This window comes from Dermacentor albipictus, chromosome 9 (assembly GCF_038994185.2).
Source record: "Dermacentor albipictus isolate Rhodes 1998 colony chromosome 9, USDA_Dalb.pri_finalv2, whole genome shotgun sequence".
Classification (NCBI taxonomy): domain Eukaryota; kingdom Metazoa; phylum Arthropoda; class Arachnida; order Ixodida; family Ixodidae; genus Dermacentor; species Dermacentor albipictus.
The window spans coordinates 97,986,605-98,130,783 of record NC_091829.1 but is presented as its reverse complement, the minus strand read 5'-3'; the positions used below and the strand labels follow the sequence as shown (position 1 = coordinate 98,130,783).

Genomic DNA, 144,179 nt, shown 5'->3' with positions numbered 1-144,179 from the left:
TGTTATTTCCCTCCTGGGAGGGTTTTTGATTAGAATGTGGAGGGCTTCTTCCGAGATTCTTCCTTTGTTAAAATTTCGGATAGCTAATTTGTTATCGCATAATATTACTCCAGCTTTTGTACCCGCACAAGCGAGCGCTACTGCAACCACCTCGGCTGTACAGGCGTCGCTCATGCACGTGGAGCACGCTATCTTAACGCACCCATCGCCATCAACCACCGTCGATACGGCAGCCCCGTCTCTGCCGCAAGCGGTGTCCACGTACGCTACTTTATTTGCCGGTGTGATTTTAAGTTTTTATGCGAAGCATATTACGAGGGCTCAACCCAGCTCCTCAGGCGCGGCGGTGACCATGAAATCACGTGACACCGTGACGTCACGACAGAGGAGAAGTGGCTTTGGCTCAACTCTTGCAAGACGGGCTGGGTGGGAATCGAACCAGGGTCTCCGGAGTGTGGGACGGAGACGCTACCACTGAGCCACGAGTACAACGCTTCAAAGCGGTACAAAAGCGCCTCTAGTGAATGCGGTGTTGCCTTAGAAACGCGCTGTTTCTAAGGCGTGCGTCTCTTGCTCAGGCGCACATTTCGTTGCCGCGCCGAACGCTGCTTTGCTCGACGCTCACCGCGTCCAATGCGGGGCGCGTAGTCGCTGCCCTGTAGCCCATTGTCTTACACCCCTTGGCGGGTCGACGGGAACGCTGTCGCGTTCCACTCTTGAAGGCGAAGAAGTAATGCATGAGTTGTTTCTTCGTCTAGCCGAACCAAATATAGCCAAGCAACAGCAGTTCACCAGGCTAAACAGTGGTTCAACAACTAAAATAAAGGCTAGTATGCTTCGCATCCTGGGCTTAACCTTACCTAAGCCACAGCCATTTTTTTTTTTTACTAGACCCTTAGCCCTGTGAGCTCTCCTCTCTTTGTTGTAGATAGGATGCATATTATTAGGTAGGGGGGCAATTCAGAAGCGTTTACGCACGTCCAACGGAATGTATTTGTTGTCAGTCTGGGCAGCCCTGTCGCATTGCATTCCTACCCATTCCATGATTTTTCTCCCTGTTTTAGACTGGCCGAATGTTTACAACTGAGACACTCGTACTGCCTCAGTGAGCTCAACTAGCATGCTGTGAACCCCCATTTTGAGGAGGAGGCCCGGTCATTTGAACTGGCATTTTTCTTGTAACGGATGTTGTCGCACAGACAGAAGGACGTCAACAAGCGACAAAGATGGCGTGGTATGGTTCTCGGGCGGCCCTCTAAGTGGTCGATGATAGATCGAACTTCAGCGTCGTCACGCTATTGTCTGATAAAGTCCGATGCAGTAATGGCGCCCATGTGGTGGTCATCGTTCTGTTGCCCAACTGACAGATTCGGTGGGTGCACGCGACAATGTGTCAGCGTCTTCGTGCTTGTGGCCAGACTTGCAAACGATAGCGATGTCGGATTTCTGTAGGCGCAACCTTTACCGTACCAGTCATCCTGAAGGATCGGGTATGTTTGTCAACCAACATAGGGCATGGTGGTGTGCTGAAGGATCGCATGTGTTTGTCAACCAACATAGGGCTTGGGGGTGTGTCACCACTTTGGAGGGATGGCCGTAGAAATAAGGGTGAACTTCGTGATCGCGACACAACCACGAGACACTCTTTTTGTGTGGTAGAATAGTTCGGCTAGCATGGGACAGCGAGCAGCTAGCATAAGCTATTACTCTTTCAATGCCGTCTTGACGTTGGACGAGCACTGCGCCAAGAGCGGTCCTACGTGCGTCAGTATGCACCTCGGTGTCAGCGTTGTCGTCAAAATGTGCTAGGACGGTGCTGACTGCATGCGTTGTCATTGTTCAATAAAGACAGTCTGTTGCTCATTCGTCCAGCAGCAGTTGATGTCGAATCGGCGCCCGTCCTTGTTCGCGTCGATCGGAGGAGACACGTATCTTCATTCCTATGCCTGTATGAATGAAGATACACGTCTTAAAGTGGAGGCATGGCATATCTATAACGGTGGAAGTGCGTGCGTGAGTCAGCCTTCGATTGCTTTACATAAGGAAGAGATTAATTGCCTTAACAGTTATCTTTCACGTAGACCGACACGTCACGTGGTGATACCAGCGTGAGCTTGCGCAGATGCGTTTTGTTTCTTCTTCCTTTTTTCGCCTCAATGCTACCTTCAGTTGGTAGTCGGCGTTGGTGTTGTCCACTTCTCTACTCTTGTGTCCTGTCTGCACGCCTCACCTCTTTTTTGCATAATGAATCCTTACCAACTAGCTCAGCTTTCTGTCGTTCTTGTGCACCGATAGTTATATTACGGCAGGTGTAACAAGAATGCAAGGAAGTTGACGGATTTTGTGTCCTGTGTTTTTCGTGCACATGAATCAGCCGCACTTCATTACTCATAACAGAGAACAGAACAAGTAGCACATGACTAGAGCGCACAGAAATGGAACTGAACATGCATCATTGCCCCACTTTATTTTGCGCGTGCAATGTTGGAGTGTTTGAACTGCTATAATTGCGTCATGATCACACTCAGCTACGGGCTCTCAGAATTGTGACAAAGAAAGAGATTTAGAACCTTTTCATATACTGGTTCCCGGCACATTTAAAACCAAAGATCGGTGGCATCCCCAACCTTAACGAGGCGGCACACGAGGCTGCGCGCATGCTTACAGACCGGGAGGCTTCACCCGACCACTCGGACAACAAGGACGCCCCCACTACGTACAATGAAATCTCTAAACACTACTGCCTACAACGTAGAGCGTGTAGCACGCCACACCGCAGCTCAAGCGGTGACACTCAGAATGCTAGAAACAGACACATACCCCGCGCAAAACAAACTACACCATTACATGCCATATCTCTACGACAAGTCTTTTTGCACAAATTGCAATAGATCCCTTAACGTCTCTGGCCATGCTCGCAAGCTCACTTAAAATCGGAACAGGACAAGCGCTAGTTTGAAAAATGAACCCAGAGCGAAGAACTCGGTCCCCAGCTCTGTACCGTCCAGCAGGTCCACGATGACGCCAGAAAACTCAACCTCCCGGTTCCGTCATGGTGACGCCCACTCCATGAGAGCCCAAAGCTCTCGTGGCCTGCAGCACTTAGAATAAAGTTGATTTCCTTCCTTCCTACGGGAGAAGCATGGTCAGTTGTTACTAAGACCTGGTACCCCAGTGCCCAGTGATATCGTACTTGGATACGCAAATTCTTGTATTTACTCTATTGATGGCCAGGAAAAAGAATCGCCTTAGACTGGCAGTAAACGGTCATATCAAATGCAAAGCTTCGATGTCGGACATGCTACACTGGCTGACTGATTGGTTACAGTGCTGTATGCATGGGTGTTCAGTGTGAACACAGCCTGATAAATCACGACTCTCATACCTGTTTTGTGTCCTAAGTTTTTCCTAAATGCAGGCGATGGAGCCTTCCCTGCGAGAGCCTGGCGCCTGCAAAAGCATAGAAAATCGCTTGACTGTACTCATAGCGCTTGTGATATTCTTTTGGCATACAACGACGGAGATTACAGAAACTGGGTAAAAATGCAACGCAAAGTGCAGCGTTTAATGCAAGTGACCCAAAATGTTGTTGAGCTTCTTAAAAAAAAAGGTATACAGCATTCATAGCTTTTTTTTCCAATCCTTTCTGCAGCTGTCTTGACAGAACGTGTATTAGTACGCAGATGTCGCAGAAATACAAATTTGCCCACTGCAAGACGTCGCAACTACCCTGAAGCAGGCAGCGCCACCGGGTTATTTTGCAAAATTACCTCTGTCGTATAATTTTGCCATCTCCTGTGAAGGAAGACAACTTGCCACAGGTGGGAACTGAACCCACAGCCTTCGCATTTCGCTAGCACTCACAGGGTTCTATTAGGACACACAAATACCCAAGAAATTGGATGTGGAAGCGGCGCTGCGGTAGCTCAATTGGTAGAGCTTCGCACATGAAATTCCATGGTTGTGTGTTCGGTTCCGACCTGCAGCAAGTTGTTTTTTCATCCACCTTAATTTCCATTAATTTATCGTTTCTTTATTTCATCTAGAAGGCACAAGTAATGCCCCTTATGTTGTCCTTGGTGTCAGTGTTTGTTGGCTTCATATGATATGATATGATATGAATCGGGCTAACACTCCCAGGGTTCTACTAGTACACATAAATACCCAAGAAAGTGGATGGGGAAACGCCGCCGCGGTAGCTCAATTGGTAGAGCATCGCACGCGACATGCGAAGCTTGTGGGTTCGGTTCCCACCTGCGGCAAGTTGTTTTTTCATCCACTTTAATTTCCATTAATTTATCATTACTATATTTCATTTATTAAGCACATGCAATTTCCCCTATCTTGTACTTGGTGTCAGTGTTTGTTGGCTTCTCGTTATATGACTAATAATTATCGGGTCCCTCGGTTAACCCCCTTTCTTCTCGTTTATTACATAACGAGGGTCTCGAATCCGGCAACATTGATGCCTTCAGGTAGCATATGTGGGTTTATTGACCAGTTGCCTTCACCCGAAAAGATCACGTCCTCATGACGCCTGCGGCAAAAAAGACGTTCCACGTCCGCCGCCAAGTTCTGTGAGTGGGGGCGCTGGCTAACACTCCCAGGGTTCTACTAGTACACATAAATACCCAAGAAAGTGGATGGGGAAACGCCGCCGCGGTAGCTCAATTGGTAGAGCATCGCACGCGACATGCGAAGGTTGTGGGTTCGGTTCCCACCTGCGGCAAGTTGTTTTTTCATCCACTTTAATTTCCATTAATTTATCATTACTTTATTTCATTTATTAAGCACATGCAATTTCCCCTATGTTGTACTTGGTGTCAGTGTTTGTTGGCTTCTCGTTATATGACTATATATATATATATATATATATATATATATATATATATATATATATATATATATATATATATATAACGCCCAAGTTAAATCCATCAAATTTTTGAGATAGAAACGCAATATTAGCAGCCATGACGGCAGGAACGATCATGAAGCTGCCGGCTGAAGAAATTGCAGAAAGATAACTATTGCTTCAAGTCAATCGGAAGTCCACTGTTCAGAGTCAGTGAACAGAATCAATGGCAGTCTGTGCTTGCTCATTTGAATGGAGCTGCTTAGCGTGGGCTTCAATTCTGTATTATTGGAAGACATCAGATTCAGGACGTTCAAGCCGGCGTTTTCGCCAGGATGCGCAGCCTACGAAAATTTACTCCGTCGCATAGAGAAGTCCTAAGGCCGCCAGACAGCAGGATCTGTGAAGGCTAGTAAAGATGCAGCAGCTTAGACAGGCTACAGAGAATCATGGAGAAAAATGTATGAATCTAACTGGAATGAACGTTATGAATAGGGCCACCACTGCTGTTTGCGAAGCGCCTGTATTTCGGTTTACTGACATCGTGCGCACCTTTATTCAGGAAAGACTGATTGGAGGACGTCAGAGTCCACGTAGCAAGTGTTGAGTGCGAACGACCACATCAGTACATGTCGTTGGCAAGGTCGAGTTCTTGTGCCGGAAATGTGTATGAATCAAACTGGAATGAGCACTATGACTAGCGTGACTACTGTTGTCGGTGAAGAACTCTTATTTTGGTTTATGGACATCGTGCGCACCTTTACTGAGAAAAGATTGATTGGCAGACGTCAGAGCCCACGTAGCAAGTGTTGAGTGCGAACGAAGATCGAATCTCTGCCACAGCGGCTGCGTTTCGATGGGGGCGAAATGCGAAAACACCCATGTACTTAGATTTAGGTGCACGTCAAGGAACCCCAGGTGGTCGAAATTTCCCGAGTCCTCCACTGCGGCGTGCCGTAGAGTCAGGCAGTGGTTTTAACGATGACGATTTGGGATTTTCATGGCGCAGCAGCCGTGCAGACTTTAATGCGCCAAGCACATGTTTTTTTTATTAGCCTATTTGTTTAAATGCTGTAAAATGGTGTTAATGGCCACGTAAATGCATAAGACATGAAATGTGCTATAGTTCTTGTAGGATTCCTGTGGCTTTTAAAAAGTTAAAGGTATCTTCATATGGGACCATTGGTTCGTCGCTCAATAAGAACATAGGATAGATAGGGATTCTTTTTTTGGAAAAAATCTTAAAATATCTTTCCCTCCATTTTTCTACGCCAGGACATGTTATTAAAATGTGTAGTACGTTTAAACTTTCACCTCAGTGTTGGCATGTTGGTTGTGGGTTCTTATTGAGTAACTATGTGTCAGCCTTGTATGACCAATTCTTAAGCGACGTAAAATAACCTCGTAAAATCTTTGTGTGTGGCGACAAATCTGCCATTCTCGTAAATTAGGTTTTATGCAATGAAGCTGGTTAAATGTTTCCTGATCCCACGCTTTCTGCCAGTGTTTCCCAACTGCTATTCTTAAAGTTGCTTTATAGTCTTGCCAAGGTAGGCCAACATCATGTAGCTCCAAATCTTTGGTATGGGTTGCCATAAGATCTCCTCTTTCATTCCCGGGATTTCCTACATGACTAGGAATCCAGCAGAAAGTGACATTTAACGCTCTCTTGTGACGTATTGTGTATTGATTTTTTATTTTCTTCAGTAGATTATTTCTAGATGGTAACCTTGATGCGAGATCTTTAAGAGAGCTCAAGGAGTCGGTAAATATAAGAGATTGATTATTTCCTGTTTCTATTTTTTAAATTTGGGGTTTTACGTGCCAAAACCACTTTCTGATTATGAGGCACGCCGTAGTGGAGGACTCCGGAAATTTTGACCACCTGGGGTTCTTTAACGTGCACCTAAATCTAAGTACACGGGTGTTTTCGCATTTCGCCCCCGTCGAAATGCGGCCGCCGTGGCCGGGATTCGATCCCGCGACCTCGTGCTCAGCAGCCCAAATTTCCTGTTTTCAAGTTGTCTTCCAGAGCTAACGAAATGGCATGAAGTTCTGCAGTGAAGGCAGAAGCCTGACTTGAAAATCCTATTTGTTTTTCAAATTGATTTGATGTCACTGCAGCGCCTACATCGCCATTGCTTTTTGATCCATCTGTAAAGTGTTTCAGGCAAATATATTCTGATTCGATTTCTAAATATTCACTTAGTAACGCCTCTGTTAGTGAAAATTGTTTTCTGTTTATTGTTAACCTAAAGTCGCATTGCGCATGTTTCATCTCCGAAGGAGCAAGAGAAGGTTCATCTTGCAAGAATTTATTTCTTACATCGTAACATAAGTCCGCATTCAACTTTTGGCACCTGATAAAAAAGTAAGGAATGAGTGCCGGTTTGTTTCTAAAATGTATTTCAAAACGCGGCCTTGTAAATAGTCTACAAGGATGCGTTGAACAGGACAGTACTCTCATTATATACATGTTTCCGAGAAATAGCCTTCTGTGTTCCAAAGACACCTGGTTGGTTCCTGCATACAAGCTTTGTATCTTTGTATGGGAGACGTACGAAACGCGCCGGAACACAGACGTAGTCCAAGGTGATGCACAGGATCAAGAACATCTAATGCCGACTTTCGAGCTGAGCCGTACACAAAACATTTGCAGTCTAATTTTCACCGGACAACTGCATTGTATATGCGAAGCAGGCATATTCTATAAGAGCCCAATGATCGGTGGGATAAAAGCTTTATTAAATTTATGGATTTCAGAGATTTCTGTTTTGCATGAGTGATGTGCGCTTTGAAGTTGAGTTTCTTGTCAAAGATCATACCAATAAATTTGTGTTTGTTCTTTACTGTGATTTGCTGTCCTTTGATATGTAGTGTTGGGTCCGGTGTAAGCCTTCGGTATTGACTGAAAGGTACGCATATTGTTTTTTATGCGCAAAATTTAAAACCATTTTCTTTTGCCCATCGCACTATAGAGTTTACGCCCAACTGGAGTTGGCATTTGCAAGTAGCCATATTACAAGACGAGAAACAAAGTTGTATGTCATCGACAAATAAAGAATACATTAAGGAAGAAGGAATAACTGTAGTTATCAAATTGAGCTTCACTAAAAATAGTGTAACGCTCAATACTCCCCCTTGCGGCACTCCATTCTTCTGCATAAAACAGTTGGAGAAGGTTGGTCCAAGCATCACCTGAAAAGTTCGGTTCTCCAGATAGCTTTTGATTATACCAAGCATGTGCCCTTTGATTCCGTATCTGTGCAAGTCCATTAAAATGCCATGTCTCCACGTCGTATCATACGCTTTTGATAAGTCAAAGAAAATGGAGACGCAATGCTGCCTTTGGACGAAAGATTCACGGATTTTTGTTTCTAACCGGATTAATTGGTCGATTGTGCTGCGACTGGCTCTAAAGCCACACTTGTACTGTTCAAGTAACCTGTTACTTTCCAAAAGATGTACAAGCCGTTTGTTAACCATTCTTTCGAATGTTTTTCCTAAACAACTAGTTAAGGCAATGGGGCGATAACTGTTAGGGTCAGAGCGTTCCTTTCCGGGTTTTAGAAGTGGTAGAACTATCGCCTTCTTCCATGCTTTCGGAAAATAGCCTTCCACCCACAACCTGTTGAAGAGGTGAAGGATTGTGTCGTACGTGTTCATGTGTAGGTGTCGCAGCATTTCGTAGTGTATGTTGTCCGGACCTGCTGAATGGCTCTTTCCTAAATATATCGCATCGAAGAGTTAAGTTTTTGTAAAAGGACGGTTATATAGCTCAGTACTATTCAGGGATATCCGAAGATCTTTCTTTTCTGCAGTGGTCTTTATCTTAAGAAACTCGGTAGTGTAATGAGCGTCACTCGAAATTCCAGCAAAGAGCTCGCCAAGTAGATTTGCTTGCCCTGTAAGATTCGTTTCATCGTCAAATATAGGGAGTGTGTATTTTGTATGAACACCATCAATTTTTCTCACGTTCTCTCAGACTAATTTACTTGTTGTGTGACTGTTTATCCAGCTCACATATTTCACCCATGATGTTCTTTTTGCTATCAGTGTTTCCCTTCAAGCCTCACTGCGCGTTTGTTTAAAAAACAATAAATTATCGACAGTTGGGTACCTGTTTAGACGAGACCATGCAGTTTTGTTTCCTACGAGCTTTATCACATGCATCATTCCACCACGGTTTTGGCCTACGTGGAAGCTTCCCTCGTGAAAGTGGTATGGAGTTTTCAGCTGCTTCTAAAATTTGTTTCGTTATCGCATCACATAAGTCGTCAATATTGAGTCATCATCATCATCATCATCAGCCTAGTTACGCCCACTGCAGGGCGAAGGCCTCTCCCATACTTCTCCAACTACCCCAGTCATGTACTAATTGTGGCCATGTTGTCCCTGCAAACGTCTTAATGTCATCCGCCCACCTAACTTTCTGCCGCCCCCTGCTATGCTTCCCTTCCCTTGGAATCCAGTCTCTAACCCTTAATGACCATCGGTTATCTTCTCTCCTCATTACATGTCCGGCCCATGCCCATTTCTTTTTCTTGTTTTCAATAAGGTGTAATTTATCCGCGTTTGTTGCCTCACCCAATCTGCTCTTTTCTTATCCCTTAACGTTACACCGATCATTCTTCTTTCCATAGCTCGTTGCGTCGTCCTCAATTTCAGCAGAACCGTTTTCGTAAGCCTCCAGGTTTCTGCCCCATATGTGAGTACTGGTAACACACAGCTGTTATACACTTTCCTTTTGAGGGATAGTGGCAACCTGCTGTTCATGATTTGAGAATGCCTGCCAAACGCACCTCTGCCCATTCTTATTCTTCTGGTTATTTCAGTCTCATGATCCGGATCCGTGGTCACTACCTGCCCTAAGCAGATGTATTCCCTTAACACTTCCAGTGCCTCGCTACCTATCGTAAACTGCTGTTCTCTTCCGAGACTGTTAAACATTACTTTAGTTTTCTGCAGATTAATTTTCAGACCCACCCTTCTGCTTTGCCCCTCCAGGTCAGTGAGCATGCATTGCAATTGATCTCCTGAGTTACTAAGCAAGGCAATATCATCTGCGAATCGCAAGTTGCTAAGGTATTCTCCATCAACTTTTATCCCCCATTCTTCCCACTCCAGGTCTCTGAATACCTCCTGAAAATATGCTGTGAATAGCATTGGAGAGATCGTATCTCCCTGTCTTACGCCTTTCTTTATTGGGATTGTGCTGCTTGCTTTGTGGAGGACTACGGTGGCTGTGGAGCCGCTATAGATATCTTCCAGTATTTTTACATATGGCTCATCTACACCCTGATTATGTAATGCCTCCATGACTGCTGAGGTTTCGACTGAATCAAACGCTTTCTCGTAATCAATGAAAGCTATATATAAGGGTCTGCAATATTGAGTGCGATGACATTATCAATCCTTATTTCAGAACTTTCCAAAAAAAGAGACCAGTCTGCTTTACCCAGATTCCATCTCTGTCTTCGTGCTGGCATTGTTGGAGGCGCGTCGATCGGCTTGAGTATTATAGGGTAGTGGTCGCTGCCATGTGGGTTTTTCCTCACGTCCCAAGTAAAGAACCTAGGAATTGATGGCGTGCCACAGGAGAGGTCAATGCTTGATGTAGATTGTGATTTTGCTATAAAATATGTTGGCTTTCCATCATTAAAAAGGTACACATTGCAGTTGTCTAAAAATTCTTCTATTATTTTCCCTCTGACTTCTGTGTGGCTACTGCCCCGGATGTTGTTATGAGCATTAAAAATCACCTAATAAAAGGAAAGGTTCTGGAAGTTCTTTTCACGAGATTTTCTAATTCTTTTCTTGTGATATCCTTACCTGGTGGTATGTACAGGGAGCATACTGTTATTGTTTTTTCTATCTGAACCTTTACTGCAACAGCTTCTAAGTTGGTGTTAAGCTTCACTTCCCGTACTGGGACTCCTTGGGCAACCACTATAGCGACTCCTCCGTATTCGACTGACGACTGTTCCCCTATCTTTGCGAAAGATGCTATATCGACGTAGAGGTTCTTTATGGCAACCTTTCAAATGAGTTTCTTGCAAACACATAACAGAAGCCTCGGCATCCTCGAAAAGATCGTAAATGTAGTCAGTATTAGTTCTTAAACCACTGCAGTTCCACTGCACAATAGTAGCCATATTTGATGATGTAGATTATCAAGTATTTCACGAAGAAATTCCATGTAAAAGGTCACAAAGATGACATACGTCAATGAGCAAGAGACTTGCCAAAATGCTTTTTAGGTTACGTCTTCTTGGCAGAGAGAATGACCGGAAGTTTACCCCCTTTGTGTTTACCAGAGGGAATACCCGACTTTTTGGTTTCCCTACCAGATTTAGGCTTTTTTGTTTGATTCGTGTCCGGCGGACACACTTCCATCATATCATCGCCCCTTGGGCGTTCATTGTTGATGGTGCTTGATGAAGGTGCCGACTTCTTGGAAAGAAAGCGGTCCTTCGGCACCGATGTTGAGACCTTCTTGGCCTCTACCGCGTGCTGACCGATGTCAGCCCCAGCAGAAGCCTCTGGGCCTCTTGGGAGAGGTTTGCTACGAGCGTCTGTTTTTTCGCTGGGTGAAGAGGGCTGTAGTGCTGACACTTTGTCCAGCAGCTCCACCTGTGTTCCAACTGACACCATCGGCGGCGCACGCCCCCTATGCACAGCCTGTGCTTAAGTACCTCTATCGGCAAACGCGACTCTCTTTTTGGCTTCAATGTATGGTATGTTCTCCCGTACCTTGAATACAATCACTTCTTTTTCTTTTTTCCACTCATGACAAGACCTGGAAAACGCCGCGTGTTGACCCACGCAGTTTGCACAGCACAGCTCGCTTGTGCACGTTTCATCACCATGGTCTGGTTGACCGCATTTAGCACAGGCTGGTCTTCCGCGGCATGCCTGGGATCCGTGCCCATATTTCTGACACCGAAAGCTCCGGCGGGGATTGGGCAAATATGGTCTTACTCTAAGTTACAGGTAAGCGGCTTTAACGGCACTTGGAAGCGTTAAGGAGTTGAAGGTCAGCACAATGAGTTTGGTCAGAGTTCCAATGTTATATTTTCTAAATTTATATTCGTCTTGCAGATAGAGCACCCTGATCCCTCAAGGCTTCTTCGATGTCCTCGTCTGTGCCCTTTAGGAGTTCTGTTTGTGAAATCACTCCCTTCGCGTAGTTCAGTGTAGGATGTGGTGAGATAGACACACTGTTATCACCGATCTTGTCAAGTTTCTTAATCTGCCTGCTATGCTGAGCCGTCATAACTTCGAGCAAGAGGTCTCTAGAATTCATTTTCTTTGCTTTGTATGTCTTACCAATACACTCGTTAAATGCCTTGGCGATGAGAAAAGGGGACGTCTTTAATTTTGCGTTCAGTTTCAGACATGATGACAAAAAAGTTTGTAAAGCTATCACTAGGTTTACTGAAGTTCATTACCTCGGTCCGGTGCCTTTTCGGCCTCCGATCAGGTTTTGCTGAAGAGGGGGTTGTATCCATGAAATTACTTATACGTTCGGCAGCTAAGCTGGCCGCCCACCACGGAGCCCAACATGGGAGTGTTTTAAAAACCACTAGCCATACATAACTGCTACAACCATATAACTATGACCAAGGAACGCCACGCCCACATGGTTAACCCTTGCCGCCTCGAAATTCGGAAGTGAGGAGAAGTGATAAGAGCACCGGAAAGAAGAGGCAGCGAGAGGGAAAGTAAAAAATTGAATGGAGGGACAAGAAAAGGCGACTGCCGATTTCCTCCAGGTGGGTCAGTCTGGAGGTGCCGTCTATGTGAAGCTGAGGCCGAAGAGGTGTGTTGCCTCCGCCGGGGGGCCCTAAAGGTGCAAACACCCAGCATCAGCTCAACCTCCAGGATCCCCCTTTCCCCAGACACGGCTAAGCCGCGCACGGCTACACGCGGGAGGGTCCAACCCTCGTGTGCTCGGGTACGTGGTGTCGCAACACACAAAACGCCTGCTGACGCAGACGCCCCTGCGGGGACAGTGGTTTTGGCACGTAAAATCCAATAAATTAAGTGGGGACAAAAAAAAAAAGGTTCTTATGCAGAAAATATGTATGAACCTAACTGGAATTAACGTTATGAATAGGGCCACCACTGATGTTTGCGAAGCGCCTGTATTTCGGTTTACTGAAATCGTGCGCACCTTTATTCAGGAAAGACTGATTGGAGGACGTCAGAGTCCACGTAGCAAGTTTTGAGTGCGAACGACCTCATCAGTACATGTCGTTGGCAAGGTCGAGTTCTTGTGGCGGAAATGTGTATGAATCAAACTGGAATGAGCACTATGACTTGCTTGACTACTGTTGTCGGTGAAGAACTCTTGTTTTGGTTTATGGACATCGTGCGCACCTTTACTGAGAAAAGATTGATTGGCAGACGTCAGAGCCCACGTAGCAAGTGTCGAGTGTGAACGAAGATCGAATCTCTGCCACAGCGGCTGCGTTTCGATGGGGGCGAAATGCGAAAACACCCATGTACTTAGATTTATGTGCACGTCAAAGAACCCCACGTGGTCGAAATTTCCCGAGTCCACCACTGCGGCGTGCCGTAGAATGAGACAGTGGTTTTGGCACGTAAAATCCCATAACTTTAGTGGGGAGAAAATAAAGGTTCTTATGCATAAAATATCTGTGAATCTAACTGGAATGAACGTTATGAATAGGGCCACCACTGCTGCATGCGAAGCGCCTGTATTTCGGTTTACTGACATCGTGTGCACCTTTTCTCAGGAAAAACCAATTGGCGGACGTCAGAGCTCACGTAGGAAGCGTTGGGCAGGAACGACCTTATCATTACTTGTTATTGGTAAGGTGGAGCTTGAACTGTAAGCCGCATTGTTCTTTTAGCAAAATGTATTTGCGTAGTAAATTTGGAAAGTAAAGAATAATTATAATCTAAATTCATTTTATTCATACATACGCATCCAAAAAGGATGTAATTAATTATGTTGGCGGTTCCCATTTACCGACCATGGGAAAACAAGGAACGTTGCCGTGGCCAACAGTTGCACTTGACTAACTTGTCTTCGTTGGTAGAGCGGTTGCATTCTTTGGTAGCGTTTATGTACGCCGAGCTCATTTTCCCCTGCTATGATTGGAGGAGTAGAATAAGGTGATGTTTAAACAATAGTGAAGGAAGTTGGAATGTTAAGAGTGGTGCGTTTCGTGAGTTGGGATAGTGAGGAGGTTGGTATCCGCACTGCTGTCACTTTTCTGAACAGAGATGACAAAATTGCAAAAAAAGTCTGCATGTGTAAGCAGGCGTTATAAACATACTGAGCCTTGCTTTTGCAGAAAGCAATAAAGAAACTACACTGATTGGATTCCTAAAGAGGAACAATAAGAAAAACGAAGAAATATAAATATAACAAATGAATAAGATCTCTCTCTCTCTCTCTCTCTATATATATATATATATATATATATATATATATATATATATATATATATATATATACTGGCTAAAGTACGAGGTGTCATGGAACACGCTTATTATGGCCCTTACTTATTTTATCGCCTTACCAGACCTGTTATTCATTTTCTAACGTATTGGGGGAAATATGTTGATGTGTTTTAGTAGTTTATTTGAAAAGATATAACAATATTTGTTCCCCAACCAGTGTCAATATGAACTTGGTTAAAACACGCTGGCGGGCTAGTTGGTTAGAATCCATGGTAGAGTGTATAAGCGCGACTGGACGCGGACGAAGAAAGGAGATACGATTCGGAAAAGGAGATACGATTCCTTGGTTTGTCTTCGTGACAATTGTAGTAGATATTTTTTCTCTTTTTTTCCCTTGCCTTGCACACGTGTCCGGTTCAACGAAATGTACCACTCAATGTTCTTTTTTTGCTGTCACGTTTGTTTCCGCTCGCACGGTATATATTTATCGATGCGTGCGAAAATAAAATATATAGTTGAAAGTGAAGCGCTGTGTCTGTGTATCTGTTTCTTTCTTCGTCCGCGTCCAGTCGCGCTTATACACTCTACCAGTGTCAATAACAGACACTAAACGTACCGGTTTCATATGTAAAACAACATCCCGAATCTGGTAATGTCTCCTTCTTTATTTTTTCTCAGCTAATTTTAGGTTCAAGGAAATTAGAAGGGTTAACAAGCGTCAAGCGCGAAAAGCGATAAAATGGGTATTTTGTAATTCCGTTGCATCAGATCAGGGATCGTATACCTTAAGATACAAGACACACACCGCAACATCTGCAAAGATGGCTGGAGTTCCTGAAGAGAAGCAAATGGCGGCAAATAATGGCGATAGGAAATTACAACATTTTTTATGTTAAGTACTTAATCAAATCTGTAAACATGTGCACGCTTATGCGCAATGAATCACATTGTGCCGCTCGGGAACACTGTACGTTCCAAATTTAAGAAATGGGAAGCGCCAGCCGGGCTCTATAAATTAAAAAGTTTTTGCCGTCTAGTAGTTTATACCACATGCGAGAGAGGAGCAACAAATGTAAATTGAATCTTCATTCTTCTATCGTGCAGTGTATAATGAATCAGTTGAAAACACGAGTATTAAGGAGTAATATTCACTATGGAGATTTTCGAAGTAATAACGTAGGGGCATATGTTGCTGAATCAGAATTGGTCAGCGAGCACTTTGACAGGGAACGTTGTGCGTACAAAGAATATGGAAAAACGCAAATGGATACTGTATCACTGCATCCGCTGTCGTTGAAATGACGTTTTAATTGCAACACTTTGCACAGTGTGGAAACATTTTTATACAAAATATATTGTTGCAGATATTGAATATGGATGCCTGGAAGGTAAATACCTGCACGCACACCGCGTAAAGGAACTCTAAGCGGCAAGACTTGAAGCAGGGTAATTCTACGCACAACATTGCAGACCCCAGAAGTCACCATCACTGATTCTCTTTGCCAAGATTGGGCTAGTTGGTGGATTGGCGGATGAGGCTTCACCAAAGTATTTTTCACGAAAAGAATTGGCGACGTAAGAGCTCTATGATGTTTTCGCGACGAAGCAAAAGTAGGTTGAAGGTAAAGTGTTAAATTGTGTAAATTAGATACACTGGCAAATCTTATTTCAGGACACTCTGCTGGCGTCGTTCTTTCATGTCACGTCAAAGGTGGACACACATATGAATTTTGCGCGTTTATTTGACTCAGTAAAAAGCAAAATATTGTGCATTTCTAGAATATTTTTGCATACAAATTTGTAATGTTGGAGCTACGTTATTTTTATAACATTTTCCACGGAGTCTTAAGTTATGCCAAAACTATTGTTCGACTATGACATGAAGTTTTTTTAAGACCATTGCTTCCTACTTTTGCGGGAACTCACTTTTTGAAAATATTCATTCTCGAATTCAGGGTAAAAAGCTCTAGATAGAAATTACGCGAAATAATTATGTACAAGCACCACTATTTTATATTGTCATGTAGAAATCTCAATTCGAATAAATTTTGTTGCGGGCGAGAAAAACGTTTTGAAGTCGACAAGCACTTTGAGAGTTTGACATTGTGCATGCACTGGAAAGCATGTGCAGGCGACAATTGAGTTTTGGCCCTGCTTATGAACTATTTAGGCATAAAATATGAGCGCATGCTTTTCAAACGAAGCAAATGGCACTAAAGTAGAAGTTTACGCTGTTGAAATGTTGATACGCTCGTACCTGCGTTTCACGATAATACATTGGGTGCTGAAAGTAAACCATGACAGCTTCGAGGTCATCTTCGTGAGAAGACAGTTATCTGACAACATGTATTGTGCATAGCGCTGATGCATTGTTTTGAAAGTAATACAGCGTGGCAGACTACGAGTTATTCAATAGCCCGAAGCATCGACATTAGACGCCAAGCGGGGAAGAGGATGCAACTATCAAGAAATTTCAAGTTTGCTGTGGTTGTCCGTGGGCCTCATCAAGCACCGTTTTAATTCTGATGTTAAGCAGCAGAGGAAAAAAAGATCACCATGCGATTATTCTGCCTATTATCTTAAGTATTTTGCCAGACGACACAATTAGGCTAAGTGAGTCACTACCAGCCACGGTGAATTACTTCCATCGATGACGCGTTCGCCTGCCTGACCGGGTAGAGCCCCCCCTCCCCCCCCCGAATAACAAGGGGTCAACTGAGAAACATGAGCCTTTTACGATGCATTTATACGGCCGTCAAGTGAAACAGGCAGCGTTCACCTGGCATATAACCACCGGGGAAATGTGTGTCAGTAAGAAACTGGCGGGTCATGCGCGTTCTATATTGAAGACAGCTTTCGGCAGTGCCCGTCGACAAGATTGGTTGTGGACTGCAATTTCTTTTCTCCCACGATCTACTCAAAATGAAGTTTCTTGATCACAAATTGAAAGCCTGGTGTGTATACTTAGCTGTCTCACGTATCTTTTTCTACAGGCCTCTGAAGCTTAATTTAGGTATGACCATCGTGAAACGGTGAATCTATGGGAAATTCGGAAGTGATTTCCTTGATTTCCTTCAAGTCCTTGATTGTGAAGTCGAAACTATATTTAGCCTAAACTCTACGAAATGGAAAATGTAGAGTAGAGATGTTGTGCCTGATACAGTAAGGGCGTTTATCCAAAAAAGGCTTACCTTGTTTTCCCAAGACTGCATAGTTTCTCACTATAACACTTAGAGGGAAATCTGGCGCCACCGTCTATGGGAAATTCTTAAGGGTTGGTGCGCCATCATGGGAAGTACGGTATATTGTCACGTGGTAGTGACGGTGAAGAAAGAACACAGTAGCAGTACTGTGAAAGACAAAACTAGCTTTTATTGGGCGAACCTGTGCCCACAAAACAGGCTACACTTAAAGCACAACGATAGCGGCGAACACAGTCGGCGATGGTCGAAAATCTGATCAGCGGGTCAAGCGCGTCGGCTTTTATAGAGCAGTCGTCGAATGTTCCAGACTAATCGTTTGGACCCGCGTAGATTCAACAAAGTTCTACGCCATTCGCGTCAGGTGATGAAATCAGATAACATAACGTTCGGCGACAACAGACAGCGGATAGAAGCATCGATAACGTTCCAGAAACTTCGGATACATACAGGCGCGTCCCACGCTGTGCGATTACATTTGTTAGGCTGCGAAACGTGGTTGCCCGATAAAGATAAGTATACGTGTCAATACCCCCCTCTTAAAAAGCATCGACCCGATGCTGCAAACAAACGAAGGTAATAAACAAAAGCACTTGTAGCAAAGAAAAGAACAAAAATGACGAAGTTCGTCAGCGTCCGTAAAAGGGTTTAAGGCGCACCACGTGGACCACTTCAGATCGTGCGCGGCGCCGCTGTGAATGCGAAATGCCGTCTGGCACGACCTCATAGTCCACAGCGCCAATACGTCGGATGACCTTGTAGGGTTCGAAATAGCGTCGGAGTAGTTTGTCACTGAGTCCTCGTCGGCGTATCGGGGTCCAGACCCAAACACGGTCTCCAGGTTGGTACTAGACGAAGCGTCGTCGCAGGTTGTAGTGTCGGCTGTCGGTCCTCTGCTGGCTCTTGATTCGCAGGCGGGCGAGCTGTCGGGCTTCTTCGGCGCGCTGGAGATAGCTAGCGACGTCAACATTCTCTTCGTCAGTTACGTGCGGCAGCATGGCGTCAAGCGTCGTCGTCGGGTTCCTGCCGTAAACCAGCTTAAACGGCGTGATCTGTGTTGTTTCTTGCACCGCCGTGTTGTACGCAAAGGTTACGTACGGCAGGACCGCGTCCCACGTCTTGTGTTCGACGTCGACGTACATTGCTAGCATGTCGGCAAGCGTCTTGTTCAGGCACTCCGTGAGACCATTCGTCTGCGCATGGTAGGCAGTTGTCCTCCTGTGGCTTGTCTGGCTGTAATGCAGAATGGCTTGGGTGAGCTCTGCTGTAAAAGCCGTTCCTCTGTCGGTGATGAGGACTGCTGGGGCACCATGTCGCAACAGGATGGTCTCGACGAAAAATTTCGCCACTTCGGCTGCGCTGCCTTTTGGTAGAGCTTTAGTTTCAGCAAAACGGGTGAGATAGTCCGTCGCCACGACGATCCACTTATTCCCGGATGTTGATATCGGAAACGGCCCCAACAAATCCATCCCAATCTGCTGGAATGGTCGGCGAGGAGGTTCGATTGGCTGTAGTAATCCTGCTGGCCTTGTCGGTGGTGTCTTGCGTCGTTGACAGTCTCGGCATGTCTTGACGTAACGGGCGACGTCGGCGGTCAGACGCGGCCAGTAATACCTTTCCTGTATGCTCGACAGCGTCCGGGAGAATCCGAGGTGCCCAGCGGTTGGATCGTCGTGTAGGGCGTGCAGTATTTCTGGACGCAGCGCTGACGGTACAACAAGAAGGTAGCTGGCGCGGAATGGTGAGAAGTTGTTCTTCACGAGCAGGTTCTTTTGTAGCGTGAACGAAGACAACGCGCGCTTAAATGCCCTAGGGACAACGTTGGTGTTCCCTTCCAAATACTCGACGAGGCCTTTTAGCTCCGGGTCGGCTCGTTGCTGTTTAGTGAAGTCTTCCGCGTTTATTATCCCAAGGAAGGCGTCGCCGTCCTCGTCGTCTTGCGGCGGGGGATCGATGGGGGCGCGCGATAAGCAGTCAGCGTCGGAGTGTTTTCTCCCGGACTTGTATATTACCGTGACGTCATATTCTTGTAGTCTGAGGCTCCACCGCGCCAGCCGTCCTGAAGGGTCCTTTAAGTTAGCTAGCCAACACAATGCGTGATGGTTACTGACGACTTTGAATGGCCTGCCATAGAGGTAAGGGCGGAATTTAGCTGTAGCCCAAATGATGGCGAGGCATTCCTTTTCAGTCGTAGAATAGTTGCTTTCCGCTTTTGACAGCGACCGGCTAGCATACGATATCACCCTTTCAAGTCCTTCTTTCCTCTGCACTAGGACGGCACCGAGGCCTAGGCCACTGGCGTCAGTGTGGATTTCGGTATCGGCGTCCTCATCGAAGTGTGCAAGTACCGGCGGCGACTGCACGCGTCGTTTGAGTTCTTGAAACGCCTTGGCCTGCGGCGTTTCCCACTTGAACGCGACATCACATTTGGTTAGATGTGTTAGCGGCTCCGCGATGCGTGAAAAGTCCTTGACAAAGCGCCTATAGTAGTCACACATGCCGAGGAATCTGCGCACTGCCTTTTTGTCGGTTGGCTGCGGGAACTTTGCGATGTCAGCTGTCTTCTGTGGGTCTGGGCGTACTCCTGATTTGCTGATCACGTGGCCTAGGAACAAAAGCTCACCGTAAGCGAAACGGCACTTTTCCGGCTTTAGAGTGAGCCCTGATGACTTGATGGCTTCTAACGCTGTCGCAAGCCGCCTAAGGTGATCGTCGAAATTTCCGGCGAAGACAACGACGTCATCCAGGTAAACAAGGCACGTCTGCCACTTCAGTCCGGCTAACACCGTGTCCATGACGCGCTGAAACGTTGCAGGCGCCGAGCAAAGTCCGAATGGCATGACCTTGAACTCGTAGAGGCCGTCTGGCGTGATGAAGGCAGTCTTTTCGCGATCTCTCTCGTCGACTTCTATTTGCCAGTAGCCAGACTTGAGGTCCATCGACGAGAAGTATTTAGCGTCGCAGAGCCGATCCAATGCGTCGTCTATCAGTGGAAGGGGGTACACATCCTTCTTCGTGATCTTGTTCAGTCGACGATAATCGTCGCAGAAGCGTAGAGTTCCGTCCTTTTTCTTTACCAGGACTACAGGAGAGGCCCACGGGCTTTTCGACTGCTGGATGATGTTGTCGCGCAGCATTTCGTCGACTTGTTGCCTAATAGCTTCACGTTCTCGCGTCGAAACTCGGTAAGGGCTCTGGCGGAGTGGTCGAGCGCTCTCTTCGCTTATTATGCGATGCTTTGCAACTGGTGTTTGTCGAATCCTCGATGACGTCGAAAAGCAGTCTTTGTATCGTCGGAGAAGACTTCTGATCCGTTGCTGCTTACTCATAGGAAGACTTGGATTCACGTCGAAGTCTGGTTCGGGGACAATTCTCATCGGGGTAGATGCGGCTGATTCCGAGAGGACAAAGGCATTGCTGGTTTCCGCAATTTCCTCGATATATGGATTGTCGTGCCCTTGTTGATTTTCCAAGGTATTTACGTAAGTGTTCTGTACTGCTTGATTACCTAATGCCTCTATGACTGCTGGTATCTCTACTGAATCAAATGCCTTTTCGTATTCTATGAAAGCCACATAGAGAGGCTCATTGTACTCTGCGGATTTCTCGATAACCTGAGTGATGACATGGATGTCACCCATTGTAGAGCACTCCTTCCTGAAGACAGCCTGTTCCCTTGGTTGACTAAAGACCAGTGTTGCCGTTATTCTATGGAGATCATTTTGGTAAATATTTTACATATTACTGGAAGTAAGGTAATGGGCCTATAATTTTTCAATTCTTTAACGTCTCCCTTTTTATGGATTAGTATAATGTTCGCATTCTTCGAGTTGTCCCGGCTACGGCGGCCGCATTTCGATGGGGGCGAAATGCGAAAACACCCGTGTGCTTAGACTTAGGCGCACGTTAAAGAACCCCAGGTAGTCAAAATTTCCGGGGTCCTCCACTACGGCGTGCCTCATAATCAGAAAGTGGTTTTGGCACGTAAAACCCCAAATATTATTATTATTATTATTATTCGAGTTTTCTGGGACTCTTGCAGTCGACATACGCTTCGTATAATGAGCCGCCAGTTTTCCTAGCATTGTGTCTCCTCAATCTTTCATTAAATCGACTGTTATTCCATCCTCTCCTGCCGCTTTTCCCAGTTTCATGCCTTGCTAAGCCTTTCTGGCCTCATCTCTAGTTATAGGAGTAGTTTCTGTATACTGTTCATTGCTGTTTCGAATAGAGTGCTCCAGACTCCTCTGAGTACTGTAAGGGTCAGTGCAGAATGCTTCCGCTGCTTTTACTATATCTTCGAGATTGCTGATGCTATTACTTTACTTATCTTTCAGTGCATACATCTTGGTTTGTCCTATGCCAAGTTTTTTTCTCACCTATTCCAGGCTGCGTCCATATTTTATGGCTTCTTCAGTCTTTCTCACGTTATAGTCTCAAATATCCTTCATTTTCACCGTGTTGATCAGTTTTGACAGTTCCGAAAATTTTATCCTATTTCTTGATTTGGATAGTTTCATTTTTGTCGTGTGTTTATTAGGTCTTTTGTTAGTTGGGAAAACCTGCCTACTGCTTGCCTTAATGCCTTGCCTCCTACTTCAATTGCTTCCTCTGAAGCCAACCTAGTTACGGTTTCATTCATTAGCACTATGTCATCATCATCTCTCTGTTCTAAGGCTGCATATTTGTTTGCAGGTACCAGCCTGAATGTGTCTGCTTTTACCCTTACTGCCTCTAAGTTGACCTGTTTTTTCTTGACCAATTTAACTTGTTTTCTCTTCAAATTGAGGTGAATCCTAGCCCTCACTAACCTATGATCACTGCACTTTACCCTACCGACCACTTCTACATCCTGCACTATGCTGGGATCGGCAGAAAGAATGAAGTCAATTACATTTCTTGTTTCACCATTAGGGCTTTTCCGGGTCCACTTCCTATTGCTACGCTTCCTGAAAAAGGTGTTCATTATCCGCAGCTTATTCCTTTCTCCGAATTATACCAGCATCTCTACTCTAGCGTTTCTGGAATTGACGCCGTAGTTGCCCATTGCTTGTTCACCAACCTGCCTTTTCCCCACTTTTGCACTGAAGTCGCCCATTACTGCAGTATACTGAGTTTGCGCTTTTCTCATCACTAATTCAACATCTTCATAAAACTGATCTTCTTCCTCATCATCGTGACTGGCTGTTGGAGCGTAGGTTTGTACTACCTTTAATCTATACCTCTTATTAAGTTTGATTATGACTACAGCTACCCTCTCATTGTAGCTATAGAATTCGTCAATGTTGCCCGCTTTGTCCTTATGGATTAGGAATCCTACCCCATATTGCTTCTTATTTACAAGACTTTTATAGCAGAGGACATGTCCGTTATTCAGCAACGTATGAGACTCACTAGCTCTACTAATCTCACTAAGGCCGACGGTATCCCAAACAATGTCTCGATATCCCAAACAATGTCTGATAATTCTTCAAAGGGTCCCGCTAAGCTAGCCTTACTCGTGAGGGTTCGGGTGTTAAACGTTGCAAGGGTAAGTTTCCATCGGCGGCCGGTCCGGATCCAGAGGTTCTTAGCACCCTCTGCTGCTTTACAGGTCTGACCGCCGCCTTGGTCAGGTGCTCAGCAGCTGCTGAGGACTGAGGGCCTTTGTGTAATTGAGTGGGCCATTTGGGAGGGGGTGGCCGAATACTGCACCAGGGAGTCCATTTCCTGATCTGGTGAGGAAGCGTCTTGTTAAAGCTTTGTGGGCCTTCCTAATTTGGTTGTACCTGGATGAGTACAGCCCCACTCGCTTTCGGCATCATTTGCCGGGGACAGGTGTCACTCCAAGCCTGCAGAAGTTGTGCACTGGAGGAGGTGAAGTTCAAGCTCACCATCATAAATAACATAGCGGGAATCGAACTTCCGACTGTGGCAACCGATCATTCGCCATAGCTCAGTCAGACGTTACCGAAGAAATTACCTAGGACCCTGGGTCTGCGCATCGCCGGTGAACCATAGCCCTGGCCACGTCAGGGAAACTTACAGCTACCCAACGTACTTCAATCAAAACCCTCCGGTGCTGGTCGTGGACCCGGGAACACCAAAGGGGAGTCAATCAAGGGACAACGCATGCCTGCGTTGCACCAAGATGATACAAAGATCGTGGTGAGACCTCGTGGGGGTCTCAACATCAGCAAGGTCGGCAATAGGAAAGTTGGTCCGGCCATTTACGCTGCGGCGGGAATAACCAAAGAAGAATGGATCCGGGACATGATATGCCCGAGTTAACAGCAAAACATCGTTATCATCAGTACTTCGAAGAGAAAAAATGTTGATTGGCGCGTTGGAGTCACCAAGATTGTCGCCCAAAGTAAGGAGCACGAGGTCAGCGCCTACGAATCGGCCCCCCATGGTATGACCAAGGGAGTCATACGAGGTGTCTCCCTCGGAGACACGGCTCAAGAAATCAATGATAACATCATAAAGGTATATGATCCCTCTGCTGTAGACGCCAACCACATCACCAACACGACGTCTGGGGTGAAAGCCTACAGTGGACCCAAGTGCAGAACTATGGTCGTTACGGGCGCCTGCTCGCAAAATGCTCTTTATACAGAAAACAGATAGGTATCTGCTATCAGTGCGGTCGCCTGTGTCACCGCATGGATGTTTGCCCGAATCCGGCAGACCGGATATGCCGAGGATGCGGTGCTCCTCATCCTGATGAACAACACAGGGGCACCCCTAAGTGTGGCCTCCGTGGAGCTAAACATTTGACCGCGGACAATGCCTGCCTAAAGTTCCCCGACGTGGTACAGAAACGCCAGTGAGAGCGGAGAAGCGTGAACGACACGTCAGCAGAAGCCTCCAAACCGCCACGTCGAGAGGGAGCAGCCTCGTCATGGGACCGTACCACTCTCTCTCCCGTTACGGCGGGAGAGGGCGGAGCAACAGCTGCGCGTCAAGGCCGGGCTCGAGAGAGTCATCACCAGGTGATGTGGCCGGCAGCAGCTGGAGCGGGTGACGCCTGGTGTGGCGCTCAAGATCGAAGACCGGGAGCCAGCTGCCGGCGAGAAACACCGGGAAACTTGTGGGCTGGGTAGATAGAATGTCCATCGCTCTTAGCAACAAAGATTTGCCTCCCTTTCCCAATACCCCTAAGAAAGAGTGTGAGGAATGCATGCAACTCACAGTCTCACAAACAATGGATGATAGAACACTCACAAAGAATGGATGACAGAAAACGCACAATTGCCAAGAGGAACGCTCAGCCAGAGCCCCCGGTAAGAGCTATGGAGGCAGAGAAAACTGAATGAAATCCGTCTGAGGAGGCGGCGTGGGCCAAGCCCATTCAAGCCTTCACCGAGGTTGTCACACAGCTTGCCAGCCAGATCGGCTTGGTAACGTCCAGGATGGCCAAGTTCGACGCGCTAGAGGCTAATGTGAACCATCTCATACTAGCCAATCTGTAAGACATAAAGGGAGCACCCTATGGGAAACTCTGCATGGGAAGTAGTCTGACGGTGACCAACATGTGCCAAGTTGGGGGAAAGGCGTAAAAATTGGAAGGAAGATGCAATAACTTTAGCCCAATGGCACTGTCAATGAAGCAAAGAAAAAAAGGGAAATACAGCAATACATTGATAATACGGAACACAAGCTGGGTATCCTTGCAATAAAGAAAAGAACTCGCGACCCAAACTTCCGGGGTATATCACGTAGACAGATCCCAGTGAGAAAAGCGTATCAATACTAGTCCGAAGCAACGTAGCTGGGAAGGAACACATGGCCAGTGAGAGAGGGTGTGAACAAGTTATCTTGGAAATTCACACCAGAAGCATAGGAAGCGAAGTCACCATCTTTATACTCAACGCCTACTACCGGCCCTCCAGAAGGATCTGGACATAGAGGGCAGGTTACTCGAGAGGGGAAGGCGGGCTGCCGACCCCTATTGATATTAGGAGATTTCAATGCGCCTCTCACTCAATATGGGGCTACAAATTTGGCTCAAAGAGAGGCAGGCTGGTCTCGAACGTCACGGATCAGCACAACCTAGCCGTCCTCAACGAACCAGACATTGCCGCCCTCACGGGCACCAGTACGTCCTGGGGCACCGCTCCAGCATTTACCCTGCAGAGAGGAGCCTGCAGAGTAAGCCTGCACGGGTAAGCCTGCACGGGAGTGAAGCTGAGTTCGGACCACAATATGCTCAACATCACAATCAAGGGGTCCATGTTCAAGGCCCCAATGGGAACAACAAAGATAACAGATTGGAAAAAGCTGCGAAGCAGGAAAGCAGCCGACGGATCGAGGACACGAACAGTACCAGACTACATCTGTAATAGGCCAAGGAATATCTCCAGCTGGTAGAGAAATACACCCAGAAAATTGCGACCACACTCCGGACACCTTGTGTGGACGCAAAGCTTGTCCACCCCTGGAAAGCACGACAGAGCTTCACCAGACACTGGAAGAAACGACGCAACAAGAAACTTCGCGAACACATTTATGAACAGAACACGCAAGCCGCTGAATACGCGCCGAAGTAGTTCAGAGGGAACTGGCGGAGCGTGTGTCACGGACTGCCGGCCACCCTGTCTACCAGGAAGAGGTGGTGCCTCGTCTGCTACTTGATCGACCTTCTCGGCAGCAATAGCGCCATTAATCGAAGTCTCACAAGCACCCGCAACATACTGTGGGTGCGACGAACTCATCAAAGACCTGAAGGCAAAGTACCTGGAAACGGAGAAGGGTCGGGGAGTCTGGCGAAGTTCTAATGAAATGGAAAGAGGCAGAAGCTGAGGAAGAGACTTCACATCGCCAACATGCGGCTGATATCCCTCACGTCCTGCGTGGGGAAGGTCATGGAACATATGGCACTCAAGAGGTTTCAGTGACATCTAGATGCCACTGACCAGATGCCGGATACAATATATTGCTTTAGGCAACACCTGGGCACCCAGGATGTTCTCGTACAAATCCACGAGCTGGTATTCAAGCCGGCAATGAAGCAGGCACCGCGAGCACTAGTAGTGCTCGACCTCAAAGGTGCCTTTGATAAGGGCATGCATAAGAGTGTCTCCCGCAATTAACGCAAGAGGGGTTGCGAAGCGAGAACGTAAACTACATCCGAGACTTTCTTTCCAACCGAACGGCCAGAATCAGAATAGGAGAGGAGACATCCCAACTTATCTCTCTGGGGAATATAGGAACACCGCAAGGTTCGGTCTTCTCCCCCATCCTGTTCAGTATGTCTCTGCTGCCGTCGCCCAAGCTTCTCAATTAACAGATGGCATTGCCCGTGCATTATATGCCGACGACATCATACTTTGGACAGCGAATGCAGGGTCGGATGGCTAGATGGAAGACATGCTCCAAAAAGCGGCTCACACGGTCAACATCTATGTGAATACCTCTGGCCTTTGCTGTTGGCCTGAGGAGTCTGAGCTGACCATTGTCAGACCACGTGCTTTAGAGAAACAAGCAGAAAACGCAGGAATCGCTCTGGAAGGTGTCCTAAACCTAGCGCGACTTCAACTCGGGATCCTCGGCCACCTGATCCAGGCATACGGCAAGGCAACGGCCGTAATCAGAAAAGTCAAGCTCACGTAAGAACAGATCTTGAACATGATCAGACCAGTGGCCAACAGGCGGAGGGGCCTGAACGAACCGCACACCTGGCGCCTCGTTCACTCATTTCTTTTCTCGGCAAACGTCTACACAGCGCCATACATAAAACTACACCACAAGGACGTCATAAAACTTGATGCAATAATCAGGTAAGGCAGCAAGCAGGCCTTTGGTATTCCCATAAATTTATCCACGACAAAATTACTTCGAATGGCAGTCCACAACACAGTAGCCGAACTCATAGAAGCCCATATGTCTAACCGAAGTGTTCGTTTAGCCAGACCATGGCGGGCAGAAGGGTCCTCGGCAAGATTAGATGGCGAGAATCACACTACAGCCGCCCCGGCCAGTTAACTGAAAAGTTAACCGAGAATCTGCAATGGGAACCACTACCGCGCAACATGTACCCCACAAGGCACGCCGGACGACGCGACGCCCGTGCAGAAGCCATCTCTAGGACCCTGGAGGAAGATGACACTGTACTATGCAGAGACACCTTTTACCCAAACGCTCCACGAGGGTAATGGTCGCGGTCACCGGGCTGGACAAAGCAGGTCATGTATAATGCGCTGACCTGGGCATCAATTAACACGCCGTGTTCGGAGGAAGCAGATGAAGCTACGATAGCCCTCTCACACCTGCAACCTAACGTCACCAAGATCGTCATGGACTCACAAGCTGCGTGCATGAACTACAGATTTGGCTGGGTGTCCCTTGCGGCACTAAAAAGCTTCGGAAAAACTACGTCTGCTAAACAAACAATCGAACTAGTTTGGGTCCCAGCCCCCTTCTCATTTGAGGGCAACGGGTATGTTCATCAACAGATCCGAGCGCTAAACTCGTGGGCCACCGAGGAGGAGGCAAGGGATTGGCATCCCATCACCAGTTACACAGATGTCGTCAAGTATTACAGAAACGACAGGAAGACATTGCCACACCTCCAGCAATCCTTGACCAGCGCTGAACAAACGATACACAGGCAAATCCAGGCAGGATCTTCTCCGTACCCCTGTCTCCAGAACCAAATGTACCCAGAAGGAAACGCGAACACACGTCCTCACTGCAATGCACTAGGCACCCTCCGGCACGTCATAGGCGAGTGAAATTTCTCCGAAGATCACCGCCACCCATATCCATAACTAACGCACCCTACTATCTCCCGCATTTATAAGCGATTGGAGATCTTGCTATCTAGTCCCGCCCTTGTACGCCAGCTCCGACTGATTCACAGGGTCCAGGCGGCCCAGGAAGCATATGAACCCGTGAAGAGGCAGCCATCCCAACAGGCGCTTAACGTGCTCCATTTGATTATGGGTCAATAAAGTTGTTTCTTTCTTTCTCTCTCTCGCGAAACCAAATATTCGTGCGACAGGATCTACTGAGCATGGCGCTGATTGGTTGATTTGAAAGTACTACAGAATAGCAGATTATGAGTTACGCAAGAGCCTGCATCATCGATACTGGGTGCCTAACAGGGCGTTGGAAGCAAGCAATTATCAAGAAATTTCAAGTGCGCATTTTAAGACAGCTGTGATTGTCCGTGGGCCTGATAAAGTGCCAGTTACATTGTTGTGTTAAGTAGCAGAGAAAAAAAGTAACCATGTGAGAATTCTTCCTTTTATTCTGATTATTCTGCCGTAGCGCCAAATTAGGCAAATTTTCCCACTATCTGCATTTGCGAAAAGCTCAAATGCTTGTTCACCTACCCGACGTCTCGAAGCCTTCCTCCTTCCGCACCCAAAAAAATATAAGGGACGAATACACCATTTACGATGTATTTTTATCAATGTCAAGTGAAGCAGCCAGCCTTTTCTTAGAAAGCAGCTAGAGGGCATATGTGTGGCAGAAAATAAGCGGAAAGGCGTACATGTTCTGCAATGAAGACACATTTCAGGAGCGCCGTCTGATCAGATGGGTCTTGAATTCAAAGTTTACGTTTCTCATATTTTACCCAAATGAATAAACAGCGGTGAAAACGTACACCGGAAAACAGAAACGAGGATGGGACACACACGGCACTGCATCGTCTGTTCTCCTTTCCCGTGTACGTTTTTAGCGTTGTTTTTGCACATTATGGAAAACAACCAACTCGCTCAATCTGCCGTTCTTCTTCATCCAAGTGAAATTTCTTGTTCACAAGCTGAAAGGTAGGGGCTTATTGTGAGCTATCTGACGTGATTTTTCTCTCGGGCCTTACTGCCTAATTTAGGTCTGTTATCTCTAAAAGCGACTTCATGGAAAATTCGGAAGTGATGTTATAGAAAAGTGCCTAATTTCACAGCAGACAATAATTTTTAGCACAAATTATAGCAACTGTAAAAATAGTACAAAAATGTGGCTGAAATCTTAAAGATGTTTATCGGAAAAACTGACTTTCTTTGGTTTCGCATCAGATAGCACATAAATAACCCTATAAACATGGAGGGATAAACACCGGACCAAACGAGGCATGAGACGAACGAGTACATGCAACGTACCATGCGTGTACAGCGCCAACGACAAGGCGTTGAAACTAATGTCCCATTGGAGACACACCATAATATAGAGGGAATATTGACAGTAGGTTAGAAAGAAAATTCAATGGGGCTGTACTCAACAGCAATGAATGAGTGAAAAAACAAAAGCTTTATTATAATTCAAAGCGTTGGGTAGAAGACTATTCGATGTGAGATGTGGGTATCCGATTATGAAAATATGGTGCTGCCGTCTAAAATTTCTATGGCAGATTATTGACACGTATCCTGTGGAGAGAGCGCAGAGAATGTTTAGTATGGTTTGTCCATATGTCGAAGTATCCCTTCATTCAGGGTATTACTATGTTCAAGGTGTTTTTCGTAACGATGATGGAGTAAAGGCGGTGGAATCTGGCGGTGAACAAGACAGGAAGGCGACTTACGTCATTTAGTCATCCCATAAACCGATGTTGCAAAGGCAGGCACCGCACTCTCTTGTACTCACTCTCGCACCACTGGTTACTGGTGATGGCAGCCTTGTTGATTCGGCTTATGACGTCCGGTTCATCACAGAAGGCAAACTTCTGGGTACTTTTGGTGTATCTGTGATGAACTAGTCCGACGCAAAGTTTGTTTTAGGTAAAGTGAATCAAGCTGCAAGGAAACGCGCATGGAAACATGTGACAGTAGTATCCCGGTGACGAGGAGCGTATGACAAATGTAATAAACTCTTTTACCCATGTTTAGCGCTTGAGTTGTCGCGCCTTGATATTCTTTTATGCAGTGTCTGCATGGCTATGTACACTCATTCAATCAGGACCTGAAATGTCCGGCAAGATGCTTTGCCGTTTAATGTTTTAAAACTGTGTAAAATGTATTGAAGATTTCATTTGAACAACAACGAATTTTGTCGTAACGTATTTGGGTAGGTTTTCCAAACTCGTTCTACGTACGGAGTACCCTGCAATGGGCGGACAGTACTAGTGGCTGACCAAGGTGTAATCGATGACATGTCTACTTAGGATAATAATTTTAAAGATTTATCAAGCGAAATTTATCTTTTAGAGTAGTCATGTTGGTCAGATGCAGTTTTCAAATTGAAGCTCATTGATCAAAAACGCCAAACGCCGCTTTTCGATTTCGCATATAATACTTGAGGCGAAATGCTTTCTTTTTCTTTTTTAACTGGAGGCGGGCTGACGCATGCCATTTCTTATATTTGAAACACGCGAGGTTTCTTGGTTCCATAGTGTTTTCGATTATGCTTACTACTGGACATCTTTTCTTTCAATCATTACTTGACATAGAATTGTTGTCTTTAAGAATAGGTTTCAATGGCTGTCATTGCACTCCACGGGGGCTCAGAGGCTGTCGCGTTAAGCTTAACGACATCAGGTAGCGGTTGCAAATCCCGGGCGCGGCGGCCGTATTTCAATGGGGCTCTATGCTAAACTACCCGTGCTCCATGTATTGGGGACACGTTAAAGACTCCGGGGTGGTGAAATTAAATAGGTGTACCCCGCTATGGCGTGTCTCACAGCCAAATCGTGTTTTCGCGTGTAAAACCTCAGAATCTAATTTGTGTCCTTTGCTTGCCTTCAGGGATTCCGGTGGTCTTCCCAGCTGTTGCGATAGGTGTACTCGAGTCATAAGATACACGATGCGTCAAAGAATGCACAATACACACCGACGATGATGCAGTTCTTGAATATATGGGGATACTTAGTGTGTTGAGATGCTAAGTTACATGTAAAGTACTACGTTATTCGATTACACCACTGCCGATATTTCACACCAGCAGCGAAAGAGGGGCGCTCTAACGTAAAACTATTCCAAACTGTTCTATTAGAATTCTGCAATCAGCCCACCGCGATTGGTCAAAAACTTTTTTGGACCACCGCCATTTCACCTGCCTGTCACGCGACGTCATGAAAACCGCGATAGCTCCCCATGTGATGTGACGTGTACACAGTGATTATGCATAATTGGACCGAACAAAACAAAGATAGTTATTTCTGAGTCGGCGCCTTTTTGCCATTAGCCCTCAGCTATTGGTCAAAAGCTTTCGGGCAGCACCCACTTCGCCTTTCTCTCATGCGATGTCACAAAACCGCCAAAACTTACCGCGTCAAAGCGACGCGGGCGCGTTAGAGATGCGTTAATATGCCGAACAAAACTTCATTTTCTTCTGAATAGCCGCGGGCTGCACCATTTCGGAAGGAATAAAATATGGCTACTGCCGATCGCACCGGCACTGGCTACGCGCCCCTAACGGAGAGCATGGGTTTATTTGCGTGTAATAAAACTTCTCACGTGGCCGTGTAACGTTTTCGAGAACTTTTGGCACGTTTATGACCTCGTTCTGCCAGCTCTTCTTTGCTGAGGATCCGTTTTAGCGTCATTCTTGAGCTTCCGTTGCATGCCGCTGTGATTGTCGACGAGCCACCGCAAGCTAAGTAAGAGAAAGGGGATCAATCGCAGACGCCGGCATTACCCTTTTCATCCCGTTATCAATATTCGGTGCAGTGGCTAGGTCCCATCGAATCCCTTTCGACTTGAGCATGCTCCTAGCCTCTTGTGAACCAATTAGATAAGTCAAGCCGCTCAGTGCAGGCAATGTTATTCGTTTTTCAAGCAAACAAAAGTGACCTCCTATTAACGAGGAGAGCGTTTGATTGGTTTGTTCAGACAACTTTGTGGTTGACCGCCCGATGCTTGCTTTGGCGGTTACGCAAATTTGACGTCAGGAGATTGGAATAAAAGCATATTGGAATAGTTTTACGTTATACGGCCCAAGCCTACACTTGGTTTCTGGAATGCTAGCTTTGTCTTTGACTGGTTGAGCTCTGCGTCACCAGGTGTCTGTTTCGTGCAGCCCGCTAGATTGAGGAGCAGGTAAATAGAGAGCAAATAGTGGTTTATTCGGTTACACGAACGCATCTTAGAGACTAGGAAGAGCCGCGAGTGATTGAGGAGAATTTTGGTAAGACTGCAACGAAAATAATTTGGAAAGAAAGGTAAGGGGAAGTCGGAATGCTCATACATCACGGCGCCAAAGGGAAAAGAGTAAATTCAAAGTGTGAAGAACATGTTTGGTTATCATGTACAATGAGTGGGAAGAAAACTTGGCCAGGCGTAACGCATTTGTGGACCAGCAATAATTGCAACGACAGAATGCCTTCAGAACTTGCAACGTCAGAATGGCTTCAGAAAACGTAAGCCTGTAGATGATAAGTTATTTGTCCTTACTCAGTCTATTGAAATATCCAGATAAGAAAGGAGACTGTTATATGTGGCCCTTTTTAGACATTACAGGAGCGTATGGCAACGTAGACTGCAACATTTTGTGGGATATTCTGGAAGGGGAAGGTTTGTGTGATGATTGTATAAAGCTTTTGAGAGAGAATTACCTAGAAAATGCCGTTTGCGTTGGCTGGGAAGGGATGAGGAGCAAAAAGAAAGTTGATCAGAACAAGAGACTGAGACAGGGGTGCCCTTTATCCCCACTGCTGTTTATGATGTGCAGGGTGAGGATGGAAAGCGCGCAGAAGGAAAGTATTGTCGGGTTTAATCTCTCATACAAACAGGTGGGTAGAGGGGTAGAGCAGCAGTTTCCAGGTTTGTTTGATGCGGACGACATTGTGTAGCTAGCTAATAAGCAAAGTGATGTGCAACATCTAGTTAATATATAGGACCGGAAGGCGAGAATTTCAGGTGTGATGGTATTCAATGAAAACAGTGAACAGGCAGTTTCAATTCAAGGCGAGGAAATATCTGGGGTAAAAGAATATAAACACTTTGGTTTTTCGCTTTTCTTTTCTGCCTAGTAATAATTGTTGTCACCTGTTACATGTTACCTTTGACAATGTTGCATATCCCCTCTATGTAATACCCTCCAACGGAGGGCCCTTAGGGTATACTGAATAAATGCTGAATAAATAAATATGGATAAACGGGGGCGCAAGATATGCAGAAACACCGAAAAAAAACAATACCAGCAAAGAGGTAAGAGAAATTAGGTCGTTATGAAACACAGAGCGCTATGAGGATACAGTAGGTACGAGGTGCTTCGGAGTATGTGGAAGGGTGTAATAGTTCCAAGACTTACACCAGGAAAAGCGTTCGCTTGATAGAAATCAGGGGTGTAATCAGGACTCGACGGCAACCAAAGGTAAGGCGGACGCCTCGCATTGGGCGCTCATGGGAAGACTACAAAAGAAGCTGTGCAGGGTGTTGGGGGCTGGACGAGCTTTGATGTGAGAGAAGGTCACAGAAAAATTTTGAAGAGCGTCTTAGGAACATGGAAGAAAGTAAATATGCTGGAAGAGTGTTGAGGTATGTGTACAGGAAAAGCATTGATTCAGAGGGGAGGAAAATAACTGGGAAGGTACGAGCAAGTATGGGAGCTTTATGGCGAGCAACATGGCAACAACGAACATCAAGAAGAAAGTCAGAGAAGCTGATATAATTTCATGGGTGGCGGTAATGGAAAAGAAACCTGCTATGATTAACTACTAGGAGGAAAAGGAAATCAAGACAGAAACAATATATGATATCTCAAAGCCAAGCTCATTACTTTTCGAAGCGAGATCAGGGTTGTCTTAGAACACCACGACCTTTTAAAGCGGGATGCAACAAAGAAAAAAAAACATGTGCTTGCTGCGGTACAGCTCTTCCTGTAAAACGCCCAGTTCGCTTGCCTTTTCTTAAATACGGGTTTGCTAAAACTCTCTCATACCGTCTGTTAAAAAAACACAAATAAAATGTAATATCAGCTCAGAGGAACACGTGAACTGGTTGTTGTAACAGATAGGCCGCGCTAGCTTTCTGATGTCAGAGACGCAAGTAACGCGTGACATCTTCGTAAACATCGTAGCCGCCCTATACACGTTCACAATGCACCATGAAAGCACTATCTTCTGACATTTTATTTTCTATGCTTTTGCCATGTATAAGAATGATTGCTTTCTCTCACAGCACGATTAGATCGCTATATTTGCACGCAGAGCTGAACAATGCCTCTGCTATATTCATAAACAACTCATAGAAATGCTGACGCAGTTCCTTGGACCTGGTTCTGTTATTTTTATAACTGAGCTCATCAATTTTCAATGACATATTCCATGTCGAGCGAATACGTTCAGTTTGTTTCGCCCAGTGGCACCTGACAAAGGTGAATTATTTCCTTTTAACTGCTTCCACGATAACATTTTTGAGCCTCAGTTCTGTATATATAAACCTCCTGACTATTCGAACGTCTCTATAGGCAGTGCTAAGGCGCATACCGAAGGAAGAAGACGACAAGGATGAAGTACGGTATGTCATGCTTTATGCAAAACTATTTCTATATTCAGAGCTGAGTGTCCTCTACTGCGTAGGATTGTCTAGGACGACCCATCAGCAACGAGATCATGAGCATATGTACGATCCAACGCAATAATTTATTCAGCTGCTGTAGGCAAGCAGCAAAAACAAGGGAAACTGTCGCTGCAAAACCCCATTTGAACCATCGCTATGGTTCTGTCTCTTCTTTGGACTGTTTACGCATGCAGAGTTCCGCACTAACATCCACAAATGCGTATGTTTACCTGGTGTGCCCACAGTACAATGCCCGATATGTAACCCGATGTTTCCTTGGATAGCGGGAAAGTTGTGACGCAGGTCCACAAATATTCCGCAGTGGAATAGCTTGCCTGTCATGAATCAGTGCTTTAAATGTGATTGCCCGCTCATACGACCAATTCAGTCGGAGAGATTACTGTGCCCAAACAGCTTTTGTATGTGACTTATATTTGTGGCTCAATGGGGACAGGCACCGCGAAGCCGAATTTTCAAAGTTTTAGTCAGTCCCCTAGACAAACAGTTCTAGCTGTGGATCTTAAAAATACTCACTGAAAAAAAAAGTTCAGGAGCGCCGTCCGCTTCATTTCCAATAAAATGGGCCTTTTGTGCAGCTCACCCATAGAGCACTGAACACGACTCTGAGGAGAATAGCTTGCGAAAAGTGAAAAAAAAAAACATTCACGAGTCACGATTTATTCTGACACTTCCTTATATGTATTGGTTATACTTGTGCACTGCATTTGCTCCCTAATTTTGCTCATGCCAAAGATGGTTACCGTCGCAAACGAAAGAAGGTGAAATAAGGCGCATCATGAGTTGCGTTTTTGTTTATACTGAACTTAAGGTTTTGTGGGGAGCAAACAGCAGAATCCATTGCCGGATGTTTGTAATTTTTTGTAATTTGTTTGTAATTTTGTTTGTAATTTCAGAAATGATAGTTTGATTAGCTAATTAACTAAACTTTATTTACTTAAAACTGTTCAGCGAAAGGCACATGTCCGATTCGCAGGCTGGAACCAATGAGTTCACAAGGCACACTGACTTGAGATAAATTTTGAAACTATGAGCAGCACCAGTTCCGAGGGAGCCGGCAAGAGACATGCTGTAACAGCGCTAAATTAAGTGTACTTGTGGATTTGTTTGTCACAGCCAAGCTTAGGCTTGACTGACACAAGGGTCATAAGCCCGATCCTGTCACTGTCACAATACCGGTTTCAGTAAGAACAAAGCGCTTCCTACACGGTTTACCCTTTCAAACGTATGCTAACTACGTTGTCACATCATGTTAAGAGGAAGCTTCAGCTTGGGCCTTGCTCCAATGGAACCTATTCAAATAGATGTCTAACGCTCAATTTGTTTTCTGAGATAACACCAAACTAATTTTAATGAAATTTGTTGAATTTTAGAGAGAAAGCTAAACTACTGTGACTGTCCAAAGTGTAATTTTGACTAAGGGCTTCAATAATTTAAAAAAAATTGCTGAAAATGAGTAACCTTGAAAAAAAAGAGAACCACGGAGGTTATGAACCCGTATCTCTGCACCAAAAACAGATATTGCTATTGTGTATACAGCAAATGTTAGAACATCAGCATTTAAAGTGGACAAATTGGCTATCTGTCTTTCTCTCCGTCTTTGTATGTTTGTATCTAACCATTTTCCGGCCTAGCTGAATCGCCTGGTAGTCGACGTTCGAATGCGTAGCGAATTGCGCTGCAGTCCTTACGGAACAGGGTCCCACACCAATTATCGGACCAACATCATTCACTGAATATGTGGCAATGTGTAGATACGTCCTGCTCTTCAACGAACCTTTTTCGCTCCGACATGGGTACCACTGTTCGAAGAAACTGTTTAACGCCGAATAGAAGTGCAGAGTATGTGCTACCGTGTCTCTGTTGGTCTTCAATGAACCTTTATGATGCCAGCATGCGTCACATGGTAAGTGTCAGTTGGTATGTGCCGCTATATAATGAACGTCTTTTACGGCAACTCGGGTAATGTGCCACTCGGAATGGGCGGCTCTACAATGAAGAAACTAACCTCTAACTTTCACGAAAGTTTAGCGTCATAGAACCGGTCACAAAGGCTCCTCAAGGACATCAAGCTCACGCTTTTGTAGGTTGCGCAACAAATGCGCTTGTTAAGTGCCGCTTTTCAAACAACGCCTTTCAAGCCATCGCTTTTGCCACCTGCTCCAAGGATTCACTAAGTACTTGTGCATTCTAAAAACTTCTAAGAAATATCTCTTAATTTTATCCGATACTGAGCGGAATGGAAATTACGTCATGGTGTTTCCTCAAGGACAGCAACCAGACGCGTTTGCAGGCTCCACCACAAATGCACTGAGTACGTGCCGCTTTCACATGAACGTCTTTAAGCCCTGTGCTCCAGCGAGCTGCGGCATAAATGCACAGAGTATGTGCCACTCAGTATGCGGCAAGTGAGGGAACAATCATAAGCGTGTATTTACCGCCGCGCCAAGATGCTCGTCTCGGAGGTCACGTGCGGACTTCCCGGCAGTGACACTAAATGGCTTAACGTTTCCAGAAGGAAGCGCAAAAGACGAACAATGTTGCCACAAGATGCGTTTCTCAGTGCTTGCACGCAGGGGGGCGCCATGCATTTGGAGGCCACGCGTTGCTTCGGGATGGCGGGGCTAGAAGATGCCGATTGTTGTTAGACCTGCTGCAGTACACGCCTCATGCATAAGTGTTTTGGACGGTTCCAATCGGTTCTGTCACTGTATTGATTCAATTATAACGCATTATCTTCGACGGCCATCGTGCGATTGGTTCTGCCGTAATTTTGGACACTTGGTATATTGAATTCCAGGTCCCATGTACTCCGCTATGGCATTGCTGTAGAATCCTAACAACAGTCGCTGGAGTGTAGGGGTGTCTTTTTTTAATTATGAAGAAGCGTCTACGGACGTTGTTAACACTCCATCTTCGTTAGGGACGTATGAAACTTGGATTTTTGCAAATATGATTCTTTGATCACTCAAGTACTCATTCGAGACTTCAGCAGGGAGTTCTTGTGTCGATCCGTAACTCGGGCTTCTATGGGAGTACCCAACTGTTCTGATATGGCGAGGAGGTGATTAGCCGCAGGAACTGAGGACACTCTCCACATATTACTGCCATTTTTGTTGAGGCGATGGAAGAGTACCTTTTCTTGGGCTGTTGTCACAACTGCGAAAGCCAGGTAATCTGGTTTTATTTTCCGTATGCTCCTGTTAGGCTTAGTTGTCTCGAATTTTATAGGAACACCTGCGGTTATTTTCTTCTTGCATGAGACGACAGTGGAAGCTGTGCTGTCCATGTCTTCGTTGGCTCCTGTACATTTTTTTTTCGACCTCATGTGGCCTCCACTTTCCTTGCTCATCCTATTTATGGTCCACAGAAGGAACATGCTCACGTTATGGTTCATTGCTTGCGGTGGATGGCAATAGAGAGTCACCAAGGCCGGACGACAGCGTAGCTCGATCCCGCAGCTGCTTAGGTCCGGCGCGTTTCGGGAGCCACTTGACATGCTTTTCTCGCAGCACGGTGCCCCGAGACCACCGTTCATTGAGAGCGAAGCAGGGAAAGTAACAATTGAGCTCAAAATTTGTCCACAAGGATGAAATTATAGAGTGACGATCAGAAGCCAGCCTATCATTCTTCGTCTTTGTTTCCCTCCTATTTCCCCCAGCAAAGCTTCCTATTAACACCGTCACCCTTACCTTATGGGAAGCATACCACGAGAAAACGCTCTTTTATAGCATGTGCTGTTATTGGCCCCTTCGGATAGCTGTTTCAATTGACGAGGTTTTCCGCCACCGCAAACACCGCCGCCGCTGGTGTGCGGTGTGCGTCGCAGTTATGCCTCGCTATGGGGGATTGACCAAAATATGGTTAGGTTGTTTTGAGGAAAGAAATGTTACAGGCCGGCGCCATACATAAATGAAATGCTCTGGCGCATGCACGCGTAATGCGAAGACGTGGGATCGTTTCCCACCTGCGGCAAGTTGTTTCTTAATCTACTTTTATTTATAATAATTTATCACTTCTTTAATTCTTAATTCAATGATTAAGTTGAAGGAATTTCCACTGCGCTGTTCTTCGTGTCTTTGTTTGTTTGCTTCTGATTATTAAAAATCGGGCCCCTCAGTTTACCCTCTTTCTTCTCGTTCATTATATGACCACATGACGCACAAGCGTTTCATAGTGCGAATACACAACTTCTCATGTACAGATTTAACTGCTATATAATAATAAGGGGTAATGCATGTGCTAGGGGGCTAGGGCTCCTCAAGCAGTTCTTACTGCTTTTACCTGTCCTCCTCGTAACTTTTTCTTGTTGAGGAATAAAATTCAATTCATTTCAATTCATAAAGTATAATAATAATAGGATAATCGAAACTACACATTGTCGTTTTTTTCAACCTAGTGTTTGTCGTCTTTTCAGAATCTTGTCACCGCGAGCAGAGTAAAGTTATGTATAAAGGAACACACTGGCCCATCAAGCGCTACCTTTACCCAGCCGTCTGAAATCTAACTAGGTGCTAGTACACAATGTCCAGGTATCTACAAAAACCGAGTTTCTTTAACATGAGGTCGAACGACCAAGTGTAGCGACCGGTGCAGTAGTGAACAATGAGCGCTTTATTGCGACATAAGAACTGACTGGCACCTTGCCAGCAATACTATGTGTGGCATATTGCTAGGAATATTGTATGCGGTCAAGCATATGACAATGAATTTAGCCACAATAATTGGAGAATATTCAGGAAAAAGGGTGCACTATCGCTGATTTCTCATCTTCTCATCTCTCTGTGAGGCTGTTGTGGACACTGCATTCGTGAGGGGAAATCTTCCAGATTCTGATTAACGTCTGTTTGGTTATGAATTTAACATTCTTCGAAAAGAGGTAATGAAATTTACGAGCATTAGATGTCTTTATTGAAGTGAAACATAGAAGTGATCCTATTTTAACGTGTGTGTTTGCTAAGAGTCTGCGTCAACAAGGCGTGGGGGAGCTTCTATCTCGGCCACATAGAATTAAAAAAAAATAGTTCCGGTTGCGCAAGATACACCAGGCAACTTGTCCCGGGAACGTATTCGTTTGCTCTAAGAAATGTTTTTGCTATTAGGAGCTCTGAATATGATTTCTTTGCTTCTTGATACAGCAGAGAGTTCGCAACATACTAAGGGATGCCAAGACGCTGATGTATGGCCCATCTCTCTAAAATAAATAAAGGTTGTAACTTATAAGTTGGTGAGCCAGATAGCAACACACAGTTAAATTCAAGAATGGGTCCGATAATGTTAAGTAGACTATCCAAGCTTCCTGTTGCATTTTCTTGTGAATCGATTTCACCTTCTCTCACAAGTTTTCTTATATCAAGACGCCAATCTAGGCCAGGTTCGTAAATTGCTCACATGTACCTAGTAGTGTCTACCTGTGGGAGCAGTTGATTCTGATACACGAGAGATAAGGAAACCGATTAACTCGAAGGGAATACAAGACGGGCACTTGTATTAATGTTAAGGACCACGCGCAACATATCCAGCCAGACGCCAAGAAAATTTATATGCTGGCAGCATTTGGCAAAACATGTGGCTATCTTTAACGGAAGCAAAGAATGCGATACCATGAACACACACAAATAGCCTTAGATTCGGTATAATTTTAAAATCGTTTAGTAGTGTATTAAACAATAGTGGAGAAAGCACTGAACCCTGAGGTGCACCTCTGGTCTTGGAGAACCACTCAGAATGATGCTTTACATCTAGGCAGAAAAATCTCCTTCCTAGCAAGAAATCCCTGATCCAACCCATGATATACGATGGTAGGCTTAAGGCAGCATGTTTATTCAATAGAATGCTGTATTCTACGCTATCAGAGGTTTTGCAAGATTCATTGTTACGAGGGCTGAAACTTCTAAGTTTCTGTTAGCTAACCGTATTTTATGTTCTAAATCAACAAATGCGCGGAAGCAGTAGAATAACCAATGCAAAATCCAACGTATGCGATGCATAATGCACTACTTAACAAACATGCTCTGATAGATGATTACAAACAACTCTTTCAATTATTCTACTATGTCAGAAGCTTCAGCGATCAGCCAGATGTCCAAATTAAGCCCTTTTTCGGCGTTCTTCAGAAGCCACGCAATTTTAGCTATCTTCCACTCGTGAGATAGAAATGTTTCCTTAAGGGAAATTTTCATAATATTCAGCAACTTTCGCTTAAAATAAAGGGCCAGGAACTTCAGCATGCTAACAGATATTCAATGATAACCCGGAACTGCCAATCTCATACAAGCTACGGCAGAAGCTCCAGCGATTCAACCTCTTTAAAGTCATTCCACTGAAGGCCACGTGCAATGAAATCAAGATTATCTTGGGGTACTTGGATCAGTACATTGGTCATCACTGGGGTCAATACAACGGCGTTCAAAATGTGACTAAATGAAGATTTCTTGTTGTGCTCCATGAAAGTGTAAAGGGCTTTCCTATTTTTGCGGTCAGATGAGTAAATGTTCATATCAGCCTAATAGTCATCCTTAGCTTTTGCAATTGTCCTTTAAAGGGGGTAGCAGAACACATTTAGTTAGTGATATTTAGAGTGCTCTGATTATGAAGAAGGCTGTCCTACGAAGCGTTCATAAGACTACGTACCGCTTCACATTTTTCAGTGCACCACGGCGAACCTTTTTTGTGTCGAGTTGAAACTCTTACAGTAAATGCGGACTGCTGTATTTCGTCAATCAGATATTTTAGAACCTGCTCTGCAGGCTTAGCGTTATCAAGTAAAGTTAGGAGTTAATAGCAGCTTGAACTATCCTTTTATGAGTATTCCTGTTGAGAAATTTTATTGTTTTCTTAGTGACCCTCTGCGGGAAGCACATAACAGAGAAAAATCAGTGGATGAGTGCAACTTCCGCTATCTAGAGGTGCCCATGATGACACGCTAACTCTAGCAGCTGCCAGAGTTTGGTCAATCACTCTCTTTGAATCTCGACGCATAAATGTTGCACCCCGTCTACCATGGCAGTGAGAATTTTTTGATAGCCATGACCACAGTTCACCACTAGTATCTGAGCGGTAACCCTACGTGATATGATGTGAATTAAAGTCCCTTACAATGACGACTCTTCCCATTTTCTCAATAAACTATCAAAGTAGTCTGTTCTACTCACCGCCGCAAGAGAGTAAACATTTAGTACAATAATAGCACATCTTGGCAGAAATAGATCAATAGCCAAGAGTTCAGATTGAGGATAATAGCCCTGTGATATATATATTCCGGACACCGTAGCAATTACACGCCCGCCACAACCACCAAAGGGGTCTACTCTGAATATGCCAAAATTAATAAAAGAATATGATTTGACAGGTGTCAGCCAAGATTCTTGTAAAAAGACCATGTCTAGGTCATAGGCAAAACTGAGACGATGAAGATCAATTAAGGAAGACAAAACAGAGTGGCCGTTCCTTTTGGGCGTGTTTAACTCAGTCATGATCTCTCCAAGACCGAAGAGGCAAATGCTTCTTTCCACATGTCAATCGATTTCGTGCTCGGAGGCCCTTTCTTGCTTTTTGTCCGAGAATGATCATGTTTGGTTGGCGAAAAATGAGAAGCCCTGCGCTTCTGCACCACATTCGTCATTTCCAGTGCGAACATTTGTTGTAGACGTGCTAGCTAGGCCATTTATGGCTGGCCATATTATAGGCGATTTACTGAAAACAGAGGTCACGGATGGTATACCTGTATACGATTCAGTTACATGAACTTTATGCCTTATAGCGTGCAATAATGCATAATAAAAGGTAGTTTTTAAATTATCTAGTATGCCACTCAGTGCCCCCTCTATAGCTGCGACTACTTATGCCTTTATAGTTTTTTCTAGAACATCCCCGGATGGTCTCAATACAATACGCATTTATTTGTCCTACACCCTAAAAGTGCATATGCGTCGGTTCTGGAGCACCTGTTGTGACGAATAATTTCCAATATTCTAGTATCATCGGATCTTTTTGGACACTGTTGAGCCTACAGCTCGAGGCTCCGGAGCAGTTCGTCTTTTTGGTTGATGCGCCGGCGCAAATCGTCCAAAAGGAACACGCAATATGCATGTGGCAATATTATAGCAGGTGGTCTTCTTTAACTCTGCCTAAATCTAATCACCAAAGTGTGTCTGCGTTTGTTTTTATTGAAATGCGGTCACCATGGCAGGGAGTTGAACTTGCACGTTGTGTTTTAGCACGAGAACGTCACATCTACAGGGCCACCATTACTAACGCTAGCTACACGTTTGAATTTCTTAGGAAAAGCACTTTCATTGGAAAAAGAAAGATGATGAAAAGAACGAGAGATATCACGTGCATTAGCAAACGCGGAACATCAGCTACCCACGGAGTCAGGCTACAGTTTATTCTAAGTTCATCGCTTGGGAGGATCAATGACCTACAAGTGGTGCCGAAGCTGAGGAATGAACCACGGACCTTTATCATGAACTAGGAACCAGATCTCTGCTGATCGAAGCTGTCATGGCCAAAACGTGCTGCAAATCCGTTCCGCTGTCGAGTAGTGAATTTACCGACCAGGCCGAACGCCAAGGTTACTGCTTAACTCACATCCATCGAGCTTAGAGTGCAAAACCTTTCGGTTTCTTCACCTGTAGTGATTACTGCTGGTTATTTCTCAAGGGAAACGTAGCGAACCTGCATAATGGGCTCAAAGCCATCGAGACTTCCTTAAGCTGGACATTGCATGGTCCAGTAGCTTCAAGTGCTACCGTCAGGCAATGCAACCAGATAATTGTACAGGAAGTGTCCATGAGAGAACGTAACATCACTTCAGATAACTACTGGGACTTCTTAATCAAGGGGATAAAATCCGATATATATTAAGAAATATTAAGAATTATTTAGAACCACTTCTCGATTACTTCAACAGCACTATAATTGTCGTTAAGAATTTTCACTCCCATGGAAGCCGACGATTCTCAAGCTTAACGAACAATCAAACTCAAAGCTTCGTCTCAATTACCTACTCAGAAAGCTTCGATGTTGCCCTTAGTTTCGCTAAAAATACGACGTTGCCGTACGCAAATAGGCGAAAGACGGTGTAGCCGAGATGGTCACCGACGACCAAGTGAATAACAAGCCTAATGTCGCACTAATGCGTGAGGAATGTACGCCAAAGAAAGGGTGGTTTTTGTGTTTCCTCCCAATCAAGAAAACCTTTCGCTAAACGACAGCCTGTACACCGGAACGAAGCTTTATGCCGAGCTCATGGGACTGGAACTTCGGTTGAGAAGGCGTCGTATTGCTTTAGTAGCAAATATAGAAAACGCGTTCTTTCCTATAGGCATAGTCACCAAACACGGAGTGACTTTGCGTTAACTATGTCGGGTGAAAGCGCCCGCGGCCGGTCGGCTTTGTCTAGTGATCGTCTCTCACATATCATTAAAGTGCCATTCAGCATGAGTTATCGTGCATTCTCCATGACAGTGACCAACCGCCATCATCTTGAGGAAGCCCCATCAGTTTACCACGAAGCTACATAACGGTATTTGGGTTCCATATATGTTGATGAAGTTTTAACAGGAGTGGACTCTGTCGAAGAGGCAGCAATGCTGCGGTAAAGAGCACGGATAACATCGCAAGCACCCCTATGAAGCTGCACAAGTGGTGTTCGAAAGACCCACGCGTTTTTGGCATGCAACTGACGGGACCTCCGGAGTTACTTCTGGGGAAATTTATAGGACTACTGAAGGTCATTAAATCGGTAAGGCACGCTGACACTAATGACTTGTCGTTCAGCCTCATAGATGGTATGGAGATTGTTCCACCAAGAACGGATTGCCGGCGCTTCATTCTACAGCTGACTTGTCTCCTATGCGACCTTTTCGACATGCTGTCCCCTTTTATAATAATAATAATAATAATAATAATAATAATAATAATAATAATAATAATAATAATAATAATAATAATAATAATAATCTTTATTACATCCAGTCATGTCATGGTTACAGATCTAGCCCACATAAGCAACATTGCTTGTGTGCGAAGCTGGGCAGTCTGCTGGTAGTACTGATACGTGTACAAATAAATAGATTAATAAAAGAATATAGGAAAAGAATGATATTGCAAAAGTGAACAAAAGATATTATTTGAACAAAAGATATTATTGCATCAACAGGGAAACAATCCACATTGACATTAGCGATGACTTCGCAAACAGGTTCGCATGTTTCAAATCGCGAAGAAAACTTCAGAGAATATGGACATTAGGTATCACCCATGACCTTAAATGTGATTTTATTTGTTTAAATGTTCCCGCGATATCCTTCTCATTTAATTTATTGAAATTAGCTGGCACGTCGAAAGCACGAGTTCTCTTGCCGTAGTTTGTGTACACACGAGGTACCACAAATTTTTCTGTCTGACGTAAGCTGCGACATTTCACGTTCAAGTTCTTGAAATTAGTAGAAAAATAACTTTTACACATGGCATCGAACAAAACTTGTTGCCCGACAAACAACATGTCTGACTGGTACATGCTCAGCAAGAGATCTTCCCCGTGACCAAGTGTGCCATACGAGAGGCTACAGGCAATTTTTTTTAGGATACGGTTAATTATCTTAAGTCTACTAGAAGAAGCAAAGCCATAAATTGTTATTCCGTTCTTTATGATCGATTCCACAAGTGCCCTGTAAACCATTTTACGAATATTTATATCACAGAAAGATTTTAGGGCATACAAGTGAGCGCACACAGCACGTAAGCGCTTTGCGAGCTCTTCAATGTGGACATTCCATGACAATGTGTCGTCGAAGTGTAGCCCCAGGTATTTTGTGCTATTTACCAGGGCTACCGGAGGACATGAGCATGCAAGGAAGTCACTGGTGTGGGGATAAGCAGGGGAAATATCCGCTACTGCTTTATATGGGCTGTGAAAACATAACATATTAGTCTTCGATTTATTAATGAGCATTTTGTTATTAATCAAGTAGTTTACAGACATCATACTGTAACACTCTAGCGGCTTCGTTCGAAAGTTTGTTCGATACAACCAAAGCCGTGTCATCAGCGTATAAATAAATTTTTGATTTTAGTGGTAAGCAAGCAAGATCATTCATGTAAATTTTAAACAAAACCGGTCACAATACGGACCCTTGCGGTACCTCTGATTTAACACGCAAAAAGAACTATAGGAGTCCGCCACACGGACACACTGTTGTCTGCTTGGTAAATAGTTTAAAAAAAAATAAGTAATACGGGCCTCCGAAACCTCATCTGCTTAGTTTTAATAGTAACTGTTCATGATCTAATGTGTCAAATGCTCGTTGCAAATAATAGAAAAGAGTCAAAACAACATTGTTTTTATCGATTTCGTTACAGATATAGTCATTAAAATTTTCCAACAGACCCACAGTACTCTGTCCCGAGCGAAAGCCAAACGGCGCTGGGTTAATAAGGCTAAACTTTTCACAGAATGAGGCCATAATAACATAGACTATTTTTTCCAATATGCTTGCCAAAGACGAAAGAATTGAAATTGGTCGGTAATTCTCCTATAGTTTTCGAGATCCTTTCTTATAGAGAGGTCTCACAATGCTAACTTTCATGTTTTCATGTATCTGACTGGCTTTTAATGCTTCATTTAGGATGTAAAGTAGTGTTGATTTGAGCACATCGAAATTCGCAGCTATATCTCTTATCCTAATTTTATCAAAACCTGGAGATTTTGTTAAACTCATGGATCGTATAATATCCCACAATTCTGCCTCATTAAAAGTAGGCAGAAAAGCAGAATGAATGTTAGAGAACGTAACATTATTTCGGATATTTGCCGGTATGCACCCATTTGTAATGTTGTTTACTGATTCCATAAATTGTTTGTTAAAATAATTCGCTATCTGAACAGCAGGCGACTCGAGAAAGGCGTCCGCAAGAGTATTATCAATACTGTTTTTTGCAGGTCTCCCTATTAGAGTGTTAACCAAGTTCCATGTTTTACCGGTATTTCGTCTGCAAGCTGCAGACTTGCCTGAGTGGTAGCGCTTCTTAGCGAGTCTTATTTTAACGTTTACTTTGTTTCTCATCTGCCTAAATTCTTCTCTTGCAAGAGCGTCCCCGGGTTTATCTTGGCATTTTCTAAGGAGCTTGCTTTTAACGCTGCAAAGCTCCATTATTTCGTTATCAATACACGGGCTATCTTTATTCTTCTTTTAAGCTTTACTTTCTTTTCGGAGCAAAGGTAAATTTCTCTAAAGGTCTCTACAAACAGTTCGTAATCCTTTAAGTGGCTGTGCCGCGTTAAAGAATCCCAGTTGAATGTTCTCACACGTTTATCTACTTCATTAGAATTCAGAACATATTTCTCTAAAGTCTTTGTTTCAGTCAAAGCAGCAGCATCTCCTGAAACTGCTATAGCGATAAAGTAGTGGTCCGCTACTTTTTCCTTAATAATGCATTTATATCCTTTATATTTGCACATTTTTGTGCTGATATGGTCTATACACGACGTTGTTAAACGATGACCGAGAATTTCCTCTCGTGTATAACTGTGAATTTTGTTTTCGAGTCCATAGCTTGCCAAAAGTGTTAGGTAATCAGATGTTGCAGGCTTATTTGCTGTAAAAATGTCTATATCAAAATCACCGGCCAAAATAATGCTGCTTCTGTCTGCGTACTTTTTGAGGAAGCTTGCCAAATCGTCTAAAAATGTATTTAGGTTAGTGCTCGGTGGCCTATAAGCAGCACATACTGTAAATTCCAGATCTGCTTTAGTCATTAGTACAGTAACTACTTCAGCAACTTGAAAATCAAAGGACACTCGTTCACAGTGCCAATCACTTTTTACATAGACCGCTATGCCACCATTTATTTTGTGATCCCTGCACAAAAAGAAAGACTGAAAACCACGTAGTGCAAAATGAGCGCATTCGTCTTTTGAAATATTGATTTCAGTTATAATTAAAACATGTAATGATGGCAGTGCTTCAGCTAGGTGAATCTTTAACATGTCCCAGTGTTTGTGCAGGCTTCTCACATTCACATGGATTAGCTCAAGCAATAAGCTGCTAGAAGGATCTGACGCCCACTTGTCTTTCATTGATAGCCATTGTTCAGTTGAGTGTACTTGGTCAATTATTCTAGATTATTTTATGTAAGCCTTGTTCATTGTCAATGCGTAACACTGACGTTCCTTCGCGTTTTCTTACAAGTATTCTGCCATTGCGCACCCAGACGAAGCGATATTGTTTATCTTTCGCCTGATTGTTTGTCATCCATAGCAGTTTCTTCATTCGGGAAGTTAAATCATCGTTCAAGTATATCTTTTCACCCTTCAGTCTGTTCCGCTTTTCAATCCAAAGCTCTTTTGTTTCACTCCTTCAAAATCGCACCAGAATAGGTGGGACGGAGTACGCTTTGCCTTTGATTCTGTTCACGGCTTCAATGTCGTCATGACTGGGCCTATGGAGTTCGAGTTTGGTTGCAATAGATTACGCCACCTTTCGTAGGTCCTCGTTATCACTCACTTTGACACCATGGATTTCTAAATTGCTTTTTCGTGAGTATCGTTTAAGATCATCTACTGCTTGCTCCATATTCGACAGCCTGCCAGATTTGGCCAAAAACTCGGCGTCCAGTTCAGTTACTTTTTTGTTTGTTTCCTTAAGTTCCTTTCTATGCTCCTACAACTTTTGCAGCATTGTGTCATAATTAGACGAAAGCAATCCCAATGGTGTCTCAATACCCTGCATTGCCGTCCTCTGCGCCAGCATTTCCTGGGTGGAAGCCTCGAGCTTGTCCAACTGCACGTCTTGCCGGCTTTCTAACACATCTTGTCGACTCAGTACGACATCAAGTTTGGCCAGTACATGTGCCAGTGACAGCTCGACCGATACATCGGTTGCTCTATCCTTCTGGGCTACGCCGTCACCGTTTCCAGTTGGCAATCGCGATGCACGAATTACACAAGTCAGACACACCCACTGTTCTTTTTCCTTAGTGGAAAAGTTTTTCAAGTTCGTTTTCGTAACCACGAGCACTTTCCTGCATGATACCGATTGTCGCACTCGGCACATGTGAGGCTCTGAAAAACATCAGCAATCGATTTCATGCACGCAAGGCAATCAAACTCAGCCGTCATGAAAACACTGGTGCAGTCCAGCGGAGAAGTATGAAAAAAGATGAAGATCCGTTCTCAGAAGCGTTCCAGCAAAGGCGTCTACTAGGAAAAGCAGCTGCCTCATGGCGCTCTTGGGGATGAAAAAAAAAATGGTGCAATAAACATCCAGAGTTTTGCGATAAAGAAGTTACCTTGTTCTCCGGCAAGACGTACTTGGGCCTGGTGACAAGTACGCGCTGCAGTTTTTCGCTGAGGCCATTAAGGCAGCCCACGGCGGCGTTTGCTACATTTGCACAGCAGCAAATACGAATGACGAAAGCTGAATGATAGTATTGTACAAGTCAAGGGTAGCGCCTATGAAGGAGACAAGCCTTTCCAGACTCGAACTGCTAGCCTTCCTCGTCTCGGCATGAATGTGAGAATACCTACGTGAATAGCTAGCTAAAGACATAACATTCCTTCAGCTTTAGACAGACTCAATGAATGCAGTGGGCTGAATTACCAGGAATCTTACCAGATTGCCAGATGGAAAGACTTCATTTCCTATAGGGTAGCGGAGAGTCAAAGCAAAACGGACATCAAATTATGCAGGTGTTCCTGGGAAGCAAAACCCTGCCGATTTCTGACGTGAAGAAGTATTTCCAGACTACTAACAACAAATTCGCACTGGTTACCAGGACCCCATTCGCCTAATTGTGAAGAGAATGAAAGGCCAACGACCCATACACCCAAGTCCACCAATCTTCCGCTGTGTTTACGGAGGAACGCCTTCGGCGGAAATCATCCTTAAAAGTCTGCATGCACTGGACCCGAAGTATTAGAGGTCCATAATTACAGCTTTATGTTTCCACTACACTGTGAATACAATTCGCATCTATGCTGATGCGAAAATGGCAGCCCTGGGGAGCTCTGAATGCAGAAATAATAAAAGTCGGTGCATTATACACGATAAAAGAGCTTCAAATTTCCGTTTATTTGCAAAAAATATGTTGCGTTTCTAATTACTTTGAAAAAGTTTGCATTCTTTGGGTCTTAACTTGTGCAACTATAATCGCCACGTTTCTTGTCCGCATTTCCTTCCTTTGAAGCTGCCAGCACGAAACTTTAGGTTCAGGAACGGCGTTCGCGTGATCATCGTGACATCGCATTCTTGACAGGAAAGCTGTGAGCGCAGTTTATAAGAAAGGAAACGCAAGCAAGGCAGGTGACCATTATTGTTGCGGGATGAGATAAGCCCTTTTTCTAAAGGTAATTGAGCTGAGCATATAAGATATTGGCCATTTTGGGTGTAACTTGTTTTTAAGACTAGGATGGGGTTCTTCGTGTTGCAGTACGTCTGAAATTCAGCAAGTTATATGAAGAAATACATCCAATATTATTACCAAATGACTATTACTACTACACAATTCGTGTCAAACAGCATCATCCACAACTTCATGCAGTAATTCTGGATACTCTTATCCAAATAAGAGAAATATGATAGATATTACGACGACAGCAGTTAGTCAAGAAACTCATCGGAGGATACGTTGTGTCGAACGCTACAACTTCAGACCTCTGTACGAAGTAGCTGCCCCGTTACCACATGAAAGAGTGACCACTTCGGAAGCCTTGCAAGCAACAAGACTAGACTTTGCCGGTCCCTTCTGCATTAAACTAAGCGAACACGTCAACATGTGCCACAGCCGAAACTTTAAAACATTAAAAATTCAATTGTAGTAAGTGGCGCCTTCGTTTGTAACTAACGAACTATATATATATATATATATATATATATATATATATATATATATATATATATATATATATATATATATATATATATATATATATATATATATATATATATATATATATATGTGTGTTAGATGTCCCAGTTGTCCCAGTTTGTATGCTGCGATGAAACGTTCATGGCGAGCATATCACCAAGCGTGCGATTGAAACGCTCTGTAAGTCCGTTAGTTGGAGGATGGTACGCCGTGGTGGTCCGGTGAACTATGCGGCAATGAGCACGCAGAGCTTCAACCACATGCGACAGGAACACACGGCCTCTATCACTCAGCAGCTCCCGAGGTGGGCCATGACGAAGAATGAAACGATGGAGCAGAAAGGATGCAACGTCACTGGCGGTCGCTGCAGTAGGGCAGCGGTTTCGGCACATAACGTGTAAGGTGATCAACTGCAACAATAATCCATCGTTTTCCAGCGGGTGTTAGTGGTAGCGGCCCGTACAGGTCAATTCCCAAACGGTCGAAGGCACAAGCAGGGCACAGAAGTGGCTGTAATAATCCGTGGGCCGGATGAGGCGGAGATTTGTGGTGTTGGCATTGCGGGCACGAGCGGACAAACTTTTGGACAAAAGTAAACATTCCTCGCCAGTAGTAACGTTGCCGCAGGCGCTCATACGTCTTCAAAACGCTTGCGTGTGCACATTGTGGGTCAGTATGGAAAGACGCGAACATGTCGGAACGCAAAGTCCTAGGGATAACCAGGCGCCACTTGCGACCATCGGGCTCGTAGTTCCGTCGATACAAGAGTTTATCTTGGACAGCAAAATGGACAGCCTGGCGACGCAGGGAGCGGGAGATGGGAGATGCAGGCGGGCAAAAAAGGAGATCCAAAAGAGAGGCCACCCAAGTATTCTTGCGCTGTTCTGATTCGAAGGTGTCGATGTCGACCGAGGATACCACCTTAATGGTGGAGAGGGAGGCCATGTCGGTTGGCAGCGGAGAACGGGACAGAGCGTTAGCGTCACTGTGCTTGCGAGCTGAGTGGTATATGACGAGTATGTCGTATTCTTGAATGCGCAGAGCCCAGCGGGCAAGGCATCCAGACGGGTTTTTTAAAGAGGATAACCAACAAAGGGCGTGATGGTCAGTACCACATTGAAAGGCCTGCCGTATAAATAGGGGCGAAACTTCCCGAGTGCCCAAACGATGGCCAGGCATTCTTTTTCTGTGACGCTGTAATTGCGTTCCGCTTTGGTCAGCGCACGACTGGCCTAAGCAACGACGTACTCGGAGTAGCCAGACTTGCGCTGCGCAAGGACAGCGCCGAGGCCAATACCAATGGCATCGGTATGCACTTCAGTTGGGGCGGTGGCGTCGAAGTGTCGCAGTATAGGCGGAGACGTCAGGAGACGACGTAAGGTCACGAACTCGGCGTCGCATGCAGGAGACCAGGAGGATAGGTCGTTGGCGCCACTTAAGAGTTGCGTGAGAGGTGATATCGAGGCAAAATTGCGAACAAAGCGCCTGAAGTAAGAACAGAGGCCGATGAAGGCGCGGAGTTCTTTGAGTGTCTTTGGTTTCGGAAATTCTGCCACGGCGCGAAGTTTTGATGGGTGGGGGCAAATGCCGTCTTGTGATACGACGTGACCTAGAATCATGAGCTTGTGTGCGGCGAACTGGCACCTTTTCAGGTTCAGTTGCAGGCCTGCGTTGGTCAACGACGTCAACACTTGCCTAAGGCGAAGAAGATGCGTGCTGAAATCAGGGGCGAACACAACGATATCGCCGAGATAGCACAAACACGTGCTCCATTTTCGGCCGCGCAAGATATTGTCCATCATTCGTTCAAAGGTAGCAGGTGCATTGCATAGTCCAAATGGCATCACAATGAATTCGTTTAGACCATCTGGCGTAATGAATGCAGTTTTAGGGCGATCAAGTGCTGACATCGGACCTGCCAGTAGCCCGAGCGTAAATCCAACGAAGAGAAGAATTTAGCGCCTTGCAAGCTGTCCAGAGCGTCGTCAATGCGCGGTAGAGGGTAGACGTCTTTGCGCGTCATCTTATTGAGACGGCGATAATCGACGCAGAACCGAATGGAACCATCTTTTTTTGTCACGAGAACCACCGGTGATGCCCACGGGCTATTTGGAAGGTCGAATGACGCCGCACTGAAGCATGTCGTCAACGTGCTCACTGATCACCTGACGCTCCTTGGCGGATACGTGGTACGGACGCTGCCGCAATGGCGCATTGGAGCCAGTGCCGATGTGGTGGCTGACGGTTGGCGAGCTACCCACAGTAGGCTGAGCGACATCAAAAGAAGAGTGGAACTGGGCAAGCAGGTGAAGAAGCTGGGAAATTGAAGAAAGACATTATAAAACAGGGCGCCGTCTATTGCCTCGCGCGATACGTATCCAAGCCAAGACAAACCATTAGCAACCATCCTGTTGTTATGCTGGCGCACTTCGTTAGGCCTACCGGTGCCGGAATTACGGAAGGATGCAATAAATTCGACGCAATATGCTCTCATAACATACGTTTCAGGTGAGCTTAGAGAAAGCTAAAGCTCATTTCAAGAATTACTGGTGGTTAACGCGAGTGAGGACGTAGACATAACGAAAATTCACGCTGAAGCAAGAGCCGTGGGTGTCCCTATGTTCGACAAGGGTTTTAGCCTCTGTCATTGGGGGCAATAACGCACGTTGTTATCGCGTAGGTAAACCAAAGAAATTCAATCGCGTTCGGAGCATACGCATTGATGACAACGGTAATTAATTAATATATGGGGTTTTACGTGCCAAGACCACTTTCTGATTATGAGGCACGCCGTAGTGGAGGGCTGCGGAAATTTCGACCACCTGGGGTTCTTTAACGTGCACCTAAATCTAAGTACACAGGTGTTTTCGCATTTCGCCCCCATCGAAATGCAGCCGCCGTGGCCGGGATTCGATCCCGCGACCTCGGACAACGGTAATTCTTTGCGTGCGTAATGTGTTTACATCGGATTGCAAACGTCATTTTAGAGGTGTCTATTGTCACCCGTTGTAGCATACTAACTTGTTATTGAGCGTTATTTACGCGTTTCGGATTTTTTCTATAATCTCACCGCCTTGCCCCCACACCCTTCTTTTTGAAAGAGGAATTACAATGAACAGCTTTCAATATTCAGATTTAAATTGAGTTTTATTGTATGTTTTTCGCGCTTAAATAATGTTTGTCGGCAGTGCTCAAAATGAAAGGTGCGCAGTGGCCGAATTAGCACGAATTGGATATCCTGTAAAGAATTTAGCCTACATCTGATTTAAACTCAAATGTTTTTACATAGATATGGCTCTGAAAATATTGCTGTTGGGCCTCGTACCGGTTGTTTATGGAGTCTTCTGGAGGACTGAGGAGCAAGCTCTTAAGGAAGCCAATGGTCGTATGTACGAATTTGAAACGTTTTTTCGTTCCGTTCGTCATTGTCTTACTTCTGTCATTTTGTGCTTTTCTTCCTTTCTTTTCTCAATGGAAGGGTTGTGGTCAATCGTAACGCTTTCAGTTCCCGGGCGCTGCATCACATACCTTTTGGGATTAAGAAACCCATTCGTGTTGGCCAATAGGTAATATAGTGTTGGCCAATATAATATATATACGGCCAATATATTGGAAGGCTGGCGGCTGATCTACTCGCTATACAAGCGTATAGCTAACACGCACATCAATAAAAACACCACAAGAAAGAACAGTATCAATACAAAACAGAGATATTTAATCAAATGTTTTCACTATTGCCCATAGTGAAACTCCTTAATGACACTCTGTAAACATCTTCGAGGTCTTGTGTGAAGATTTTAAGGTGATGAGCAAATCAAGAACAAGGGGAAAGCGAAAGCCAACGCTTCAACAAGTGGACAAGGTGACATATGCGTTCCTCGCCACAGTATATACAGGTAGGGCTCTTCTAAAGGGGAGAGTGGGTAAAGCGGGTGGGCGTGATAACGATCTAAGGTGTGTTAACGGTGAGGGTGTAAAATTGAGAATATAGGAGTCCTGTGAACAATTCCGGTGACTCGGCCGTCTCTCAGTCGCATGTCAATGGCCATGTGTCAGTCGGTGAGTCAGCGGCGTGCGCAGCACCCATCTTTTACCTTCTTCGCTGGTGTTCCTAGGCTATCCTGTCTGTGAGAGATAAAAGAAGAAGTGCCAGAATCCGATGCTCGTGAAAAAAATATATGAAAAAGTAGTGAAATAGAATAAATGAACAAATAATTTAAAAGGAAAAAGGAACGGAAGGTGAAGAAAAGAAAAGAAAGGAAAAAAAAGAAAACAATATGCAACCAAACTAAGGGTTGTTGCCCATAGCTTGAAAGTATGGGCCCTCCAGAGGGCCCGGGGTGCGCTCGATAAGTACAAGCCTCACGACCCACCACAAACGAGCCTAACTAGGGAAGTGCAGAATAGGGCAAATCCCTGGGTCGACGCTTGGCCAACGTCACTACGCGTTAAACGTTCCGTTGCCGGCATTTTAATAAAGTTATTCCTGTCCTATCCTTAGCATAGCGAATAGCTTCTAAAGTTCCCTTTGAAATGTTCATGCCTATTGGTTGGAATGTCTTCAACTTATGGATGAGGTGTGATTCCCTGTATTTTCTTTCTCTTTCAGAACGAAAATTTGACTCTAAGATATAGCGTTTAATATTTTATTTTGTTGTGCTTTATTTGTTTTTTTATTGTTTTTTCTTTCATTTTTTTCTTCGCCTTCCTTTCCTTCTTCATTTATTTATTCCATTTGAGTATTTTCATAAATATATATATTTTTTTCACGAGCACTGATTTCTGCCGCTCCTTCTATTATCTCTTTCACATAAACGATAGCCCACGGTCACCGGCGAAGCAGGTAATTGAAGGATGCTGTTCACGCCTTCAAACGCCAACTAACACATGGCCATAGAATTGTGACTGACAGACGGCCGTGTCACGGGCTTTGTGCACAGCCCTTCTTTATTCTCAATTATATCCCGCCGTTAACACACCTTCGCTCGTTGCCGCACCCACCCGCCTTACCACCTGTCCTCTTTAGACGAATCGTACATATACATGTACTGTGCCGAGGAAAGCACATGTCACCTTGAAAAAGGCAAGTGGACTTGTCGAAGAGTTGGCTCCCGCTTTCATCTTGTTTTCGTTTTACCCATTGTCTTGAATGTCCATGTGCCGTCTTCCCCCTGTTTTCCTTGCGCAGGTTTTAAGGAATTAAAAAAGATGCCTGTGGCAGATAGCGCAATTATTGTCCTTAAACTGGTGCACTTGAAGTGGCGGACATTACGCATACTTGCACGATACATTTCAATCGGTAACTGAATAATTAAAAAAACATTTACTGCTTAGGTTTTTAAGGAATCACTTCACAGCACACATTGAAATTTAGGTACTGTTGCCAGAGACATTGCAAGACATATCCACTTGAAAATTATTTTGCAGACCACACCATATCCTAGATATGTGCCATCAAAGTTGTGGTAAAAAAACAGGCTGTTGTACTTATTCATTAAAACACCATTTTAGCCATTGAATCACATAGAGTAAGTGCTCCACCAACGTATTCCTTTGCAATGTTATGGAATTATTATTTAAAAATTGGTGCCATCCTGATATTTCGTTTCAAGTGAATCCGCCTTGCGAATTCCCTGGCCGCAACTTGCAAATTCCAATAGGTGTCATAAGGTAAATAATAAAAAAGCGAATTACCGAATTTTTGTTACTAAGCCAATTATGCATTTCTATTCATGTGGAAATTATGTCCGCGTGATGCACCAAATCGGCACAATGAGAAGAATTGTGTTATCTGCCACGTATGATTTTTATAAAGGGGTAAAAATCTTTGCAGAAACGTTTACTGTAAGGGTCTTGATGTACGCTGTGAATCTATACAGGCATAACAATGAGTCAGCGTATAATCAGTAGCATACACGGGTGCAACTTGTCCAATGGCACAACAATGCCCTCATGTTATTGGCTGTAGGCATACTTTACGTGTTTTAAATATCACTATGCGCAAGGAACTAATAACATCACGCCAAAAAAATCGCGCAATGCTGTGGCCCTGTGCTAAAGTGCGCATAGAAATGCGTAATATTAATATTACTTACAAGTAAATGGCAACTCGAAGGTTCTGATGCTGCTTACTAGGCAGTTTAACGAGATAGTAAATGTATCGCTTGCTTAGGAAGTTGTTTGTGCATAAATGTCATATAGAATCAGCGCTCCAAAGGACGATTCTAACTTGTTCTCGAAATACTTACTATATTTACTTGACGGAACCAATGATGCATGAGCAATAAAACTTGGAATTGGCACTTAATATGTCAGGTTTCATTCGTCCACAAATAAGAGTATGCGGGATCATTACGCACTTTGCGGAAAGTCACTTAAGGTCCTTTAAGTACGCAGCGTAGTACTGTGGCTCCGTAGCTCCGTCTTTTTGAATGATTCTGCAGGCACTTTTGGCAGGACCACGCATTGAAGCTCATTATCGGATTCGTGAGGTTAACCCGAATCGGTGGATACCATTGGACAAGGTGGGCCAGCATTTTTTGGACTTCTATAGCCTCTTTACTGTGCATCGCAAGTGGGCGCCACGCTGGGCCTAACGCCACGTAGGTCTAGCGAGCCCGCCAAGCGAGCATGGCCGATATACGAATGGACAACGAACTCTCCTCGGAGACGGAAGACGGCGAGGAAAGAATGGGTTGGCAGGTGGTCACCAAGCGAAGATCGCGATCTGCGAAAAAGACCTAGGGATCTGGTGGACCCGCCAATTTGATCCAAGAGTCACAAGGAAAGGAGATCGCCAACAAAGGTGCTGCCGGGGCCGACAAGCTCAAGCGCCGGATTGTGATGGCGTCAAGAATGCCGCAACTGCCGGAGGAGCACAGGAAAATCATCATTAGGCCTCTGGGAGGCCTCAACCTGAACAAGGTCAGCACAGCTATTGGAGAAGCGGTCGTCGAGGCAGCCGGGCTTACAGCAGACCAAGCTAAGGAAGACATCGTCTGCCCCAACTTCACACAGAATATTGTGGTGGTTAGTACACCGGACTCCTCTCATGATGAAAGGTATGTGAGAATCAAGTCCATTACGATCATGGAGGCAGAATATGAAGTGAGTGCTTATAAAACAGCCCCCCCCCCCACTCTACGTGCAAGGGGGATATTAGAAGAGTGAACCTCAATGGCAGTCAAATTGTGATCACGAAAACGATTGTGCATGAATAGAGCCCAACGGCGTTGGCTGCAGAACGTATCCAAGCTACGGGATCGGTTATTGTGCTTTTCGACGCATTCAGGGTACCCAACTTTATCAAATATGGGTCAACCCTCGTGAGGTGCTATCTGTACAGGAAGCAATTTGACGTATGTTACGCATGTGGAAGAATCGGACACAGAACAGACGTTTGTCCAACACCTGATGTTGTGCAGTGCAGGGGATGTGGTATGCAAGACCCTGGGGAGGCTAATATCTGCATCGAGGCCGGTTATATCAAACTTCGTTTTCGACCATACGTTCCCAATCCTCTCAGATGCTTTAAGTGCCAACGTTTCGGCCACAGTTCACAGAACTGTCGAGGCCGGCTGACTTGTGCCAAGTGCAGTGACAAAGAACATTCCTCAGAAACGTGCCAGAACACTCCACATTGTGTTAACTGTGATGCCGAGCATGCCGCATACTCGCGCGCCTGCCTGTCCTGGAAAAAAGAAAAAGAAATTGTGGCCATAAAAGTAAAAGAAAATATCACTTTCAAAGAGGCACGGAGGCGGGTGTCACACCTGTCTAAGAGCAGCTTTGCCGATGTGGCGCGTAAGGGGGCAGCGTCACAACGGCCTCCGGTGGCTGTCCGACCCACAAGCAGTGAGTCGGCAGTTACGCCATCTGCACCCGCGGCGGTTGCAGCTAGCGCTGCTCCGACAACACAGCAGGGGGGACCATCGACCCCGAAGGTGGGCGCAGCTGAGGCTGCCCAAACCTCCCCGGCCCCTCCCAGCGCTGGCAACTTCTCGCTCTCAAGAGCATGTGTCCGGCGCCTCGCTGGAGGCAATGGACACTACACCTGTCCTCAAGGCGCACCAAACGCCTAAGGAGCAGCGAGGCTCCCTCGAACGCTCCAGAAAGGGCAGAACCCCCGTTACAGGGCCTCGAAAGAGCTCTGTAACCTAAGACATCACTTCCGTTTCCGTAAACACAGCACCAATTTCTTTAAATATGGATACGCAAATCATACAATGGAATGTCAGAGGTCTTCTAAAGAATCTTGATGACGTGCAAGAACTCATCCATAAACACAATCCAAAAGTGATGTGTTTACAGGAAACACACTTGAAACCACAACACACAAATTTTCTTCGACAACACGTTACTATTCGCAAAGATCGCGATGATGCTCTCGCATCATCGGGCGGTGTTGCAATTATAATTCAAAAAAGCATAGCCTGTCAACGTTTGCATCTACGAACGACCCTTGAGGCAGTGGCGGTTCGAGTCATTCTGCTAAACAAGCTTATCACTATTTGCTCACTTTATATAACCCCACATTATAAACTAAGCAAACATGAATTTCAGTCCTTTATTGATGAATTGCCAGAACCCTATGTTGTTCGTGGCGATTTCAATGCACATTACCTGTGGGGCGACCCTCGTATAGAGGCGCGAGGACGTCTCCTCGAACAGTTCCTCTTTTCTTCTGGTGCTTGTCTGTTGAATAAACAGGAACACACATATTACTAGAATAGAACCTATTCTTCCATAGACCTTAGCATAGTCTCCCCGTCTGTACTGCCTGAACTTGAATGGGAAGTTAACGACAACCCTTACGGCAGCGACCACTTCCCTATACTGCTAAGATCACCGAAAGAAAATGAATATCCACCACACGCTCCTAGATTGAAGGTTGAGACAGCAGATTGGGAGAAATTTCGATCTCTGTCTAGTATCTCATGGGCTGACCTGTCTTCGTTAGGAATTGATGCTGCAGTCGAGTTCTTTACAGCATTCATAATAGATGTCACATCTAAATGCATATCCGAAATGAGTGGTCTGGCATGCAAACGACGTGTGCCGTGGTGGAACAGCGAATGTAGGATCGCCCGTATGAATCAGAACAAGGCGTGGGGGTTGCTACGCGCTTCTCCCACTGCAGAGAATCTTATGAACTTTAAAAAAATAAAGTCCCAAGGCAGGCGAACCCGCCGACAGGCCAGAAGTGAAAGCTGGCACAAGTTTTTATCAAGTATTAACTCGTTTGGGGATGAGGCCAAAGCCTGGAACAGAGTAAATAGGATTAGAGGGCGGCAAGCACATTCACTCCCCCTGGTAAACACCCAAGGAGATACACTGCAAGACCAGGCCGACTCACTTGGGGAATATTTTGAGAGCGTGTCGAGTCCAGCAAATTATACACAATCCTTTCTCAAACACAAAGAAACAGAAGAACGTAAGTCATTATCAAGAAAAGGTCGAGAGAATGAGCCTTACAACCGTTCCTTTAGAATTGCCGAGCTAAGAGCTGCCTTGATCACATGCAAGAGCTCTGCACCAGGACCTGACAGAATTATGTACGACATAATTAGGAACGTACACACTGATACACAATTGACTTTACTTGCACTTTTTAACACTATTTGGGCTGCTGGATATCTTCCACTTGCATGGAGAGAAGCGATTGTGATTCCCATTCTGAAGCAAGGTAAAGATCCTTCGTTGGCGTCAAGTTACCGCCCGATAGCCCTCACAAGTTGCATTTATAAGCTGTTTGAGAAAATGATTATTCGGCGACTCATACATTTCCTGGAATTAAACCAAATGCTTGGTCCCTTTCAGTGTTGCTTCAGGGAAGGGCGGTCCACAATTGATCACCTTGTGCAAAAAAACATTCGCGACGCCTTTCTACATAAGCAATATTTCCTATCCGTGTTCCTCGATATGGAGAAGGCGTACGACACAACGTGGCGCTACGGAATCTTGAGAGACTTGTCGGGAATGGGCATCCGTGGCAATATGCTCGCCCTAATAGAAAGCTATTTGTCCAACCGTACCTTCCGAGTAAAAGTCGGTAATGCACTGTCACCTCCTTTTGCGCAGGAAACTGGTGTACCCCAGGGAGGTGTGCTCAGCTGCACTCTTTTTATTGTTAAGATGAACGCACTACGTGCTTCACTGCCACCGGCCATTTTTTATTCCGTATACGCCGACGATATACAAATAGGCTTTAAATCCTGCAACCTCGCAGTATGCGAGAGACAGGTACAGCAGGGCCTGAACAAGGTTTCCAAGTGGGCTGACGAAAATGGATTTAAGATCAATCCCCACAAAAGCTCTTGTGTTCTTTTTAGTAGAAAGAGAGGCCTGGCTCCAGATCCTTGTGTTCAACTGAGTGGACATCAAATACCTATCAACAAAGAACACAAGTTTTTAGGTATTATACTTGACTCCAAGCTCACTTTTATACACCACATTTAAATATCTTAAAGAAAAATGTCTAAGGACAATGAACTTGCTTAAAGTTCTATCCCACTCAACATCGGGTAGCGACAGGAAGTGTGTGATGAATGTTTACAAGAGCCTAATTTGATCACGATTGGACTATGGTGTCGTCGTATATAACTCTGCCGCTCCGAGCGCACTAAAGGTCCTAGATCCTATCCACCATCTAGGCATCCGCTTAGCCACCGGTGCTTTCAGAACAAGCCCGATTGAAAGCTTATACGCGGAATCAAATGAATGGTCGCTCCATCTACAGAGAACTTGCATCAGCCTTACATAAAATACACTCCAATCATCAACATCCATGTTTTAACACTGTTAACGATATGACCTGCACTACACTATTCCATAATCGTCCTTCTGTAAGAAAGCCTTTCTTGCTTCGAGTGAGGGAGCTTAGTGATGAGATACATGTCCCACTCCCCGAGCTTCGCCTAATGCATCCAGCCAAGCTGCTACCTCCTTGGGAGTGGCAGCTGATACAATGCGAGACATCTTTCATTCAAGTTACAAAGCACGCTCGTAAGGCCGAAATCAGAATGCATTTCCTAGAACTCCAGCACAAGCATTCCTGTGCAGAGTTCTACACAGATGCTTCGAAGTCAAATGCCGGGGTATCCTATGCAGACGTCGGCCCATCCTTCTCGGAATCCGACGTACTGCATCCGGAAACAAGCATATTTACGGCTGAGGCCTACGCATTACTCTCTGCTGTGAAGCATATAAGAAAATCAAAACTTCCAAAAGCAGCGATCTATACAGACTCCCTAAGCGTCGTGAAGGCCTTGATGTCAGTCTATACACAAAAAAATCCTGTACGTAGTGAACGCTACACCGTCTTGTGTAAAGCGTACATATCTAACCAGCGTATCATTATATGCTGGGTGCCTGGCCCCAGGAGCATTGAGGGTAACGTTCTGGCGGATGAGATGGCCACGTCAATCGCATCGCAAACTGTTAACCCTAACGCTGCGGTGCTTGTCACGGATCTGAGGCCTTTCTTGCGAAGGAGATCGCGGGACCACTGGCAACGCATGTGGGACGCGGAAACGAATAATAAGCTCCACCTGATAAAACCACAGTTAGGATTCTGGCCCTCTACTACAAAATCGCGCCGAACAGATGTCCTATTCTGTCGTCACAGAATAGGACACACGTTTGGCACCCATAATTTTCTACTAACCGGAAGCGAGCCACCAACTTGTGGTAGATGCGGGGAGAGGCTGACCGTACTCCACGTCCTCCTGGAGTGTCGGGAAGCCGAAACTGAGAGAAACAGACATTTTTCATTAGCATATCGACAGCACATTCCTCTTCATCCTGCATGCTTCTTGGACCAGAACCGCTTTTTAATGCAGACAAAGTCCTAGGTTTCATCAGAGATGTGGTCTCACACGTTATTAGTCCCATGCATTCGTAGCGCCTCCTCTCTCCAGAGGATGCCACTGCGATAATTGTTTTTCATAGCACAAGCCTCCAGGCCCTTGTGCTTAAAGGGCCCTAAGGAGGCAGCAGTGCTCTAGCATTTCTTATAATCTGCTATATTTTACCTATCGTATCACTCTTTTTAAATGCATCTAAATGTTCATAGTACAAGTCATACGTCATCCCCATAATTTTATTATACAGATTTTACACACTTCAGTGCGTATATTTTAAGGCCCCTTTACAGCCACGTTGCACCAACTTCATAGTAATCATAAGTACACTGCAAACCCATTAGCATAGACATGGCGCTCTTTGGCCATACCTGGCCCTTGCGTCAAAAAACCCCATACATCATCATCGAGAGAGAGCTTCAGAGCAATTTTTAATAAGGCCATGAGGGTAGCCAAAACTGCGCCACTCATAATAGGAGGGCACTTCAACGCCCCACACCAATCTTAGGGTTACCGGTGGAGTAGTAAAAAAAGGGGAAGGAATCTGGCATCTCGCCACGGATTTAGGCCTTTCTCTTTTCACGGACCCAGCCTTCCCTACCAGGTGTGGCAGTTCCACGTGTAGGGACACTACCCCGGACTTCTCCTTACCCAGGGCGGACTGGATCAACTCTGGTACGGACCTAGGAAGCGACCATTACATACTACACATAATGGTGGAAACGACAGGGGGGAAGTAAAGCATTTCACTTACATAGACTGGGATCACTTTAGAAAAAGAAGAAAAGACAGAGCAGACACAGATAGAAAGGGGCGCGTCACACTACAAGAGTGGGTGGCTCAGCTTAGGGACGACTTGAATGAAGCAACTAAGGCTATAGAGACAGAGGAAGAGGTTGAACAAATTGATAGTAGATTGATGCATTTGATCGAAGCCAAGCAATCGATTTTACAAAGATGTAAATCACAACGCCTAAACAGGAGACTTAGAAAACGAATTGCTCAGCTCAATAAGAAAATAGAGGAACACGCACGATATTTGCAGAAACAAAAATGGGATGAGGTGTGTAAATATGTAGATGGAAAGATAAAACGTGGAGGCAATTGGAGTCTGCTCAGGCATCTGGTCAACGAAAAAGGCACTAAATCGAATAGACGTACGGCAGTGGCGAAACTGGTACCCCAGGAGAGTCAGACTGCAAGCGCAGAGAGCATAATGGAGCGATTGGCTACTAAATACTTGCCTCACAGGAAAGAAGATCAGGATGTGAGTTATCCCGATCACTTAGGGGTAGAATGCAAATATATGGATCAGGAATTCACCGAAAGTGAGGTACGCATGGCACTGTATGATCTGAATATTAGGTCAGCAGCTGGCCGGGATGGCATCTCTTACAGATTGCTTAAGAATTTGGATGACGATTCAATAAAATATCTGACCACATACAATAATGACCTATGGAAAGATGGGATACATCCAGAAGAATGGAGGAAGGCCAGTATTATCCTAATACAAAAGCCGATCAAGCAACTCAACTTGGATAATCTGAGGCCAATTTCGTTAGCATCATGTCTAGGGAAGACAATGGAGCATGTCATATTGAACAGGTTAACGAAGTATGTGGCGGACAATGACATCCTACCGTACAATCTGATTGGTTTCAGATCAGGCTTGTCCACACAAGATGCCGTGTTGTTAATCAAACATCAACTGCTATTAGCTAAACCAAAAAACACTCGAGCTTTCTTGGGGTTGAATGTCGAAAAAGCTTTTGACAGCATTAAGCATAGAGCAGTACTTGAAGTGATTTCCGAACTGGGATTGGGGAGAAAACTCTATGAAGCGGTCAAAACCTTTCTTAGCAATCGTTCAGCTCACCTTCGATTCGGGGATATTAAATCAAAGAAGATGGATGTCGGTGACAGAGGGACGCCACGAGGGTCGGTCTTGTCGCCTATGCTTTTCAACCTGGCCATGTCAAAAGTGGCAAAGGGACCAAAAGGGATAGAGGGCATTCACTTTACCATTTATGCAGACGATGTGACTATATGGACCGCTGAAGGAAGTATGGGACATGCGGAAAGCAGACTTCAGAAGACTATTTATGAGGTGGAGTCTATTTTAGAAGGCATGGGACTCAAATGCTCTGCTAATAAGTCTGAACTCCTTGTACTCAAGAACAGAAGAAGGGGTAGAAAACTGAGGGGATACGTTCCCGAGGATGAACCCAGGTTAGTACTGACCACGAAGACAGGCGAATCTATGAAGCAAGTAGAATCCATTAGAGTCTTAGGGTTATTCCTGGAGGCAAACGGGGCAAATGGGAGAACGATACGACACATCACAAGCAACACTGTGGAGGTTGTACGACTGCTAAGGAGAATCACTAACAGACACAGAGGGCTGGGAGAGGAGAGCGCCATGAGACTGGTCCACGCTTTCGCCTTGTGTCACTTCTCATATGTAGCTGGGATGCTCACTTGGACAGACAGAGATAAACAAGTTGAATAGATTAATTAAAAGGCTAGTTAAAACAACAGTGGGGTTACCGATTAACACTCCGGATAACAAATTAATGAAACTCGGGCTCCACAACACAATAGCCGAGATTATTGAAGCTCAGCAAATTGCCCACAGAGAGAGGCTCTCTGAACAAGGCCAGGTCGAGCAATACTAGAAGAGGTAGGATGGTGCCCAACCGAATCCAAAATTTCAGGTGAAGGCACAGTAGAACTAAAAGATAGCATAAGAGAGGTAATAGAGACGACTGCTTTCCCCAGAAATATGCACCCGGCGCACAACCTGGAAAGACGAAAAGCAAGGACCAAAGCTCTCCTGCAAGAGATAGAACACGACAGAGAAATAGATGCTGCGTGGGTCAGAGGAAAGAAAGCTTTTACGGCAGTAGTAGTAGATGCAGATGGTCTCACTCTGGATGCTATTACAATCATGACTAAAGACACGACAGTCGCAGAACAAGTAGCGATAGCATTGGCTTTAAGGAATAATAAGTGGAGGAAGATTTACAGTGACTTTAAGGTGGCTATTAGACGCTTTGCCGATGGCTTTGTAACCAAAAGGGCTGCCCAGCTGATCGGTGAGTTGGACAGCCAAGAGATCGAAATCCGCTGGTTTCCTATGCACATGGGGTCGGTCGATCCATCTCGGAAGAATTTAAATGAGATGGCTAACGGAGCTGCACGAGGACTTACTATCCGTGCATTACGCGACCAGGACCTTAATAATACACAGGAGGAGAACAGGGACCAATTACTAACATATAATGAAATCACAAGGCATTATTACATGAACAGAAGGGAATTCCCAGTGCCACACGCTAAGCTCAATAGAGCTCAAGCGGTGACTCTGAGATTGTTGCAAACAAGAACATATCCAAGAAGAAACTTTATTAACAAGATATATCCTGAAAGAGAGATACCAATCAATAGCGAGAACTGTAATGGCATCATTACTCTGGATCACATGCTTTGGCAGTGTCCTGTGACTTTCACAGACTGTTACAAGGAGAGAGACTGGTGGCAGCGAGTCCTACACAGTGGAGGTCTTTTCGATCAAGTACAGGCCGACCAGAAGGCCCATGATACGGCGGTAAGGTTAAACCTTACTATCCCGACGTGGGAGCCGCCTGCGTCAACCTAAGCGTTGATCTTCAGGACATTAAATGAAGTTCATCATACCATACCATACTGCTTAGGTTTTTAAGGAATCACTTCACAGCACACACTGAAATTTAGGTACTGTAGCAAGAGACATTGCAAGACATATCCACTTGAAAATTATTTTGCAGACCACACCTTATCCTAGATATGTGCCATCAAAGTTGTGGTAAAAAACGAGCTGTTGTACTTATTCATTAAAACACCGTTTTAACCATTGAATCACATAGAGTAAGTGCACCAGAAACGTATTCCTTTGCAATGTTCAGGAATTATTATTTAGAAATTGGTGCCATCCTGATATTTCGTTCCAAGTGAATCCGCCTTGCGAATTCCCTGGCTGCAACTTGCAAATTGCAATAAGTGACATAAGGTAAATAATAATAAAGTGAATTACCGAATTTTTGTTACTAAGCCAATTATGCATTTCTATTCATGTGGAAATAATGTCCGCGTGATGCAGCAATTCGGCACAATGAGAAGAATTGTGTTATCTGCCACGTACGATTTTTAAAAAGTGGTAAAAATCTTTGCAGAAACGTTTACTGTAAGGGTCTTGATATACACTGAATCTATACAGGCATAACAATGAGTCAGCGTATAATCAGTAGCATACGCTGGTGCAACTTGTCCAATAGCACAACAACGCCCGCATCTTATTGGCTGTAGGCATACTTTAGGTGTTTTAAATATCACTATGCGCAAGGAACTAATAACATCACGCCAAAAAATCGCGCAATGCTGTTGCCCTGTGCTAAAGTGCGCATAGAAATGCGTAATATTAATGTTACTCACAAGTAAATGGCAACTCGATGGTTCTGATGCTGCTAACTAGGCGGTTTAACGAGATAGTAAATGTGTCGTTTGTTTAGGAAGTTGTTTGTGCATAAATGTCATATAGAATTAGCACTCCAAAGGACGATTCTAACTTGTTCTCGAAATACTTACTATATTTACTTGACGGAACCATAGATGCATGTGCAATAAAACTTGGAATTGGCACTGAAAATGTCAGGTTTCATTCGTCCACAGATAAGAGTATGCGGGATCATTACGCACTTTGCGGAAAGTCACTTAAGGTCCTTTAAATACGCAGCGTGGTACTGTGGGGTTTTCAACACAGCGTAGTTTCGCAATTATTGTCTATATCGAGATGAAATTTGTTGAAAAACGTCATTTGTCATGAAAGAAACACACTAGAATGTTTCACTCATGCTCGGCGCAGTGCCTTAAATATTGCTAATTTTAGGCTATTTGTGCCTCCTATACCTGTTAGATGAAATTGCGAAAGTTTATGAACGGCAATCTGTCATTCATTTTGAGTTCTTTATGCTAAATCAAGTTTCTTCAAAGCAGGTCTCCCAGTGAATCGGACCTTTTCACTGCGCACGAATGCTTCATGTTATTGAAGGTTCGTTTTGGATATTAGCGTCGTTGGGCTCCCTGTAATCAAAAGTCACTAAATGTGGTCGGCATGGGAAGTCCTCTTTTTTGAGTACAAGATCGTCTAATGTGGTTTCTCAGAGGGCTAGCGTATCGCTGATCTTGTTATCTCGTAACAACGTCTAGAAAAAAAGCGTTGAATAGGTGACATGTAGATGCTCTATAAACGTAAAATGACATCAAATGATACCTCTCGATGAAGACAATATGTAGCGATAGTGACGAACTAACGATATTGTAAAAAATTGTTTAACTAGGCGTAAATGTGGGGGAATGCAAGTGTCTGTCTCACTGTCACCCTCTGCCGCACTGTAGCCTAGTGCCACCAAATTTTAGCAACACGACCGGCGCCAGGTGGCGCAAGGTGACCGAGTTCAGGGCCAAGGAGAACTCCGTTGGAGAAGCAGGGAGAGTAGAGAGCCATTGGCTACGCGAGTGAGTCACTGCAGTATTGGATGTCCCTTCACATGGACCATAATACTGGGCTGCTTGCCTACGTGATTCCAACTAGGGTAGGCCGTACAACAAAACTTTATTGCACACTGCTCTGGAGGCGAGTCCGGAGCAATCTCACAGGCAGCGAGCAGCCCTCGTACTGCCGCGGCTGTTCCTGGGCGTAGCGGCGCACAATATCTTAGCACTCTTCGTGTTGGTTTATGGCGGGTACGTACTGAGATCTGGCAGCGCGTATGATGTTTTTCGGGCACGTACGTTTAGGGTGCCTTCCCGACCAATGGTTGCAGCTAAAAGGATGCAGCTAGAAGAGCGCCCTCATATTAACACCAGCCACGTCTCCTCCGCGCAAGCGCACAATATAGAAACGTGTGTATTTTTTTTTCAGGCGTCAAGAAAGCCTTGGTACATGGGCTGCGCCTTAACACAGTTAATTTTGCTGCTTTCGCATATGGAAGTGAGATTCCAGGATTTTCGTTAGGATCCACCAAGTACGCAACAGGCTGGAAACGCCACCTACCTTTCGAGGTCTGCCACGTGCACCGTCTTCACCCGGCGTAACTTGCGAAAAAGAAAATGAGTACCCACACTTGTACACTTGGTCTTTGTAACAGCATGGCCAGAGATCTCGAAGGCATGCCACTTTGCAGGAGTAAAGTAAAGAAAGGCACATTCCACAAACAACGCAAGCATGAGCCAAGCAAAGAACACTTTATATTCCGCATACCTGTAGGTACTGAATTGGCGTCTAAACAAAACTCGTCGAAAACATTGGAAGAAGCTTACAAAATACATATTGATTTAAAGCAGAAACCATCTTTAAACAACGCGAGCAGGTTCGTGCGGTGGAGAAACAAAGATGAAGGCATAATGTCAAACGCATTAGCCGCACGAACTCGTATTGTATGTGATGGTTATCGGGGAATGCAAGACGAAAAGGAGCTGAAGTGCCACTTGAGAGAAAAAAAGAAGAAGGCATTCCTGAGCTGCTGTTTGGAACGCGGCAGTCATCTTTTTATTTATTCCCCGAGCAGAAGTTATCCCACAATAAATTGTTGAATCTGAGCTCCATTGACTGTTCGTTGCAGTTCTGGGGGAGGTGTTCCGCAATGATTTACAGCCTGATTAAACTTGGAGAAAGGAGCCCGGAGCAACGCCTATTCAGACCCGATTGGCTCACACTTGTCCGCAAGCGCATAAGCCATCGCCTACGTGGTCAGCCACATGAGTTTCCTCTTTTGTCAGAGGCGGCTAGAGTAGCAGCAGCAGGTAATGCCGATATGACATCCCAGATCGCCTCAACACCCATCGTCGTGTATCAGCTGCGGATGTCCGAGCCTTTCTACGATGACAGTTTTGAAGACGCCGAGGGCTGCTTAGCAGGCTTTGAGCGTGTCACGGAATACAATGGATGGGACGAAGATCGGAAGCTCTGCAACGTTTACTTTACATTGCAAGATTGTGCAAGAGGGTAGTTTGAAAACCATGTAGCTGCCCATCGGTTGTGAGATGACTTCCGACAGGAGCTGCTGGATACGTATCCGAACACAGAAAGATCTGAAGCTGCGTTGAAACCTAGAAGCCAACGAAGCGGCTGTCGACGCAACAGAGCCTCCAGCGCTGATTCCGAAATATAGCGGTTGACGCGTGAGAAGCTGCGTGAAGAGTGACCTTGCTTCCGATTTATGTGTGTTTAGAGATGGCTACGAAATTACTGCCTTAATAGACACACGCGCAGACCATTCAGTTATGAGTAAAGAGCTTGCCGTAGACAGAAGAAAGTGCTGACTCCTTGGAGAAGACCGCAAAGTTGAACCACCAGAACAAAACTTATCGACATGGTGAGCATGCTCACCGGGTCAATAAGGCGCACAGCAGGTGCACTTAAAGAACTTAAATACGAGGCTTCACATACCTCACTAGTTTTATTGTCCTGTCAGAAAGCTCAAGTGATTTCATTATTAGAATGGCCGTCTTGCAGGTGAACGGTGCAGTAATCGACTTTAAGGAATCTTCTGTGTTGTTCTGAATGAACCATGCCACCCTGACATTCGAGTCTGAATAAAACAATTTCATGCGCTTCAGATTACACACGACGACTTCAAGATGCCACAAAATTCAGCACAGCTGTCGCCGTACGAAGCCGCGTATTCAGTGACAATGAAGGAATAGCAGACTGTAACACTGGGACCTTACTCGAAAAGGGATCTTTATGGAAAGGGGTCTTCTTGGGCTGCATGATGGGTGGTCGAATGTTTATCTCACTAAATTTGGAAATTAGGTCCAGCAAGTTTCGTAGGAAACTGTATTTTCCCGCCTTAACGATTACGCCCAGATTACGGATTTGAGCCTTTCCGAGTCTGCATTACTTCCTTCTGACAACTTAGACTCCATACTCGCCTCCATCAACGTCGAAGCAGCGCTATCACCGAACAAGAAGCTGCAAATAGAGAACCCTGCATGAGAATATACCTCGTGTTTCTAAACATCGAAAGTCTAGAGAAGATTCATCGCCAAACACCGCATCATTGTCGACGAAACTGTGAGGTTTATTTGTTAGCATCGCAACCGAGTGTCACCGAAGAGAGGCCATCTGCAACCAAGTGAAACCAATGCGCACAGACGACGTAACTGAACCGTAGACCAGCCCGTGGGCTTCGCCTGTGGTGCTGGTAAAGAAAAAGGATTATGCCTTGCGCTTGTGGGTTGAATATAGAAAGTTGAACGTCGTGAAAGCGATATGTATATTTACTTCCAAGGATAGATGGCACTCTGGTTAGACTAAGGGATGCGAAAATATTTTCCTTTATCAAACTCAAAAGCGGACGCTGGCAAATAGAAATGAATGAAAGAGATCGATAAAAGACAGCATTCATCAGACCAGACGGGTTATATGAATTCACGGTACTTCCATTCAGCTTCTCTTCTGCACCAGCCTCCTTTCAGCGGATGATGAACAGTGCGTTCTCCGGATTAAAGTGGCAGTCGTCTTGTTTATCTAGATGATCTCGTGATTTTTTCTACCACCATTGATCACCATGTAAAACAGCTACCGACTATGACCAAAGCTGTGCTCAAACAAAATTCCGACCGTATATGTATGGTAGACCGCTCCGAGCAATCAGCGACCATCACTCGTGCTGGCTTGCAAACCTGAAGGATTATTCTGGGGGACTTGCACGATTCAATAACGCGACATAACGATCGTGTACTAATCTGGTCGGAAGCCCAGTGACACTGATTACTTGTCACGTGCACTGATCGAATGTGCTCCTGTGGCAGATGGACGCGACTTTCCGTTTCTAGGAGCCGCGACCTCATCTGTAATCGCCTGACACCAACAGCCTGACGCGGACTTGCTCCTTTTTATAAGGCACCTGGAAGGACACCCCATCCATGTTACGCGAGTTTTCAGCTGGTGATTGCCATCGTACGGGATGATAAATCCTGTCCTCTGCAAAACAAATTTTACTCGTCATTCATTCAAGAAAAATTCCTACTCAGCGTTCCTTTATCATTGAGATTTGAAAGTGTGGAAGCTTGTCACGATGACTCATCAACAGGAAACCTCGCAGAAAGTAGAACGTTCGCTAGAATTCATACCAAGTTATACTGGCCAAAGCTATTGAGTTTGGTTCAGCAGTATGTAAGAACGTGTGGGGATTGGCAAAGGTACAAAACGCCTCCATTAAAACCTTCAGGCCTCCTTCAACCAATAAAACCCCCAGAAGCTTCTTTCAAACAAGTGAGAATGGACTTGCTTGGTTTATTTCCGACATCGTCATCAGGGTGAGGATGGACTGTAGAGCGACGAATTACCCAAACCGATATGCTGAGACAGCCTCTTTAATTAGTGCCACGGCTATTGAAGTGGCTGAGCTCTTTTTCACCAATTTGGTAATACGACATGGAGCCCGTGGAGGTATTATCACGGACCGAGGAACTGCGTTCACAGCCGATTTGATGGAATTTATTATTAAGCTGTCTCTTACCAGCCACGAGAAAAAGCTACCTATCACCCTCAAACAAATGGACTAACTGGGCAATTCAACAGGACGCTGACCATTATGCTGTCAATTTACGAAGTTTTAGAGCACCTTACATGGGACAAGATACTACCCTTTGCAACATTCGCTTACTATACAACTTGCAAGAGACCATCCATGTAACGCCATTCCAGCCCCTTGCATTTGGCCGAACATTAATCACACCCTTTTAAGCAATGCTGCCAGTCAGCGACATTGCAGAACCCTGACATCAGCGACTTTACAAGAGGACCGAAGAAGCACGACAGCTGGTGCAACACGACATTCAAGAAATGCAGCGCATCGACGCGGACCGATACAACTTGCGGCAGAGAAGTCGTGTATGCACCAGGTGAAAGAGTATAGGTGTGGACTTCCGTGCGGAGGCGGTGCCTGTCTGAAAAGCTAGTGCACCGTTATTTGAACCCTTACCGAGTAGTTAGCAGAATCAGTTCCGCAAACTACGAAGTTACGCCGGAAGGACAAGTGGGCTTATCACGATGCCAACGTCGCACAGAAACTGTGCTTGAGGTCAAGCCATATTATGACAGACAATGAATACGATACCAAACACATCTATTCAGTACCATGTACGACTTTAGTATGGACTGCAGCTTGTAAAAAATTTCATCGCTTTACGAATCAGAACGATGCGTTCTTGGAGGGGTGGTAATGATACAAGACAGAAGCCCTCCTTAAACAAGGCACGCAGTTTGGTGCACCCTCCAAGAGTACAATGTCGCATTAGTGAAAAAACAGACGAAGACGTAATGGCACGTGCATTCGCCGCACATGCTCGGAATGTTGTGAGCACTGTCGGGGAACACCAAAACAAGAAGGGGTGAAGCCCCGATCGAGAGAAAGAGCAGAAGGCATTCCTAAGGCCTTTCTTTGGAACGCGGCAGTCAACTTTTTTTTACTCCACCAGCGCAAGTTAGCCCACCATAAATAGTTGTTTCCGAACTCCTAGAACTGTTCGTTAGAATATTATCTTGCCGCCTAGTTGTAGCTTATTACTGGAATAAAAAAATTATAGCGGAACCTATTTCACGACTAATGTCGACTGTCATGTGATTAGCACGCCAATAAAGTAGCAATCGGTCGTATCCTTGAAGTCCGTACGTTTAACACCTGTAGTAGAATTTCTGAAACTTTGTTGTTTCGGCTCCACTCCACATACTCTGATATCGCCCAAATTTCTTCGGGTCACGATTGTCGCCCATAAGCAAGGTGGCCTGACGACGACCGCATGACGCCGATGCATTGACGATAAAATAGCGAAGAAACAATGATCGAAATGAAACGCCGTATGTGGTGTTGACAATGAGATGTTGATTATTAAAGCGGTGTGGAAGTGCTCTTCGGACTTGGTGAGAAGAGATAGCCCGCGGATAGCGTGCGCTGTTGTGAAGATCTGAGCCAAAATTTGCAGTTGTGTGCAGCCAAGTGGAACGGGAAGTCACCTTTCTCTAAAGCCTTCTTTTTTCAACAGGAGCGTGCTCCCGACTCTTTTCTGGACAAATTATTTCGCAACATAGGGACATAGCACATTCCGTTACCCGGAAGCTATTGGCCAATAACTGATACCAATCAAGAAGGATGTGCAGATTATTTCACTTCTTTCTACTGTTAGCGTGTATATTTATTGATGAAATTTATTAAGCAGGCTTATATAAGAGGAAACGTGCTTTCGAATTTTGATAATAATGAAATTCTTTCGGAAGAAGCTGGCTATCGTTTGCTCACTGTCGCCGTGCCACTAACGTAGGAATTAAGCTTTTGCCACCCTGCTTATCGGTGTCGCAGCCACCGGGTGCCTCTAATTTCCACTGGTTTAGAATGCTCAACTATCCTTGAACCACACGCAACTTAAGAGGAAGCTTTATTATGGGTGGTTCTATGTAAATACATGTTAAAAAAAATTCGTTCTTCTCGGCAACCACTGCACCAAATTTGACGGTGTTTGTTGCATTTAAAGGAACAACTTGATATCTTGTGACCACTCTGTTGATTCTTTATTTAGATTCTGAATAATTTATTAAAAATGAGCAAACATCAAAAATTTTAAGAAAACGAAGCTATGACGTTTAGAACTCTGTCTCTCAGCAAGGGGAAATGATAGCACAATGTTGTGAATTGCATGTGATAGTAACTTTAAAGCACACAATAGGAATATGTTACACATGACCCTGAAAAAGCGCTGTAATATGGAAATACAGCGTTTGCACGACCCTTGTACACAGGGTAATAAATCACGTATGATATAAATTGACATGTTGAATTTGTCCGCTTTGAATGATGTAATGGAAGCCATTTGCAGAGCCCTGATCTAGGTTCTTGATGCGGAGCTATTAATTTATAGACTTCATACGTCTATTTTTTGGAAACTTGCGAAATCATAAACATTCTAGAAACAAAATTCAGGTCCTTAATAGAAATTCCGTTTTCGACAGTTTCTAGAATTTAATCTCTCTCAAATGTAACAAATTTCATTAAAATCGATTGAGGGGTATTTTCAGAGAAACATTTTTGCGCTTTACATCTATCTGAATACGTCGCATTGGAGTTGGGCCCGAGATAAGCGTTCTCTTTAGGTCAGACGACACGGACGCTTCTCAGCGCGCGCTCACTTCTGGCCGCTCCTGGTTACACGCCCTGACAGAGTACTAGCACTGCTTCAAAATGCGCAAGTTACATTTGGCAACTGTCCATCGGTCAAGGTCGTTCAGGACAAAGCCGGTCGGTGAGCGCCCACTCAAGACGCGGCTAGGTCAGCTGGTATATCCATCAGGTATACGCGAATGGCGTCACGAGTGCCTGTTTCTCTCCTGGTGCCTGGTAGGCCAAACTCCAAGAAGAAAAAAAAAACTGAGAGAAAATGAAGCCTGCTTCCATGGCAAGGGTTTTGTTCAAGCACGAGGGTGAAATGTCATGCAGCTAGTCGTCTGCTATGCGCTCGAGGAGCACACGACTTTCTCTGCCGGCGCCAATGCAAACCAACATTGTTTGCACTATCTTTTAATATTGTTTTCCTCTTTGATGTTTTCTTGTAAAGTGTAAACTCTAAAACAAATTTACGCCCTTTAGGTCGTTTCTTGCCAAACTAAAATAATCGTCATCTTTCTTGCCCGCATTTCCTTTTCTTTTCTGCGCGCCCGGTACTTCCAGGTCACGCATGGCATGCGAGTTATTAGTATGACAGAGCAGTCTCGACAGGAAGTAGCGAGCGCAGCGTTTTCGAGAAAGGAAACGTAAGCAAGACAGATGACGATTATAGTTCTGTGGCAAATATACAACGGGAGTAAAGTTGTTTTAGAGTGCACAGAAGTATAGATTGGCAACCGCTAATAACCTGTTTTCCTTACCTTTATCGATCAGGGATCGCTCCCCCGCTCCATCAGTCCACACGGCCGAGCACGACAGGGTCGGGATAGTCCTTTCCTCTGAAATGATCCGAGCGGCGGTCACCGTATACATCTGCTCCCTTTTCAGTCCCGCAAGGCTCCGCATTCAGCGTCATTTCGCCTTATGTCACATCTGAAAAATGGGCAAAATACCGCGTAGTTTGATTAAAGAGCCCTTAAATGTTAAGCCAAGTTGAGAGGAAAAAGAAGCGACTGAAAAATTCTGCCCTAATCGGCACAGGTTGAAAAGTGAAGCGAAGCTACGTCGTCACATAGGTAACTCAAACTTCCTGTAATTCAAAACGTAAACGGTGATTGCAACGTAATTAATTTTTTACATTATTTCGAGTTCATGAGCATTCAAAGGTGGTAATGTAACAACAAAAAACATCGCCGTTATGCTCTCCAGCGCAAACTGTTTGTGCAGCTATAAATTGCATGTTTTCTACTTTTGGAAAAAGTGAAGAACAACCGGTAAAATATATCGAGACGAAATTCTGTCTGCGCCTTAACTAGCTTCTATCGGCCAAGTAGCTTTCATTTCTTAGACCACCATAACGAATGAGACGTGCTGAATCAAAATGATAGTCACTCGAGAACAAACGCGGCAGATCTAGTTTCGTCCAACAGCTGTTTTTATAAGCACAGAAATTGTTTCTTCATAATGACTGCAGAAAAAATGTGCTTATCTCTCATCCGCTGGGAAACGGAATTATTTCGCCCTTGTATGGCTCACCGAGTTGCCAGATCACACAGCCATGCAGCAAGCCTTGTATCCTTGTATCCTCAGTTTTTCCGACATTGCAAGAACATTGGCAGGCATAGAAAGAATGTTTTAAACTCCAGAGCATACAAAAAAACGTGCTTGTGCATAGAAAGTGGCAGGAGCAGACGAAGAGAGTGGCATATGCAGCGATAAGAGCGAAAGCGCCGCCTGTTACCGCAACAAATAAACGATCAAATAAAGACTTAAGATGCCGAAAAAAAAGCGAAAAGCACATTTTATTTCTACGCATATTGCATCACATCAGTTGATTTCTATGTAGTTTGAAAAGATAGAGCCAGATATGCAAAATCTATTGAATTTTCTTTTGGCTACCAATATCGCGGCGACAATTTATCGCCTTTACCAAAAATAGCCCCACTGTCCACCCACTGCTGAAGGCGTGCCGTACACGAAGCAAACGCTGCGCATACGCACTGAACAATTGCATGTAGCTGTGGCGGACTACCAAGCTTAGATATTGCAACCGCCTTGGGTAGCCACGACGAGTGCACTGGCTGAGCGCATCGTGGGTCGCTGATGACAGCAGCGTTTGACTTGCGTTTTGCTAGCGTGCCTCGATGTTAGTGCTTCCGTTCAAGGGGTGGTATCGAGACACCCTACGTTTGGCGCGTTGTAGGCGCCAAAACCAACACCACCTAGATAGCACAAGGCCTGGGGCCCTATAATGTAAAACTATTCCAATAAGTTTCTATTCCAATCTCCTGACGTCAAATTTGCGTAGCCACCAACGCAAGCCCCCGGCGGTCACCCGCAGGGTTGTCTGAACAGGCCAATCAAACGCTCTCCTCGTTCATAGGAGGTTACTTTTGTTTGCTTGAAAAACGAATAACATTGCCTACACTGAGCGGCATGTCGTATCTAATTGGCTGACAAGAGGCGAGGAGAATGCTCAAGTGGAGAGGGATCCAGTGGGGCAGAGCCAGTGCACTGAAAATCGATAACCGGATGAAGAGGGTGGTGCCGGCATCTGCGATTGGTCGGCTTTCCCTTACTTAGCTTGTGGTGGCTGGTCGAAAATCGCGGCGCAATGCAACAGAAGCTCAAGAATGACGCTAAAACTGACCCTCAGCAATGAAGAGTTGAAAAAATGGGGGGGTAAAAGTGCCGAAAGTGCTCGAAAACGTTACACGGCCACGCAAGAAGTTTTATTATACGCAAATACACCCATGCTCTCAGGCAGGTGCGAGTATCCAGCGTCTGAGCGATCGGCGGCAGCCATCTTTAATTCCTTTCGGAACGGGGCAGCCTGCGGCTATTCCGAAGAAAATTCAGTTTTGTTCGGCATATTAATGCATCTTTATCGCGTACACGTCACATTGACGCGGCGAGTTCTTGTGGTTTCGTGACGTCGCGTGACAGGCAGGTGAAGTGGGTGCAGCCCGAAAACTTTTCGCCATTAGCCGAGGGCTAATGGCGAAAAGGGGTCGAATCAGAAATAACCGTTTTTCTTTTTTCTGTCAAATCATGCATAATCACTGTGTATACCTCATATCAGATGGGGAGGTATCGCGGTTTTTGTGACGTCGCGTGACAGACAGGTGAAGTGAGGGTGGTCGAAAAAAGTTTTTGACCAATCGTGGAGGGCTGATAGCAGAATTGGAATAGAAAAGTTTGGAATACTTTTACGTTATAGCACCCCTGCTTACTCCGATCGATGACCTCACGCTACCTGGCCCGCATTTCCATTGAAAAGGCTGGCGTGATGAAAGCGGCGACGTCAAAATCACTGTTGCCTACTCGGGAGCGTCTCCATTAGATTATATGGCAGTCGGGCCAGGTAACATGACGTCATGGATCGGAGTGAAAAGGCCTTGTGCTATCTAGGTGGTGTTGCCAAAACCGGATCTAGTGACGTTCCGCATTGCAAGGCATCGGGGAAGGAGAGCAAGCACCACAAAGGGCGTTTTTGATAGCCAATTAACAATAACTCCGCTTCAGCTGAACGCATTGAAGTACGTTTCTGCGGAAAAGTATTTGTAAAACCACCTATTTTAACTTCAAATTCATTTCTCAATTTCGATAAGTGGTTCAGGGCCCCTTCAACTTATGATTTCGCGTAACAACAACTATACCATGGACAATTTTAAGGGAACTGAGATGACTGGTACAGTATGGGGATAGCGGCGTGACGATGGCACAATCATGAAAACGGGAGGGAAAAGCTGGAGTGATGAAGTTGGCTGGACCATACAAGCATGGGAACAACGGCATGACAATAGCACCTAATCACGATTACATGGTGAAGCCATGATTACGATAGAATGGCGAACAAATAATGACGTCAATGGACCGAGATTGCGGTGTTACGACCACGGGATGACGACAACAGAATTACGTTAGTGAAGTGATGATGATGGTGAAACGATAAAGTGACTACGCTGACTTGGTGACAACGGTATGGCGACAAACGTGTGACGACGATGGCGCACGATGAAGGTATCACAAGTCTCAGATGTTAACGTCGCTGTCAAGATAGTGTAGCTACCGCGACGACATCATAACAACTCTATGTCAACAAATGCATGGCGACGACTGTGTGACGATGACTCAATGACAAGGAAAGCGTGATATCAGAGTCAGCACAATGGTAGTATGGCGAGTGTATAATGGTTATGGCGTAACCATGACTCAATCATGAAACATATGACGACGATGGCAGGACCACGACGCCAAACAGACGACGGCCTAACAACGAATGCATGCTAGTGACTGCCTTGCAATGGGGGCATGACAAAGGTGGCATAGTTGCGATTAAATGGCACCAATACGTTTGCTATTGAATGAGCTAGAAAGGTTGCTGTCGATGACACTACGAACATGGTATGACGGCGATGGCATGAAACAAGGGGGTGACGTTGGTGAAGTGCTGACGGTGACGAAATGACAGCGTAACGACGATGCCATGATGATGATTGGGTGACCACGATGGGGTGATGACGGCGCTACGAGGGTTAGATGATGAAGCTGGGACGACGAATATGCGATGAGCACGATGGCATGAGAAACACAAACAATAACTATTGGCCTAAGCTTTCAGCCACCTTGAACCACTCAGTCAGAAAAGAAGGCGTGACAACAACATGGCGAGGGTCAGTTCCCGAAGTTGCAATGGCGACGATATTACGACCACGACAATATTATTGGAGCCAGGAAGGAAGAGCGAGACGGTCAGACGAGGAGTCACATACGCACACCTTTAATGGTCTCTCAGATGTGTTCCATACCTTGAAGAAGAGCATGCGCTGCCATACCGCCGACCACGCGCAGTCAAAGGGTCTCCCTGGTTTCACTAGATGGCAGCATACACATCTCCCCTACAGCGCAAGCGAATTTCGCTGCAGCAGGCAGCGCCATGCACCTCCCCTTCTAGTAGGCATGTGGGAAGTGTCTTGGAAACACGAACGGGCGTCTGCTACACCGTCACTGATGCAAACACTTTCTGCGTTTGTTTTAGCAGGGGAATAGCAAACTAGCTGGGTCCTGTTCCTGCGTACAGCATCAGTGTCGGTGTTAACCCAGTAGGACCGAGGATCATCGGCTGGGGCTTGTACTTTCGCTTTGCACTTGAGGTCTGTCAGCCAGACGTTGTCTCCGTAGAAGAGCTCCGGCAGGTCGCGGACTCCGTGACGTCTGTCGAAGTCTTTCCTTTGACATTTCCGGTACTGTTCCTCGAACTTCCTAACATATGCGGAGATAAACTGCATGGGTGTTATTTCCGTCTTTTTTTTTTTCTTTCCGTCTTTGCCTTCAACCACGGTTCCATAACAATGGATAACGTTACTTTGCCTATCTGCCTTTTTATTTCGCTTTATAATTATATGACCATGTGAGTACTTCTCTTGTTAACCCTTCCCCCCTTATGTAATGCCCAATCCAGGGCCCTTAAGGGATAATAAATGATGATGATGATGATGACTCTCTTCATCCGGTAGTTGGGGGGGTCAGCTTGGTGGAACTAAGAGGAAGTTTGGTTCGTAGACGACCACACATCAGTAGTTCCCCAGGGCTATACGCATTCTTCAAACGAGTTGACCTGTAAGCTAGAATCTTCAAGTAAGCGTCTTTCGACTCCGTCATGGAAGTCCTGATTATATTTACCGCAGCCTCGGCAAGTCCATTGCTCTGAGGATAGTGACGGCGAGATGTACTGTGCTCGAAGGCGTAGTCCTGAGCGAAGAGCGAAAACTCAGTCGACGAAAACTGCGGACCGTTGTGGAAAACCACCACCTCAGGAATCTTGTGGCGTGAAAAATGATTTGCAATGGTTGACTACAGCTGGGGACGTAAGCTTCTCGAGCCGAGCCAGTTCAGGGTATCTTTAGTAATAATGTGTTGTTATCAACCACCACTAGGTCTTATAGTGAAACAAGTATATTACAATGCTTTTTCAGGGTCTTTCTGGAAATTTAGAACTATTTAGCGGCATTTTCCTGCTACTTGTTGTTTCGACGTATTGCTGAAATTGCTTCACCGGGGACGTGACATCAGCTCCTATAGTAGGCCACCAGACACAATCTCTGGCTCAAGTGTCTTCTTTATGCCGAAGTGTCCTTCGTTTAAGAGTCATAGGGCTTCGTTTTGACAACAGGCAGGGACGACAACACGAGCAGTGTAGAGGAGTAAATTGTTCTCCAGAGTGAGCTGGTGTCGATGCTCGTAGAAGGGGTTATAGATCCACTGGTAAATCTCGCCTGTAGCGCCACTCTTCTTTCTAGCTCCACGAGCGAAGCTGTGCACAATAGGGTCTGTTGGTTGAGATGCCGTTAACCATTGAAGGCAGTGGCTACATTATGGAAAGTGAGGTATTCAAAGAGCGTTCGACAGCTCCCACGTTTTCTCCGGGCTCTGTGTCTTCTATTTTCTGGAGGTGCTCCGGGAAGAGTATCTGTGACTAGAAGGTTTTTGCCTGGAACGTATGCAATCTAGTACTGGTATGGCGTCATTCTCATCGCATCATTCTCATCTTTAGCCTCTGTAATCTCGGGGCCAGGCCGTCAAGGAACCAACAGCTTATGATCCGTCACCAGCTTGAACAGCTTGCCGACGAGAAAATCGCTGAACTTGTCACATGCCCAAACTAAAGCAAGAGCCTCTTTCTCCATTTGAGCGTATCGCTTCTCGGTCTCTGAGCGTAATTGTGAAACATAAGCGATAACAGAAAACATGCCGTTTGTTTTCTTCCGCCGAATTAATGCACTAAGTGCCAAGGAAGATCCATCTGCAGTGACGATCGTTTCTCTCAATGTGTCGTAAACTCCTAGGACAGTGCAACATGAGAGCGCCGGCTTTCATCTATTAAACGCCTGCTCTTGTGGAGCATCCCAAGTAATTTTTTGCTTCTTTGACAGCAAAAGAGTAGGTGGTTTCAGAGAGATTGGGAACGAATCGGGCGAGGTATGTTGTCATTCCTAGAATTCTCTGCAGCTCGGTCCTCTTTCTTGAGCTCTCAACTTTCACAGTGGCTTCAACTTTTTTTCGTTGGGTCTTATTCCATGTTGGTCTAGCTAGTGTCCAAGGAACGTGAGGCATTGGACATTAAACAAGCATTTGGTTTCATTGAATGTCAGTCCAGCCTTGACCAGTAGCTGCAACACATTTCTGAGTGCGTCATTGTGCTCATGCTCATTCGAACCCCAGATAAGGATGTCGTCCATGTGACAGACAACACTACTGACGCCTTGTAAAATGCATGACATTGGTTTCTGGAAGTGTTCAGGAGCAGACGCAATTCCAAACGGTAACCGGTTGAAATAGAAGCGTCCAACAGGTGAGATGAACGTGGTGAGCTTTTTAGAACCTTCACAAGTGGAATTTTCCAAAATCTAGAGTTAGCCTCCAGTTTGCTGAACACTATAGCTGCATGAAGAAGTCCAGGAGTGTGCTCCACGGAAGGGATAGGATGCCCTTCTCTCAGAACGTGGCAGTTAAGTTCTGTGAAGTCAATGATGATTCTCGCGTCTCCGGAGGGCTATGGGACAACTACCATTAGTGCGCCCCACTCATTCGGCTCGTCAACAGGTGATATGACGCCGCGTTTATGCATTTTTTTGTAGTGCGAACTTTGTCCTTTCGTATAAAGGAATTGGGATGTGCCTCAGACCGCTGAGCGCGAAAGGTTTCGCTCCTGCTTGCTGCTGAATTCTGTGTTCCTTGTTAAGCTTGCGGAGTCCCTGGGACAATGCTGGAAATTCTTTCGGATGCACTTTCTCAGCAATGGCGCTTACAAATGTCAACATCCCGAGTTCTTGATCGCTGGCTTGCCTAGCAATGGAGTGCGGACTTCATCTAACACGTAGACATCCTGAGTAGTCGTAAGGGTTTAGCTAGATGAGCACAACTCGAGCTAGATGAGCTCGAGTTGTGCCACTCCTGCTGCTGGAAGAAGGTTTCCGTCGGGACCATGTAGCTGGCCAGGAGGAGCTGAAAAAAAGGTCGGAATTTGAGCGCCTGGAATACCTGCTTCAGAATGACTATTTCGTCGGCACCAGTGTCAACTTTGAAATATACTGGCTGATCTTGTACCAAGACTGGTGCCTCCCACGTTCCAGCATCTGACGTCTTGATTCCTCCGAGGAATCTTGCTTCGAAATTGATTTGTTACGTTTAGGCACAGTCGAGGCGCCGCGACATGAATACGGAGGCGTAATGACCCTTTCTCCGGCAATTCCTGCAGACTTCTGAGCATGCTGCGTACAGAGTATGAGAGTGACGCTCTTAAGCGCTCCAATGGCATGGTTTTTGTATGCTGTTTTTACCGGATGATGAAGATGGCTTGTTTGCTCCCCGTGAATATTTGCCGCTTTTGTCCGGTTTCCAATTATGCCAAGTTTATTGGGGAACTGACGCAACTTTGTTCACACATGGCACTTCCTGGCGGAGCTCGACTTGTTTCTCACGGACACCCTCGATCCGGCGGACGGACCCAGTAGCCTTCTGAATAGTGAGGTCTGCGTTGAGCAGTAGAGTGGCGAATAGCTGCTTATTTTTTGTCCCAGCTACAAGGCGGTCATGCACGAACTCTCATCGAAGAGCGCTGAGCTCGCAATCTTTCTAAAGTGTGTGAAGCGCAGTAACGAAATCTTCGACCGACTCACCGTCTTGTTGCACTCTGATGTTGAATCTGGTTCGTTCAAAGATTACGTTGCGTAGCGGCCTATAGTAATAGTTGAACTGCTCCTCGGCTGCGTCGAATTTCTTGGCGTTCTCTTCAGAGAGAGCAAAAGTGACGTAGATGTCCTCGGCTCTCTCGCCTATGATGTAATGTAGTGCGCCTACTTGATGATTCTCAGGCTTAACGCACAACCCTGAAGAGGTTCCAAAACATTCAAATCTTTGTTTCCACTTCGGCCACTCTTTCGACAATGAAAAGTTGAAGACGTCCGGCAGTTGAATTACGAATGACGCCATGGCCTCAAACGTTAAGCGGTTGCGTTGCTTGAGTTTTGAGATGTGCGCATAGAGAGCAGATCACCAGCGTTTCGTTTCTGGCATCGTCCTTCGCACGGAGGAGGACTAGGAGCCGACGTCTGCTGGTAGAACCTGTTCTTCTGACACCATCTTGTAGCCAGGAAGGGAGAGCGAGACGGCCAGACGAGGAGTCACATACGCGCACGTTTTATGGTCTCTCCTAAGTGTTCTCTATCTAGAAGAAGAGCAGGTGCTGCCAGATCGCCGATTATGTGCAGTCACGGGGAACTATGTCTCCCCGCTTTCACTTGATGGCAGCTTATACAAGTATCACGATTACGGCCTGACAAGAAACGCATAACAAATATTTGAGGGCGTTGGCATGATGATGATGACAGGAGAACAGTCGCGTGACAAATCCAGAATCACGACAATACAACGACCACAACGGCATCATATCCACTATGCCATCACAGCAGCCCAAGCTATGAGGCAATTTCGACCACTGGGTTGGAGTTGACGTTGTGACAATGACACCATGACGAGAGCTACATCACAAAGCGGTAATCATGTCTATTGTATGGCCCCGACGTAAACACGATGGTGGTGGGATAGGGAATGCATGACGACTACATTACGCCGATGGCGAAACAACCACGGCATCACCGAAGTCGGATGACAAAGCTCGAATCATGATGATACAACGACCACGACGGTATCATGACCACGAACCCGTAACGACGATGGCATGACGAAGATGACATGGCAAGAGATCACGAACCTTTATTTACGACGATTGTATGACCATGACAGTGCAGCGGTGGCGTAGAGGTAGAACACCCGCCTCGCGTGCACGAGGTCCGTGGTTTGAATCCCGGTGCCGGCAATTTTCCACCGGATAAAAAAAAATCCATGCGTTGATAAAATTGCACAAACAAGGCCTGGAGTGTGGCCTAATCCCAGTCACCAGAACCGGTAACGCACTCCCTCACCAGAGCAGGATTGGCCACCCTCGTGCAGTACTTGGCCACAACCTCCTATATGAACACAACAATCAAACCCCGGCCCTCAATCTCCAGCAGCGGCGAAGCAACTGACCATGGCGGCGGTCAGACCTGCGACGCAGGAGAGGGTGCTAAGAATCACTGGCTCCGGACAGGCCGCCATTGGAATATGAACCTGGCAACGTTTAACGCTAGAAAGTTATCTAGTGAGGCGAGTCTAGCAGTGCTATTGGAGGAATTAGAGGGCAGTAAATGGGATATAATAGGGCTTAGTGAAGTTAGAAGGCCAAAAGAAGCACATACAGTACTAGATATAGAGAAGAGAACTAGGAGTCGGATTCCTGATTAATAAGAATATAGCTGGTAACATGCAGGAATTCTATAGCATTAACGAGAGGGTGGCAGGTCTTGTTGTGAAACTTAGTAAGAGGTACAAAATGAAGATTGTACAGGTCTACGCCCCTACATCCAGTCATGATGACCAGGAAGTCGAAAGCTTCTATGAAGACGTGGAATCGGCGATGGGTACAGTGAAAACTAAATACACTATAATAATGGGCGACTTTAATGCCAAGGTAGGCAAGAAGCAGGCTGGAGACAAGTCAGTGGGGGAATATGGCATAAGCACTAGGAATAGCAGGGGAGAGTCATTAGCAGAGTTTGCGGAACAGAATAATATGAGGATAACGAATACCTTCTTCCGCAAGCGGGATAGCCGAAAGTGGACGTGGAGGAGCCCGAACGGCGAGACTAGAAATGAAATAGATTTCTTACTCTGCGCTAACCCCGGCATCATACAAGATGTATACGTCCTCGGCAAGGTGCGCTGCAGTGACCACAGGATGGTAAGAACTCGAATTGGCCTAGACCTGAGGAGGGAACGGAAGAAACTGGTACATAAAACGCCGATTAATGAGTTAGCGGTAAGACCGAAAATAGAGCAATTCCAGATCAAGCTACAGAACAGGTATTCCGCTTTAACTCAGGAAGATGACCTTAGTGTTGAAGCAATGAACGACAATCTTGTGTGCATCATTAAGGAGTGTGCAATGGAAGTGGGTGGTAACTCCGTTATGCAGGATACCAGCAAACTATCGCAGGAGACGAAAGATCTGATCAAGAAACGCCAATGTATGAAAGCCTCTAACCCTACAGCTAGAATAGAACTGGCAGAACTTTCGAAGTTAATCAACAAGCGTAAGACAGCTGACATAAGGAAGTATAATATGGATAGAATTGAACATGCTCTCAGGAACGGAGGAAGCCTAAAAACAGTGAAGAAGAAACTAGGAATTGGCAAGAATCAGATGTATGCGCTAAGAGACAAAGCCGGCAATATCATTACTAATATCGATGAGATAGTTCAAGTGGCTGAGGAGTTGTATAGAGATTTATACAGTACCAGTGGCACCCACGACGATAATGGAAGAGAAAATAGTCTAAAGGAATTCGAAATCCCAAAGGTAACACCGGAAGAAGTAAGGAAAGCCTTGGGAGATATGCAAAGGGGGAAGGAAGCTGGGGAGGATCAGGTAACAGCAGATTTCTTGAAGTATGGTGGACAGATTGTTCTAGAGAAACTGGCCACCCTGTATACGCAATGCCTCATGACCTCGAGCGTACCAGAATCTTTGAAAAACGCTAACATTATCCTAATCCATAAGAAAGGGGACGCCAAAGACTTGAAAAATTATAGACCGATCAGCTTACTGTCCTTTGCCTACAAAGTATTTACTAAGGTAATCGCAAATAGAATCAGCAACACCTTAGACTTCTGTCAACCAAAGGACCAGGCAGGATTCCGTAAAGTCTACTCAACAATAGATCATATTCACACTATCAATCAAGTGATAGAGAAATGTGCAGAATATAACCAACCCTTATATATAGCTTTCATTGATTACGAGAAAGCGTTTGATTCTGTCGAAACCTCAGCAGTCATGGAGGCATTACAGAATCAGGGTGTAGACGAGCCGTATGTAAAAATACTGAAAGATATGTATAGCGGCTCCACAGCCACCGTAGTCCTCCATAAAGCAAGCAACAAAATCCCAATAAAAAAAGGCGTCAGGCAGCGAGACACGCTCTCTCCAATGCTATTCACAGCATGTTTACAGGAGGTATTCAGAGACCTGTATTGGGAAGAATTGGGGGTAAAAGTTAATGGAGAGCACCTTAGTAACTTGCGATTCGCTGATGATATTGCCTTGCTTAGTAACTCAGGGGACCAATTGCAATGCATTCTCACTGACCTGGAGAGGCAAAGCAGAAGAGTGGGTCTAAAAATTAATCTGCAGAAAACTAAAGTAATGTTTAAAAGTCACGGAAGAGAGCAGCAATTTACAATAGGCAGCGAGGCACTGGAAGTCGTAAGGGAATACATCTACTTAGGGCAGGTAGTGACGGCGGATCCGGATCATGAGACGGAAATAATCAGAAGAATAAGAATGGGCTGGGATGCGTTTGGCAGGCATTTTCAGATCATGAACAGCAGGTTGCCAGTATCCCTCAAGAGAAAAGTATATAATAGCTGTGTCTTACCAGTACTCACCTACGGCGCAGAAACCTGGAGGCTTACGAAAAGGGTTCTACTCAAATTGAGGACGACGCAACGAGCTATGGAAGGAAGAATGAAATGTGTAACGTTAAGGGATAAGAAAAGAGCAGATTGGGTGAGGGAACAAACGCGAGTTAATGATATCTTAGTTCAAATCAAGAAAAAGAAATGGGCATGGGCAGGACATGTAATGAGGAGGGAAGATAACCGATGGTCATTAAGGGTTGCGGACCGGATTCCAAGGGAAGGGAAGCGTAGCAGGGGGTGGCATAAAGTTAGGTGGGCGTATGAGAATAATTAAGAAGCTTGCAGGGACGGCATCGCCACAATTAGTACATGACCGGGGTTGTTGGAGAAATATGGGAGAGGCCTTTGCCCTGCAGCGGGCGTAACCAGGCTGATGATGATGATGACCATGATGGCATCACTATGGCGGTGGGAAAACGAATGCATGCTGACAGTATGACGACGACGATCTCACGACAACGGCATGGTCAGAGTCGGACGACAAAGCTGGAATGACCACTGTAAAACGACCATGCTGACAGTATGATCAGAAGCCCATACCTTGTGTTCGAAGCTGTTCGACAACTTGGACAATGGAATCGGGGTCGAAGACGTTGCGTAAGCAGAGTGGGGAGAGTAAAGCCTCATTCATACAGCCACCAAACGTTGCGAAGCGTCACCGTCATATAAAGAAAACGTACAGCATGTGCGACTGAGTAGTGTATGAAGAGCCGGCAGCGATGGTGATGTCAACAGCAGCGCAATTTTTTACTGTGTTGATTCAGCCGGTTCCACCTTCGCCTAAACCTAGAGAAATATAATTTGCTATGCAATGAATCTCTTAAATAGCTTTACGTTGGCATAATTTTTGCATATACCAGGAATAAAGTGTTTACTACTACAATAACAAGACCCAACAATATCTTGTGGACAACAATTTGACACCACCACCAAGAGCAGCAGCACCATGGAAACGCACAGCTCAGTATTCGATGTGGCACACCTGGAACGCAGATGTACACAAAGGAGTGGATTATGATATGACTGGCTGCTAGCCGCTGATGTGGCCAGCTTGAGGGTTGTAAAAAGTCTGTATTTTGCAACGGCTTCTTATTTATGATTTGTCCATGTTGTAGAAGCGAGACTGCGTCACCGTCCTGACGACGGCAACGCTACACGTCGTCGGCGATCCGTGTTTGAGAAGAAAACGACTACGAAACCCACTCCCCTGACGAAAATTGGTGCCGTGACGATGACGCCGCGGAACATTTGATGGCTGTGTGACTAAGACCTAAGATTACGAAGTAGGAAAGAGCACGCTGCAATGACCGCGATAGCATTACGACTAGGAGTACATACCGAACGGCCCAAGCAAGTGTACAAATGGGGTCACTGGGTCAGCGTGCAAATCTACCTAGTTAGCTAGCTAGCAAGACAGATAGATAGAAAAATAGACAGGCTCAAACAGGCTGAAGCAGGCAAAGAATGTCATTCGCTTTAAAAATCTCAACTCTACCTATCTGCGGTACCATGCAGAATCTTCTGTTCGAAGTTAGCCAAGAGTGCATGTCGTTACGAAATATTATGCCAACGAAGCAGTGAATTATGTTTGAGATTGCTGGAGCTACTTTAATTGCGAGTGGTCACTGAAGAGAACAAATTGTGACCCGGCGAACAGGCAGTCAAGATTTCTCAAATACATACACTACAAACGCCTTGCTTTTCAATATTAATTGTACGTTTGTTCTCGAACAGTATGTCTTGGCTCACGTACGCGTCTGGGTATTTGTACCCATTTTCACCTGTTCAGTATTGCGCAAACCGTAATCTCGTTTCGCTCGCAACACATAGCATGATGAAGCGTTTCAAATAGTCTGGGTTAGCAAGAGATGACTACTTATTAGCGCCATTTTGGCAATGCCGAAAATGGCTTTATTGGTGGTGTTCGGTTTGACACTATTGTTGTGTCGGCAGCGGCAGGCAAGTGGGGGCCCCCGGCCAGCGAACGCGCGCGAGCGCCGACGCAGAGAGGGTGACACGGAGCTAACTGCTCCCGACGAAAACCGGAACGAAGACTCTGCCGATCCGCGGCCGTTTATTACGAATAAAGGCTGCACACGCCAGATGACACCTCCTGACAGGTCCAAGCTCGTCACATGACAGAAGGGGGGGGGGGGGAGGCGCCATCTAGCTAAACAACTACAAAACATGCATGTACGATGACACAGAGATCTGACAGGGGGTGACACTATACTACATCACCGCCCCCCCCCCCACCTGGAAACAAAGCAACCATACAGTGAAACGCGCACACAAGACGCGTACTTAAGTCCAAAGGTAATTTCAGTTCGTTCCCCCCACGTTCACACACGCGCACCAGTCGCACACAAAGCGCGGACTTAAGTCCACAACAATTTCAGTCCGTCCCCGCCCAAGTTCACATATACGCGCACCAGTCTTGGGCACCAAAACACAGGCAGTCACTGAAACAAAGTCTGACAAGGAACACGGCACAAAACTCACTGCACCGCAACAAGGAGCACTTTATACCTGTGTTAATGAAACGTGCGGACTGTCTCCTAAATGTTACAGCGAGGCCCCTAGCCGTGACATTTCGAAGACGGCAATGCGCTCTACACTACAGAAACAAAATCATCGAGCCACGGAGGCCGTTTTCTGTTACGATGAGGGCGCGTGAGTACCTCAGAAGAACTTTGGGGGTTGCGACGCGTATCGGTCGACTTTAAAGACCCAGTCGCCCCACTACTATTTACCTTCCCCTGGTTGGAAAACTGAATGTGGTGTCGGTTAAAGCTGGAGAGGGTTGCCCAGGAAGCTCCTCTCGACGTCCCAACAAGTCCTGGGAGGCTACCGATTCCCCCACGGAATCAGAGACGACTGCTGACTGCGTAGACTCGGAAGTGATACAGCCAGACAAGCTACTTAACTGATGCTTATGAGAAGACGATGTCACTACAGACGAGTCATCGGAATGACTATCCAGGTTTGAATATGAGTACAAAAAATCTTTATCACTTGTACACAATGCACTACCTGCTGGATCCTTCATCACTAGGGTTAACTTAGACACATGCCACGTCTTCCCATCACTGAGTAGAAAAGTAGATGGTCCTATCTTGGCCTTGACTTTACGAGGTTTACTGTACTTAAGAAATCCTTTCCTCGTAAATCTTATTCTGACGGTGTCTCCCACCTTGATACGAGTTGCCTGAGCACCTCTACGTTTTTCTACGTACTGTTTAGTCTGCCACTGTTTCTGCAAGACCCTTTCTTGAACGTGAGGCCCAAGGCTGTCCTGTTCCCGTAGATCTACACAGAGCCGCATGGTTCCATCCTTCTTGCGCACCACCACGAGTGGAGACACCCACTCAGAAGCCTCGACACGCTCGATGACGTCGCAGTCCTCGAGACGTCACAATTCATTTGTTACCTGGTCACGGGGAGCCAGTGGTAGTCGGCGCAACTTTGAAGATACTGGTTTCGCATCTTGCTGCCGATGAATTCGGTGTACAAAGTTGTTGACGAGACCCAAGTCGTCACTGAAGAGGTGAACAAAACCCGGAGGCACACCTGTGGGGCTCTATACTGAAGGAAGCGATGGTAGACGACATGTCAGCGACGTACCGTCGCTCTGTATGCCCAAGCGTTGGATGGTGTCTAAACCCAGCAGTGATGTTCCTGTAGTCGTTACGTAGAACGGGACGGAGCATGACCTTTGGAAAAACTGGACAGTGGCTTGAAAGAGGCCTTGAATGTCGATGCGTTGCTTGGAGAAATTTTTCAAGTCCACTGTTGTTTTTGACAAATTGTACTGTCGACCAAAGTGCTTTCCTAAATCTTCGGCCGTCATCAATGAGACAGACGCTCCAATATCCACCGGCAGTCGCATGGAGACGCCGTTCACTACGACCGGAACTTCCAAATCTTTTTTTAGTTTCAAAAGCGCTTACCGTCAAGACAGACGCGGACGGCTGCCCTGCGGAAGTTGAAGACAGCGTCTCTGCGTAAGAGACGTGTTGAACAATACGGGTTTTTCGGCATACTGATGCAAAATGGCCCAACGTGTGGCAGGCGTTGCACCACCGGTTCCTTGCTGGACAATTCCTGTACGTTGCAATATGTTTCGTGCTGCCACACCAGTCGCATGCAGCACGGTTCCCGGAGGAGCCATGTGCGAAATGTCGGCCCTTTTGGCGGCCTCTCGGAAGAAGTCGGCCCTCTTGGTGGCCTCTCGGAAGAAGTCGGCCATCTTGGCGGCTTCTCAGAAGAAGTCGGCCATCTTGGCGGCTCCCCGGAAGAAGTCGGCCATCTTGGCCCGTCGACGGAACGCCAAGTTGAGATGCCTCAATTCTTCGTACATTTTCGGAGCCGAATGCGCGGTTCGCTCGATGCAAGGCTTCTAACGAGCGTCCAATTTCTTCGGCCTTGTCCAGGGACAGGGTTTCGCCATGAGCCAACAACTTTTCGCGAACGCTGGCGTTCGCTACCCCATGTATAATTTGGTCTCGGACGCGCTCGTTGTAGCTTGTGCCGAAGTTGCACTGTACCACCTTCTCCTTCAATGCGGTCACGAATTCCAGGAATCCTTCTCCCTCGAACTGCCTTCGATTGGTGAATTCGTGCCTGTCCGCCAGAACATTTGTTGACGCGGCGAAGAGCCGGTCAAGCCGCTGCAAGAGTTTCTGGAACTCTGACGCTGGCGGGATCGCATCACTTGACGATGACGCTGCGCCGGTCGACTGCCTTGCTGCTTCCTGCTCCTCGTCTGCAAAGTATTTTCGTTGTCCCTCACTCGCGAGAGCGCTAACGAGCGCGGACGTTCATCGCGTGTCCGTCCAGTCGCCACCGCCGGCCGCTTCGAGGTGGGCCTGAAAAATTTTTATCCATCGATACCAGGGAATTAACGATGGCCCGGGCACTTCAAGAAAAACGGGAAGGTTCGCCGTAAAAGCCATGACCGGTAGCGTGCGGGGGACAGTGCAGAAGACAAGCCGGAGCTCGAGTAGAATGGAGCAGGGCAGAACAAAGGGGGCGAGAAGGCCTAGGCTCGGAAGCCTCGCGACGCCAAGTGCGTCGGCGGCGTTTGCAGGCCGTGCCGACACGTAAAGGACGCTTCACTTACGAAGCTCGTTGGTTTCGCGGGGCTTCGGTCGGAACCGTCGCGGGAATCCCATCCTCGTCGCCAAAAGATGTTGTGTCGGCAGCGGCAGGCAAGTGGGGGCCCCCGGCCAGCGAACGCGCGCGAGCGCCGACGCAGAGAAGGATGACGCGGAGCTAACTGCTCCCGACGAAAACCGGAACGAAGACTCTGCCGACCCGCGGCCGTTTATTACTAATCAAGGCTTCACACGCCAGATGACACCTCCTGATAGGTCCAAGCTCATCACATGACAGAAGGGGGGGGGCGCCATCTAGCTAAACAACTACAAAACATACATGTACGATGAAACAGAGATCTGACAGGGGGCGACACTATACTACAACTATTCGTCAGATTAGTGTTTAGGGAACTCATAAGAGCGCTACTGGTTTCTATAACCACCTTGATGTTTCCTACGGGTGTCAATACGCTTGGCGGATGATATGCTCATGGTAGACAGCCTCGAAGCGTACAAAGCCTATGATATGTTCCGATTTCATTACTAAAACCACAGCGGCATCATTTATGTAGCGTAAAGCAAAACGTCCTAACCTCGTCTAGACGTCACTGCCCAGTTTCTCGACAGTTAAGCGAGCGCTTTTGAGGCCAAATGTAAAAACCAAGATTCGAACCATCAGAAAAAGATTAAGAGAGATGGCTAAATTCCAAGCCCAAGATGTAAGTGGTAACTACCACTATCCATGCAGTAGATCCCAAGTGGTACAGTTCCCAATTCGGAGAACTGTCCTAATACAATTTTCCAAATGTGGAATTCAAGAAACATTGGTAGCTTTCGCTGGGGACACAAGCTTTTGATAGCGGCTGCACTGACCATGTCTAAGAACCGAGGCCCGAAATGTCCCAAAAAGAGTAACATAGGTGGCTAGCTCCTAGCCAGAGCAGTCAGCGGCAGCTGCCAGTATCCCCGGACGTGACGTAAAGTGGTGGTGTGCTCAGCTGATGCGTCTTCTCAAGACAGTCTTCATGTGGAATTGGATAAACTTGGATAATGCCATGTGGCATTAAGCTTTCGACAGCCGATGCAAGGGCGCAGTTGTCGTCCTCTAACCTGAACAATAATCAGGATGAAAGTGTCGTTTACTGGTTACTGAAATTGAGGGAGATCATTCGATCGACAGCCACCCATATGGCAAACAGCGGCAAACTCGACACTTAGTGATGCTGTATGATACTGGCTCTATATACTGAGTCATCAATTGTGTTAGGCCAAGCACCTTGAAGAAAAAAATTTTGAAACGCCGTTATTAAATAGCACCGGTTTCTTCCCTGTCTCTCACTGCGATTGCCTGTTTATGCAGGGGTTGCAAGTATCTGTTAACAGAAGGTGGGCTGAGACCTTCAAGAACTTTAGTGAGTTTGCTGCAGCTTCATCTGGGCTTATTTAGCAACGGTGCAAATTTACCCAGTGGTGTGAATTAGCTCTAGGGACGATCTAATTAGGTTGCAGTGATAAATGCGCACTTCCTTCTTTATACCGGACACATTGACGACATAGCTAGTGTCAAAAACGTTTGCTGCACAACTCCAAGTCCGTCTCATTGTACTTCCAACTTGTCTTTTACTTACTTTTTTGTTAGCAAATAGTGCAGGCCCTGTTCGGGCCCGAGCAGGAGTAGTTGCATCAATGGTTAGAAGCCGAAAAATAGAAAAGTACAGGAAACATACAGAAAAAAATACAGGAACATAAAAATTTGCAATGTGGAATTATGAACAGTGAGTATGAAGTAGACACAACAGTTGTAATTCGCAACCCAAAAACAAGGCAGTGTATGCCAAGCACACACACCAGTTCAGTGCATTCAACATTTTACCTAACAATATTACAACACACACATGCGAGGAATTATTAATTTCATTCATTGTGTGTAGTCCAATAGTAATCAAAACAAAAATTATTCAAAAGATGAACGAACGATTGTGTCGTATTAGCGTTTACAAGATCTTGTGGTAATTTATTGCATTGTCAGATAGCATGAGGAAACAGGCAATACTGGTGTAGCTTAAAGTAACTAAATGGTTGCCTAACTTTTTTGTTGTGGTTTGTACGGTCAGAACGCATGGACGGTTCGCTTATGTGACGTTCGCGTGGAATTTTAGAGTGACCATAGTAAAACTGATAGATAAACTTTATTTTGGACAGCATTCTACGATGATGAAATTTTTTGATGTTTGCCCTATCACGAAGGAAAGGTACGCTCGAAAAACGCAAAGAGATAGAATAAATAAACCTCAAGGCAAACTTGAGCAACCTTTTCTTTCCCTTAATAAAATATTGTTGATACCCTCTCAGCATTAGGTCCGCATATTCTAATTCTGGCCTAATTAGAGCTTTGTATGCAGTGAACATTAGAGCGGGAAATGCATGACCTAGTTCCCGCTTTGAATATACTAACTTATTCCTTACATCACTACAAAGATTGTCTACACGTGGTTTCCAACTTAAGTTACTCGCGAGTGTCACATCGAAATACTACAGCTGCTGAATATGTAAAACATAAGCATTTTTAAAAGTGTAAGCAAATTCTAAAGGCTCTCTTTGTTGCTAAATGTTATGCCCGCCATTTTTGAAGTGTTGAGCTTCAAGCCCGATTTATCACACCATGCACTAATTGAATGCAATGCATCATTTAGTCTAACTTTATCAGACTGTTCATTTATGCTGGTATAAACAACACAATCATCCGCGAGAAGTCATATGTTCGGAGCTTATTGAACTGACAAATTGATATAATTGAAATAAACCAAAAGGAACAGTGGACCAAGCACCGACACTTGTGGTAGTCCCGAGTGCACATCTAGTATCAGAGATGCAGTCATTAACAACCTCGCATTGTTTCCTTGAAGCTAAGTATCTTGCGATCCAGCGAACATTCTTTCGTTCAATACTTTCAACATGCAGTGTAGTTATAAAATCAACATGTGGAGCACCGCCCAACGCTTCATATATAGTGCATTTTTTATATATAGTGCATGTGCAAAATCATCGGTTTTTTTCCGTTAACTGACTTGCAGTGGACAGAGAAGACCTTGAGCCATGCTGATTGTCATGAAACATCTGGTTATGTTCTCGGTGTATCATAATCGCCTTAAATATTTCTAACAGCTTAAAATTGCGTATTTTAGGGAAACTGGCGTGTAGTTGTTAATTTTAATAGAGATCCAGACTCGAATTCGGTCTATCCTCGTGGAGTGCCGGTCGTCGGGTATCACACACGATTTAACGAGTTATAATATATTGCCACAGGGAGGAATTGGGATTCATTTACACTATGTAGAATGAGATGAAAATGTGGCAGCCACAATAACAATAGCAGATGAGAGATCTCAAATGGTCCTCCTCTTGTTTGCTCTACACATCAGCATCTTCTACGTTCGTAGGATAATTGGCTTATAACACTACCCTCCGGGAAGATGGCACCGACTCGGTGCAGCGGGACACAAGTACATTAAAGAACCAGCACACAAGGTATTAAGGAGTGTCCGGGGTACGACAGATGGAGAACGTGGGCAATGTCAATGTGGGGAGGAGCAGATGGTGATGAAGGCAGCAGTGAAGTGATTTCGTAAGTGACATCAGTGGCCGGGCGGCACACGCGATATGGACCAGGGTACTGAAAAAAGTTTTTCTGATAGTCTAACTCGCCCTGCTGAGGACCACAGGCGTACGAGCAATCCAGCGACAGAATGAGTGATCCTGTGGTGGCTGTTGCAGCGAGACTGCTGGTGAACTTGGGACTGAAAAAATGGAGTGCGAGCAACTTATCGTGCAATGTCGTGCAGAATTTGCGGAAAGAATTGAGGTGCGAATAATGAACTTCTTCCGCAAGAAGCGTAACAACAGATTGTAGACCTGGAAAAGCCCTAATGGTGAAACAAGAAATGGCATGGATTTCATACTTTGCGCCGATACCAGCATAGTACAAGGTATACAAGTGCTAGGTAGGGTAAGGTACTGTGTTCACAGCTTAGTGAGCGCCATGATTCACCTCAATGCGAAGAGAGAAAGAGTTAAATTGGTCAAGGCGAAAGAGGCCAGCCTATTAGTAACCGTAACAGCAGACCAATTCAGGCTGGTACTTGCTAACCAATATGCAATTTTAGAAAAGAGGTTTGAAGATGAAATAGAGGTAATGAACGAAGCCGTAACTAGGCTCGCTTAGGAGGTGGGCAAGCTTTCCTAAGTAACAAAGGACGTAGTAAAGGAACGACAAATAATGAAACTGTCCAACTCAAGCCATCAGATAGAATTCGCGGAATTGTCAAAACTCATCAAGAAGGAGAAAATGCGGACGTTCAAAATTTTAACGTGAGAAAGTCTGCGGAAGCTGTAACAAATAGACGCAGCATGAAATCAGTAAGAAAACTCGGCTTAGGACAAGCCATGATACCTGGACTGAAAAATAAGCAGGGTATTATTATCAGTAATCTCGATGATATAGTAAATGCAGCGGAAGAATTCTATACAGATCTCTACCGAGAGCAGCACGGTATTCGACGATATAATGAAGAGGTTACAAAGGCTCCTTCTGTAACTAGCGGTGAAGTTTGAAGGACCTTGAAAGACATGAAACGGGGAAAAGAGGCAGTAGAACATGTAATAACAATCGATTTATACAACGATGCAGGAGACCTAATGCTTGAGAAGCTGGCGGCCGTTTATGCCAACTGTCTATCGACTTCAAAGGTCCCGGAGAACTGTAAGAATACCAAAAACAATAATCCACAAAAAGGAAGACTATAAATAATTGTTAAATTATAGGTCCATCAGCTCACTTCCTGTATTATATAAAGTATGCAGCAAGGTACCCTCCAATATAATAGGGGCAACACTGGACATCAGTCTACCAAGAGAACAGGCTAGCTTAAAGAAAAGATACACTACGATGGATCACATCCATGGCATCAATCACGTAATCGTATAGTACAATCAGCCTCTCTATATGGCTTTCCTAGATTACGAAAATGCATTTGATTCAACAGAGATACCAGTAGTCCTGCAGACATTACGTAATCAAGGAGTACATGACGCTTACGGAAATATCTTGGAAAATATCTACAAAGATTCCACACCTACCTTAATTCTGCACAAGAAAAGTAGATAGATACCTATAAAGAAAGGGGTCATACATACAGGCAATGCGTGCCTGGAAGAAGTATTCAAGCTATTAAACTGGGGAAACTTTGGAGTGAGGACCAATGGTGAATATCTCAGCAACACCTTTGATTTCCGCAGGACATTGTCCCATTCAGCAACACTGGGGACGAGGGACAACAAATGATAAAAGACGTTAACAGAGAGAGTGTAAAGGTGGGGTTGAAGACCATTATGCAGAAGAAAAATATAATGATCAATAGCCGAGCAAGGACACAAGAATTAAGGATCGCCAGTCAGCCTCTAGAGTCTGTGAAGTAGTGCGCTTACCTAGGTCGATTACTCACAAGGCACCCTGATCATGAGAAGGAAACTTGCAGACGACTGAAATTGGTTGCAGCGCATACGGCAGACATGGTCAGAACCTTACTGCAGGCTTACCATTCATATAGAAAAGAAAGGTGTACAATCAGTGCATTCAACCAGTGCTAGCTTATCGGGCAGAAACTTGGAGACTGACATAGAAGCTCGAAAACAAGTTATAGAACGTGCATAGGGCGATGTAACGAAGAACGTTAGGTGTAACTTTAAAAGACAGGAAGAGGGAGGTGTGGATCAGAGAGCAAGTGGGGATAGGCGATATTCTAATTGACGTTAAGAAAGAACTGAGCTGGTCAGGTCATAAGATGCGTACGTTGGAAAACTAGTGGACGATTGGGGTTACAGAACGGGTGCCAATAGAAGGAAAGCGCAGTCGAGGATGGCGGAAGACTAGGTAGGGTGATGAACATAAGAAAATCCCAAGCGCTAGTTCGAATCGGTCGGCGCAGGTCAGAGATAACTGGAGATCGAAGGGAGAGGCCTTCGTCTTGCAGTGGATATAAAATAGGCTGATGGTGATGAATATGACACCTGTAGCATGCAGAAGATAGCCAAGTACAGTGACCTCTCCACTGCCAAAGTGGCATTTGGCAGAGTTAAGTTGATGACCTGCATGGCAAAGGACGCGCATAATAGGTGAGAGTTTATGTAAATGACTGGACAACGTAGTCGCGAAAATTACGACGTCATTGAGAGCGCAAAGGCATTTGGATCACTTTAAACATCGAAGAAAACAATCCATCATTCATTAAAATGTTGCTGTGGTATCGCAGAAGCCGAATGGCATATCTTTGAACTGGTGTTATAAAGGTGGTCTTCTTCCTGTCTTCTTCAACGAAGGCAATTTGCCAGTAGCCGGACTAAAGGTACACGGAAGACAAGTACTGGGCGCCATGCAGAGAGCCGAGAGCATCGTTAATTCACGGCACAATGTACACGGTCTTTTTAGTAATCTTGTTTTAGGTGCAGCTAATCGACGCAGAACCGCTATATGTTGTCTTTTTTTCTGGCAAGCGAAATCGGGGACGCTCAAAGGCTCGTAGATTTTCGGTGATGTCCTCGGTAATCATTTTCGCGCCCTCCGTTTAAGCTCGTTAAAGGGCCCCTGAAACGGTTCGGGGAAATTTTGTAGACGCGCAGGCTACAGCTAAAGTTAATCATTCGTGCCAGAATTTGTGTGAAGCGTCTCATACTAGGAGATCTACGGACGAATACAAGTTACCCTCCGCTATAGTCATGCATTTTCTGCTCAACTCGTTCGCCGAATGATTGAATATAAACTCCGCCTTCAATGGCTCCGCGTTATGATGGCACATCATGTTGTCTACTTGCGGTTGTCCATGAGTGAGCACGCGAAGCCCCTCCACCAGCTGCTTGGCAGTCAACCGCAAGCGAGAGCTATTGAAGCAGCGTGCGTTGTGATCATCTCATCGCAGCGCCGTATGTGTCTGGTATTCCGGTAAGCACAGGCGAGCTGGGCGTTTCGACGGATAGATGAAGGCATAAACTCAAGCTGATGGAGCTTTAGGGTAGGCGTACGTGAGTGGCCTGATCGGTCTGCACGGTCCATCCATATGGTGGTGCATAGTTTCAGCAGCTAATCAAATAACTAACATTGCCCTCACGAAGCGTAAAACATTTTAGGCATCTACAAAAACAGTGTGTTAAAAAATACGCTAGCGAGAAAAATTTACATCAGCAACAAAGAGCGTCAAAGGGGTTCTAGCAAGTACATACGCCAGCAAAATTAAGAAGAAACGAACAGGACAACGCTGGACATATAACTGAAGTTTATTGAGAAAACATTCCACAAATCTTCTCCGCGCGCGCGTTTACACCCAAGAACAATAAGAAGGGGATAGTCAAAAATCCACAAAAGATATACACGTACACAAAAGCCTAGTCACAGCCCTTACCGACAAGGGCCACAACATTTGGATTAACAGGATACATATAAAAATTGAAGTTGTTTATCACTGATATGAACCGAAGGTTCACTCGCATATGTATGCGTGCCAAACGTTCTGATGTAGAACGCTTCGCTTATTTCTCTTTCCAGTTTACTGCGCTCTCTTCCCCAATCGATACACTAACAAAACCTCCCCAAGAAATTAAAGGCTTAGGCATTAGAGAAAGCTGTAAAACTAAGTACGCAAGATGTGTTACGTGTGTTTCTTGCAGCTAACAAGCACAATCCAGATATCCCTTTTCGCCCTATCGTCGCAGAAGGAGGCTCTGGTCAGTGGGTTTCTTCAATGTACGCTGAAAACTCTGGATGCTTCAGATCCTTTAGCGTCCAGAGCTACTTGGAAGCTGTGGGTTGGGTAAAGTCAAGTGAGATTTGTGCGAATGCTGGGATGTCTGTAAATATTGAAGAACTGTTCTATTCTATCCCACATGATGACCTGTGTACAGCTGTAGGTGATCTGACTGAAGAGGGTAAGTAGCTTTTATGATTTCATGCGCTTTGTCACTTGAGTCTTTTATGGGACTTCTCACATTTTACCTATCAACCACGGTAATGTCCTTTAGAAGGCATGACTTCATTCCGAGAAAGGGTATTTGCATCGGTTCTAAAGCTGCTCCTGCACTGTGTCACATTTTTTTATCCAAGTTTGACAGTAATGTAATTCACATGCTGCAGAACAAATGTATTGTGCCAATTTTTAGGTATTTGGATGATTTTTAGTGCTTTTAATGGTTAGATTCCAATGATAGCCTTGAATCAAACACGAGAAGGATTTTCACGTGTGTCGAGGAGTCCTCCCGGGATCTCAGGTTCCCGTTCGAACTTTGCAAAGAAAACTTGATTAAGTTTCTTGATTTCTAAATTAAATTTAAAAGTTAGAGTCATGCGTGTTGGCGTTATTGCCCTAGATTGAAAAAACAAATCGCTCGTCCCGTACGAATCGTCCCACTCCAAATTAATAAAACGTGGCACAGTTTCCTTTCGCTTGAGAAATGCTCTTAACAAGAGCTGCACCTACTATTTGCCGGAGAGATTTGAAGGACAGAAGGCGAGGTTAATGTTGGCATAGTACCCCGTCTCCTTTTTGATGGCTGTGGCTGAATCCGTGTTTAGAAAGCGGACAAAAAAGGAACCCGTGGAAACGGCGGACAACAATGAATCTTCAAAAAGAACAAAATGGTCGTAGTGATGCCGTATTTGCATGGCATGCCTCATAATCTTAAGAGGGTGGTCACTAGAAATGGCGTCACGCAAGTGTTTACAGCGCCGAGCAAACTAGTTAGGTTGTGCAAAAGCATCACAAGAGAGAAGAAAGATGCGACTAGTGGCGGTGAAAAGAAGCACACCACCTTTTTTCACAAAAGTTTGCAACTTCGGCCGTGTATCACATACCTCTCATGCGGACTGTCCTATATTGGCCAGACAGGTCATTGTATTAACGATCGCACGCATGAGCATCGCTAATTGGTACCTACAGGTACGGCAGGGAACTTGCCGTTGCATTGCAAAAAGCACGATTGCCCACCAGTTTTTGATAGTGATCGATTGTGAAGAGAGAGCGCAGTAAACTGGAAAGAAAAATAAGCGAAGCCCTTCACATAAAAAATCTCAGCGCGAATAAATATGTGAGTGAACCTTTGGTCCATATCAGTGACAAAGAACATCAGTTTTATATTTATCAAGTTAATCCAAGTGTTGTGGCCTTTGTCGGTAAGGGGTGTGGCTTGGCTTTTGTGTATATGTATATGTTTTGTTGATTTTTGACTATAAACCCTGTTATTGTTCTTGGATGTATACGCATGCGTGAAGGAGATTTATGGAATGTATTCCATATAAACTTCAGTGGTAAGTCCAGCATTGTCCAGTTTGTTTCTTACTTGTGCTCGCGTCCGTACTTGCTGGAACTCCTTTTACGTTCACCATGCACCAACTGGTTGAACAGACCTCACTGCTAAAGCAGCAAAGAATGCCCTTCATTACTGCTACTGCGTTCGGTTGAGGTCTGTGCCGCCAGGTGGCTGCACCGTGCGTACCATTCACGTTTCCTCTTCTGCTCATCCCACGAAACGGCACGGTCAAACAGCCCGGACTATTCCCCTTTTCGCTTGCGTTTACCACAAAACCAGACTCGCGAAACACTATTGTACTAGTAATGTTCCGGTGTAACATGACAGCCACAAACATGAAAATGATGTGGCTGATGGGATACCGATATTCCGATGCACTGCAGCCGCTTTGCTCGTATGCTGCATTGCAGAGGGACAAGATGTTGCAGCTGGACACATTGGCAGTCTGTACGTTTACAGCCCACAAAGCAAAAAAGGCGATTCATGGTGCTCACGAAAAGACAGACCCACACTGACTGCGGAGCTCTCATCAAGACAGAGCATGTTTTAACACAAGCAGATGACACTTGCTGTGAGCCGGAAGTGCTTAAATATACTGAGAAATTGTTCTTCTGTACCCTCTTCTGTTGCCTTCTTTTTATAGAGACAAATGAACTAACGTTCCAACTATTAAGAACATTTTTCGCCATAAAGTTAAAAAAATTATCCATGAGTCGCCCTAGGCAGCCAATCGGGCAGCTCGCCCTACCGACGTCATTAGGGCAATTTACGCCAAATGGGTAGCGGTGGCTGAAAAATTAGCCGAGCTGCGATTGGCAATGATATACCTATTTAAAACCTTATAATAAATGACGCGTTTTACGCGGAGCCCTTAGATGCGCTAATTAATGATAAGAAGAACCTACTCTCACGACTCAGTACGATTGCACAAAATTGCCAAAATTGTTTCAGGAACCCTTTAAGGGAGCTTCTGGATGGGACCTGTGTTCTTACTTTCGATGGGATGGATCAAAACGTCCTTCTGGCTCAGATGGGGTGAAGCAAAATCGAAATGACGCTGTAAGCAGCTAGCTAGCGATGAAGGTTGTCGGACTGAGTATCTGAAAGGTCTGAGGAAATCATTGCGTCAAAACGGGCGTCAAGGGAAGTGCTGGTGTCAGGGCTTTCAGAAGACTGCGGGCAATCGATAGTAAGGGCCTGTGGGTCATGGGTATCTAAAGGCGCCATGCTGCCCAGCGTGATACCTGTATTAGGTAGAGAAGCCGAAATGATATGTGCCTGCATGTAGCATCTTCGGCGCATGCTCACCACTTGTGTGCCCTTTCCTGTACTGGGTATAAAACGAGCACGAATAAATGCTGGGGTGTCTTCGTTTGCTGAGAACTGGTCCAGGCTGTTACTCTGTCGACACTACAAACGATACATGGTGTCAGAAGTCACGCCCATAGTGCTCGGGCACGGTAAAACAGCATGGAACTTGTGAAGCCACCAGAGCCGCTACATTTCACAGGCGAAATCAGTAAGCAATGGAAGCTTTTCAAACAAAAGTTTGAACTTTTCTTGGTTTTCTTGGTTTTCTTGGCCCGACAAGAAGCCTCGACCGGATGCCTCAAAGGTTTCAATTGCTTTACTGCTAACCGTGGCAGGTGACGACGCACTGGAAATTTACAACTTCACCTTCAGGGACGATGAGAGCCGGGAAAGTTACGCAACTGTCATAGCCAAGTTCGACACCTACTGCCCAGAACAGCTGAATGAAGTGCACGAACGCTACCTCTTTAGGCAACGCGTCCAAGCTCAAGGTGAGCCGGTTGAACAGTTTGTCAGAGAGCTCAGGAAGATGTCTCGTTCATGCAACTTTGGCACCATGGCAGAGTCGTTCATACGTGACCAAATAGTTTTTGGTACAAATGATGACAAAGTAAGGCAAACGTTGCTGCAGGATAAGAAGTTGACCTTGGCTACAGCGGAACAAGTATGCAAGGCTGCGGAAATGAGTGCCGCGCAAAACGAAACCTGGTCTCGAGAACGGAGATAGATTGACGCTGTCAAACTACCGGAGCATACGAAGCAGCAGCGGTGCGATGAACGACCTGCAATGTTCAAGTGCCGCAGGTGTGGACGTACGCACGGTCCGCGAAGCTGCCCTGCATTTGGCAAAGTGTGCAGAAAATGCCAAGGGCAGAATCATTTTGCTGTCCGTGCAAGGTGAATAGACAGGTTAGGGAAGTGAGTAGCACCGAAAATAGCGAAGAGGAATTTGACATCCTTGATGCATCTGTCAGCAGCGTTGGAAGATCGTGTGACCGTGACTGGGTGGTCAGAGTGCGAGTTGCGGACACGACAATAGACTTCAAAGTTGACACAGGATCGCAAGCCAACCTCGTGCCATTTTCTGCCTACAAAAAACTGCAGCCGAGAGTACCCTTTGCTAGAAGCAACTGTATTCTACGATCTTACAACGGAGGAGTCATCAAGCATCTCGGAGTCATGACTACCACGGTGGCCGTCGGAAGCAAGACGGCAAAGATTAATTTCTTCATCGTGAAGAAGAACCGTCATGCCATACTTGGACTGCGAGCCAGCGAACTGCTTGGACTGTTCTGGCGCACCGTAAACGACATCGGAATAAGCAACAGCGAGGCAGTTGTCCAAGAGTTTCAACAACTTTTTTCTGGGACTGGATGTAACAAGCGACCATACCGCATGGTTCTTCGAGAAGATGCGGTGCCAGTCGTCCAGACAGCCCGCCGTGTGCCCCTTTCCTTGAAAGAGCCTCTGCGCGAAGAACTTGACCGCATGGTCAAAGCCTTCATTATAGCCAAGCAAGATCAGCCGACGGACTGGGTGAGTCTTCTAGTTATTGTCAGAAAAAAAGACTGAAAACTACGGTTATGCATGGACCCGAGGAAAATTAATGACAACCTCAAGCGCGAGCACTACAGGATGCCGCGTCGAGAAGATATTGAATCGGAACTAGCTGGAGCACATTTTTTTCGCGCCTTGACGCCAACTCGGGGTTTCACCAGATACCGCTGCATGAGGAAACGTCAACAATCTGTACGTTCGCGACTCCCATCGGTTGTTACTGCTTTCTGAAGCTGCCCTTCGGTATAGCGTCCGCCCCAGAAGTGTTTCAAAAGAATCTTAGCGAAATATTCGAAACACTGCCAGGAGTGCGAGTGTACGTTGATGACGTCATCGTGTGGGGTGCGACAAGAAAAGAGCACGATCAGAGGTTACGAGCGGTACTAGAAGCAGCACAGAAAGCTGGTCTAACGTTTAATGCAGAAAAGTGCAGCATTGGCGTGCGCAAGATTTTTTTTCTAGGCGACGTTATTGCGGTAGACGGCATATACGCCCAAATCGTACCCTTGTCAGTCCTCTGTTAAGTATGCCACCGCCGACTGACACGCAAGCAGTGCAGCGCATGCTCGGTGTCGTAAACTATTTGTCGAAGTTCCTGCCATCAATTACGGACCGAACGAAACTGCTTCGGTACTTGATAAAGAAAGACCGTACCTTTGAGTGGACGGAAAACCACGCGAAAGAATGGAAAATGATTTGTGACAGTCTGAGCAAAGATCCTGTGCTGGCGATTTTCGATTCTAAACGGATTACGAAGATAACATCCGAAGCTTCGCAAAATGGAATAGGCTCGGCTCTCTGGCAGCTTCATGAGGGTTCTTGGAAGCCCATCGCTTATGCCTCACGCGTCTTAACCGAAGCGTAACGTAGATATTCCCAGATAGAAAAAGAGGCTATGGCTGTTGTCTTCGGGTGCGAAAAGTTGCACCATTTTGCGTACGGACGTAACGTTGTCCTCGACACAGACCATCGACCCTTAATAGCTATCTCGCAGAAGCCGATTGAAGAAATGCCGCCCAGACTGCAGCGATTTTTTTCTTCGCTTGCTTAGATACCACTACAAACTCCAATTTGTACCAGGTAAACGCTTGGTGGTCGCTGACATGCTGTCTCGAGCGTCCGTCGAAAGCCCAGAAGCAAACATCGACGATGACGTGGAAGTTCACGCGGTAAGCCTTTTGTCATCACTTGTCAGCGAGGAAACTTTGAAGCGCTTGGCAGAAGAAACTAGCAAGGACGACTACTTGAGTCAAGTCATTCATTGCTTCGAAAGCAATTTCCAGTCACTGGGACACTGTGGTGATTAGGAATGTTCGGCACTTTCGCTAGTGCGCAGTGAGGCGGAAGAAAGACAGAGAGTCATTTATACGCGTTTATAAAACTCAAAGCAAGCTTTAACATATAAATATGTACAGAGAGTGCAGCCAGAATATATACAGAAACTGCAGTCCGTGTGTCCACGGGCTGAGACAGTCCCGGGTTGCGCGGCTCACAGTTCGCTGGTCACGGCACCGTGCGGTCTCCCGTGCTGGAGCTGGCCGCGACGACCACACGCTCGGGCCCCGTTCAGCACGGTTCCCAGACTCGGCACGCTCGGACGCCGCAGTGGCAGCAGCCAGGGAACGCCTTGCTCCGCACGTCCTCGATGTCCGGCTCGGACGTCGCTCGCGACCGACGTGCGACTGTAGCACGTCCAGCACGACCTCGGTGCCCAGCTCGTGCGCCGCTCGCGATCCACGTGCGGCGGTCAGACGTGAGGACCTCGTCTAGCACAGCAACATCTGTGCCAGACTGAAACGCTGCTCGGCACGCTCAGGTGCGGCAGCTCAGGGACCGGCGGCCCTCGGGTCAGCCAACGTCTCGAGCACTGGCAGCAGGGGCCCTGGGACGTCCACGCTCGGCTCCGCGGTCCTCCGCGCCTTGCCACGGACGTCTCGCCTGGCAGGAACCCTCGCCTCGTTCCGCCCAGGAGCTCGGAGCTGCTGCCCGCCTGGATCGAACACCGCGAGCGCGCCCTCGTGCTCCGTGCTCGTGCACCCGTGCTCGTGCACCCGTTGTCTTCCTCGTCGTTCACGGCGCTTAGTGGCCGCTTCGATCTTCTAGGGGCGACGCGCGGCACTTACATATGACATTTCACCCCCCACTTTAAGAAGTTGTTTCATGAAAACAACTTTCCAAAGCACGTACATGGTCAAAGTTCACAGTCTGTAAGGCGCCATGTGTTCACATGCAAAAAGTCTTTCCACACGCGCAGTAGTTGTTCCTGAAGTGTTCACAAACGCAATAAATGCAGTAGCACACTTCACGCTGTAATTCACATTCGACTCACGTAGTCAGAGCCTACATTTTCGCTATCCTGTACATTTTCGCTACCCTTCGCGCCACACTGTTCGGGGTGGACATCGGCGGTTCCATCTAGGACGAACACTAGCAAAGCTGAATGTGATGTTATTGGGCCGGATCACTCCAGAAAAGGGAGAAGCAGCACGCGAAAGCAAAAACACACATCAGACTTGTATTGACGTACACGACACAGATAACGGCACACACAAGTGACAATGTCCCAAAATGCCTCATAGGCGACATGCACTATATCTATGGCTCGGTGGGTTATGATTGGCCTACAGTTCCGGCGGAAGCGTATGTCACCGTGTCTGAGACCTCGTTGAACCGATGCTGGCCAGCGGGGTCGGACAACAGTGTCGGCCGGCGGGTCGGACAGCCGTGACCAGCGGGGTCGGACAACAGGGTCGGCCGGCGGGTTGGACAGCCGTGTAGAACGGCCGGATCGGACAGCTGGGTCGGACAGCCGGGTTGGACGGCCGGGTCGGACCGCCTCGCGGGGCTCAGGTAACCGGCCGCAGTCTCCGGGTCGCGTCCACAGCTGGCGGGGTAGCCCCGTGGCCGCTCACCCGAACGCTCGAGCGCCCCGGTTCCGGACCGCCAGCCCTCCTGGACCAGTGCCCAGCGGAAGAGCGGGGCGAGGTAACCTCCCAGCGGGCGACAGTGTTGCTTCAGGTGTGGCGTATTGGCGCGGCCGGCGATAGCTCCTATGGGCCAGACGCCCAGCGAGGAAGCTGCTTTCCGTCGACCGCCGAACCTCGCGCACTGCTCACGCCACGGGCCACGGGCCACACTCTCGCGCCACGCTTTTTGAGGCGCCACTGCCGACGCTCCCAAGCCGGCGTCGATGATGATGATGATGACTCTCTTGCGGGTATTTGCCAAGATTCACTGTCCTCTTCGCCCCCGCACGGCGCACTGTCTTCGTATGTTTATGTTTCCACTCCCGCGTACCATATATTATGACACTGAACTTGTAGTTTGTCCCATCACGAGCAATAACTTGTTTTATGGCACTTATGGCACTTTCATGGTCCTTGAATCTCAGCAGCACTTTGCCTTCAAGGCGGTCAATGAGCAAGGCATCAGGAAATAGGGATCCAAGGGTATCCATGCCTTTGTCATCAGGAACCCCTCGCACATACAGCAGGCGGTCTGGCTTGTATGTGGAACTGCTCCGGGGTCTGGTAGGTTCCACCTGCACTGGCTTCCCCTTGAGCTGCTTGCTGCGCAGGAGCTCCAGCTGTGCAGTAGCCACTTCTGGGCTCTCAAAATCCAGGAATGCACTGTGCCTGTTTACAAAGCGGACACTGCGGATGGAATCTGACAGGGCACGAACTTCATCCTTGGTCACCTGGCTTGACATGTTCCCAATGTACAATGAACACTTGCACGTGTCATCAGCCGATACGTAACAATGTGACTCGGGGATGCTTTCAGCAACATCAATGTGTGACCTTGTGTCTGAATGGTCCCGAGGGACGCGTCGTTGGTAAGAACGGAGCCCACCCCGACATGGAGTTCCTCCTTTCCGGTCAATGCCCTCGGGCACACTTTTGCTGTGTCTCTCCGTTTCCTTCCTGGGCTTGCGCCGCTTGCGACGGCGACCGAGACTGTCTTCACTCACACGCCCATTAGCCCGTGTGGACGCTCGTCTCTTGCCCGCCTGGCCTTCTCCATCTCTTTCCGTAGCACCTTCATCCTTTGCTTCCGTAGACGGGTCCGTCTCCTGCTTGGTTGCCTCAGTCGACACAGTTGCAGGGTTTGACGCAGCACTCACGGTAGCTCTATCCGGGCACACGCTTTGGTGCCGAACAGGCTCCTCTGCTGTCGCCGAGTCTTTGTGCCGCTTTGACACGTCAGACAGGTCATGTGGTGGATTGAAATCAGTAGGGTAGAGCACCCCGTCGATGTTCCCAAGAACAACATCATGGAGTGGCCTTTCCATGCAGAGTGCCAGTGTCCTTCCTCGGAAGAAGGGGCAGTCTACATAGACCTTTGCCTCTGGAAGCCGCTTAAACGAACCGTCCAGAAGGTAAATGGTACGCGTGATACCGGTGAAATTCTTTTCCGGCACCATCGAACGCCTGACAACCACAGTACTGCAGCCGGAATCTCTCAGCACCGACACAGGGTGTCCATTGAGATATCCGCTTACCGTCGGCATCTCTTGCGTCTGAAGACCAAGACAGATGTCTTCTCCATATGGTTTTACAGGGGGCCTCGTTTTCTCCTCAGATTTAGTGGTAGGAGCCGGACTTGCCTCGTACCGGCCGGCAGGTATCCGGTCGCAGCCAGCAATGGCACTAGACGCCTCCATGTTGCTGCCGTTTATGTTCGGGCACTCGTCAGCTTTATGTCCATATTTCGTGCATTTCCAGCAAGACAAGGACTTCGGTCCTTTTGACCGCGTCCAACAATCTGCAGCACGGTGTCCTTGCTTGCCACATAGGAAGCACTCAACCTTTCCTCTCCTGGCCTCTGTTTCGGAGTTCTTGCTTTGCAGGGCTATTTTACTAATCCCTCTCTCTTCTTTTCCTCTGGCGAGGTTTGTCAGGTTTTGCGCCTCCAAATAATGGTCAGCCGCTTCGGCTAGCTTGTCGAGGCCGCGGCATCCTCGCTCTTTCAGGAAGATGGCGAGCCTCTCATCGCAACGTAGCAAGAACTGTTCAGAAACAATCTTATCTCTTAATCCGTCATATGTTTTCTCTGTTTTTGCCATCTGCTGCCAATGATCGAAGTACCCAAGCAGTCGACCAGCAAACTGCCGCCCTGTCTCGGAATTCTCAGGCTTTGTTTCCCGAAACTTTTGACGGTATCCTTCTTCCGTATACCGGAACCTTTGCAATAAAGTTTGCTTCAGCTTTTGATAATCTGTGACATCCTCCGCAGCCATGCGTCCGATCACGCTCAGGGCTTCGCCTGATAAACACAAGCTTAATGACAGCGCCCACCTGTCGCTTGGCCATCCTTGGCTCGTGGCTACCCGCTCGAAGCGCTGTATGTACGCGTCGAGTTCGTCGCGGCTCTCGTTGTAGGGAGGAATAAGCTTGTGGGGACTTCTAAAGGCTTCACCGCTGTTTTCCGCGCGTTCGCTTCCGGTTTCGACCGTCCCAGACGCGTGCTCTGCAAGACGACATCTAGTCTCTAGCAAAGTTCGTTCCGCCGTCAGTCGAGCGATCTCCTGTTCGTGGGCTACTCGCGCTGCTTCCCTGTCCTCAGCACGTTTATCGCGTTCTCTATTAAGCTGCTGGTCAATCCACTCTCTTAATTCTTTACCGGACAAGCCAAGCTCCTTGCCTGTCGGAATAAATTTCTCCCAGTCCATTTCCGACCACTGCACACAAGCGAAATGCGGCTCTTAAGGATGGAACTAGAGCTTAGTCCTGTCGCGGACGCCAGAAATTGTGGTGATTAGGAATGTTCGGCACTTTCGCTAGTGCGCAGTGAGGCGGAAGAAAGACAGAGAGTCATTTATACGCGTTTATAAAACTCAAAGCAAGCTTTAACATATGAATATGTACAGAGAGTGCAGCCAGAATATATACAGAAACTGCAGTCCGTGTGTCCACGGGCTGAGACAGTCCCGGGTTGCGCGGCTCACAGTTCGCTGGTCACGGCACCGTGCGGTCTCCCGTGCTGGAGCTGGCCGCGACGACCACACGCTCGGGCCCCGTTCAGCACGGTTCCCAGACTCGGCACGCTCGGACGCCGCAGTGGCAGCAGCCAGGGAACGCCTTGCTCCGCACGTCCTCGATGTCCGGCTCGGACGTCGCTCGCGACCGACGTGCGACTGTAGCACGTCCAGCACGACCTCGGTGCCCAGCTCGTGCGCCGCTCGCGATCCACGTGCGGCGGTCACACGTGAGGACCTCGTCTAGCACAGCAACATCTGTGCCAGACTGAAACGCTGCTCGGCACGCTCAGGTGCGGCAGCTCAGGGACCGGCGGCCCTCGGGTCAGCCAACGTCTCGAGCACTGGCAGCAGGGGCCCTGGGACGTCCACGCTCGGCTCCGCGGTCCTCCGCGCCTTGCCACGGACGTCTCGCCTGGCAGGAACCCTCGCCTCGTTCCGCCCAGGAGCTCGGAGCTGCTGCCCGCCTGGATCGAACACCGCGAGCGCGCCCTCGTGCTCCGTGCTCGTGCACCCGTGCTCGTGCACCCGTTGTCTTCCTCGTCGTTCACGGCGCTTAGTGGCCGCTTCGATCTTCTAGGGGCGACGCGCGGCACTTACATATGACAGACACTTAAAATCCTTCGGAAGTGAATTTGTTGTCTTGAGTGGTGTGTTGCTTAATGGATGCAAGGTGGTGATACCGTCTAGCATGCACCCTGAGCTACTTCGAATAATTCACGAAGGCCACTTTGGAATAAATAAATGCAAATCACGAGCACGTAAGCTGCTGTTTTGGCCTGGTCTCAATGCTGACATTGAAGCACACATCAAGAGGTGTGCAGTCTGTCAGAAGTATGCATATCGGTAGCAAAGTCAACCGCTCATGGACCGCCCACTGCCTGAACATGCATGGTACCGAGTAGGTGTTGATATTTTTCATTTGGCCGGAAAATCGTACCTGTGTGTTTTTGACGCGTTATCCAACTTTCCGGAGGTGGAACTTCTTAGTGATACAACGACGGCCACAGTTGTGCAATAGCTCAGCGCAGTGTTTGCACGGTATGGAATACCTATTGAAGTGTGCACAGAAAATGGTCCGCAGTTTGCGAGTCATGAGTTTTCACTGTTTGCCAAGAAGTACGATTTTAAACACATTACGTCAAGCCCGTGGTTTCCTCGCTCGAATGGCCTCGCAGAAAAAGGCGTTGAAATAGTAAAGCGAATTTTAAAGAAGACGTCACAGATGAACGATAATTTGTGGCTTGGATTACTCGCTTACAGGAGCAGTCCGCTAGAAGACGGTCAGTCACCTGGAGAGTTGCTTCAGGGCTGACGACTTCGCACAACTCTCCCGGACTGCTGGGAGAGTTGTGCTGAAAGTGTTGAATGAGTTGTGTTGAAATGCTGGGGTGTCTTCGTTTGCTGAGAACTTGTCCAGGCTGTTACTCTGTCGACACTACAAACGATACAATACCTTCGCGAAGCAATTGTGGTGTGCGTCTAAAGTTAAGGCTGGGGATACATTCCCTGTTCGCGGGGACAGTTACAACAGAGTGAGGCACGGCTACACACCTTGTCAGATGGCACCCAGGGAAGGAGAGATCACGTAGTTGTCGTGACAAACCGCGGGATTTGAGCTCAGTGTTGCATACGTCACGGTAGCTAGTCGAAGACGAACAAACTTGGTGATACATAAATGCGGCGGTGACTAGGTGGTCAGATCGGGCACAGAACGGAGTTCCAGCTGCAAAAATCCTGAAGAGAACTCGATGAGGGCAGAATGAGTACTCAGAAAGTCATGGTCGTAGATGACTTGGTGTGAACGCTGGTGCAGAATGGGGAATAGAACTGAGATCTAGTGGCTAGCGAAGCTTACAGATGAAGTACACATGCCAATGACGCAACATGTACCGCCGTCGGGAACAGGAACGACAGGCGACGCCGTGGGCATTAGAACCTTGCGAAGACGACGAGAAAGGCACGCGCTCATAACCAATCATTTTTCCCCATGTCTATGTGCACCAAAACAGGCACGCGATCCACTTTTACACCCAGAAGATTTTTCAGGTGGCCAGGATCAAAAGAGGGTTTTTGGGTTGGTTGGCAAATGCAGCATCACTTCCGGGAGCTGCCCTGGTCAGTTTTTTGAAAGTGGGGCAGTGAGGGTATAGCGACGGCGAGTGACGGGCAATTGGTGAGGGAGAAATCCGGTCCTGTGGGGACAGCGAGTGATAGCCGCAGCGTGGAGTCGGAGCAGCAATATTATAGTACAGCGGGTCATTGAGGGCGTAAAAGGGCGAGGACCGGCTCTCTTCGTAGGCGGCAAGTGTACGCGCGACGAGGAGATGGAAATCAACCATAGCGACCAGTGATGGTAAATATTACACACTCAATTGCATTTAAAACATATTGAATTGTCGTCATGTGTGCTCGACTGGTTTGGGTTGTGGTCTCCGAGGTAAGTCGATTGTGGGCGGGGAAGTTGAACGTAATTGCTGACGCTGTGCACAGATGGGACATATGCCCGCTTTTATCAACTCTTCGCGTATAACAGCTTGAATCAAAGATACTCCAGGGCGGGGCTCATCGTAACAACGGTGCTGAGGAACCGACGAAGACGGAGCCTCAATCCCGCCCCGGACAAGACGCAGTAAGTTTGCGGCACCAGGCGGCTGAAAATCTTCACACGATGAGGTAGCGGTGGTACTAGGGAGCCGAACGAAGTGTGAACGAATTGCACTCTCCTATAATGTCATCGACGGTCGAGCAGTAATTATACACTAGTAAATTAAAGGTGTCGTCAGTGATGCCTTCAAGAATGTGGCTGACTTTGTGAGCTTCAGGTATATTGTCGTTGACCCGCCGAGAGAATGCTAATACATCTTGAACGTAAAGAACGAACGGTTCAGTAGATGTTTGGGCACGGCATGAATGTTTCTGCTTGGTGGTATCCTGGCCGCCCAAGTGGCTCTTGAAATAGTTCCTGCAGCTTTTACTTGCAGGTGTCCCAATTGGACAATTCCTCATCGTGTATTTGAAACCAAACACGGGCAGTTCTTTTGAGGTAATAGGTGATATTAGCCTGCATTTTAGTCATGTCCCATCGGTTGTGCTTGCTGACTCATTCGTATTCGATTAGCCTGTCTTTGACGCCCGTGGTGTCAGTGCCAGAAAAGGAGCGAGGATCTCGGAGTTGGGTCAAGGCTAATCGGTGTTGTGGTAGCCGAAACCGAATCAGGGGGACTCTCAGTCGACAAGATCGAATGGCCCACTAAGTGTCCGCTGCGAAGTTCCATGATGGGCTCGTGATGTACCCAGCTTTTCCACCAAGATGTTACGGGGAGATAATAGAAAAATTGGTTTATTTACATTACGTACGAGGAGACTAAATATAGGGCAGCAACAATAAACCTTCTGGACGGTAGATCTCACTTGGTCCTTCTCTCGTCAAACCTACACTTCAGCACATTCTTCTACATTCGCGTAACAATTGACCCACAGCAATATAGTATGCAAATGTTCTGCCCCCAGGTCACATATCTGTTAAAAATACGTTAAATATTTCGTCATGACTGGGTGATTTTTATATAAAATTTACGCGAAAAATTTCAAATGCCATCTATGCTTATGTTTACATCAGGCAGCGGTTTAAGAAGAGCATAAGATGGCCTGTGTGCGTGCGACGTCATCAGCGCAAAAACGGACCGGAAGATTGCGTAGATTTTTTTTAGAAATTACACATGGAAAATCAACACCTACGCCCAATGCTTTCGTCTATGTGACATCGTTTTCATCTTTTCACAAATGGCGCCATAATTTTTCGAGTTGTTCTAGCATGTAAGATTACAGAGCGTAAGAAAAAAATTTGTTTTTTGCTACGTGCATTTGTCCTGAAAAGTGTGTACTATACCTGGACATGGTTCCTTGTCAATACGTTTACAGCAGCGTTTAATCTTGCATTTCGGTTCGATCATCATGCGCATGCTTGTGGTCTCTGATAAAGGCATTTGTCCCTGATATAAGTGTCGGAAGGTTTAACTGGTGATAGCGAGACAGAAATAGGACACACTAAAACGAGTAACTTGGGGTCAGATGTCCTATCTTTGACACTAACAGAGCCGTCTAGGAGCGAGCTGCTTACAAATGCAAGGTCAGGAACAGAACTAGAAATCCTGGCACCGTCGGAAACCAGTTGGCTTAAGGAAAAGGTAAACACAGCTAGTAGTAGTGGCTCGGCATTTTTAAAATCCTTGCGGTCATGAGTAAGAATGGACCAGTTACTGCCTGGTAAGTTGAAATGACGAGTTATAAGAATGCATCAATACGAACTGGTAGCTTGCAACAAGTAATTGTATTGCGCTTCCATGTATTAAGGAGGAGCATACGGAGGTCCACAAACACCACCCAGGGTTATATTCTTGCAATATAAGCTGGCAAAGTTATAGTTTTCGATCTCAATTGCAATTCTGCCACCCCGTGACTATACATTACGGTGTAGAAAGGCGGCACTATTTCATAATTTTGCAGATGAGAATGTAGCGAGACTTTTGTGATCACTAAAACAGGTGGATGATAAGACCCATAATATATCTTCAAAGAACTGTACCTTACAAAGAACACTGCGTGCGTTGAGCAAACCTAGCTGGAGCATACAATAATATATAATTTTCGGCAGTGTATTTGCCTTCAGCTTGTGCAATTTTTGGTACATGGCAACAATTATGGCGTAGCAGCAGCGTACACAGACACACAAAGGAGGAGCAGACAAAATGTACTACTACGGCTTTAACATGCTTCACAAATCATCACACAGGTAGATTTCATTTTTGTTATACTCACAGATTATACGAGTAAAAACGACGAGCTCATTATAAATGAGGCCATTACTGAATACTCCTGAAAAATTTGACCATTTGGGAGTCTGTGTTTTTCGCCTAAATCTAAACAGAGGCGCATTTTGCATTACGCCTACATGAGCCTGTGGCCGCAGCGTATGGGATCCATTCCGCGAGCTCGAGCTCAGCAGTGCGATGTCATATTCACTGGGTTACTGTAGGCGGCAGTCCTAAATCTCAGCAGTTTGCGGAAATGTGGGAGGTTTGAAAAAAAATTTGTGTAAGTTTGAACAAATCTGCTCTTGAATGTTTTCACTGGTGATGCTTGCTTTTCGAATTGACTGCAAATAAGTTCGCTTGATAAATAGCGTCGCAGTAAAGTGAGTAACGCTATTTTCTCCCACGTGACCTTGCCTGCCTTGTGGACTTGCGAAAAGCTTACTCTAACAACTCTATTTTTGACGAAAATACTGATGACAATAAAACCATGTTTTGAGAGTAAAGCTGTGTTCTCTTCCAGCACAAGAAATGCGGATTTCCTTGTGTATAAAGGATAAGAAGCGGTGTGGGAACAATGAAATCAAGTTATGTCTTTTTAAGAGTCAAACTTATACCCCATACAAAACACAATGTGGTAAGTGTTGCTTTCTGCCTGTATTTCTTCAGGTACGTTCTATACTTCAACTGAGATGACCACGCACATCTTGTCTCAAACAAATATACACAATCCAAAGCAACATACCGTAAAAAGCGGTGCTCGTAATCGTGTTAAACCAATCCTGTTCTAAACCTCTCACATTGATCGGTGCGAATGTGTGAATATTGAGCAACACTTTTAAAACAGTGCAACTGCATGCAACTAAAAGTTTATATTTGTAGCCCTACAAATATGCACTCCGTGTTTCTTTCTGTGTGCTATTTCATAATTTCTTACAACTTTAGAAGAAATTCTGCACACTTTTTTTCCCGAATGATGTTACTGCAGATGAATTACTTGCACCAGCGGACCTCACTCGTAAAATCATGAGAATAATGAGTTAGCTAATTGCACTGGCCATTTTACTTAACTGCTTATTGACAAACATCCTTACATTAAAAAACCATTGAGAAACAAATTTGCATTAAAAATTGAAGAAAGTCGTCAATACAAATCCAGTTTACTATTTCTACACTTCATCATTACGACGTGAAATAAAAAAGCAGCAGTGTCATTATTTGTTCAGCTTTCCACACAACACACGCGGTACAGCGAAGCGCTATTGGCTGTTCAACCTTTTTTAGACACATCTGGGTGCCTATATGAATCTTTTGTCGGGCTTCTTTCTTCACGCAATCTAATGGGGACTTGCGTTGTGTGCAGCTCCCTGAAGAACGAAAATATATGTTTGGTAGCACGGGAGAAGCCGGGCCACTTTCGGTCGTGATATGTCCATGGTAATTTGTGTGCAGAGATTTAATTGAAGTAACGTTTCCAGAATTAGTGTTTAAAAAACTGTGTGAAGTGCGAATATACCGTATATTTATCAATGGTAAGCTGGGTATAAAAAAATTGCATATGAAAATATTTATTTTTCCTTCTAGTCACATTACGCTAGGTTGGTCCCTTTACAAAACACAATATAACGCAAACAAAGCAACCAGTGCAAGTCAAACTGTTGCTTCATTTTATCTTATCTTTCGTAGCGCGCCATTTTCCCAGAGAACTAAAAGAATGCCGACATTATACTCATCCATAAAACATGGAGACGTTAAATTAAAGAAACATTATAGGCCATTCAGCTTACTCCAAGTATTATATAAGATACTCACTAATATAATTTCACTTAGAATAAGGGCAACAATGGACTTTATTAAACAAAGCCAGCAGGCTGACTTCAGGAAGGGATACTCTACAATGGATCAGATCCATGTCATTAATCAGGCAATTGAGAAATCCCCAGTGTACAATGAGCCTCTCTATATGGCTTTCGTAGATTACGAAAAGATATTTGATTCAGTGGAGATACCAGCAGCCATAAAGCGATTACGTAATCAAGGCGTCCAGGAGGCTTACGTAAATGTCTTCGCAAATATCTACATAGCTTCCACACCCAGCTTATTTCTACACAAGTAGGAAGATACCTATAAAAAAGGGATCAAACAAGCCGACAGAATCTCGCCAATGCTATTCACTGTGTGCTTGGAAGAAGTATTCAAGCTATGAAACACGGAAGGCTTTGGAGTGAGCATCAACTACGAATATTTGAGCAATCTTCAGTTTGAAGATTGCTCACATTACTTTCTCACTTCACACACACCTCGCTTTCTCACTTCACACCTCAGTTTCTCTGGTAAGATTACCTTAGCAGAGAAAGTGTAACAGTGGGGTTGAAGAATATTATGCGGAAGAGAAAGCTAATGATGAATAGCCGGCGAAGAGAGCTACACTTTAGTATTGCCAGTTAGCCTCAAGTGTATGTGAAGGAGTACGTTTAACTACGTCAATTACTCATAGGAAACCCTGATCATGAGAAGGAAATTCACAAAAGAATAAAGATGGGTTGGAACGCGTACGACAGACACTGCCAGATTCTGACAGGAAATTTTTCATTATTATTGAAAACAAAGCTGTACAATCAGTGCATTTCACCGGTGCTGACATATGTAGCGAAGTGGAAACTGACAAAGAAGCTCAACAACACGTAAACGCCCGCGCAACGAGTGATAGAACGAAAAAATGGTAGGCGTAAGGTTAGGTGACAGAAAGAGTGCGGTTTGGATCGGAGAGCAAACGGGGTAGCCGATATTCTAATTGACATCACGAAGAAAATGTAGCTGGGAAAGTCATGTAATGCGCAGGTTAGATTACCAGTGGGCCATTAGGGTTACAGAATGGGTGGCAAGGTGGCAAGAAAAGGGGGGCGCAGTAGGTGGGGCGAATAAATGAGGAATCTCGGGGGACAGGGGTAATTGGACATCACAGGGAAAGGCCTTCGTCCGGCAGTGCGTATAAGATAGGCTGATGATGACAACGATGAGGATGATGATTTTTTATGATAATCTTTCGTTGATAGTGCAGGGACATGTTTCCGAAATTGTTATTTTAAATGTCTTCGCACGCTTCGATAACTAAGCTGACTTGATAAATTCTTGGTGGCTTGCTGTCTTGGTGGGCATCTATTGGCTTCTAAATTGGCACTACGATATGCTGCGTCCCTGTCCGTTTCGAGAAGCATTAAACTACCTAGTCTAATTAGGGCTGCCACTTTTGCTGAGAAAAAACGGCGTTAAAAAGGAAGGGACGGCAATTGGTATAAGTGCCATATACATGAACAAAAAGACTGAAAGCAAAATAATGCGGCAATGCGCCGAGTCTTGCTGATGCAATATGCACCAACAGCGCATGGCTAGTGGAAGAAAAGAATTATGTGAGAAAAGCGTAGGATGTTCATGACCAGAGCAGATGCACCATGCTAGAAAGTGTGCAAAGGAGCATCATGGCCTCGCTCTCGGGCTTCGAAAGATTGGTTGCCACTGATTGTTTCGACACTGCAGAAAGTCGTCTTTGGTAGAAGAGCTCTGAACTATTCTGGTAGTCGCGAATGGAGAAGCTGTTTCCTGATATTTGACAGCCTGCCATATTTGCATTCGATGAAAGTTTATAGCGTTTCCGTTGAAACAAGCCATTCTACTGAGTGAAACTAGTTAAGGCGATGCGAATTCTTAAAGTAATTCTTGGAGCCGGTCCGCTTAATCAGCTACCCAAAAATGCTGTCGAAAAATTTGTGTGCCATGCGGCAATAATCCAACTAAATGACTCGAAGAGAAACCAGTGGCACTCGACAAGCGGTCCTCCCAGAATGCGGCAAACTTTCTTTATTTTTATAGGTTTAAATGGATAGGATGCTCGTGCGATGTTCACGCGTCGTGCGAAGAACCACACTTGAACTATGAAAATGAAAGATTGTCGCACACAAGTTACACATGCGTAAATGCACGTAAACCACCACAGATTTGGACGGCAGCCGGTCCACTGTTAGCCCTTTGTTGTTGGCTTGCTGGACGGACCTTAAAACACGGCTCCAATAGCGTGTTCAGTGACTGAGCTTGCCAATCTGCACATGCTTGGTGAACTCCATCCAAGGTTGCCCTCGTCCGAGACACGTACCTGAGCGAAAATGCTCCAGCACGCGTTTATAAGCAGGCACATTGCCCCCACGTCCGCATGTTGCCTCTGCAATGGAACCACTGCAGGCGCCTTTTCTGAAATTAAGGCAAGCGAGTGTGCGCATCAAAGACCTGCAGCAGCACCACCTTCTGGCGCTAACCGTTGGCCCAGGGTGAGGCACCGGTTCTGCGGACCCCAGGACCTCGAGTCTTGCGCTCCTGTTCGTCTCCGGTTCTGTACACAGTCTCGCCCATCCCTTTAATTTTTTCACAGGATACTGTTCGTGCTAGCTGGTATGTGATTGCTTTTTATGTTTGTTACTGTGTGAGCAATCAACAATTCAAAGAACAACCGCAGAAGAAATGACCACTGTCCTCGTCCATTGACGAAGACTCGGAATTTTGACATACTCTATCGGGCACTACCGATAACAGCTTCCCCAGCACGCCGAGAGAAATGCCCACATCTGGGGAAAGATGACGCTCCTGATCGAGGTCAAGGTCGCCATAAAAACAGTGAGCTATGCATACCTCTTCTCGGGGACCCGCAACACAAAGGCCAGAGGAACACGAAGTCGAGAAGCGACACAAGGAACATGAGAACCTAAAGCATGAGTTGGTCAGAAGACGCAAGGACGAGCAAACCTTCAACAGGCAACTTGAAAACCATTGAAAGACGACTAGAAATAAAACAGAACTCCCAGCACCAAGTAACCTTCGAACCTATCCTGAAGCAGTAACGACAACAGGCTATTGTGACCCTAACGGGAATACTCGGACAACTCAGTACAACTCTCGACATGTCAACAACATCGTACAACATGTACAACATGTACAACATCGCCCATGTCGCCCATCGCCCATGTACAACAACAACATGTACAACATCGCCCATGTCAACAAGACTTCAGCCGTAGGGGAACGCACATCAGCTTTGGAGAAAACATCTGAGGAAATCTGAAAGAAGCCGACTTACCCAGTCGGAGAAGCATGCATAAGGGAAATCTTAGAAAGCCAACATATCACACGCGAGGATAAGAGGAAATACATGCGAACAAGAATCAAGACATGGCAATAAAACTGTAGATCCACCGGAACCAAAAGACAGAAACTGTTGCAATTTACTACTCAAAAGAATTAGGCCCCGCAAGAAACTCAAACAGAAGGAATCAGAATCAGAGAGTACGAAATTCAGATAGTGGAACGCAAGGCACGCACAGAAAAGGTAACACAAAACGCACGAGCTACGCAACAGCATCACATTAACACTCACATCAAACACACTTTCATGGAGATACTTTGCAGGAGGTAGAGGAATGAAAGGCTTTATATCTTCAACATTTACAGCTCTCCGAGGGAATCTTTCACCAGCTTCGATGCCTCGCTGAGAAAAGGCAAATATGTGAGAGGGCACAAGCTCATGGTGGTGGGGGGCTTTAACGCCTGCAACATGGCTTAGTGCTATCACATGACGGACAAGAAGGGAACGAATGTCCACGACACAACACACTATCATCAGCTAATTGAGGTCATAGCGCTGGATTCATATAAACAAAAATGACGACAGGACATGCGCTCGCCTACATCTTGGTGCACGTCCTGTCGTCTTTCTGGTAAGCGTGAATCCAGCGCTATGACCTCAATTGCTGGAATTAACCAACTACCCCAAAATCTGCACTCCTTGATTGCATCACTGAACTTAGAACGACCCGAACAGCCATACATGGACTGGAGAGTGTCTCAGAGGACACCAACCCCGGATCTCACATTCACAGCGAGAATACTCATGGTATAGTTGAGAGTACTCAAAGAAACACTAAAAAATGTACCATATCTGTACGATCACGTGGTACACAGAAAAGTGGCTTACAGGAGATCACCCCTATTATCCGGTAAGGCAAATATCAGGGACCTTCCAAAAGAAGTCCCCGCATCAACTACCGAAGACCTCAAAGAATGCGCCGAATTCATCACAGAAAAGGAAAAAAAATGTGCCAAAAAATTCAACTGACCACAGATCCGGCAGTGGATCCGTGCTTTCTTCAGAGGCAGGAAGCTCGTAGAAGCCTTAAGGGTACATGGCGAAAAACAGAAACGGAACATAGTCCTGAAAAGGCGCGTTGCGGAGCTACTAAGGATACGGCAGAACCAGGTGTGTGACATACTTCAGGCCACTCTAGGCGACCGCAAGACCTGGAACATCCTCAAGTCACTGTTGAAGACAACGGAATAAAAAACTAAGTAAAAAAATTGACTCACCATCTCGGCATTGCAAGAGTGGGTCTCCAGCGAAGCTGTTGAAAACGAACACTGCAAGTGCGGATGAGGGTATGCCATGAATTATTGCTTTAGAGTCACTTTAGTAATGGCACTAATGAGAGTAGCAATAATTTTGACAGCACGCCGCCGCACATAGTGGTGCTGCAACAACAATGAAATGACTTGCTAGAGTGGTTCTTTTTTATACGAAAGGTCATTGATGTGACCGCCCTCGTCGCAAGTTACCGTCGACGCGGCTGTGAACAGTATTCTTTGCCGGGAAACGTATACTTGGAGCGTCACATGCCTTACATTGGTATCACCACTGCCTGATCATTAATTATGTGGTTGGGATGCTTGTTCTGTGCGTGTTCTTTATTATAACGGTTGATGTTCTGTATGTCGTATGCGTAATTCTGAAGTTTATAGCACATTTGACGTCCCTTTACTGAGTGGTTGACGCCTGCTTCACCTCCACCACGGGTCGGGCCAGCAATGCACTACCTCCGGGATCTGCCCAAATTTTCGCCTGCCTAACGCCATACACGGAAAGTGTCGACAAACTACAGGCTACCAGTTTCGCTGTAAAGGAGCCTTACGAAGCTCCTTCGCAATTATGGAGGCACCGAAGACGAAATACTGGGTGCAAGGAGGAAATGAGAAGCTGGCAGGAGGCACACAAGCCACAGAAATCTTTGAAATGCACATAGATTACACAGGCAACCTATAATAAAAGCAGGATCTCTCAATCACGCAGGCAGAAATTGAAGTAGCCCTGACAAAGCTCACCCGAAACAACAGCCCAAGTGAATACCGCGTAAGCAAGACGCTCCACAACCCAAGCAAAAACAAATGCAACCTAAACCATCAACAAATGCTGGACACCTGAAACAATCGCAGCAATCTGGAAACACGATGACGTCACCCTAATCGCGAAACCAAACAAGGCCCTAGGAATAGGAAGTATGCGGCCCCTATCGTTGACATTGTGCGAGGGCAAGCTGTACGAGCGTATAGTACATAATGAATGGAAGGAAACGCGTAGATGCCAGAGAATTGTGCCCTCAATTATCGACTCAAGAGATCTTGCTTCCACAGTGGACGTCATTGATCACCTAGGCAAACAGAGCAAGAGCATGATCCTGGCCATCGACGTGAAAGGTCTCTTTGGCAACGTCTCTCATGAGACAGTGTTTAAGACCCTCCAGGACACGTACTGTGGCTAATGAGCATACCAGTTGCAGAGCTACAAAACTACGTGACAAATAAGACAGCGACAGTGGGCCTGGGCAGCCTAGAATCAGAAAAGTCTGATACGGCGAAGAAGGGAGATCCGCACGGTTGTGTCATGACGCATATCCTTTTTGCATAGCTATGCTTAAACTAACAAATATATTAAACGGAATAGAGGTAAAAACATTATAGGGTTTTACGTTCCGAAATCACTTTCCTCATTATGAGGCACGCCGTAGTGGAGGGCTCCAGAGATTTCGACCGCTTGGGGTTCTTAAACGTGCACCTAAATCTAAGTACACGGGTGTTCTCGCATTTAGCCCCTATCAAAATGCGGCCGCCGGGGCCGGGATTCATTCCCTCGACCTCGTGCTCAGCAGCCCAACACCATAGCCACTGAGCAACCATGGCGAGTAGTAATAGAGGAGTTAACACACGCATTCTACGCAGATGACATCACCATCTGAACAGGCGGCTTTCCAGAAACTCAATAGGATGCACTGCATGAAGCAGCGGGCCAACCAGAAAACTACCTCAAGGCATGCGGGGTGTGCACGCACGACAAATATTGGAACTTCTATACTAAAAGTTAGAACCACAGAAAGACAGACTGAAGGCGAAATCCCAGAACCAGAACTGTGTAATAATGGAGTGGAAATTCTTGAGTTACAGTCGCTCAGAATCCTCGGCCTACATGTACACCAAGATGAATCGAGCCCTACCACCCTGCCTAAACCACAAAAAAACGACACGCAAGTAGCACATTTGGTACGACGGGAAGCTAAGTAAACATGCGGTTTGAAATATGAAGGTGCATCCGAATCATCCAAGTCTTCCTCATAAGCAGAATCATCTACAGAACTCCTTACCTAGACCTAAATAATTTATAAATCGAAAAACTGAACACCCTCGTCCGCAAGGCCTTCAAAATTTCCATTAGGATCTCTGAACAGTTCTGCACACAACAACCACTTTGCTTAGGTTTCCATAACACTTGGGAGAAGCTAGCCGAAGCACAAAAAGTTAACCAACTCGAATGTCTGATACTTACGAAAACAAAAAGGGCAACACTCGGAATCACGATGCGCTAAGTAGTGTAAATCAAGTTTTGTGAATGCGGTTCCCGACTCACTTCGGTGTTAATTACCATTCGAGCGGCCATCGGCTGCTGCTGATGGCAATCACTGTCGCAATAATGATTCCTCCAAGGCAAGACCCGATCGCGCGCTGCAGCACCACATCAGAGCGCACATAGAGCCCCGAGTGCGATGAACAGATTGTAAAGGTGTAATGCTAAACCTGTAGCTGTGTGTGTTTAAATCAATTGGCAGCAATGAAATGACTAATAAAATTTAAAAAAAAGAGGAGATCAATAAGTGGCAATAGCATGTTTAAATACTGAAAAATCCGCCCCGGTGACTTAGCGGCTATACTGTTGCGCTTCTAAGCACATGGTCGCAGCTTCACATCCCGGCCCCAGCGGCGGCATTTTAACGGAGGAGAAAGGCAGAAACGCTTATGTCCCGTGCATTAGAGGACGGTTAACATTTCCTGGTGGTCCGAATTATTCGGGAGTACCCCACTACGGCGCACCTCATAATGAAATGGTGTTTTTCAATTTCAATTCAATTCAATTCTTTATTCAACATCGTCATGAGGATGTTGGGTCCATCGACAAAAAGCCAGAAGAAAGGCTTGACAGAGGTCGACGCACCCTACAATGACTTGGCAACAGTATCGCAGTGTATCATACAGCATGTGTAAAGCATTCGCAATAACAACATTGACACAAATGAAACGGTATTTGAACATCACAGGCAAAAACAAAAGCAAGCACAAAGCACTATGACATAGGTGTCAGCAGTACATAAATTAACATCAATTCACAGCGCGTTATTTAACGTCTGTGGAAGAATGTATCTAAGCATTTGGCGACCATAATTCGTTCGCGTTTTAGGCACAAACCACGTGAAGCCAGTGCGGGTAGCATACTTCAGTTCCTTGCATTTCAAGATTGCCAGGTCTAACATGAATGTATTATTCTGTCTTATACTTGTTTTATACCGCCTTAACAGTAAATTTTCATGCAGTTGGGGAAGGGGGGTGATGCCAAGTGATGCAAAGATCGGTGCGGTATGTTCAAATCTTGAAGCATTAAGAATATTTCGAACAATTCTCTTCTGAAGCATGTGCAGCCGTCTGATATTGGTAAATGAAGTGGTGCCCCAGACCATGATACAGTAATTAACGACTGAAGAAAACAGTGCATTGTACAGCATTTGCTTAGCACGCTTCGGTAGGAAATATCGCGGTCGGGACACGATACCAACAACCTTTGACAACTTGCCCCTGACCAATTCAACGTGATCGTCCCACGATAAATTTTCGTTAAAGAAAACACCCAGACGTTTGACCACGGGAACTATTTGAATGGACGACGAACCCATTTCTAAGCAGATCTGTGGAGTAGAAGCAATCTTGTTACGAGGCCTAAATAATACAGCTTTACTTTTTTCTGTGTTTATGATTAGCGAGTTCGATTCAGACCATTCATGAAGTCGGCGCAGACACTCTGTAGCTTGCTGTTCACGATCTCGTACATGTGCTGCTCGAAAGAACAGAGTGGTATCATCTGCGTAGATCACAAATGTTGGGATCTTACTTAAGCAGACTATGTCGTTGACATAAAGGAGGAAAAGCAGAGGTCCCAGAACACTTCCCAGGGGAACGCCAGAAGAAATATGTTTAACATCTGATAGTGCGTTGTTTACTGTTACTTGTTGGACGCGAGAACTGAGGTAGGATCTAATTGATGTCAAGACATTTTCCGCGAAAACCATAGTGTTCGAGTTTGGCTAACATTGTTTGGTGATTGATGCGGTCAAACGCTTTCGAGAAATCGATGAAAATACCAAGAGTGAAAAGCTTTTGCTCAAAGGATTCCAAGATTAGTTCTTTTTGGGTTAGAAGTGCAGTCTCTGTCGAAAAGTTCTTCCTAAAACCGTGCTGGCTTGGCGTTAGTATACTAAATTTCCCACAGAAACTAGACATTCGGGTATACAGTATCTTTTCAAAACACTTTGAGAAAATTGGAAGAATAGAAATTGGGCGATAGTTTGATAGGTCGTTTTTGTCTCCACCTTTATGAACAACGGTTACTTTAGCAATCTGCATTCGTTTAGGGAACACTGCATGTTCGAGGCAACAATTAAAAATGTGTTCTAGGACTGGGCTTACTATATCGGGTACATATTTTACTGGCTGAATCTTAAGGTCATCTATGTCCCGTGAGCTACTGTTGCGGAGGGTCAAGAGGCAAGCTTCGATTTCGCTGGTGTCTGTTGGCATCAAGAATGCAGTGGAAGGAACTCGCGAGTCAAGGCATTTGACATTCGGGGGGGCACTATTGCTATCTGCCAAAGACACGAAAAAATCATTAAATTTTTCGGCTAATAATTTTGCACCCAGCGGTATGTTGTCTACTAAGACTTCAAGCATGCCGCTGGCATGTGCACCTCGATTCAAAATTTCATTTATTGTTTTCCATACAAGGTCACTCCTTTTTAACACGTCTGGGTTGAATACCTTTTCCAGATACTCTTGTTTTGCTCGGCGTAGAAAAGACGTCACTTTGTTTCTATACGTCTTAAAACGCGCCAGGTCATCCTGTGATCTGCTTTTGATGAAGCGGTTATAAAGATCATTTTTTTGTTTTATCATATGAAGACATTCGGCGCTTATCCAGGGTTTACGAGCTTTACGAGGTTTCTTAAGCGTCTCAATGGGAAAACTTTGCGCATAAACAGACTTAAATGTGGTGATGAAGGCATTATAAGCGTCCTCTGGATCGCTTTCATGGAGCACAGTATTCCAGTTCACACCTGCAAGTGCTGACCGAAAAGAATTCATTGTGCTTTGGTTTATACGCCGGTATAGTACCGCAGGAAACATGCGTTGTTCTTGAGGAGTTAAAGAATCTACAAACAAGAATATGGGCAGATGATCACTTATTTGGACATTAATGACTCCTGAGTGAAGACAGTCAACTCGACAGTTAGTAATGAAGACATCAATTGCCGTCGCTGTCTCTAGCCGTGTCGGTTTATTTATGAGATTAGCGAATCCATTGCTGTGTAATATGCAGTCGACTTCATATTTACGCGCAGAAGAAGATAACAAATCAATATTAAAATCACCACCCAGAACTAGATTAACGTTGTTTTCTGTGATCCACTGCAGATATTCATCAAGAAAGCGACCAAAATTCGAAACGCTACCTCTGGGTGGTCTGTATATAACAGAAAACACGTTTCTTCCGCTTTGTAATGACAGAATTTCGTAGTCCTCGTGGGTTAAAGTGAAGTCGACAAGAATATTGCATTTGAACGTCTTTTCGGTTGCTATCATGACGCCACCACCTCGTTTATCAGTACGATTCTGCACATCTGTATTGTAGCCGGGTAGGTGCATAACATCGCTACTGCTTTGATACCAGGTTTCAGTAATCATTATTACGTTGAAACGGAAGCTCAGTGTACAGAAAAATGCTTCTAGCTCATCACCTTTATTGCACAAGGATTGCGCATTAACATGAAAAAAGGACAGAGCTTTGTTTTTCTGAGTAAACGTAGCACAAAGGTCAGAAGCCGACACGGTTGAGCACATGTTAAAGTGCAGTTTGTCAGTTAGTTGTTAGAAAAAAAATACTTTGCATCTACGCTGTCTTATCTAGGTCTTGTACGCAAGTGATGCGCACAATCGCCGACGAGTCATTTTTCCTGGCCAGAATGTGCCCATTTTGCGTCCACACAAATTTCCACTTCTGCTCCCTTTTTCGTGCCACTGCCATTCCCAGCAATTTTTTCAGCAGTGGACACAATTGTTCCTTAACGTACACACAATCTGAACCGCTATAGCCAAGGCTTTCTGCTGCGAGGTTGGTCTTCTTCGCTTTCGCTAGCACAGTGTCACGCTTTGCTCGAGTTTTGAATTGCACAATTACATTTGTATTTCTCTTGTTCTTCGTACTTGGCACGTAATACCGCATAATTCAATTAATTTCAAATATAATGAAAAAGGGAGAGCGGGGATTCTTAAGGGCAAGTAATAAAAACAACTGTTTGATATGTACAGCTGATCACGATACAAAAATATTCCAATACATGTAAGCACAATGAACTCACAAAGGTGAGCGCAGACCATAAATGAGGGGAGAGCACATCTGCTCGATCGCCAGTCAATTGTGAACACCGCTTAGCGTTTTTCGAGGCACCGGCTGCAGAGTAAGTGATCTCCAACTTCAAAAACTTGAAGGACGCTTGATCACAGCTCGGTTTAGCAGAGGCATGTAATATACGTTTTGATAGGCTGAGAATGGAGAGTCTATTGACTTTATTCAAAAGTAAAAGCAGGTTTTAGGAGGGTCTGTGGTGGCGCCCCACTCCGTCAGCGACCTTACTTACAGGAAAGAGAAGTGGGCAACGACTGCCACGTGGAGGGAAGACGAGCTAAACGGATTTCCCAGAAGCAGGGACAGCCTACAGTGACGGACGGTTGCGAAACACTTAAGCTTCGTCTTTAAGAGTGAAAGGCGATAATGTTATCCTGCCCTGTTGACCCCGACACCGACATTGGATATTCTGCGACACGGAAGCAAGCAATGCTCCGCCGATCCAGATGGCAGTGCAGGGTATATCGATGGCTCATCCTCCGTAAAGCAGGTGCTACAATCAGTGTCTCCTCAATGGCTTATCCAGAGATGGTCGGTTAACACATGTATTCAATTACCGATTAATCTTTCGTGATTTAATTCTTTTTTATTGTGCTAATTTCTGACGCATTTTAATTTTAGGAACTTGGTTAGCCCGCTAACGCCTCTGCACCACGCGGAGGGCCTGCGTGGTTGTGGCTTGGAATGATTTGATCTGTCAGACAATGCTGCCGACGGCGGACGCTGACACCGGATGTCCTGCAAAACAGGGCATTCAGCGCTATCCCATTAATATAGATCTATTTTTTATGGCGCATGTACCAGCAACTGGCATAATTATGCACACTCTTATGTATTACGATTCAATATAGGTTAGCATAATTATACGGCGTCCTGTACTTTGATTGGCGAATGATAGCGACTAAATGACCCGATTTACCACTCTACAAGAGAATGATGGGCACTGTGCATGCGAACTAACCAATCAAAGAATGCGACGAATTCGTCACATCCCCAGTAGTCCCCGTTTATTTATTATGTTAATTGCTTTGAACGCGGAAAGCAGCATATTTGGTTAACAGCTGTTACATGCTTCGTACTCCAACAAGAACTATGCTTGCACGTACGCTTCACTCTTAGAAAATTCGATGGACGCCATTGTCATACCATTTCGATCGGTGATCATCTAGTTTAAGGCTTTACATTTCACAGACCTACGGGTTCCGAACTACCAAGCAAATGGACCATGCCTTGTGACACGAAATCAGCCTCCAGAGCGTGCGAAGTTTACGACGTGAAAATATGGCCAACTGGTGTCCCAAATCAACGAGATTTGCCATTGCGTTTGTGAAGGAGGATATGAGATAATGTGTCAGCGGCTGCGGGGTTATTGTGACATCGTTGGTAATCACCTGACAGATTAAGTTGATTAAGACGGCAAGCTGGGCGAGTTGGTGATTGAACATGTTCCTATGAGTGGGCAGCGCAACCCGGACGAAGGACGAGAGGAAGTACACAACACGAGCGCAGACTAACAACTAGTTTATTATTTCAAGCAACGGACTATAATACACAGAAAATGTAAACACGTGTAAAGTGACGTTTACAAGGCTGTTAGCCTATCTTGCCGTTCAAGTTGCCATTGAAGTTGCTAGACTTGCCCAAGCCGGAGCACCCACATCGTTGTGGCTTTACCAAGAGTTCACGCTACAAGAGATCTTCGCAATCTCCCGTACCATCGCTTTGAGTCACCGCAATACTCCGCAGAGCTCTAACTGTCGATTGTACAGCCTCTTCCAACCCATAAAACTGCAATTACTAAGAAACATTTTACGACGTGACGTAACACTGCTGTGGCAGGTGTGCGTAGGAGTACACTTCAGGAACGCCTACAACTATCGCGTTAAAAAGGCTCTCACACATGTGTTAAGCGCAAGTGTGAAGATACATTTATAATAATCTTTTCCAGTATTCTCGCTTAGGCAAACAACGCCAGACTTTCCAGCGTGTTGTGAACAGACGGGACGATAGGCGACTTACAGAAACAAATTACTACGCAGCTTATTATCACAGTACACGGGACTGGGGAGCCTGTTGTCACAGCCTATAGTACCCACTTCCAGCGACATCTGTTGCCAAGTGTCTCTACCTCTGTAAATTATTTGGAAACGTCTTGCACAAATTATGTGCTGTCTCAAGGTCTAATAGAACGTTTTCGTTCCCCTTGCTCGTGTGCTACTTATTCCGATCTCTATTGGGTCATTTCCAGTCTTTTCCAGTAAGCATTAAAAACATGATATATTCCGCGCTCTTTAGCTCTCACTTTTATTACTGCATGCTAATATGGCGAAACACGACAGCATAAAACTTACAGAAACTCTTCCTCATTCAGAATAAAGCACTTCGATCAATCGAAAATTCCTTGTTCTAAGAATACACAGAACCACTGTTTCACAAACATAACATTATGAAAATCCACAATATATACAAATACAGATTATTAAGAATCTACAAAAACGTCACATTAGGTAGGGCTGAACTATTCCACGCGGTATCAAATCTCAGGAAAAGTACGATTTCCTACCCTTTCATAAATGAACCCCCATACTACGCTCCCTTCTCGCGCACCCAGTGTCAGAAAGAAAAACTTGACTACGCATTGGAAACTGCACTATAGCTAGACCGGAAAAATGTTGAAGTTTTGGCTCTCACAAACAAAAACTTGTTTGACCTCTTTGTGTGACTGTATTGGAACTGGTTATGTGTCTAATTGTTCATTGAAATGTGTATGCCATGTAATTGTTCTTGTCACTGCCATTTGTTATGGGATTTTCTGATCGTTTGTTTATTTGCTGATAGGTTTATATAACTCAATCCATATAAGAAATGGTCGTGTCACTGCTACAGTACGGTGGCTAGAGCTTAGACAAGCTGCACAGATGCAGCCTTTTTCTCTGGCGCCCTATTTTCGCAGTAACAACGTATTGTCTGCGGAGAAAATAAAGCTGGATTGATTGATTGATTTGGTTCATTTCCATATCGCAACGCGAGCGAGTCCATTGGCAATCTTTTTGCGTGCAGCGTTGCGTGCAGCTTTGCATATATAGCTGGCCCAGCCACCACAGTGCGAAGGCTGTGTAAATTGTTCCTTCAGAGGGAATAAGGAAGACGTAATATATGTGTTGGTCCTATGCATGATGACAACGCAATTGTTTGCTTTTATTTATTGCTACGCTAGCAATCGGGTAGCACACTGTTTCATAATACGTGTCTGCGTATTCAGTAAAACGTGGGACGGTAACGATGCCCGCTAGCCTTCCCTTCTTTTTTCGTTTTTATGAATACAGTAAGCCACTACTTCTACGGCTACTACCACTACAGCTTTTATATTTCTACAGAACTCTAGGAAAGTGTAAAAATCCAGCCTAAATGGCAGAAAAGCTACGTGCATCGCCTGTTGTATTTTTTTGTTTTTAAATTCATGCATACAGAGAGGAAATAGTAAAGTAGAAAGAATATAAAGTTCAGTAGAGCGAAATATTATGCTGGAGCATTGGTTACACTTTTATCACACTGCGTTGTATTGAAAACAGTAAACAGTGACAACAGAAAGACATTCAGTGGTCCTTGTCCGGCGAGTAATGCTGTATTTTCCAGTGGTGCTCAGTGCACAACAAGACGAAGACTCTATCGCCAAGTGGGAAACTTCAGGCATATACAAAATGAAATTTGTAAAATATAGAAAATGGCAAATCTCATAAAATCTCATTTAGGGCTCCACAAAGCTGTATCCTCCCTCAAATTTCGCGTAATTATATGATAATTCATTTATGTAAATTTATGTGTTTTTGTAGCTATCTTAAAACACCTGTTTTCGATACTAAATAACTGGTAGTCATTTACTTCAATGGTGTCGAGAACAAATTTATTGATGCCCGGAACCGATAGGAAGGCTCCATGTTTATTTGGTTTTAATTCTTTTTTTTTTCAGTTGAAGAGTATGGTACGTATAATGCTTACCTTCTTTTCGGATATTCTTTTGTTTAAATTCTTGGGAAGTAAGTAGTGTGTTTAGCAGTGAATTTTTATTTGGCGTTATTGACATACCAAATAAAAAAAACGCCATCGATTTCGATACTCTCTAATGCAAAATTCAAGCGCGGCTGCATACGTGTTTTAATTTCGCCATATATTGGCTGGAGCGTACAATCAGTCTTGTGCGGCACATAGCAAACGGAACGAGGTGTGGCGCTTGCGCCCCGCTAATCGGTATGGCGCGAGAGGTAGCGCGTTTGGACACGGGGGGGTAATTCGCAGTAGCCCCCGCAGACATACCTCTGCTCATGGAGCGCTCTATTTCCATGCACCGTATCGGTGGCATCATCGGTGGACAGGCGACGCGCGCTGCTCTCATGCCATCTGGTACATATCATCGCTTTTCTCCTCGCTACGTTTTTTCCTACTCTTTTCTACATGCGCCCTCCTCGCTATGGCCGCCTTTCATCAGCCGTTTTGTTCCGCATTCGCTCTTTCATTCTTCGCTGTGCTTGTTCGCTCGGTTACCCCGAGGACGACGATGCCACGGGAGCTTAAGAGCTGTGCTCTCAAATACGGAGTGCATTCTGCGAAATGTCGTAGTGAAGAGATCCGGAATAACTTTTACCACTTGAGATTCCCTAACGTGCAGCCAAAACGTAGTGCGTCAACGTTCTTGCATTTCACTGCATTGAATTGGGACCGTCACGGCCGTGAATCAAGCCGCCGAATATAGCATTGCATGGGCCTGATTTTCTGGCCCGGGTCCGTCCCGGGTCCATCTTATGAAGCTCGATCCCGGCCCGGGCCCCGGCCTACATGACTAAGCGTAGCCAGGGCCCACGTGTGCTTTAGAAGGCGCGGTCTCGAAGTAAAAAAAAATAATTACCGATTGTGCCTGATGCGTTAGTCTCACCTTCTCGGGGTGCATCAGCTGAAGTGTATAAGCAATTAAAAACAAAAATCTTGCGAACACCAGGGATATTCTTGTGTTTAGCTTGTTATTTATTGAAACGTACGCTGTTGTTCAGGTTCTATACGTGATTCCAATGAATGTATGCATTCTTCGCTTAACTTATTGTAGCCTCCGCATTGCGAGGGGCATGATCCATCGCATTGTTGCTTCCTCAAGCAGGTATGTGCAATTGCTGGTAACAATTCCTTGTCACGGGCGGACATGAAAAATACCGATCACCGGGAGGCTAGCAGCTTCGCATTAATATAATATGGTACCGAGTGTTGTGAAAGCGGTAACAGAGAAATGGGTAGCAGAATCATTTGTTATATGCTTTAGTTTTCTTTACGCAGGAACAATGTTCATTTTTGTGGAAAAGGAATAAACAAAGCAGAAGGTCATCTGATTTTCCTTTTTCTTTTCTGAGGTATATTCAAAGCCAGGTCTTTGCACGTGTCACTTCAACATTGCACAGACTGCCTTGGACCCTTAATGCATAATGTCCACGTGAGCTCGAAGGCAGTACCTAGGCCCTTCAGTGAACTGGCCTGAGTCCGGCTCGGGTCCGTGGCCTCATGTCCAAGCAAGGCCCGGGCCCGCCGAAAAACGCTTCGGACGCGCTGGCCTGGGCTTTGGGGTCGGCCCGTACCCGTGCAATGCTATTCCCCCGACCTCGTGCTCAGGAGCACAAGCCGACCAAGTTTTGTCAGCCAAGTTCCTTTCGGCGCCCGCGAATAACGCGCCGTTCGAAGCATTTCTCTCTCAAATAAGATTGCCCGCCAAATTTCAATGCCATCTAACAAAAATACACCAGCCTAACAAAGCCCACATTGGCTGCAGAGTTCGTGCTAGAGTAAATTCAGAGGTGCCTGAAAGGTGAATAAGTTGATATATAAGTGAAATTTAGTGCCAACTACTTCCTTTAAGTAGCGAACCGAGACAGAAACCTTAGCGTACAGGCCACCAGTCACCTAACTACGAGGTCACGAAGTAGCTTCCAGTGACAGATAGGAGCGCATCACCGACATGCTACCGTCCTTGCAGGTGATATTGTATTGACGCGGTGATGACGCAATAGGTATCACACGTCGGGCAGATACGCAAATGTATGTAGCGTCCTCGTTAACATTTTTTACATGGATAGAATGAGTGCCGCATCATCGCGATAGGTCATTTATAGCGTACACACTAGTATGAAGAAAAAAACAAGAAATTCGTAATCCAAGGTTGCGTCGTGGAAACGCTAGTAGTAGTAATTGTTTTTTAAAATTACTGCTGAGTGCGTTCTAACTGTCTGGTTACATCTGCTGGCACCTGAACGGCGGTAGACAGGGAGGGTGGGCTTGAGCTAGATGGGCGGAACGAGACCAGGTAAGAGGTTGACTAAAACGAACGGAACTATTGCCATAGTATACAATATGGCAAAATAAATAAACAAGAAAGATAAATATTGAATAAAATAAAAGTGGGTACGTCAATAAGAAATACATCAGTGCGCTTGTGCTGTGGTTTCTCTTAAGTGTCTGTTAACCCGGTACCACAAACTAACATCTTTAGGCGTAAGCGGTCGAAAGGAAGCTTCTGTATTCTTAACGTAGAGGCAGATATCAGAAACTATGCCTTTACCTGGATGCAGCGAGTGACTGCTCCGAAGTTCGGAGGTCGCAAGCATCTGAGGGATGAAAAGGCAAATAGAAACGTTAAATTAGGTCAATAAGCCATCCCTGCTGATTACCTAATTCAAAGCGATGCATTTCTCTGGTGCACGTGGCACGAAGAGAGAACGGCCTCACGATCTCGGGGGGAAACGCTCACTCGAGGACCACGACATGCGCGAGACCTGACACCCTGACAAGGTTCTATCGGAATTAGAGGTGGACGCAGACGCATCACACCGCACCAAATTCGTCTTCGGCAAAGTACTTTTGAAAGTTCTAGTCTGCGTCCCGCAAATAGCGGTCCTCCAATCGCGCCGCTTCGTCTCGGCGGCGGCCCTTCAGCGGCCATTCACTTGGCGTACGATTCTTCTTCGGCCACTTCTCCCTTCTCTTGTTGCTCAAGCTCCAGGCTCATGCCTGTCTCATCGACCCCTTACTTGGTCTACTTCCTCACCGCTTCAGCGCCTATTACGTACCTTCGCATTTTCTTCAGTGCCTTTGCGTTCTTACGCTTTTCTTCTGCGCGATACATTGTTTCTGCAAGTAAAGGTTCACGCGCAACCTATCGCCGATGATGCAAACGGTCTACGTGTATTTGTAGCATGTAGCGCGAGACCGCCCGTGAGCGTATTTGTATCTAATCAGTTCCCCGGTCAGCTCTACGTGGAAAGAAAAAGAGAGGATTTCCAAAATGAACAGCAGATTGGTACATTTTGAGAAAGAAAAGCACGAAATACCCGCTATAGCTTTTTAGCTGCTCCAAATTTTAAAAAAATTAGCTGTGGCAGATAGCACAATTCTAAGCCTTGAGCTATGTTACTTGATGAGGCAGGAATACACGTCTATGAAAAGTCAGAATACTCGATTGAATAATGAATATCATCGCACTAATTATATCTTCAATAATTTCAGCAGAGCTTCATTTGGGTCTAGTTGGTGCATAACTCTGAACTTAAACTTACAGCGCAAACACCTAAGACAGACCACAAAGATACGACACACACAGGCGCTGCGTGTGTGTCGACACAACATACGACACAACACAGCGTCTGTGTACGTCGTATGTTCCTTTTGTGGTCCGTCTTAAGTGTTCGCGCTGTAACTTTAAGTTTTTCAATAATTGTTTAGCGACACATTAATATTTACGGATTACAGCCTGTGAGATTGCAAAGCGTATCCATTTGTAACGAATTTTCACGATGACACTACTATTGCATGAATAATTTTTTACCTATGCAATGAAATGCATGAGATTTGCAGTTACTTTTGTTCTTTATTGCAAAAAAAAACGTATTTTACAGGGAACTCATTGTAACAACAAGTGCATTTCTACTGCAAATTATAGCACGCATATCTTCAAACCTGTGCCATCATTAGAATGCATTCCAAGGAAATACGCCTTTAGAACCCAATCACTACAATTCGTGAATTGCAAAATGTGCTGAAAATAAGTCGTAAAAAGCCGGATTAGCGAAGCTGCCTCGATCTTTCTATTAATGGCTGGCTCATGGTGTAATTTACAGTAGCGGTTATAATTGGGCTACGTGCCTTAGGGGATCTTTTATGGTCCTGAAAGTTACCCAGAACAACATTTTAAAAGCAACACTGAAAAAGCAAACCAACAGCGAAAAGCGGAATATCATGATGATGACGATTTACTAGCATCCATTTTTAAATGAGGCAGTGATGAATAGTCGCATAGCCAAATTAATGCAATCAGGATCGCTATAACGCAAAGTTATTCCAATCTTCTGACCTCAAATTTACGTAACTGTCGACGCAAGCAGCGGGCGGTGACACGCAGCTTCTCTTAATAGCCCAACTGAACGCTCCCCTCGTTTGTAGCAGCTTGCTTTAGTTTCCTTTACAAACGAATAACGTCACCTGCATTGAGCAGTTTTTTCTAATCTAATTGGTTGAGAAGAGGCTAGGAGCTAGCGCTAGTGCAGAAGGTTTTGATGGGACCGAGCCAGCACAGTGAAAATACGTAACCCTATGAGCAGTGTGGTGTCGGCATCTGCCATTGTTCCACTACACCATACATTGCTTGCGGTGGCTCTTTGAAAACCGCGGTGGCGTGCAACGTAAAGTGAAGAATGACGCTAAAACGTATCCTCAGCAAAGAGTTGGCAGAGCGATGTCGTATACGTGCTGACAGGGAGTGATAACGTTAAACGGCCACGCGAAAATTTTAATTATATGCAAATACACCCGTGCTCTCCGACAAGTGTGAATAGCCAGTACCTGAGTGATCGCCGGGCAGCCATCTTCAATGCCTCTCAGAATTGGGCAGTCTACGGCTGTTCAGAAGAAAAATAATTTATGTTCGGCATATTAATACATCTTGAATGCGCACACGTCTCTTTGATGTGGTGAGTTTTCGACGTTTTGTGGCGTGGCGTGACAGAAAGGCGAAGTGGGCACAGCGCGAAAACTTTTGGCAGGAAGTAGATGGCTCATGGCAAATAAAAAAACATCGGATCGTAAATAATTATGTTTCTTTTCTTCGGCCTAACTTTGCATAATCAGTGTGTACATATCATATCAGATAGGGCGTTTCCGCGGTTTTTGTTACATCGCGTGACAGACAGGCGAAGTGGGGGTGGTCTGAAAATTTTTCGATCAATCACCAAGGACTGATTGGAGAATTGGAATAGAAATCTTTTGAATAGCTTTACGTTATAGCGCCCAAGTATGTTAAACATGGGCCGTATAACGTAAAACTATTCCAATATGTTTCTATTCCAATCGCCTGACGTCAAATTTGCGTAACCACCAACGCAAGCACCGGGCGGTCACCCGCAGGGTTGTCTGAACAGACCAATCAAACGCTCTCCACGTTCATAGGAGGTCACTTTTGTTTGCTTGAAAAACGAATAACATTGCCTACACTGAGCGGCTTGTCGTATCTAATTGGCTGACAAGAGGCGAGGAGAACGCTCAAGTGGAGAGGAATTCGATGGGGCCGAGCCACTGCACTGAAAGTCGATAACCGGATGAAGAGGGTGGTACCGGCGTCTACGATTCGTCGGCTTTCCCTTACTTAGCTTGCGGTGGCTGGTCGAAAATCGCGGCGGCATGCAACGGAAGCTCAAGAATGACGCTAAAACGGACCCTCAGCAAAGAAGAGTTGGCAGAATGAGGGGGTAAATGTGCCGAAAGTGCTCGAAAACGTTACACGGCCACGCAAGAAGCTTTATTATACGCAAATACACCCATGCTCTCCGGCAGGTGCGAGTAGCCAGCGTCTGAGTGATCTGCGGCATCCATCTTCTATTCCTTTCGGAACGGGGCAGCCTGTGGCTATTCCGAAGAAAATTCAGTTTTGTTCGGCATATTAATGCATCTTTATCGCGTACACGTCACTTTGACGCGGTGAGTTCTTGCGGTTTTGTGACGTCGCGTGAGGGGCAGGTGAAGTGGGCGCAGCCCGAAAACGTTTTACCAATAGCCGAGGGATAATGGCGAAAAGGGGTCGAATCAGAAACAACTGTTTTTCTTTTTTCTGTCAAATCATGCATAATCAGTGTGTACACACCATATCAGATGGGGAGGTATCGTGGTTTTTGTGATGTGGCGTGACAGACAGGTGAAGTGCGGATGGTCGAAAAAAGTTTTTGACCAATCGTGGAGGGTTGATAGCAGAATTGGAATAGAAAAGTTTGGAATAGTTTTACGTTATAGCGCCCCATGTGTGTTATTCTAGTACTGTTGTATACATCTCCTAAGTTTGTTTGTTTTCCTTCGAAACTTCTGTCTTGTACTTATACCCGTAACAAATCTGGTTTTATCAATCTCTACCCTGCATTTCTTCCGGCAGTACTCTAAACGTTTCTTGCTTTTCTCGACAGCTGACCAGTCGATGCTTCTATCCACTTTAAATCAAAGCACTTCTGGAAGGTGTACGTTACCTTCTGTTCTGATCCCTTGGCATTCCATTATGTGTGCTGAGGGGTGTACGGATGTTTGCTGCTGCATACTCATGCTTCATCTAGTCCCGAATATTTGCTCTAGTGTGTTTTGTCTTTAGGGAACCGGCTCAAGCCTTCAATGGCAAGCAAACTGCCCTGCGTGTTATCGTACAAGTTTTCTCTTCTAATGTCTGTCTTCTCATGCTTGTAAATTTCTATGGTCCTTTTTTGGTCCTTTTTTCTTTCTATTCTTTCCACCCAATTCACCATCTGTTGATCTCGCTTTCTTTTTGATGCCTCCTGGTTATCTGTTTCCACTTTGAATTGCGGTGTACTTGGTTACCAACTTCGTTGACTTCTTTCATTTTGTATCCACGTTCTCACGTACAAAAACTTGTGCACTGTAGCCACCCATTAATTTTTATCCATGTGTCTGAGTCTTTCTTCAAAAATACATTTGCTCTCCGCTTCTCTAGCTTCAAAAGAGGCCCAAGCCATGTCACCCTGCACTGCCTCGTTGCTGGTTTTGCCACGGGCTCCCAATGTTAACCGGCCTACGTATCTTTGGTTAACCTCGAAACACAAGATATTCAATTTTAAGCATAGAATGATATGGGCAAACGTTATCACCGGCACTAGTACTCCTTTCCAGATTCCACGCAACGCCTCATACTTATGGTGGCACGAAAGTGCTTTATGTTGCATTATTGCTGCATTCCGCTTTCTCTTTATTTTGATATTATCTTGATGCGTGCTTAAATAGGTCTTCACTTCGTTTGCTTAGTCGCCGAGGTTTTTTTATTGCTTAACTTTGGGTATGACTTGCTGTTGAAACGGCACCACCTAATTACTAGTCTCTTCACTGAACATCATAATTTCTTATTTCTCTCTGCTAAACTAAAGGCATACATTTTTCACTGCGCTGTCCCAGATATTCGCATGTGCCTTTAAACAGCTTGTATTGTCCGCTAGTAGCACTATGTCGTCCACAAACATCAATCCAAGGAGCTTTTGTTGCACCGTTTGTCCATTGCGCATATAGGATAAATGCAACCCTAATTTGCTGCTTTCCAGTCGGTTTTCAATGTCCTTAAGAAGAACGATAGTTGCAGAGGACATCCTTGCTTCATTTGTTAGTCAATTCCCACCAATTCATTACATTTTACGCTTTCGCATACAAGTTGTACTCGGTTGTCTCTATATATATTTCCCTCAGCACCTCTACGAAACCGTCATCTATGCTTCCGTGCTTAAGAATATCACATAATCATTCCCTGTCTACGTTGTGAAAGACTCCCTTAGTATTTAGAAATGCTATCGAGAAAGGCCAATACTGAGATACTGAAATCAGTATGCACCAACTTAGTACAAACCTATTATCATCTAAGCGTTGTCTCGACTGAACCCATCCCGTAGTGCATCTAGTGCTTAATTTTTCTCCGCCCACTTCGACAGTTCTAATTTGATGATTTGCACTGCCATCCTGTGTGTCATCGATGTTTTGTAACTGGCCTGTGCAAGCACGTCTTGCGCTTGTTACTGTTGCTTTTGTGGATTAGGTTCATCTTGCGTTCACACCATCCAAACAGAATTTTATTCGTTCTAGTCACTTGCTCAATGACTTTAGTCAGCACTGATTAGCTCTTCGGACCAAGGTTTTTGTTTAGCTGTGTCGGGATTTATGGCGGCCTGCCGCCGTGGTGTTACGGACATTTTCCTCGGCTTTATTCCAGTAAAAGCCTTTCGTGCTAAATTTTTTTCTCTCAGGCTTCTCAGTTATTGCTGGATCTGTTTGAGTCTGAACTACGCTTACTTTCGTGCCGAAGTTATTCCTAATAACTTCTGTGGTGCACCTCAGCGCACCGCATCTCTCGTAGATGCTACCGTATCCATCTGCTAGCGCCGTTTGCAAATCTTTAGTTGGAGCTCGGAGTGCCCACATGGTTACACAATTGTTCGGGGGAGCCTTTCCTTCTTTTACGAATTTTATGCACCCAGCGTTCACTTGCGCAATTAATTTTCTCGTGCAAGAGCTCACTCACCACTTTTTTATTTTCTTCGCATTTGTTCTAAGAGAGGACTCATATTCGTGCAATCCCAACTTTTTGGCTTCTCCATAATCCTTAAACGCCTTTTGATGCCATTCTTAGCTTGCTTTATTTCCTTGTTCCACAAGTGACCAGGTTTCCTCTTCCCAATTCAACAATTATTTAGCAGTGTCTGTCTGATTTCCTTCTGGATAACATCTATCAGTTCCTTATATTCCCAGACTGTTGTGCGAAAAGCCTGCATTTTTCTCACATTTTCTCGCGATTTTTGTTGTTTTGCTGGTAATTTATATTGAGAAACTCTGATGTTATTGCTTTGTGTTTTGGGTTAGGGTTACCACTTTACCTGTCCGTGACGCTTATTCTACCGTTTAGCTAATATAAGGTTGTGTTCATCACACAGATCCAGCACCAGAGAACCATTGTAATCGGCATATCTGTCTAAATACTTGACGTGCGCATTCACATCTCCTACCGATACTACCTGGCCCGACTTCTTCGCCTCCCTATTACCTTCTCTAATGCAATCAATCAATTCTTTATTTTCTTTCTGTCCTCACTACCTTTCCATAGATAAGCTACTCCAAGCGACGTGTTTCTGCCCTCCCATGTACCACTAATTCATAAATGCTGCTTAGATGTCTCATTTACAATTCGCCACTTCATACCTCGCCTAATAATCTTGCCTAATAATCAGTAGGCAGGTTGTAGGCAACATAAGTTAGAGATGTATTGCAGGGAAAATATTTACACAGTCAAGTGCAGAATATGCAGAATATTGAAAAACACAAAAGCAAACAGCGCCTTACTCTTCTACTTGTTCCAAACTTAGGACCTAGTAATACTGCCCTTACTTACGACAAACTAAGTCTCACTGTTCAACTGCCAAAGGGTTACAGCCCATACTAGCGTTGCATCGTACGGAATCATACCGATCTATGAGTTTAGTGAATAGAGCTTAGATTGAAAGGAATGGGTTTGCAGGGATGTACGCGGAACGAACAGACAAGCACAGTCACAAATTGTAGGTGCCTGCGTGGAACGAAGAGACAAGCATGGGCCCCAGTATCACAACGACAACTCTTGATTTTCTTTTCTCTAGCACCTTCTCGAGACTATGGTTTCCCTTTGCCTTGATCGTAGCGCTGGCAGCGGCATGGCTGGCTCCCGGTGCATTTTGAGTTTACTACGGCCCTCCTGGCCTACTCAGAGCACGACGAAATGAAATGCAGGGCCTCTAGAGAAGGACGTGATTTGATGGCTTCGTCCGGCTACCCTTGCATGTGTGGTAGCTATCAGATGTATGAGGAAGTACAGTCTCTGTTGCCTTGGAATCCGATGGCTTGGTGTGAGGCAGTTTTTGTGCGGGTTGCAGGCGAAGGGACGAGGTAGCTGTCGCGGACTGTTTGGTTTCCATAGTCTGATTTTATTCGGTCCAATGATACGGTTTCCAGGTGTCCGCGAATTTCGATGGCAACCGTCTTCCGACCATGGAGGAGAACCTTGAGGGGTCCAGCTTATTGTGGTTTCAGCGGTCATCATACTGTGTCCTTTCGCAGGAATACGTGACTGCAGGACTCAAGTTCGCTGCTGACATAAGTTCTCCTTTTTGTAACCTGTCGAGGAGGTCTATGTCAAACCTCTTTCATGATGTCACAGAGGTGAGATGCTTAGTCGCCGGCAGGTATGTGGTCTTGCTGTTGGTTAGACATGAAGAACTAACCGAGAAGACGCAGCGCCGGGCCGTAAACAAGTTCCACTGAGCTGCAGCTGATGTTTGTCTTGTATGGCATGTATATGCACAAGAGTATGAAGGACAATGCTTGCACCCAAGAATGGTATGCACTTGCCATAGGTGCTGCTTTTTATTGCCGGTTGAATCTCTCTACCATTCGATTGCTCAGCGAATGGTAGGGTGTAGTCCTGATGCCCGCAATGCCAATGGGCTTTGTCATATTGGCGAATAATACGGAATCAAATTGGCTTCCTCAGTCCGTTGTGATGGAGGAAGCACGCCAAAGCGGCATAAACAGTGGGTGACGAAAGCACGATCCATAGTTTCGGCTGTAATGTCAGGAATTGGAATAGCATGAAACGGTCTACACAAGTCTGCACGTATGGTTGGCTTTCGCAGTGTGGCCACGGCCCAACGACGTCCACATTTATGTAGCCGAATCGAGGATCCGGCTCTAGAAACGAATCCAACGGTGTCACAGTGTGGCAGTGAACTTTGGAGAGCTCGCACGCAGGGCACTCACGAGTCCATTGTCGGGCGTCGCAGTTTATGCCGGGGTATACAAAGCATGCCTGAGAAGTTTTTGGGTTGCCCGTATTCCTAAATGTGAATGCTCGTGTAGCGATGCGAAAGCTTCACGACGGAGGTCAGCGGGCATGAATGGGGGAGGCTGCCCCGCAGACATGCGGCAGCAAACATCTCCTGTTCATGGGGAATGCAACCACTGCAGGTCTAGTTACGTCGATGCTTCCTGTAAGTGGCGGAATTCGTCATCATGGCGCTGAGTAGCAGCCATTTTTTTAGGTCATTTCCTAGGAGACAAGTGATGGCGTTGGCTTGAGTGCGCGACAGAGCATCGGCGACAGCGTTGTCGACCGCCTTGATGTGGCAAATGTCTGTGGTGAATTCCGATATAAACCAGATCTGCCGAAGTTCGCGGGCAGTGTACGCGCCACCCTCGGAATTGTGGGAGCGTAAGGCGTACGTCAGGGCTTATGGTCCATCATGACGAAGAATTCTGTTCCTTCTAACTAGTGACGAAAGTACCGTATTGCCACGTATACGGCTTACAGTTCGCGCCCAAAAGTGCTGTAGCGCTGCTCTTTGGGTGTCATTTTTGGGTATACGAAAGCAATTAGCCACCATACTCCGTTGCTCAGCTGTTGAAGGACGACACCCGCAGCTGCCCCCAAGGCGTCTACCATGACCCACTACTGAACTCCCGGTTTCGGGTAGGCGATGAGTGTAGCATCTGCAAGGCATCGATTGATGGCTTCAAACGACACGTGGGCGTTCTCCGTCCAGCGGAGCTCGCTAGTAGCACTTTCGTGGGTCGTCATCAGGAGATGCAGGGGCTGTAGAATGGCCGCACACTGAAGTACGAAACGACGATAGTATTTCCCGAGACCCAGGTACTCGCGGAGGTCG

The 144,179-nt window shown here is 45.7% G+C and overlaps 2 protein-coding genes and 1 long non-coding RNA gene across 3 annotated transcripts; 1 reads left to right on the top strand and 2 right to left on the bottom strand.

The window, feature by feature from the left end:
- Positions 1–34,825: 34,825 nt before the first annotated feature.
- LOC139049403 (uncharacterized) lies at positions 34,826–116,196 on the top strand. Its single transcript, XR_011508211.1, has 3 exons — positions 34,826–34,871; positions 54,094–54,189; positions 116,083–116,196. It is a non-coding gene; the product is annotated as an uncharacterized lncRNA (long non-coding RNA).
- Positions 79,770–80,532, bottom strand: LOC139049790 (uncharacterized). Its single transcript, XM_070525591.1, has 2 exons — positions 80,402–80,532; positions 79,770–80,133 (listed from the first exon to the last, which is right to left on the bottom strand). The coding sequence occupies exons 1-2, from the start codon at positions 80,530–80,532 to the stop codon at positions 79,770–79,772; spliced, it is 495 nt and encodes a 164-aa protein (XP_070381692.1).
- LOC139049945 (uncharacterized) lies at positions 107,263–109,523 on the bottom strand. Its single transcript, XM_070525863.1, has one exon. The coding sequence runs from the start codon at positions 109,429–109,431 to the stop codon at positions 107,881–107,883; it is 1,551 nt and encodes a 516-aa protein (XP_070381964.1). The 5' UTR covers positions 109,432–109,523; the 3' UTR covers positions 107,263–107,880.
- Positions 116,197–144,179: the final 27,983 nt, after the last annotated feature.

What these genes read in the sequence shown, in the direction of transcription:
- LOC139049790 (XM_070525591.1), bottom strand. Translation starts at nt 80,532, where the DNA reads ATGACGGAGTCGAAAGACGCTTACTTGAAGATTCTAGCTTACAGGTCA. An exon ending in CTTCCTCTTAGTTCCACCAA is followed by an intron (nt 80,134 to 80,401) that starts GCTGACCCCCCC and finishes CGCATATGTTAG; the next exon opens with GAAGTTCGAGGAACAGTACC.
- LOC139049945 (XM_070525863.1), bottom strand. Translation starts at nt 109,431, where the DNA reads ATGGAGGCGTCTAGTGCCATTGCTGGCTGCGACCGGATACCTGCCGGC.